The sequence below is a fragment of the Phodopus roborovskii genome, unplaced genomic scaffold, assembly GCF_943737965.1.
Source record: "Phodopus roborovskii unplaced genomic scaffold, PHOROB, whole genome shotgun sequence".
Taxonomy (NCBI): domain Eukaryota; kingdom Metazoa; phylum Chordata; class Mammalia; order Rodentia; family Cricetidae; genus Phodopus; species Phodopus roborovskii.
Genome location: NW_026126410.1, coordinates 7,790,696 through 7,912,591, shown reverse-complemented (window position 1 = coordinate 7,912,591; position 121,896 = coordinate 7,790,696). Strand labels below are relative to the sequence as shown.

Here is a 121,896-nt window from a genome sequence, read left to right as displayed (position 1 = left end):
ACACGCCTTATAATTGAATGGAAATGTTTGTTGCAGGAGGCATGAAATCACATCCAAGACCAATCTAGGGAATAAAATGCCCCTGAGGTAAAAGGCCCTCTGCCTTCTTTCCTGGTGCCTCTCTCACAGTTCCCTACAGCATTGTTCACCATGTGTCATTCTTTTGTCCGTGTTGTGACACTAGTTACAAGCTAACTCTGTATTGAACCACATAAAAAGAAATGTTTTTTAAAAGCTCAATTACAACTAAGACACCAATTTAAGTTATTTATTATTTAAATACATTCAAGACTGGATCATTATGTTCCCATGTCGTGGTAGATGACATTGACATCACTTCTTCAAAGTCACTTCTATGAGACCTTTATTGTTTCGTCAGCACTTCTCATAGGTTTTGTAATGGACTCACAAGAAGGTTTTCCACTTTGCTTCACATGAATTTCTCTATGTGGACTGTGATCACTGCTTGGTTTTGCTGGGATATTTAAAGTAACAAAAAATTAATTCATGGTTATAAAATATCTATACCATTATCAGTATCTCTCTAATATATCAAATATATTCAGAATAAACAATAGTTTGAGCACTGGTTATACTTAATAAATTAGTAAACAATATTTAAGCCATACATATAATAATGTAATATAATATATGAATGTGTTACCTCCTCCAAAATTTATCAGCAAAGCCTAAAACTGTCCAGGCTTTATTTTGGTGCATTTGATATAACTCATGTATTTTTAGATATTGCTTCAGAAAGCAGCTGAACAAACAGAGACATTATTTTATACTTAGCTTTGGCAAATATGCATGGGTCATATCAGAGTTTATAGAACTCCCATTACTCTGTCATCCATTCTGGGTGCCCAGATTCCAGAACATTTAGGTCTAATATGATGGGCCAGTGTCCCTAGAGACACAATATTTAGAAAAATGAATATAGAAACATAAGAGTATAACTTTCTAATGGTAACTTGTTTTACTGTTAATTGAGATTCTGTGTTCCAGAGATCAGCCTGTAATTTGAGATTCTGACCATCTATAAACAACAAAGTCCTTAGAGTGTAGTACTTGTTTCTCCTCCTTTGATTAACTTTCAGTTCATACATGCTCACTTGAAGTAATCATTGTATCCTTTTGTCAAAAACTGAACAGAAATTACTTGAATAATATTTCTAAAAAAGTTTTCATATATTAAATTACCCATATTTCTTCATTCCTGTGTGCTTTGAGTAAGAATCGAGGGGGATAGAACAGGACTGAGAGAAGTAAAGAGCAATAATGTGTGTCCAACATCCCATCCAGAGGGTATCCTCCCTCATACCCATCAGCCATTTGGAAAAAGAAGAGAAGCACAAATCTTAAAGAGCCATCCAGAGGTGTCACTAAGAGGAATGCTAAAGGAACATGACGAAGGAGGAAGTGTCTACACTGCAGGGCATTTTTCAAATGATAAAAACAAACATTCATTCTACTTAAAGTCCTTCTGAAGTAATGATGGCAGCCTCTCTTCATTTCCTTGTTTCTTTTATATTTTACTGTCTGATTTATTTCTTTAGATTCAGCATCACACTATGTAATCCAAGCTGGCCTAAGACTCAAGACTCCTGACTCACCCTGACAGGTGACAGACTTAAACACAAAAGCAATACCCTGCCTAGTTTGGCATTAAGTTGTTCCAAATACCTGTGTGGGATTTTAGAGTGTCTCAAATTAAATAACCATAATCAGAAATATTCTTTAATATTCAATTAAGCATTTGGGATTTTGTTTTGTTTTGTTGCAGTTAACTAGGTATCAGGCTGTCTTCGTTAGGGTTATTTTTGGTGCAATAAGACACTATGAACAAAGCAGCTTGGGGAGAAAAGGGTTTATTTTATTCACAATTCCATATAGCAGTTCATCATCAAAAAATAGAAGGGCAGGAACTCAAGCATGACAAGAACATGAGGCAGGAGTTGATGCCAAGGTCATGGATTAGTGCTGCTTACTGGCTTGCTTCCCATAACAAGCTCAATCACCTTTCTTATAGAACTCAGGACTATCTGTCCATGGATGGCACCAGCCACAGTTGGCTGGGCCCTCCCACATTAGTCACTAATTTTAAAAATGCCCTTTAGGTTTGCCTACAGCCCATTCTCATGGAGGCATGTTTCAGTTTAGGATCCCTCCTCTCTGATGACTCTAGCTTTGACAAGTTGATATAATACTAGCCAGCACACAGACCCTGTTCTAACTTCTTTTTAAATCAATTAATGTACTCATTTGTGTGGGAATGTAGAGGTCCAGGGTTTTGTATGCTGCATCTTTTTCGTACACAGGAGGGAAGCTATGCTATGAATTCCCTGCTCCTTCCCATCCTTTCCTGTGCCTAGTTGGATCCATCAATCAAGAGGAAGAAGAAGCAAGGAGATGAGTATGGAGCAAAACTCTCCTGTGGTCTTCCCATCAAGGCCAGTTCCATACTTTTTCTACTGATGGACCCACCAAGCTGAAACCTATACTACAAATCCCACTCACAGAAAAGAGCTCATGGATGTTGAAAGGCAGGATATAGTCCTAGAACCCAAAGAGAGATTCTGGATATGTTTTTTTAGTCATGTTTGCTAGATTCTAACATATGATGTGAGAATATACACATCTCAGGTAGATGATGAGTTAAGGGGTTTTGATGGGCAGCTTCATGTGTGGATATTACAATCTACAATCTGTGCTCTGAAGAACATTTGTGCAGCAAGGCCACTTAACAAAGCAAAAGTAAATAATAGTAATTTATGATTTTTTTAAAGAAAAGGATTGAAACACTTGAAAAAATAATTACAATATATATTAGTATATTAAAGGCACCCAGAGGTCATAATTCTTTCTTAATGGATCCACTGAGATTATTCTATCACATCTGATGGAAACAAGGAATACCTCCGTCCTATTAAAATTTACCATGTAAAGAAACATGTCCCAACACCAATAAGCATGTTCTATAAGGGGCTTGATAATATTTTAGAATTTTCAAAATACAGAGTGTCTAGTAAAATGTATGTTCAAGATAAGCATTATCTATTAAATGAAAATGTATGCTAAGTATGTTATTCATTGCAGCCAGGTATGGCACTGAATGTCTATAACCTCAGAAGGCAGGACTGAACAAGCTATAAAAACAGATGGTGTTTCAAAACAAAAACAGATTTAGAAGGAATTTTAAAATTCAAATATTTAAAAAGAATCTTGGTTCATATTAGCTAAATCTGGAAAATCTAGTATGTGAGCCATAAAATTTGTTGGGCAACTATGTTCCCCTGCTACTGTACAGTCCTAACCAGGCAGAAAACAAGCTTTATGTCCTGTGCAGTTTATCAACACAAAACCTTGAATTCCATTACATGTTCTTGTGTCTGGAAATATTGTTTGCATTTTTACCAGCCATCAAAAGCGCAAAAAGCTTTCTTAACTGATGAGTTACACACAACAGCTGAATGGGCCAACCTTGTTCCCATGACTGCGGTTTCCTGTCATTAAGATGCTTTCTGTGTTGATGAGGTTTATCGTGTCCTCTTGTCTTCTGGGAAGCCTGGCTCATCCCCCATTTATGAAGGGACTGAGTCTTGAGCTCTGAGTGAAGCATCTCTTATTTCAAACAAATGCACGGGAGGATAAATGAGAATGCAGATGTGGTTTGTGGGAGAAGACAAGTGGGTTTGACAAGATGCAGATCATCACTAAGTGAATTTCTGGCTTTCAGGTGAGTGAAGTTCAGGACAACATTATCTTATCCTAAAACTCTAGTTGAACAATTTTTAAAAATCCAGTTGGCAGACAAAAATGAAAAACCAAAACTTACATAAAGCAGACACAGCTCTTTCCTTTGAAACCTTTGGTTTATATTTGCCCCCACAGCATCTCGCAGGAAGATGATCAATTGTAATTTCTCCTACTGTTGGTTTGACGCCAAACCACGCTATAAAATATAAACATATAAATATTGGAATTACTAAAAGAAGACTTTGGGTTTTAGTAATTAAAGGCATTTTTGTTTTTTTTTTCATATTTTATCGGACAATTACTCTTCACCCCATTAGTCATTTTTGATGAATAAAGTAGTTGCTGTGGTTTAAAATATGACTTTAAAGGTAGCATCTTCACGTTCTTGTAATTTTTTATTGTGTTGCTTGCTTTTGTTTGAGTGTTGTGTGTGAATGGAGGAGGTGGGTACATGAGTGCCAAGGGTTAAGAGGGTTGGTTCTCTCCTCCCATGTGGGTACCAGGGATCAAAAGCAGGTCATTAGGCTCTGTGGCACACTTCTTTTTCAACTGAAACTTGTAGGTGGTCTCTTCTATTTTAATATGGCTTTGTTCAAGATCTTACATTTGAAAGAGAAAGCATAAGTTTAGTTCATTCCAATGAATTGTGTTTTAGAATGAACACACATGAGACATCATTACACAGCTCAAGATAAATCATATAACACCAGTACCCTAAGCCTTCCACTGTCACCTGGAGTAGCCTACAAGGATATTGACAACTGTGACTGTAAGTTGGTTTTACATATTTCCATAGTTCATGTAAATAAATCATACAGCATCAATTTTGTTTTGGAAACATGAATTTACTTTGTGACAAAAATTTCACATTTCTCAAATTTCTTTTAAACTAACCCTAATTTTGAGCATTTTTTGCTTACACTTTAAAGGCTTTATCCATCCTTGTAGCTTACCTTACACCAAGGTTATTTACTTATCACACATGCTCTTTGAGGGCAAAAGAAATACCCCTCAGCAGCATTCCCATTAACTATAATATCTCTATTAACTGCTTTGGAATAGATTTTAAAAATTGTATAATCAAAAGTACCAAGCTTCAAGATGAGCCCAGTGAAATGGCTCAGCAGGTTAAAAGATAAAGATGGGAGAAGAGAATTGATTCCACAAAATTGTCCTATGACCGTGTGGGCTGTGGTATACACATGCACACACACACACACACTCACACACACACATATACACTCACACACATACACTCACACACAAAATGAAGGAATGAATAAATAGATAAATACATAGAATTGAAAAATAAGAATCACCATAGGACACTGAGAATTATTTAAAAAATGAGAAAAGTGATCATGGCTATATGAAGCTATGCTCAAAAGAAAACAATATACAGGAGTAAAGATGGACAATTAAGTGAAATAAAACATTCAGAAATGTCTGATTGATTAAAAGTAAGCTATCTGGGGTGTGGAATCTTATGCCTAAAATAAAAGCCCCTGGAAGCTGAGGTAGAAGGATAATGGTTTTCAGACCTGTTTGGACTATGGGGTGAGTTCTAAGATAGCCCAAGTGACACTTTCCAAAAGATAAAACAAGCAGCAATAGCAGCAACAACAACAACAACAGTACAATGTAAGTAGCTAGATTAAATGCTAGACAAAGGGTTTTAAGTGAAATGTGGTAGAGATATTAACTTTAGACTACAATAAAGTATATGTTAAAGTTCCTAATGTAGCATTAAAGGGTGGAAATTTGAAGTTTTCAAAATTGATAACAATGAATGTTCTGAAAGGAAAGAAAGTAAGGGAGAGATGCTACAGAAACAAGATAAACTAAACAGTTAAGACGGATCTGAATACAGATATGACTATAGAAAACCTTGATTACCTAACAATGAATGCTGATGTAAAACAAATGACCCAGGTCCATTCAAAAGCACACTTCATAGCAGAACAAGACTGGGGGCTTTGTGAGCTATCAGCACTTACTTATAAAGTAATAGTTGTTCAGACAACCTGGATGTTGAGGTGGGTGACTAAGTGGACAAGAACTCAGAGAAATGGGTACACAGGAGGTGGACCATGAATGGCATATAAATTAGGGAAAAGAGAACAAACCCTTTCAAAAGTGGTGCTAAAACAAGCCACTCCTCAGAGAAAATGCACATGAATTAAGATCTGAATAGCAAAGGGCTCTGCTTAGTCACTTCAAGTGAAAGTGCTTCCACTGACAGTGTATTAGTGACATAGAATTAACTAAACTGTTTTTATTTAGTCTTCATTTCTACCATAACACAGCACCATACATTTTAAATTATAATAGCCATTTCAATGTCAGTTTGGAAGTCTGGGTCCTCCATGTGGAGTGTTCCAATTATGAACTCTAAGTACCAGCTTGACTGTGTTCCTTCCTGGAAGTTCTGGGAATAAATTACCCTGCCATCGAATGCACATGTCTGCATACAGTCTGTCTATGCATTTGTGTCTCTGATGGGGTATAGCTCAGTGGTAGAGCATTTGACTGCATTTGTGGCTCTGAGTTCTTTTTCTTTCCAAGCCAACAACCAAACATAGTTTTTTGTTGTAGTTGTTCTTGTTTATTTTGTCCTAGAAGCTAAGCCACAGAATTTCTTGTGATTTCTATGTTCCTAGGCAGTAATTTCTTCCCTCCTGCTGCATCTTTCTACTTTTAGCTGGAGAAAAATCTTTGCCAATAAGGAGCCGCCTGACTATCACCTCTTTCCTATTTTCAACTCCAAGCTTTGATTATATCTGTAAAAGACTCTGCAATGTAATAAATATAGTTCTCAAAGGTTAACAATGTCAAGACTTGTTCTGCACACTACAATGCTTGATAAAAGCACAGAAGTTAGATGTATTGATCTCGGTTTGTTTGTGTTTCTCATGTTATTAGTTTCTTTTTTATGCTTGTTTGTCTTTTTTATTTGCCTGTTTTTTTTTTTTTTTTTTTTTTTTTTTAAAGGGAGAGAAAGAAGGTGTGGAGTTGGAAGGGTAGGGAGGATCCAGGAAGAGATGAAGAGAAAAACCATAATCAGAATACATTGTATGAAAATAACTTTATTTTCAACAATGTGGGAGGGAAGACAGGAAGGAACCAACCTGAGGGAGCTGGGGGAGGGGAAACTTTAATCAGAATACACTGTGTGAAAAGGTCTATTTTCAATAAAAATTTAAAAAGTGACAAAGACTTTCTCTGAAAAACAACAAAGCAATATAAATAAATAAAGGAAGCCCACTGAAAAAGAAAAGAAGTATTATAAGATATGGAGATATAGGTAGGTATGGTGGTGCTCGCCTTTGATCCCAATACTCAGGAGGCAGAAGCAGGCAGATTTCCTTGAGTTCTAGACCAACCTGATCTTAAGAAACAAGTCCAGGACAGCCATGATTGTTACACTTGCTACACTTGTTACACAATGAAAAGAAACCTTGTCTGCAAAAACCAAACAAAACAAAGAAAAACCATGGAGCTATATAACTAAGCCTAGAATCATGAGGCCCTTGACTAAATAACTAGTACAACACACGCACAACACACAAGTGTGTACATGTGTATGGCTGAGGCTGACATGATAGTATATGAGATTAACTTTATTTTAATCTGGGAATTTCTCAATACAAGCAAGAAGACAGTGGTTTCCTTGAGAGGACAGTGTGGTGAGTTCAATCAAGGTTTGGTGCAGAGAAGGGGAAGGGGTTGGTAATGTCTATTTCTTAAACTGCATACAGATACACAACTGTTTACTGTCATTAGCAGCTTTTGAAACAGTTCATGTATTATATACATGGGTGTGAGATACATTTGGATACATCTTGAAGCAAATTTGTAATGTTTAATCTTAATGTTTAAAACACACATTTTAAATATAAAATCCTGTAAAAGGATTAATATCTTGTATTATTTCTTTGCTCACAAATAAACAAGCGGAGCCCGTGATAACTAACAAATCAAGGAAGAGAAATAATGTGTGAATTTGGAAAATGAGCATAGTAAGGGAAAACGAAACGCCAAACAGCGCTCATGTAGGGGATATACAAACAGCCCAAATGGGGAGAATTCAAGCTGCAGTCTTCCACCTTCCTTCTGAGATTAGAGAGTAAATGATACTTTCCTTTGGTAAATAGTTCAAAGGGAAGAAACAGCCTAACGACAAACCTATTTCCCGAATAGTTGTTTTGCTACCGAAGCAGTTTTCTATGTGTGAAATGTAGGTAGTGGGATAAGATACAGATATGAAAAAGATAAAAACAGATGCAAAAATTGGAAGAAATAATTGAGCTAGAATACCACTTTCACTTGAAAGACCCCCACTATGCTTATTGCCTGTTTAAATTGCTCTTGCTAATTTGCCAAGGTCAAGTTATGAGAAAAGTACAGGAGGGAACCAGGTGCTGCTCTCATCCAACGCCAACCAGATATCTGTGGTCTGCAGCTTGGACCAAAGCAAGGTCAGCAGGACAGTGTCCAGTATGTTGAGATAGTCATAACTGAATTCTTTGTATTCTTTGTGCCCAACCCGAATAACCAACTGTCCTTGGTTAACTACAACTGCAACATTTAGATGAAACAATGAAATCCCTGTAACCATGCTTCTGCTTCTGTAAGCCTGCTTCTTGCCACCCCAACCCTATATAAACTGCCTGAGTTTTAACCTCAGCACGCTCAGTCCCCCCGAAAGACTGGAAGCGTCCACAGGTACCTGTGTAAACAATAAACAACCTCTTGCACTTGCATCCAGTGGTCTGGTCTCGTCTCTTGGGGGCAAGGGCCTTCCCCCTGACAGGCTCCAAACTCTTGGGGTCTCTGGGGGTCTTTCATTGGAGGTTCCACCGAGATTGGAGACCCTTCCCCCTAGAGACTGACACTGACACCCACCGGGAGGTAAGCTGGCCAGCGCTTAATTTCTGTTCTTTGTTGTCTTGTTCATATGTCTTTTACTTGTTGCTTGTTGCGCAGCGATCGGTAATCGGCTAGGCTAGTCGAGTCTGTAGGCGGCTTGAGAAGGAGCTGACGAGCTCGGACTTCTACCCGCCACCCTGGGAGACGTCTCAGGGATCTGGGGTGCCCGATTTTTCGGGGCCCACACGAGTCCCAGGGATTCGTGGTTTTGGGGGGGCCAGGGAGCTTAAGATCCTCTGTGCCTCCAACTCAGTATCTGGTTTCGGTTTTACGCCGAAAACGCGCAGCGTGTCCTTATGCCGGCTGTCTATGTGTTTTGTCTGTTCTGTTTATCTGTCTGATTCTTTATTTCGAAGAAAATATGAAACAATCTTTAACCACCCCCTTAAGTTTATTTTAGATCATTGATGATGTACAGAGCCGAGCTCACAATCAGTTGGTTAAAGGAAAAAAAAACTGTGTGGGACTCCCTGGTAGCCAGCTGACTTGGAGATCAAAGGGAGCCAGCCACCGAAGGAACCTGCTGAGCCTTTCCCCTGCCCAGGCTGCTGGATTAGGAGGCCAATTTCAATTTCAATACTGGTCTTTCTTGGCGTCCAACCTTTATAATTGAAAAATCTAACAACCCCTCCTTCTCCAAAGACCCTGTAGCTCTCTAACTTACTTGAATATGGCTTTTGCAGGTCCTCCTAACCTTGGGGGGGGGGGGGGGGGAACAACGCATCTTCCTGGGAAAAACGTCTTATTTGGCAACTCAGTTGCCAAATAAAATTGAGGAAATTTTTCCCCTAAATCGTCCCTGCTGGGACTTTAACACCTACTTCTTTATCGCCAGTTACTCACAGCGGGTCTCCTCGGGCCTGGGACGCTGTCCCAGGAATTTGGCTCAGGTAAGACAGATAACCCAGGGACCGGAGGAAACTCCGACTACATTTTTGGAGAGGCTAAAGGAAGCCTACCGTATGTATACACCCTTTGATCCTGATAGTAACGAGCAAAGGGGCAATGTTTCTATGGCTTTCATTTGGCAGTCGGCTCCAGATATTAGGACTAAGTTGCAGAGACTAGATAATTTATAAGATTATAGCCTGCAGGATCTCGTAAAGGAAGCAGAAAATATCTTTAATAAGAGAAAAACACCTGAGGGGAAAAAAAAAAGACTTAGAAAGTTGCAGGAGGAAAGAGAGGACAAGTTTAAGAAGGAGCTAAAGGAGGAGAGAGAGAGAGAGAAAAAGAGAGAGAGAGAGAGAGAGAGAGAGAGAGAGAGAGAGAGAGAGAGAGGGATCATAGGAACCGGAGAGAATTAAGCAAAATTCTGGCCACTGTAGCTCAGAATAATCATAGTGCAGGAAGTCAGGAAAGAAAGAAAAAAAAAAGGAGGCCCAGGGTAGATTGAGACCAGTGTGCCTACTGCAAAGAAAAAGGCCATTGGGTCAAAGATTGCCTTAAGAGACCTAAAAATCAGAGGCATGGGGATGGACCCCAAAGACCAACTCAGCTTCTAGCCCTAGATGAAGACTAGGGCAGTCGGGGCCAGGAGCCCCCCCCCCTGAGCCCAGGCTAACCTTAAGAGTCGGGGGGCAGCCAGTCACCTTCTTGGTGGACACTGGAGCCCAACATTCAGTTCTCACTGAAACGAACGGGCCATTGAGTACCAAAACAGCTTGGGTACAAGGAGCCACCGGAGAAAAACAATACCGATGGACCACGGAGAGAAAAGTTCATCTCGCATCAGGTAAAATCTCACATTCCTTTTTGCATGTACCGGACTGTTCATATCCATTACTGGGTCGAGATCTACTGACTAAATTAAAAGCCCAGATCCATTTTGAAGGACCAGGAGCTAAAGTCTCTGGCCCACAAGGGGCTCCACTTAAAATATTGACTTTACAATTGAAAAATGAATATAGACTTTTTGAAAAGCCTCCTGAACAGCAGGAAGGAATGGACTTATGGTTAAAACAACACCCCCTGGCCTGGGCAGAAACAGGGGGCATGGGCTGGCCATACAACAGCCACCCCTAATAATAACCCTGAAACCAGCCACCTTGTTACCACTGCTGGAGGAACCAGCCTCCCATGACTGTCAGCAGATCCTTGCAGAGATGCATGGAATGTGGCCTGATCAGCCCTTGAAAGATGCAGACTACACCTGGTTCACAGACAGCAGCAGCTACTTGCTAAATGGTGAGAGACAGGCAGGGGCTGCAGTGACAAATGCCTCAGAGGTCATATGGGCCACTGCACTCCCCGGAGGCACCTCTGCTCAGCGAGCTGAACTCTTTGCTCTGACTCAGGCTCTCCAGATGGCAACAGGTAAGAAGCTTAATGTGTACACTGATAGCCGGTATGCCTTTGCCACTGCCCATGTCCATGGAGAAATTTATCGGAGAAGGGGCCTTTTAACATCAGAAGGCAAAGAAATCAAAAATAAAAATAAAATCTTGACATTATTAAAGGCCCTGTTCCTTCCTAAAAAATTGAGCATAATGCATTGCTCTGGACATCAAAAGGGGGAAAGCCTGGAGGCAAAAGGAAATCGCCTGGCTGATGAAGCAGCCAAACAAGCAGCCTTAAGCCCCCAACTATTGACTATTAGCATATTGACTGAAAAGGAAACAGCTAAGACTCCAGATTGGGACTATGATGAAACGGATTTGGACATTGTTCAGAAACTAGGTGCAGATTATGACCCCAATCGGCAATGCTGGGTCTACCAAGGAAAGACTATACTGCCTATAAAAATGGCAAAAATGTTAATAGACCACCTCCATAAACTGACTCATCTAAGCGCCAAAAATATGAAAACTTTGCTAGATAAACAAGAAATTGGAACTTACCTTCCCAATCGGAATTTATTACTGGAACAAGTAACTGCTAACTGTCTGGCCTGTGCCCAGATAAACCAAGGAAAAACCAAACTGAATTCTGGGACCCGGCTTTGTGGCCATAGGCCTGATGTCCATTGAGAAATAGACTTTACTGAAGTCAAACCTGAAATGTATGGTTATAAATATTTACTGGTTTTTATAGACACCTTTTCAGGATGGATGAAAGCGTTTCCTACCAAACATGAGACTGCAAAAATGGTCACCAAGAAACTATTAAAAGAAATCTTTCCCAGATATGGGATGCCACAGGTAATAGAATCAGACAATGGGCCTGCCTTCATCTCCCAGGTAAGTCAGTTGGTGGCCAGGTTGCTGGGGATAAATTGGATACTACATTGTGCTTACAGACCCCAGAGTTTAGGACAGGTAAAAAAAAAATAAATAAAACCATTAAGGAGGCTTTATCCAAATTAACGCTTGAAACTGGCTTTAAGGACTGGGTACAACTCCTATCTCTGGCTCTCTATTGGGCCAGAAACACTCCAGGCCCTCATGGCCTAACTCCCTTTGAAATACTATATGACAGTCCACCACCAGCTGTATCATTCTTTGATGCTGACATTTCTGATTTTGCAAACACCCCTTCCATACAGGTGCATCTATGAGCCTTACAGATAGTCCAAGAAGAGGTCTGGAAACCTCTGGCGGCCGCATCCCGGGAGGAACAAAGAACCTCTTGTCAGCCCCACTCTTTCCAGATTGGCGATTCCATCTGGGTTCGGAGACATCAGACTAAGAACTTAGAGCCCCGCTGGAAGGGCCCCTACACTGTGCTCCTGACAACTCCCACCGCCCTGAAAGTAGACAGGATTGCTGCCTGGATGCATTTTAAATAGACTGGTACTGTTCAAAAACACACACACACACACACACTTGTCAGTTGTTCAGGCCCTAGTTTTGACCCAGCAGTACCAGCAATTAAAACAAATGAAAACTGAAAAACCATGAATAAAGGGTTTTATTCATTTTATAGAAAAAGGGGGAATGAAAGACCCCCACTATGCTTATTGCCTGTTTAAATTGCTCTTGCTAATTTGCCAAGGTCAAGTTATGAGAAAAGTACAGGAGGGAACCAGGTGCTGCTCTCATCCAACGCCAACCAGATATCTGTGGTCTGCAGCTTGGACCAAAGCAAGGTCAGCAGGACAGTGTCCAGTATGTTGAGATAGTCATAACTGAATTCTTTGTATTCTTTGTGCCCAACCCGAATAACCAACTGTCCTTGGTTAACTACAACTGCAACATTTAGATGAAACAATGAAATCCCTGTAACCATGCTTCTGCTTCTGTAAGCCTGCTTCTTGCCACCCCAACCCTATATAAACTGCCTGAGTTTTAACCTCAGCACGCTCAGTCCCCCCGAAAGACTGAAGCGTCCACAGGTACCTGTGTAAACAATAAACAACCTCTTGCACTTGCATCCAGTGGTCTGGTCTCGTCTCTTGGGGGCAAGGGCCTTCCCCCTGACAGGCTCCAAACTCTTGGGGTCTCTGGGGGTCTTTCACACTTACTTTGTCATCTGCCTGGGACAACTGATGGGCAGTATGGCAAGAGTTTAAGTTGGCCTGACAATCATTTTGGAAAGCTGCCCTTCCATTTATACACCAACAACTATACTATGGGAAAAGTATCTCTAACCACATTTTCCCACACAGCACTGAGAATGAATCATAATCTGAGCTGCTTCCAACAACTTTAGGATAGCTTGAGTCAAACATCCCTGCTCTCTTGAGTTATGGTTGATACATGTGAACTTATTTCTCACAAAAGTTTAATTAATATACTGACAAACATCCTTTTTTTTCCCTCTGAAAAAATGGGCATCTACCCCTATGTAATCTATGCCTCAACAGGAAGGAATGGGTTGAGAAAGAATCCACTCCAGGGATAACTCATTTTACCTTCTGAATGATTTTCTCTCATCTGAGTACAAGAACAGCCTTACCAATTTTAGAACTCACCTGTCTCTGGTGAAAGCTTACCTGGGTTCAATTTTCTACTTAATTTTCTTTGCAACATTTGTAAAAGGAAGAGGAATTCTATCTTGAGTTCATTGCTGAGCATATTAGGATTGCTTAGTAATTCCGATAACCTAATGTTATCTTTAATTGACTTTGAAATTGTAGACCTGGGAACGAGTGGCAAACGCATTTGGTAACTATAGTCTGTGAAATTAGCGTAGTCATCCTGGATACTCTTAATTCTAGAAATAAGAAACAAAATCCTGTTGGCAAACCATGTCTTATTAAAGAGCCTTAAATCATCACAAACTTACATGAAATTACAAAACTAGAAAATTTCAAAGTACTCACTCTTGATGTGTTAGTAAAGTGTAAACCTCTTGAATCAGTATTTCAGGCACCCCAGGTTTACAGTGAATCGTTCCATGGATCAGTTCTTTGGGTAGTTTAAACTTTTTTCTTGCTAGAAACTTTAATAATAGATAAAAAATACTCTGTCATAGGAAGTTCTAGAAAAATAACCAAATGCTATGAATTTACTTTTGTCAATCCTCTTCTGAGCTAAATTTTTTTGTTAATTATCAGCATTGCTACTGTTCTGCAAGAAAGCCACTATTATGCACCACATTAATAATAGACAAATGCTATATTTCATAGGTAATTTATGATTTTGGAATTTGACAAACCAGTTATTTCCCAGACTCGACACATGCTCTCTTTCTGTTTCTCTCTCACATACAGATACCAATAATGCACTTTCTAAAACAACTGCACAGTAAACTGCAGCTAATTTATTAATTTACCTTCTCTATCTGTGCCCAGTTATCCAATTTCACTTTTAAGGAGGTTCCATTTTCAAAGGATGATAATCTAAGGTCCCAGGGGTAATATATACAGAATATCTCGGCAACTAGGTAGCCATTTGAAAAATCCCTGATGCATAACAAGGAAATGAAAAAAATAGTTAATATAATTTATATAATTTTGTAATTAATGACCAATACATGATAATGACAAAATATCTGGAAAAACTTGTTAATTTTTCTGAACAGGACTGTCAATGGGAAAATGGTTTGTTAAAATTATTTTCTAAGGCTTTGTTGTTCCTTTAACGAATCCAGTTTATTAGATTTAACAATATTTCAAGTAAACATTTCAAGTGAAAAAGAAAAGAAGTATTATAAGATATGGAGATATAGGTAGGTATGGTGGTGCTCGCCTTTGATCCCAATACTCAGGAGGCAGAAGCAGGCAGATTTCTTTGAGTTCTAGACCAACCTGATCTTAAAAAACAAGTCCAGGACAGCCATGGTTGTTACACTTGCTACACTTGTTACACAATGAAAAGAACCCTTGTCTGCAAAAACCAAACAAAACAAAGAAAAACCATGGAGCTATATAACTAAGCCTAGAATCATGAGGCCCTTGACTAAATCACTAGTACAACACACGCACAACTGTATGCAGACATTCAAGTGAGCATTTCAATGCTCATTGAAAGTTTCACAGATGTAGGAAACTCTGCTACTGAAATTAGTAAATTAGAGTTTTCCTGCAAAAGATCCATGGTCTCCATTTTTTATGGAGTTTTGGTCACATTCCATAGTAACGGCCAGTAGCATTCAATGTAGTTTCCGGTATACAATGACCTTTTAAAACCAATGGTAACACTCAAACTAGATACCCTTTCTAAAGGAGAGTAAGCTAACCATTATTACTATAATTAATGCGAAGAGCCCTTGGCTTTTGTAGTTATCAAAACATTCAGTATTAGCGTTAAGTCTACAATTTGATAATCCGTTGAATAACAATTTGATAATCCGTTGAATAAAATCAGTGAAAAAAAAAAGTTTCATGTCTTTCTTGAACTTCTTGTCATGATGGGGATGCCTCCTAAGACAAGGAGGGAGGGTGTCTCCATTGGGAGCAATGCCAGACCAGGGCGGCCAGTCCCCTGCCTCTGAGCCTGAGCTGAGTGCTGCAGGTGGCCAAGGAAAGGGTGAGCCCTGGGGAGGGTCGCTGGGGCCTAGCTGGCTCCTGCACCTGGTGACATTCCTAGGGAAGAAGCTGAGATCCAGCCCCTGAAGCCAACGCAGGACGGAACGAGACAGGCGTGAGCTCCTTGGGGGTTGCGGATACACCAGACATTTCTTAGGCTTCTTTCGGACAGGAACTGCTGGCGGTAAAGAAGGTGAGGCTGACTTGGCTGGGGCTGCCGCCGGCAGTGGTGAACACTCCTCGGCCTGGCCGGCGGCAGCCATGGCGCATTCTAGGTTTCTATGGCAACAGGCAAGCCGTGCCCGGTAGGGGTCCGGACGCTTAGCGCTAAGGGGGCGGAGCTTCGGTTTCTAAGCCGGCTCTGCAACAGTGGTTGCCATGGACCTTCCAAAGCATTTTGAAGCATGTTGGAAGTTTAGGAAGTGAAGCAGTAAGTTGAGTTCCGGTATCTCTGGACCCACTGGACCTTAACAGTCTGAGAAACTTAAATAATTACACAGAGCTTCAAGTGTGAGTTGTTGGTTTCACTTGCAATATGTTGAGAGATCTTTCTTTTTATACCCGGATTAACACATTTTTTTTTTTTTAAATAGATTGTATGTATTAAGGTCTGTCAGCAAAAGCCAATAAAGCATTTTGCAGAGAGATATGAGAAAGCTCTAGAATGCAGTGAAAGTTGGGGGGGGGGTTGGTTGGGTGGAAGTGGAGGATAGAACCGGAATCTACAGGAATTTTGTACTGAAAAGAAAAATAAATTTAAAATTATCATACAAAAAAAGTTCCTTAATGATTACATCAAATGTCCATTAAACTTACATATTTTAAAACAATTTATAGCTGGGCGTTTGTGGTACACGTCTTTAGCCCTAGCACTAGGGAGGCAGAGGCAGGCAGATCTCTGTGAGTTCGAGGCCAGCCTGGTCTACAGAGCTAGTTCCAGGACAGGCTCCAAAGCAATACAGAGAAAACCTGTCTCGAAAAACAAACCAAAACCAAAACCCAAAAAAAAAAAAAAAAAAAAAAAAAAAAAAAAAAACACCAATTTATAATTACATTCGTAGACTTCAAGGTATCCTGGGATTCATCCAACAAATATTTACTGAGTCGTTCCCTGCCAGTAACTAATCTAGACACTTGTCATTCATTAGGGAGTGATTTAGAAAATGAAAAATTATTGCAAATTGGTGATAGGCAATTGTAAATTAAATAGCTATGCAGGAAAGATTGTGGAAACCCTTAAAGTCTTCATAGCAAGAATATATTTAATGTCAAATATCCAACATGGGTTGGATCTGGATGGTACTACATAATAATTTGTTGAATGTTTATTTGTGTGTGTGATCATTAATAATAAACTACTGTGAATTTGTACATAAGATGAGGGCAGAGGGACAGCTCAGATGGTTGAGGCACTTGCTGCTAAATGCTACGACTTCAGTTTGCTCAATGGTAGATGAGAAGAACCAGCCCTTCAACTTATCTTCTGACATCATTATGCACGTGTGATACACAAGTGTGCGTGCAAGCACACATACTAAAAAATGCAATCCATAAAGAGTAAAAATGAAGGGAATGAAGCACTGTGTTTTCTCTTTGCCCAGTGGTATGTGTGATCAATGATTCATTCACTTCATGATTGTTTTCAGAAACTATCTAAAGCTATGAATTAGACCTTCATTGTCTATTTTTGTAGCCCCTAGCTACATATGGATGTTTGTAGTTAAAATGAAATCAATTTAATATAATTAATTCAGTAACACTGGTTAAATTTCACCCATTCGTGATCCTCTCTATTGAATTAGAGTTGATTGAGACACAGTTTCAGAGCATGAAGAGATGGCTCAGGGTTTAAGAGCACATGCTGTTCTTGCAAAGGACCTGAGTTCAGCTCCTGGAACCATGACAGGCAGCTCACAACCACTACAACTCCAGCTCTAGGGAAATGGATATCCCTGGCCTCTATAGAAAGGCTGTACTTACCTGAACATATCCACACACAGATATACACATATAACAAAAAAAAATTAAGACATCAGCTTTAAAGAACTGGTTCTACTTCTAACTAGCTATATGACTTTGGGCAAGTTATTTAGCCAACCTTATTTGTAAAATATGGATATAAGATAAACTTACGAGGTTTCCGAGGATTAAATAAGGACATCAAATATGTAGTTCTTAGAGCAACAGAGGAAATATGTAGTACTTAGTCATCAGTGTTTATCATTTTTATGACTCTGGAAATATGTTTCATGATAGAAGAAATGGCAGTTCTACATGGAATGACTAATATGAGCAAGGGAATAGAGAAAATAGGTTATTTGAAAAAAATGTTTTTCATGAAATACATATACATCATTTTCTCCCTTTCCTTATTCCAGCCCCTCCCTGCTATCCTTTCTTGAACCATTTCCATGCCTGCACTCTCAAGTTGATATCCTCTTTTTATTAATTATAATTATATACAAGCATCTACACATATGTATATTATGGTTTAATAAGGATCTGGAAAAACAGATAGACTGAATAGATGTTTATTCAGGGAGAAATAACTTAAAACAGAGACAGATGAATACCAGCAGGCTCCTGGTCCCAAGGATGCCTCCGGATGCTCTCTGTCTTGGTCCTGCAAGCAATAGAGCATTCTAAGGCCCCTTCACCAGACCTAGATCCCCCCAGGTCACATCCACTCCTGTCCCCACCCCCAATGGTGCGGACAAAGAATATCTAAGTACATATGTGTATAAAGATACATATATGTATGTATACATATATATGCATACATATACATATATATATACACACACCCATATATATCTATACCTATATATAGATATAGATAGATATAGTAAAGATTTTTTTCTACTGCTAAAATACCTACCTTTCTCTTGTTGATTGGGTTAAGTTAATGAAAGTTAAATTTAGGGAACACACACACACACACACACACACACACACACACACACACACTGCCAAGTCTGTTTTTCTTAGTGGTGTAGCTGTGATTTCTAAACCAGCCATTCTGCATTGGAAAACCAATAATGGGCTCATCCCTGGGGGAATCTAATTCTCCTTTCAGTAGTCAAGATTTCCTGTAGTTCTTTGTCTAGGTGTGGGACCCCATGAAATTTTCACCCTTCCATGTTATCATGTCCATGGATATTTCCTCAGGAAATGAGTTAATTATTAGGCTCATAGGAAGTGTTTGTTTATACATGAAGACTAACCCAAGACTTGGTCACTAAGACCTACAGAGACAAATTAGCTATCCACTGGGCCTGACTTCTAGAATCTTACTCTGAAGTTAGAAGTCTATTTTTGTAATGTGTCAATAAAGTACATGCATCTCTTTTACAACATACTTTCTAAGCTTCTGAGCTGCATTTCTGGAGTCTGACTTCTCTTTTGCTAAACATTTGAAAAACTCTGCCAACAAAGGAAACAGAGGGACACAGGAGACTAGAGAAAGAAAAGCAGGATTTGCTGTTCCCCATTTGCTTGCTATTAATTTCTGTGTTGCCATAACAACCAAGCATCACCTGGAACTAGCCCGTTGGTTCTAGTATCCAAGCTAATGTTTCTCTTTTGTTTGTTTTTCTTTTTTCATGCTTGCATGGTTTTATCATACTATCACAGGGATTTTAGCAACCACCCACACATTGTTTCCTTAGAAGTTTGAGGCCCATATTTTGTCCTGGGATAGCCTCCTGGAACTCCTGAAATGCACCACTAGCGAGGGACACCTTCTGCTCAAAATTGTGATTTTATAGAGCTTTGTCTGCAAACCTCTGTTGCTTATAACCTCAGCATCTGCAGTGGGGTTGGTAATTGCTGTCATAAGCATCAATAGTGTGCTTTGATGTTCCTATTTTAGTTGCTCAGTTTCTAGCATCTGTTTAACAAGCTCCTTATATTAAGTTCTCAGTTACTGGTACACAGAACAACTTCTCTTTTCTGACAGGATGCTGACTGATAACTGAAGAAAAGATTTCCCCTACTGCTAGCTCACCTACCCCTTACTAAGGCAAGCTAAGCAACTAGCTGCTTCTTGTTCATTGAGTTAAGTTAGTGTCATTATCATATAGTGTGACCAGCTGTGTGATGTTAAGACCCACAGCTCTCTGCTAATCTTAGAGGCAGAGAGCAAATATTGCCATGGTGTCACTTGAATTTTGTGAATAAATGGGGTATAATTACTGAATCTCTCCCAGGATCTAATATTGGGAAAGAGCTTTATTTTGAATCACTGAGAACATTACCCAACATTGAAGTTTAGAGACAACGCTATAAAGAATTGTGAAAAATATGAGGGTTTTGTTTCTGTGTAGCGAGTTTTTGTTTGCTTTCTATTTCTACAGAGACCATGTGAAGAAAGGTACTCTATATGTTTCATGGATTCTTTGGAAGACCCCAGACTCTTGGAATAGTTAAAGAACTTGATATATCACAACCTAGGAGAGGGAAGAACTCTGATTCCAGGCCACACTCTTCTTGCCCTTCACAGGATAATCAGAAATGCTGTAAAGAGAAAGTTTGAACATAAAGCAAGCACATCATGACCTGGGATTCCTGAGTCTGGGAAATCCCCATCTTATTCACTGATCTACAAGATCACTCTGCCTGTGAACATACATTTTCTCAGTTGGCATGACCCAGAATGGCCATATGTAGTTGTTTGAATGAGATTTCCATGGGTTCATGCATTTGAATAATTGGTTGCCAGTTGTTGGCCCTGTTTGAGAAGGTTTAGGGAGGTATAGTCTTAACTGGAGGAAGTATGTCACTGGAAATGGGCTTTGAGGTTCTTAAAGCCTATGGTCATTCCCAGCGCTCTGTTTTGAGATTGTGTTCAAGATGTAAACTCTGAGCTTGCTGTTACAGCTGCCTGCCTGCCCAATGCCATACTGCTCTACTATGAAGGTGATGGACTCTCACCATTTGGAACATGGATTCTCAACCTGTGGGTCACACCTCCTTTGGTAACCCTCCATCTTCAAAAAAAAAAAAAAAACACTTATATTATGATTCATAACAGCAGCAAGATTACAGTTATGGAGTAGCAACAAAAATAATTCTATGATTGGGAGTCACCACAACATGAGGAACTGTATTAAAGGGTCAAAGCATTAGGAAGATTGAGAGCCTCTGCTCTATAACCATAAGCCCAAACAAGCCCATTTTTCCATTAGTTGCATTGGTCATGGATTATTATGAAAGCAATAGAAAAGTAAGTAATACATCTCACTCACATGGTTGGTTCTTGGTATTGGGTTACTAAGCCCTCTCTCCACATTTTCTCACCTCTAGTAGGCCAAACTGGGCTTCTTCCCTTGGTAGCCTCAGTCTTTCCCATGAAAACAGAAGTTTTCAGAGGCCCATATCAAAGTGTCTCATGATGCTTTTACCGTATTTCTTAGTCATGGCAAGAAATAGAATCCATCAAACATGAGTCACAGGAGCAGATTCCACTTCTTGAGGGCAGGACAAAGGCAAATATGCCTCTCTAAATCCAGTATAATTTCATTTTCTCTAGATAATTTTTCCCAGGAAGTGTTTAAGGCAGTGGCTCTCAACCTTCCAAAAGCTGTGACTCTTTAATACAGTTCCTCATGTTGTGGTGACCACCCCAATCTAAAATTATCTTAGTCGTTACTTTATTACTATAATTTTGTGACTGTTATCAATCATAATGTAAACATCTGGTCTTAGATGAAAGGGTCATTCAACAATCCACAGGGGTCTCGAACCACAGGTTGAAAACCACTGATTTAAGAGAATAGAGGGCAGATGACAATTCTCAAGGTGAAAAGTTGATCTGCTTTTTGTCTTGGGCATTGATAAAAACACTAACCAAAAACAGCTTGGGTAGAACAAGGTTTATTGTATCTTACAGGTTAGAGTCCATCATAAAAGGAAACCAGGACAGGAGCTCAAACAGAAACCTGGAAGTAGGAAGTGAAGCAGAGATCACAGAAGAATGCTGCTTACTGGCTTCCCCCATTGGTTTGGTGGTCTGTTTATCTTATACAGCACAGGCCCACCTGCCTAGGCATAGTATGGCCCACAGAGAACTGAGTCTCCCTCTATCTATTAACAATAGGAAAATGATGTGTGTGAACAATAACAATAGACAAAAAAAGAGGCGGAAAGATTTGGAGACTGGAAAGGGAATGGGAAAATGCTGTAATTAAATGTCAATTTCAAAAACTAAACAAAAAAGGAAAATATATCCCACATGTCAACCTTATGGAGAAAATTCTCCAATTGGCATTCCCTTTTCCCAGATGTCTCTAGTTTGCACCAACTTGACAGAAATTAACCAGTACTATGGCTCTTTTCCTCCTGTACTCTTATGTTCAAGGAATTACCTGAGGAATCTCCACCCAACTATCCAGAAAGGAAGACTTCTCCCAGATGGAATTATTAACTGATGTATTAATAACTACCTGGGAGGACAAAGTTGGCTGCATCATTTCTGGACATTAAAAAAGAAATTCTACTATTCAAACTTGAAGATTGTTACAGTGTTGTAATCTGAATGATGTCAGCATAGGACCCCTCTAATTGTTCAGCTTTGCAAGAGAATCTAACTCAGTGTGTGTGTGTGTGTGTGTGTGTGTGTGTGTGTGTGTGTGTATTTCAAATCACAAAGTCCTCAACATTGACATGAATTGGGGGGGGGGGAGGGTGTTGAATCAAGTCACCGTATAATAGGAGATTTTATCATCTAGGCTATTACCTAAGTCCTCACTAAATCTTTTTATAAATAACTGTGGCTAAAAAACATTTTAAAAATAATTTTGGCCTATGAAAACCATATATTGGGAGTGAAAACTGGACAAAAAGTCTATTCTAAACATTATTTATTTATTTTGATCATCTCAATCTTCTCTTTCCTAAGTCAATTTGGTCAAACACAGCCAATTCAGCAATCTCTTAGTTTCTTTGGGGAAACCATTTGAATGACTTAGTTAATCCAAAAATCTCAACTTTTACTCTACTTTTTCCAGGGAGGACATCTAACTCTGAGAAGATTTCTGTAGGATCCATGCTGAGTATTTGTGTTCACCTGTCAAGAGCTGTCCCCCTCAAGCCTTGACTGTGTCAGGAAGGCAAATGTTTTTTTTTTTTTTAATTTATTATTTTACATGTCAATCCCAGTTCCCTCTCCCTCCCTCCCTCCCTCCCTCCTTCCCTCCCTTTTACCCTCTCTGCCCTCTCACATGCACTCTAAACACCCTCCCCTCCCATCCCCCCCCACAATTTCATATGAAGGGGAATGCCACAGGAAGGCAAATGTTATAAGATGCTATAGGGCTGGGATGTGTTCACATCAAAATCATCTTCACAGCAAAGAATGTTCATAATACTAAAGACGGAAAACAGATGTCATCATGTTCCTGGCCTCTGCCTAGAACTCATCTACTGCATATTATCTTAAAACTACATTTCCATGAACAATTAACTAAAAACATTACTCCTTTAAGAATAATTAAAAGCTTTCAGTGGGATTGTGGGTGTGACCATCATTAGGACTGGTGAGGACTGTATTTACACTAAGGAATAGTCTTTGTTTGCTTGTTTGTCTTTTCTGATGTGAGTTTTCTGCAGTTTGCACTGTGTCAGAGTCACATCTCCCCTTACCAGCCAAAGATACATGTATATCACCTTCCTCTTAGGAAATATTAATGCGCCTCTTCTAAGCCCTTCTTGCTAGAGCAGTGGTTCCCAACCATCCTAATGCTGTAACCCTTTCATACAGTTCCTCATGTTGTGGTGACCCTCCCCCACTATAAAATTACTTTTGCTACTACTTCCTAACTATAATTTTGCTAATGTTAGGAATCATAATGTAAATACCTGATATTCAGGATACCTGATTTGTGACCCCTGTGAAAGGGTTATGTGACCCCCAAAGGGGTCATAATCCACAGGTTAAGAACCCCTGCAGTAAGGGTGTGTGTAATTGTTCATGGTAAGAAAGTCCTCTTCTTCTTAGTGTCAAGCAAAAGAAACGGGAAGTAAAATGATTCATCTGCTTCCTTGATCATTGACCCCATTTCAAAGATGAAAGCCAAGGGATTCACTTATCAAGACAGTGACCCAGGCACTTAAAGAATAGAAACTAAGGAGTTAGGGAGCCCTGGCACACACTATTCTGGGACAGTTATTATAGAACTCACTGTATGAATTGATGGCCTTGGAATGTAACTAAGGACTTCATCACAGAAGCATAAAGTCCATTTTCTTCAGTCTGTTACTGCTAGCAGACAGTTTTTGAAGTGGGAGAAAACTACAGGAACATTTGAAAGCATTGAGGTGTCAGACCTTGTGAAACATCTCTTGAACAGGTCTTCAAATAGCCTTCACACGTGTTTAACTTTGAGAAGGTCTTCAAATAGCTTTCATAGGTGTTTAACTTCCCATATTTGTCGTTGCAAGGGCGGGACTAACTTTCAGTCCTTCTACTTTTTAGTCTATCACAAGTGAAAGCAAATTGGAGATCTCAGTACAGAGAGATCATCTTACTCTGCTAAATTGATCATTACAACAGCAAATGTATAATTCATCTTTATTTCAAAAAGCGTATTAGTTGCTCTAAATTTTTTGTCAGTATTAAAAACACAGAGATAACTAACGGTAGTAGCTGAAATTACAGTTAACCCATTATTTAAGGAATACAGATTCTTCAAATTGTAACACAGTATGAAATTTACAATTGAATTAAAAATTTAGTAAACATATGCATTTTTTCGGCTCTATAATAAAAAAAACATAAAATGAATACATTTTCATTTTCCTCTAAGACTGAGATGGCTAAGATAGTATAGATATTTCAAAAAAATATCCAAAAGGCCATAAAAATTCATAAACTATTAATGAGTATTTTTCAAATAAAAATCTGTTGAGATTTCACTGCTTCCCCAGGTGAACTGTATTTGTCTCACCTGTATCATTCTGTATTTTAAAAAGAAATAGAAATTTTTGACTTTCAAAGAATGTAAAACTATTTACTGTGTTATCGATACTGTAAGAAATTCTGCAGCAACGTTGGTAACTGGAGCTGGGGAATAAGATGCAACCTTTGTCTTCCTATGTAGTTGCGGATACAGAGTCGACAGAGTTGGCAGAGAGAACTTGGGGTAGCTACAAGAAGACATGGACATGTTTATTAAAAGTGAATGTTTATATGTGATAAGCTCTATTAACTAAAAGCATATGAACAGTAAACTAATTTGGCTAATGACAAATGCCTTTCATTATTCATATAGCCTTTATTTTTGAGATCTTGAGATATTTCAGGACTGAGAAATGTCCCATACATGTTATTTAAAGCATTATAGGCTTCAAAGTTATGGAAAGGTAGCCAGCGGTTAAGAGCACTTGCTACTCCTACAGAGGACGTGGGTTCAGTTCCCAGCTCCCACAGGATGCAATAGCTGACAACCATCCTTAACCACAATTACAGGATATCTGGTGCCCTCTTCTGTCTTCTTCAGGCACTGGGCATGCCATGTCCTTGCATTCATGCAGCCAAAACACTCACACATGCAAAAATACAAATAAATAATAAAAGATATAACTATCTTAAAGATTATAAAATTATTGTTTCACTGAAATTTTCAGAACAAGTTCTTATCTTTGAAGGAGATGTAAATCAAAAGAACCAAGATATATATCACAAAGGCAAACTTATAAATTGCAATTATAGTCTGAACTAACCTTTACAAAATTTGCTTAGGAAAAAATAAAATGTCTTAAAGGTAAAAGATATCAGCTGGGTGTTGGTGGTGCGTGCCTTTAATCCCAGCATTTGGAGGCAGAGGCAAGCAGATCTCTGTGAGTTCGAGGCCAGCCTGATCTACAGAGCTAGTACCAGGACAGGCTCAAAACTACACCCCCAAAAAGGTAAAAGATATCTTTCCTTATTATGTGTCTACAACACACTACAGAACATGCACCATGCCTTATAAAATGGGGCATGAATGGGTTGAGAATGAAGCTCAGTGGGTAGACTCCTTGCCTGGAATACATGGAGCTCTAGTTTGATCCACCGCACTGCATGAACTAGGCTTGGTGGCACATGTCTATAATCCCAGCACTTGAGAGTCACAGTCAGAGGATTAGAATTTCAAGGACATCCTTGGCTATCTAGTGAGTTCAAGGCCAGTATAAGATACAAGAAACCCTGCCAACAACAACCCAAAAAGCAACGTGGGGTGTGTGTGTGTACGGGGAATGGGGAGAATTCTGCTGCTTGGAAATATGACTCATCGGTACAGAGAACTGGCCCAGCATGTGCTGGTGTGTTTTATGCTAGACCTATAGCTCAATTACCCTGTACTCAATTTTTGTCATTGTTGTCTTTTGAAACAGGGTTTCTCTGTGTAACAGCCCTAGCTGTCCTGGAAATAGCTTTGTAGACCAGTCTGGCCTCAAACTCACAAAAATCTGTCTGTCTTTGCCTCCTGAGAGCTGGGATTAAATCTGTGTGATACCATTGCACATGCCCAAATAGTTTTAAAATAGTGCACATAAGTAGATATTGCATCAGAAAACTGCATATTCTGCACTGTTGAAAAAAGTTCAACATATTTTACTAGAGGATCATAATAGTTTAGATACAATAAAGATCTTAAAATCTCATTTTCCTCACATAGAACCCAAGTTAAATTTTTTGGTTCTCACAATAAATACTTGAAATTTATGTGACTGCTACTTCATATGGTAACAAGTTTTCACTATGGTCTGCTTTAGGGAAGTATATTTTTGCATTTATAACTATTCACATAGATTCCCCCTACCTTCATGGTGAAGAAGTACTCTTTCTACAGCACTATTAGATGTAGCCATATCGACAGGCCTCAAGAGTTCTGTGTTCTTGGCATTGATGTCTGCTCCAAATTCTAGCAATAAGTTTACAATTTCAGTACTGGGTTGCTGAGCAGCTGCATGGAGTGGAGTGTCCCAGTACTTGCCCTTGTGTACATCAGCACCTATATGGAAACAGACAGGAATGGTTAAAAAGCAACTATTAGGTGAGTAGTTACCTTTACAGGTAAAAGAGAGAAAGACAACTTGAGGAAAGGTATATAAAGGATCTTTATTGGGAATGAGATAGACATAAAATCTTAACTTTGCTACCTCTGGATGTGGAGGTATACACATTATATTATTTTCAAATACTTTTCTGGGTATTTTTTCTGACATCTTTCCAGATGTCAGAAGAAAGAGACTTATAATTTTGAAAAGGTTCTTATTTATTTATTAGTAATACGTGTGTGTATATGTGTGAGTGTGCAGGTGTGTATGCCAGTGTGCATATTTTGGTCACAGGACAAATTCAAGGAGTTAATTCTCTCTTTCCATCTTCACATGATCTTCAGGGATTGAATTTAGATCACCAGGCTTGCAAGGCAAGTGTCCTTACCCACTGAGACATCTCACCAGCCTAAAAGCATTATTAAATTCTCACATACCTAGTTTTATCATAGAAAATGGCTCTTAAAAGTTATCTGGAATAATATTGCTTTTATTCTTTTCACTTAAGACAAGATAGTTTGTTGGTGTCTTTGAAAAGTCATGGATATAAATATGTGAGTTATTTAGGTATATAGATTTACCTGTTAATTTTCACTTGTATCATTTCAGTTGGTAAACACCTAAAGATATAAAACCTCTGTAGTGGAAAAACACTTCAATGGTATCTGCATAAAAACTCAAACTTTTGAAAATGTTCTCTTTGAAAAACATAAGCCTACCTACAAAATTCTCCATTGCTTAGTTATTCATCTTATCACAAGTCTGGTACACAGGAGTTTAATGAGCAGATGCTATTTAACACTATAAGAGTATTATAAGACCATAGTTTAGTATGTAAATGTCAGAAACCAAGAAATACCTACTACTAAAGGTCATACATGCTTTCGGATCCAGCTTATTGATAGTTTGTAAAAGTATCCTTACCACAATAATCAGTTTACCTTAAGTTCCTTCATAGCTCTCATGAACTTTCAACTTTCAATGGAAATAATTACTTTCAGTATTTTTAAACAAATATAAAATATTTACTGAAGAAATGTCTCTTGGCCAAATTTCTTTAAAGACATAATAAAACTTCATTGGGCTTACCAACTTTATGAGAGCAGAAGGGCCTGAAAATAGCAACCAGTCAACCATTGCTAGCAATGTTTTTCAATGTTTTTTTTTTTTTTTAGCACATGTTAAAGTTCTTGGTGAAAATACTTCTCAAAGAATGACGATGGATGATAAAACATATACTACCTTTGTTATACTAAATGTATGGCTAATTTATGCAGGAAAGGACAATTTATCAATATTAACAGAATTTATGTTTAAGATTCTATATGCAATGTAAATAAAATAGTGTAAGTCCTGCTTATAAAATATTCATAGATCAAGTAAAATAATGTGATATGTTAAGGGGTTATTAAAATTGTATGTCTGAATATACTATAAGTAAATATATATATACATATATATATATACATATATATATATATATATCCTAAGTATCTACACCACATGACAGAGAGGCTTTCTACTAGAGAAGAAAATTGATAAGAGGAGGCACAGATCATCACCAAGAAGTTTCCAGCTCTAATGTGGGAGACAACACCAAATTCTGAACATGTTAGGATTGTTTCTCATGAAGCAAAAGCTGAGCTTTGAGGAACTTAGTGGAGAAGGCAGTAAATCTTTTCAACAAACAGGACAGAGAGTATGAAGTCTAGGACAGTCCATGGGTTTTTATGGTTGAAAGGCAATGAGTTTATTCAAGTACTCAGAGCCCCTAAGTTTTATTATGGATTTGTTTACATAGCAATATTATATTCAGTCTGGAGAATCCTAATTTTATGACTGCTTATAAGGAAAGGCTCAATTATGTATCCAATGGTGTATTGACAACTCAGATGCAGCCCTTGGAGAGTGTATACTCATCTATGAGCTTTGAAGTATTCTAATCAGATAGCTTTGGTAGGTTGCATATGCTTAAGTGACAATGTTTACAATAAGAACATTTTCGCAGTGAGATAAGACTTTCAAAAGAAGCTTAGTTAGATGAATGAATTATTATCTATGGGTATGGATAGAATGGGAAAGTACCAGCATAAAGAAGCTTCCAGATGCAAAGGAGCTGCTGTGAATTACAAGCTACATAAAGGGGAGTTCCCAGGTGAGGAATGTCTTGGTCAACGTCTATGCCCCAGGATATCAAAATGTCGAGACAGTCATGGTGTCCTGCCAACACAAAGAAAAGACAGCTTTACTTTTTCCTGAACACGTTTCCCACAGAAGTGTAATTTATTGAAAGACAAGTAGGGACACACCTGTCCGGGGATATTTCCCCCTCTTCAGTCCGTAACTAACCTTTACTCACAGCCTCATGTGTGGGAGATGGAAAACAGGACTCCAATTGGGCTTTGGCACCATATTCCAGAAGAAGTTCTGTACAGCTTGCACTGCCTTGTGAGCACGCATTGAACAAGGGAGTTACACCGTCTATCGTGATTGCATTTGCCTAAACAAAACCCAAAATCTGAGAATGAGATGTCATGCAGGACTAAAAAACTTGTTTATGCATTGCTAAAAGTTGCATGATTTGCTAACTGGGAAATGTGCACCGTAAATGTGACAATGTGTATTTACTTCATATATGTCAACGAGAGACATCTTCAAGAGATATGTAGACTCAACGATGTGGGAGAAAAGTCACAGGCCTGGACACTCTACTATAGTTCATCGAAAAACCAACATTCAAGTATAAGGCTTACACATTCAACAATAAATCAAAACGGAAAGAAACAGGTAATGGTGAAGGAAACGAGGCCACATTACTTGTGGATATTTAAATGTGATATATTGGTTCTATTCTTAGATGGTGTGTGTGTGTGTGAGAGAGAGAGAGGGGGGGGGGTTGCCTGAGCTAGTCTCCAGCTTACTATATATAACTCCTTATTACCCTGCCTCCAAAGATCTAAGAATACAGGCATTCACCACAGCTATTATTTCTGAGAATTTATTTTTGAAACTTGTCCAGAAAACAAAGATACAAGATACAGATGCTCATCTGTTGTTATTTTGATTCAAGAAAACAGAAAATCTAAAGATCATCAGTGCACTGCTCTACACAATGAATGGACCCCCTGCAGAATGTCCTGAGAAGACCAAGACAGTTCTAGGACATTGTTTATATTGCTATGTTTTCAAAACTACTAAGAAAGAAGGAAACAAAAATAAAATAGGAACTTTGGTTCTCTTGGTCAGAAGGCGTAAAATTCCTAATTTTTTTTTAAAACTTACATTAGCTCCAGCTTCCAGAAGAGTCCTTGCACATGCCACATGATCACCCAAGCAGGCCTCATGGAGTGGGGTGACATGGTCTATGGTTACTGCATTTACATTATAACCCTATAGTGAGACAGGAAGGTATACAATATTATCTCTGTAAATGTCACAGAGACTAGGTAGAGATGGAAGAATCTAGTCAGTCAGTTTCCAGTGTAGTAGTTGAGCTGGTCAGTTGTTGAAACTCCCTAGCCCCCTCGTCTACTTACGCACAGTATGCATGTCAGGTTACTATGACATTATCTGACTGTGCTCAACTAATCACTATTCTGTCTTCAAGTAAACATTTCAAAGCATTCTTACACGTGATATTTGTCTTTCTGTGTTAGCTGCTTACCCAATACTCCGCATCTTATTTTTCCTTGTGGTTCTGTCCTGGAGCCTTTAAGAGGAAAGGCCTAACTGGCCACAGTGGACCACTTTCATTCAGGATGAGGTTATGGTTATATTCCTGCTGCTTTCTGGCCAGTTTGCTCTGCTTCTCGTGTGGAAATATAACAAACTGTGTGACCAGCTGGCTCCTCACTCAGCCAGAGCCCCAGTCATCCAGCCTCCCCTGCATGACAGCCTGAGCAAACCTTCCCCCCTTCTCAGTGGCTTCTTGTAGGATAACTAGTCTCTGTAATGAGAGAAGTAAATAATATAAGTAAATTATTCTGGTTTGCCCAGTCACAGTGAATACATGTGTTGAAACATCATAAATATGCACAATTATTAAGTGCTAATGAATAATTAGAATATGTGAGATGGAAACCTTGATTTGGTCACTGTACATTATAAACAGATTTTACTACACTGTGCCTGTAAGCATGTAATCACTGTAATGTGCCCCATTCACAAACATGATTGAGGTTTATGAACCCTGCCAATATTGTAGCACCATCACCTAATAATGTTAAGTATTTTGTTAATAGATCTGGAACATTTTCTTTAAAGTTCTTTTTCTTAAGATCTTTTGTGGGATGCTGGTTATCTATTTTTTACTTTATAGAATTAAAGACAGTTTATAAGCTGCATAACTTGTTTTGACTGTGATCATAAAATCAGTGATCAATCCAGACTGAAAAAATCAATTTTAGTAAACTGACTTATGAATATGCCACTAAACAGTTATTCATTTAATAAGAGTAAATTATATAGATACATTGAGAACTGTCTTCAAAGTTAGACTTGTGTTTAAAGCTGGATTCACAATAATCATGAAAAGTTGGATAGATATTTTGAGTTCTAAATTTTATGGTGGCCATGAGAGTTAAATGGAACAATAGTTATTCAGCAATTATTACAGTTCCCAGTGGGTGGAAATGGAGATGTCATTTCATTCTTTAGCCTAATAAACATTGATCTTCAATTAAGCTTACAGTATCAGCCCAAATTGTATAAAATTATTAGGATGTAAGATTATTTGACTTCTTGGGATCATTAGTAGTTCATTGTCTATTACTGATCACTTTACTAAGAACTTTATATGATGTTTCAAGTCAGGATCTTCCCAGCACAGTACAGAGTGTCATGAACTGGGACATGGGAACACATGAAGGCACAGGCACAGATAATCACACTGTATCTTTATTGCTAGCAAGGAGCACTGTCCTCATCCTTTCCAAGATCTGCAGTCTTTTTGAGGAGACACTGCTCCATCCTAATGTGACCGGATGATGTAAACATGTGAGAGGGCTCTGTGGGAACTTCTCCCTCATCGTGGCTGGCATTGTCTGTGTGGAGGAGACACTGGTGTTGCCTTCCTCTGAAGGCGCTATGGGACCCTCTCCAAGGGATTATGCTTTGAAACCACTGACCTTTTTACACAGGTCCTCCCCCCACCACCACCATGAAGTGATGAGCAGAACAGTCACATGGCTGTCACAGGACTGGAGACTCCAAGGGAACACCTTGGACACATCTTCATGTTACAGGTGAGAAAATGAAACTTGGATAGGCTGTGACTGTGTCAAGTGTCAGGTGTTGTTCAATCTATGTTGGTAGGAACCTCCCTTTCTCATAACCATCATAGAAATTCCTTTCTCTGTGATTCTGGGAACCACTGATGTCCCCACACCAAGTGTACATTACAGTCAGACTGGAAGCTAGCGGACAATATGTAATTCACTGATTCAAACTTGGCTATTTTCTGTTTGCAGAAGGAATCTGTGGTTTTCTTTCTCCCTCTGCTCACTCAGATGGAGTAGGCAGGTGTAGAAGTGAGCATTCTAATAACTTCACAGGCAGTTCACCATAATATTTCATAAATTACCACAATGTAAAATATGCTGTTTTCACATCTGGTCTGGTTACTGCTTTGGGGACATATGATTGAACTAAATTTATAATATACTACACAAAATAAGCATATTTAGAATGCTTGATAAATAATACTTAAATACATAGCTAATTTCTTTGACTAGGAAGACATAACATTGTAACAAAACAGTCAAGAAAGAATTTCAAATGTAAAACAAACTATTGTCTTGATGATACAAGTTATAAAGACAGAGCAGTAGAAACACTTGAGAGTTTATTACTTTCAAATGGATTTTCTTTTTATAGTGTTTTATGCTCATGGGAAGGGGGCCTATTTTGAAGTATAATGTAATGGTTTACTTGTGATAATAATGTCCTCAGAGCAAGAAGACGACCTTGACTTGCAGCTTCATGCAGTGGTGATCGATCTGCCCAGGAGCCTGTCACAAAAGAATGACAAGAAGTCGGTGTGGGTCAAAATAAACTCTATTAAGTTCAATAGAAATTATTCACACCCAGCATTCAACAAGGTGTCCCAATTATTGGTCCTATATTTTAGGAAACTTGATCCTTATCTGAAGTATCCTGCTAGTGACTCTGAATACAGAGGGCTCCAGAATTGACTTACAGCATCAGACTTATAGTATCTGCTGAGCTGTCAACCAAAGAAGATGGTTCACACAAAAGGCCCAAAGTTTGGACTTCATGCTTTCCCATATGTAAGCAGAAATGCATGTGTTTACCGTATTTTTAGGAGTGCTGGGAGCCATACTCATGCCTTCATACTCCAAGCTTGCCCTATTTCCTAGCACCAGACCTCAGATTGTCCCTATCCTGATGTGTGCTAGCTACAACATGTTACTAAGAAGGTCAAGTAGCTGAGCCCTGAGTCTGAATCATGGCATAGACTAGGTAGGTCCCAGAAAGGGGTTCTCAAAGAGGATACAGGGTTAACGATTTTGGAAATGGTGCTAATGTTGTCAAAGGCTCACTGGTAGATCACTCATTCTACAAGTATTAGGTGTGGATAGGCCAGGGCACTTAGTTCCCAACCTAGATGTCACATCTCTCAGTTTCCTCTTCTCAGGTTGTCTCTTATACCCCACCCATTACGAAAAGGGGACTCCTAGCATGAGCTTTCCTCTCTTCCTCTTCCAAGAGACACATCAACTGTTCCTATCTCTCTTTCCCTGTGATCACTCCAGCAGTAAAAGTATGCTAGGCTAATTTTCCTGCATTTAAAAGAGCCCTGGTCCTGTCTCTATTGTTTTACTTTACTGGGTATTAATGGTAATATTATAGGTTTTAAAGTAATTAAATAATCAGATTAGGTGTGCCAGAAAACAGCTATTTCAATAAAATTAAAAAAAGTAAAAGCAACACTGACTAAAGATAAAATATTCTTAAAATAGTATGATTATGGATGCTAATATTTATCTTCCTGTCTACCTCTCTTCTATTAACTCCATAGGCTAGGATAAGTAAAAATTTTAAAATTTTACTACATAACTTCATATGAAGTCACTTGAATATTAATTAACAATGCAACTTTTATGAAATTCCTATCTAAAATTTGTTTATATTATGAAATTATTTGTGATGTAAGTACAGAAGCATTCTGTACTTTAGAAGTAATTTCATTATTTCCATCTTTTAGGGAATTCAAAAGCCCACTTGCTCTACCTATCTGTCAGTAAAATAATCTTGACCAGTACCCTGTAAATGATACTGAAACAATTCCACTGAATAACATCTAAATACATGTGACAAGGAAAATAAGCACAGGAGTCTGACACAGAAGGTTGAGATCATTTTCCACTCAACAGTACTTTTCTATCTAATGGCATAATTGTATTTTATTGAAAATAGAAATATAAAGGTAGAGGGGGCAGGAGTGTATTGTCTCTTTACTGTTTGCTTGTAAGTCATGGTGGTAATGGTTAATGTTAAAGAGATACACTATGTGTGTGACACTATTTTAAGCACTTTACATTAGTCTGAAAACTTTACCTGTGTGCAAATTAGCATATATGCAAACTGACATACACTCAGGCAACACACCATTCACAAAAAGAAAGAAAAATAATTTCATGGCTGGTGAGGTGTCTCCAGTGGGTAAGAGTGCTGGGTAGCTATTGGATTCCTGGAACCCAGATGGTTGAAGGAGAGAGCCAACTCCCATTAATTGTCTTCTGACCTCCATATATGTGCTATGACTGAGATTCTAAAATGGAATGTGATGCCTCACAGATCATCCATGTTTGTTTATTTTGTCACTAAAAATACTTAGTTCAAAATGAAATGCTTGAGGACTTCAAAACATAGATCATTTCTTACTGTGAATACTCAAGCAAGAAAATATGAAAATTATGTCTCCTTTCAAAATAGATTTCAGATTGATAACAATTACACTCAATTTCATCAACAAAGATGTAGAAAATCTCTGAGTTTCAAATAATGCTTAGATATGATTGAATCTAATCATTTATAATATTTACAATGTCAAATTTTTAGTTACTATTTACTGATATAATAAAGTTCAGTATTTTTTTATTTATTATAAAGACAGACACCAAATAATATGATTCTACTTTATTATGAGTACCCATTTTCCAACTGTCACTAGCTAAGACAACTAGATGTTAAGATTGACAAAGGCCTAGAAAAACAAAATTTGAATTTTATTTAGGCCCAGTCCTTTCTATCATTGGGAATCAACAAAGCTAACAAGGCTTGCAGCAGAGTGCTCCCCCGCAGCCCTTCCAGCAAGCTGTCTTCTGCATTCTAATGATGTATTTATCTTAATGACTGTACTGATGTTCAGAACAACTGGTCCAGTCTTGACCAAAATAAGTAACTGCATTACACTTTTTCTTTACCAATTAATCAATCAACTAACAAATGAATCAATCTATTAAATTATTTATAAATAGACTACTTGACTAATTACCAAGCAAGCTCACATTATTTGCTTCCTCTAATTTGTTATGAGAATTTCCATAATTAATCTTGGCAAACCGAAAATCATGGAATATTCGATCATGTTCTAATTTCTGTTTCAAAAATATCTTCTTCCCTGCTTGCTTTTCCCTGTCAGTATCAGAAATGTAGCAACTACAAGTATCTGTTCAATATATTCAATGTTAAATATTGTAATTTTCCATATGGACATGATTTATATTAGCTTTATATGCTTTTCCAAGATCAAACAAGATATAAATATCTTAATATATATCTTTTATAATCTTTCAAATTTTATTCTTTGAGTATCTGGGATAAAGGGAAAAAAATCCTTACTTGAAAAATGTTCAGCTTCACTTATCCAGATAAATTATCAGTATGAAATTCTTTTTTATAAAATATAACTTTCATCATGCTAATCAAATACATATTATTGCTATGGTCTGTGGAGCTATGCAGGGGTAACTATCTATATTTAGAAACAGCACTAGTTCCCAGACATCTGGCTTATTATTACAGGGTAAGAGCCTGCTCTGCTTTGCAAATATCACATTGCAAGAACAAAAACATTCATGGTTTAATGTCTACATACATACATTTTAGAAAGATCTATGCCATACCTAAGTCACCATCTCCCCATGGCACTTCAAGCCAGCCACTGCTGAGGTAAACCCGACTCATCTTTTTAGCAGCACGAGAGGGAAAAAAATAACACTTGTGACTTACTAGCTGCATTCGGCCATTTTAAGGAGCTCAAAGCTCCCTGTAATGTGACGACTTGTTTTTAAAAAATCTGATTTATCTTTAAACATTTCTTTTTCTCACTGACTGCCCTCTTTGAGAAATAGTAACCCTAGATTATTTGTATCCTTAAGACCATGGATCCTACCATGAAAAAAAGCATTTTATTATTTTGCTTTTACTTCTGTCCCTGGCTACGGTGACATCATGTTGTTATTTAGTCCTTGACTGTTACAAATCTTAGCCCCATCAAATCAGTGACAGCTAGATTCACTGAAGAGCTGATTTAGCAATGATGTGGAGGACTTGGGCATTTAGGGATTCCAGTTGTTTGTTTGTTTGTTTGTTTTGTTTTTTTAAGTATTTTTCCAGATAGCAATTGCATCACACTTATCTCAATAGGAAATTATAATCAGGTAAGAAAACAGTGACACTTTCATGCAAACTTTTAATTTTGATGGCTAACATTGAGACATTTTATAATTTCCTTAGCTATAAAATATTAAATCATTGTCTTCTTTGCAGTGGGCACAGATTCACTATGAATCCAAGACAACTTACATTTAGGGCTGTCACTGAAAAGGATCCTTTGTAAAATTCTGTAAATTCAGAACTAAAGAAGTCTCCAAACATATGTAAGCTCCAGGTTGAAGAGCATTTTGGTTCATCACTTCCCACAAGTTTACAAATAAATCATCAGGCAATTAATGAGTTGTATATTCAAACAACCAGATTAACATTCTTGAAGACATGCTTAGTAAGACAGAAGTAATGTGCTGTCAAAGTCAGTGTCTTCAAGAACCTTGTTTATAGTCTCATCACCACTCCAAAAATTGTCTTATAATAATCGTAGCCCAAATGTAGCCGGACTCCCCATTCCTATAGAAGACTATACTGAATTACATGGACAAGCAAACTTACTCTAATTAGTTTTTATTGTTTATTGTGAGTCATTCCTTATCTCCTAAGACAGCCTATGCTTGTGGTGTTGCACAAAGATAGAAAAACAAAACACTACAGTTTATCTTAAGGGATTGAATTAAGTTTCCAGGCTCTCCCCTGCTCAGTTTCTTCTACATACATATCTCAAATCAAGAGAATTGAATTAAAGATTTTTTTTCCAGAAAAAGTTTTAACATGAGGCAGATAATCTAATCATACCAATTATAGGTCAGTGGTGCTGCGGGAGAGCATGCTGAGCTTGGCTATCAGGTATCCTTGCTTTCAAAATCAAGCATAAATATGTAGCAACTTGTGGGATCTTTGGAAGTCAGCACCTGAAACTAGGGTTTTTATAACTGCAAATATGAAGCTAATTCCACCTCCTTCATGGGATTGGAGTCAGTGTCAATAAAGTACTTAGCCTAGTGATATACATGTTTGAATAGAAAACTTCCATAAAATTAATATTTTCACATTTCCCTCCAAGAACTTTTAGTGGTATATTATTTTTAAAAGAAACGTTAAAATTTATTGCCAGTTTCCAAAACCTTCCACACAGAAGAAAATATCTGATCATGTAAACAATGAAAAATTTCACAGAAAAAAGTTAACATTCGGCTTAGAATGTTCATTCTTAGAATGAAAGAAATTTTCCTAATTATACTCCACCAACTTCAGGTTAGTTTATCATTAGACCACAATTACAAATGATCATAGATCCTACTGGTTTCTTCTCAGCAGTATGATCAGAGCTGGAATTGATAGACATGAGTGGTCTGATTCTGATTCTTGATCAAGATATGTAAAACCAATGAAAATACTAAATTTCATTTGATATCCAAATAGCAATATTATACTTCTTAAAAATTTATTACTGAAATTTTTTCATATAATATATTTTTATCATTCCCCATCCCCTCTCCCAACTCCTCCCAAATTCTTCCCACCTACCTACCCACCTAATTTCATGTTTTCTCCACACCCTCTAAATAAAGAACAAAACAGAGGAAAAGCAAAATAAATAAATAAATAAATAAATAAACAAAAGGCAAAAGGCAAATTAAACAAATTAAAATAAACAAATTAAAAATATCAATATGGGGGAATACAGAAACCATGGAGTCTCTCCAGGGGCTGGAGAGATAGTTCAGTGGTTAAGAGCACTGGTTCTTGCAAAAGACCTAGTTGGTTCCCAACACCCACATGGAGGTTCACAGGCTTCCATGACTATTGTTCCAGAATATAACCCCATCTTCTGACTTCCTCTGGCACCAGACATGCACATTTTGCACACACATGGATGTACAGAAAAACTCTCATCACTCATGCACATAAAATAAATCTTACAAATTGAGTAATGTTAAACTTAGACATGGGCTTTTGGTGTTAATGACCTTATACATAAACAAATATATTATTAAGAGGTTAACATCATGCAAACCAGAAGCTATCAATTGGAAGCTTCCTATGGTTTTATTGGTCATCCTGCAATACTTGGGTTCCCTTTTCCATTATCTATGAGTAAGTGGCAGGAAATGTCTAAGCAAACACAGAGGAAATGGTTGTTGCATGGTATTTCAGTTTTGATTACTGGCTCCTGATTCACACAGTGAGTGCCTCTTTTAAGAAACAAACTAGCTACCAATAATGAACAGAAGAAGGAAAAACTTATTTACGATTATGGAGCTCTGTATCATCTAAACTTTCCATCTATTATACATAAGATGAGTAGATAAGGATGGTCACTATACTGGACCAGTCACCAAGGGTGTATGGGTGTATGGGTAACTCCACAACTAGAAGTCAATCTGCTTCCCCTTATGAATCCCAGTGCCCTCATTAGCATTAATCCAGATAATGTCCTGACTTTTCAAAACATTTCAAAAAAACAAAAACAAAAAAACAACTCATTGTTTCCTTAAATTTCCTTAAATAGCAGCTACTTACTTTCCTTCTCCACTGGTTTAAACAGAATTAGCATACTACCAAGTAGCCATAGTAAGAGTCTCAAAGTTAAGCCTATGATTTTCAAGAACTTCATATACATTGACCGACCCCGTTCCTTTGTTTCTTTCATAGGAATCAGCTTTAACTGATAAAGATTTTCTCTTCCCATTGCCTCCTGTTGGGGATATCTTCTGTATATATGTCCCTCTTATTGGTTGATGAATGAAACACTGTTGGCCAATAAAGCAGCAAGATAGATGGATCAAGAGATGGGAATCATAGTCAGTCAGATGCCATGTAACCCCGCAAAGGGTCCGGACTCTTCTCCAGTAAGATAACACCATGTGGAAATACATAGATGAATAGAAATGGGTTAATTAAGACAAATATAGTCAATAACGAGTTCACGTCACCAGCCAACAGTTTCATGATTAATATAGCATCTGTGTGTTCTTTTGGAGCCGACATGGCTATGGGACCATGCTGGTGGGAAAGAGTGCTCATTACAGCCTCCCCTGTATGCTGTACCCTAATTGTCCCAAACTAAGACTTTGTGTCTCTCTTCACTAGCTCTTGAAGTCTTTACCAGTCCTCTGGGTATAAAAGTATGTCCCACAAGATAGGTATACCAATTGTGTTTCTAGTCCAGTCCTCTCTATATTTGAGACTTCATTTCCAGCCAGCTATTCAACTTCTTCCTTTAGATGTCTACATAGACAATTCAACCTAAGTGAATTTTTGATCTGGATCTCCCCTGTTGGTAAATGGCAATTCTACCTATCCACTGTTTATAACTTTTTTTTTTTCAATTTTTGGGTTTTTGAGACAAGGTTTCTCTGTGTAGCCGTGACTGTCCTGAAGTTGTTCTGTAGACCAGGCTGGTCTCTAACTCACAGAGATCTGCCTGCCTCTACCTTCTCTACCAATGGACAGGCAGGATTTGTCCAGGTGGGTAATCCAAATGGGGATAGAGAAAGGTAGTAGGCAGAGTCAGAGAGACTCCATGTCGCTGCTGAGAAAGCAAGAGAACCAGGCATCACTGGTAAGCCAAAACTATGAGATGATACACAGATTAATAGAAATAGATTAATAATTAAGAGAAGGCTAGCTGATAAGAAGCCTGAGCCATCAGCCAAACAGTTTATGAAAATAAGCCTCTGTGTGTTTATTTGAGACTGCATGGTTATAGGACGGGCAGGACAGAAACTTTTATCTACTAAAGCCTTGGAAAAACTTTTGAGGTGTTCTTAAATTTCATTATTGAGTTACTTTTTAAGACGACATACCATTTAAAAGATGGGCCTGGGAAATAACATAGTGACTAAGTCCTTGCAGCCATACTACACAACTTAGGAAGAGAGACACAAAAACAGTTTAGTACAATCATATCTAAAACTGTTTTAAGAACAAAATTGTTCCAGTATTTGAAGCTTCCTGTATTTATTTTTACATTAACAAGAGCATGAAACTGAAACATCCTAAGCTTAAAACGGATTTTTCTTTTAATTGATTAATTACTTTTTAAACAAAAAACTATTTACTTTTATTGTAAAGAATTCATACTCTCTTGGTGAGTATAAACTATGCCACAAGGAGCCAGTGGTTAATTATCATTAGCTCAAGTGAATACCGAAGACTGAATAGGCCTTTTTAGTCTTTATTTCAATTGAGGAATGAGCCACCCATACCAATTGCTCAAGCTGAGCTGTCTCTGAGCTTGAGTTTTATTTGGAATATCTAGGGCCATCAGTGTGCTAGCTTTTCTTTTGTGTGTGACTCATAAAACTTGAGTCAAAGAATCTTAGAGACAGAAGAATATGATGACACCCACAAAGCCTGTATTATAAAAAATGAAGAAGGGGTATAGTTAGGTGCTGGGATTAAAGGCTTGTGCCACTACAGCCTGGTCTGCTCATGGCTTATAAAAAGTAAACAAGTATTTAAAATTGAGATGCAACCATACTATTCATACTACTTTGAATCTATTTGGAGTTTTTAGATACTGTATCACTTTGTAGACCAGGCCTTACTGGAACTCATTAGGTAGCTCAGGATGGCCTCAAACTCAACTTCTCCACTTAGATATCTAACTAGACAATCCAATGAATTTGAATTCTTAATTTGAAGCCCTTAAAAGCTCCCTATTGGTAAGTCACAATTCTACTTATCTATAATTTTCTGGTCCTTTACTGGCTTCTAGATTTAGGAAATCAGCAGATTCACTTACCTTTGTGAATATCCCTACATATATGTTCAGGGTAAATTCTTAAAATTTTGATCCTTACCATCAAAAGACCTCCACCATAACTGAACCTGTTTACACTCATATTAACAGTGCTGGAAAATTCTAAGCTCAATCAAATAGAAGTTTGCTATGTCTTGCATTTTCCCCCCTCAAAACATAGGGAATTTCCCATTTCCCATAACTTCACTATGTTCTAAGTAGGCCAAACGTCATCTATCAAAATTAGGTTCAGAGTGTCATTTTGTAGCTTGTTTTCAACCTTCTATGGGGCCTCTATTATCACCAAGATGCAACAGACTCATTTAGGTGAATCCAGGCACTGTCTTATTGCTATCTCCCCCACATCTATCATTGCCCCTTCTTGAGTCTACCACTGGGATAATTTTCTCTCCATTTAACAAAAGTCTGCAAGATTGTCTTTCTATCATAATCACTGATTCACTGCAAACATGAAAGCTTAGGACTTGTGAGATTGCTTAGTGATACTTACAGCTATTGCTATGCTCAGCACATAACAAACATACAACAAAATGCCAATTTGTAGATCACTGAATTAGACTTTCAGATTTTAATATGACAGCTCATTTTTTCCCTTTATTTCTGCCTGTTTCCTTTGTAGTCAACTTTTTGCTAACACTGTTGGGCTATTTTATTTTTAATCATATTGATAACATTAAATAAGGAGATATGGTTGTAGTCAGGAGAAACAATCCAATTGCTTATTTCAATCTTTTAAAGAAGGATCATGTGTTCCTGCTTAAAAATGCTTTGTTTGAAAATTAATAATCATTCATAAATAACAATCTTCATACCCTATTGCATACTTAATGTTATTATGGGATGATAGTTTTTTTCAGATTCTACATATCTAGCATATAAATCTTTTTTGGGCTATATTGGTGTTTTGTTATTTGCAAAGGTATTTTTTTCTTTTTAACAAAGTTCCCTCCCAGAACTGCTCTTTGAACTACTGTGTTCAATCTTCTTTACACGTAATACAATTTTCTATTATTAAAATTCACAGAATGTAAGGCCATTTCAACAAAGTCCTTGCACTCATTTTCGTACTTAAATTGCCCTTCCAGCTTGTGGTCAAGTTTACATGAGTTTACATTTCCGTATTGCTTGTAAGCAGTCTTTTCCTGCTCAAGAGCCTATTCTCATTTCCATGCCAACTTAGAGATAACGCTAAAATGAAAAGATCATTAACCCAGAATCTAAAAGTTCACCATTGTCTTTAATAGTCAATCCAAGTGAAGAATCAGATGTGTTTTCAAAACACTAAAAGATGAAACCGAAACTGCTGTGCAGTCCTATGCCATGCCATATGTTTACATCTCAATCTACATTCTGAAAAGCACCCACAGTTTAAAGTTAGTATTTGCAAAAATACGTCAAACATAGTTTATTGCAATGGCTGCTATACTAACCTTGACTGGTCAGAATACCCCAGCTAGCTTTTCTCTTAGAAGAACATTCCTCTACATTTGCTAGCTTTCTTTTCATGAAGATTTGCTTAATGACGTTCACTTCAACAGCAAAGCCTGCAGACATGCTTTGGTTGGTGTTTTTTGTCTGTGATAAGCAGGTGTGTCATGAGTACAAGTCCTCTACCCAGAAGAAATATTAGCATTTGGCTCCCTACCTACTTTTTTCTCTCCTTCAGACTTGTACAAAGGTTCCTGTGTGCTGCCTGGAGAAAGGCTTTGACATTGAACTCTATTCAGAAATACTTGGAAAGGGGATGGTAGATGCAGTGTGGGGGAAGGGCCAGAAAAGCTACAGCATTTTCTATTTTTAAAGTGGAGACTGTCTGCAGCAAGAAATGTTTAACTGTTTGTGTGATACAAATTGTAAAATATTACTGTAGGGAGGGGAAGGAGCAGGAGAGGAATAAGCTGTTGCTTGAATGTCAAGGCTTATTTCAACGATATGTAAGTCAACCAAATGTAAAACTGCCCACTGATAAAGGCTGTGGAAAGAAGTGCACAGTCAGAAGGCTTAGGCTCAATGACTCCTTAGGCTTTTCTTCCATAATCAGAAAGAAGTGCTATATGTACATAAGAATCAGCTGGCATCTAACTTGTGTCTTAATTTTGTGAAGAAATAACTTTAGAGTTGAAAAACTCATGGACTTCTCATTTTTACAGGCCCAGCTCACTTCAGAGTTCATTTTTGAAGCAAAAGACGTCACCAGATGTTTCAAGTGCAGCTGAGATTTTTCACCCTAAAAGGTAAAGGAAGGAGATGCTGGAGAGATGAGAGGAAAAACTAAACACGTGCCTGACATTTATTTATTTAATTATTTATTTTTTGCTGGCATGGAGAACTGAACAGGGCTCATAGTCCATGATGGAAGGAGAAAGCTCAACATTACTGTGATGGGAATCCAAGGATTAACTGAGTGGCTCATCATGTTACAGGGTATTAACATACTGAGATCTGCCCAGATGAAAAATGGTGACAGAGCCTGTTATCTGCCTTTAGTTTTTATATTACCATAGTTAAGGCTCTAGCTGCTATTGGCCCATCATGGAAATGAATTAATAGTAATTCTGTCCCTGCCTATATGAAGTAGGAGAAACACCTCATTTAATAAAATGATTTTCCATGTTCTACTGTGCACATCTGCGGCTGCATTACCATGCTGGTATTTATATCAAATACATCACTGTCTCAAGTTCTGACCTGGAGAAGTCATCTGACTATACCCCTTCTTCATTTTCTATAATACAGGCTATGTGGGTGTCATCATATTCTTCTATCTCTAAGATTCTTTGACTCAAGTTTTATGAGTCACACACAAAAGAAAAGCTAGCACACTGATGGCCCTAGATATTCCAAATAAAACTCAAGCTCAGAGACAGCTCAGCTTGAGCAATTGGTATGGGTGGCTCATTCCTCAATTGAAATAAAGACTAAAAAGGCCTATTCAGTCTTCGGTATTCACTTGAGCTAATGATAATTAACCACTGGCTCCTTGTGGCATAGTTTATACTCACCAAGAGAGTATGAATTCTTTACAATAAAAGTAAATAGTTTTTTGTTTAAAAAGTAATTAATCAATTAAAAGAAAAATCCGTTTTAAGCTTAGGATGTTTCAGTTTCATGCTCTTGTTAATGTAAAAATAAATACAGGAAGCTTCAAATACTGGAACAATTTTGTTCTTAAAACAGTTTTAGATATGATTGTACTAAACTGTTTTTGTGTCTCTCTTCCTAAGTTGTGTAGTATGGCTGCAAGGACTTAGTCACTATGTTATTTCCCAGGCCCATCTTTTAAATGGTATGTCGTCTTAAAAAGTAACTCAATAATGAAATTTAAGAACACCTCAAAAGTTTTTCCAAGGCTTTAGTAGATAAAAGTTTCTGTCCTGCCCGTCCTATAACCATGCAGTCTCAAATAAACACACAGAGGCTTATTTTCATAAACTGTTTGGCTGATGGCTCAGGCTTCTTATCAGCTAGCCTTCTCTTAATTATTAATCTATTTCTATTAATCTGTGTATCATCTCATAGTTTTGGCTTACCAGTGATGCCTGGTTCTCTTGCTTTCTCAGCAGCGACATGGAGTCTCTCTGACTCTGCCTACTACCTTTCTCTATCCCCATTTGGATTACCCACCTGGACAAATCCTGCCTGTCCATTGGCAGAAACAGCTTTATTCTTCAGCCAATAAGAGAGACATATAGTCACAGCACAGAGAAGGATATCCCCCATCAGGCTTTGGTGATTTGAACAAATTTCCAGTGAAGAGAAGGGGAAAAATAACCTATTATCTCTACTCTATGCTACTTTGTAGATATTAGTATGCCCATAGGTAAGTATAGCTGTCACTCTTCATAAAAGAAGCCCCTCTTTGCAGCAAATGGAGTCTACCGTAGAAGAACACAATGGAACAGAATAGAGAGGTCAACAGATCTTGGGAAACCAGATTCCAATGGATACAACTACATTATAGCTCCTGCATCTGTAGCTCAGAAAACATGGTGGAAGAGGAAGAGGAAAGACTGTAGAGCTAGGATATCAGGAAGTCTTCTATGAATCCAATTCTCCCATAAATGGCTGCATAATAAAGACCACAACAATGACAACAGTAATGAATATGTTGATGTGGGAGGAGTAAAATGTCATGGTTCTCACTCAGAGACAAATAATAACAGGCAACAAGTGACATCTGGGAAAATTAGCTTCTACCAAGAATGAGAACCCTTTTCGGTTTTTCAGTGAAGAGCCCGCCCCTTTAAAAATATATACAGACTACCAAAAAATCAAGCTCATGCAAGTATACCTGTGTGTGTGTGTGTGTGTGTGTGTGTGTGTGTATGTGTGTGTTAATAGTCAAAGAACAGTTTATCAACAGCAGGGAGGTTATGAGACAAGTTTAAGGGAGGATAACTGGGAGGGCTGGAGGAAGGAAATGGGGTGATACAATTATATGTTAATTATCTATCTATCTACCATCTATCCATCTACCTATAAAAGAAGACACTAAATTTGACCACACCTATATACTTAGCTGAGTTATGTGTTGGCATGCAGATAGACTAAAGCAAACTTCTATTTTAACATTGTAAATTATTCAGAAGGTACTTTTTAAAATGACTTCATGGTTTAAGAGTCATGTTATATATCATTCAATAAAAAAGTACAAAGTAAGGTGGCCTGGAGAGATGGCTCAGCAGTTAAGAGTACTGGCTGTTCTTCCAGAGGACCAGGGTTCAATTCCCAGCACCCACATGGCAGCTAACAACTGTCTGTAACTCTGGTTCCAGGGGGTATGACACCTTTACACCAATGCACAGAAAATAAAGTTAAATAAATTGTTTTTAAAAAAAAAAAAAAAAAAAAAAAAAAAAAAAAAAAAAGTACAAAGTATTGAATAGGGCAGCTCATTTTATACATGGTCTGCTTAGCTATATTATTTTACAAAAATAAAACATAATAAATTAAGTATCTGAAGTAGATCCTTTTAGATATTGATTATATATGTACAATAATCAATCCTTCCTAAACATCCTTCCTAAAGTAAATTCAAAAGAATGAAGTTGAATACACTATAGGGTATCATTAGGTCATGATAAGTAGGTAGATATACTGCTCTAAGACAAAAATACGAAGTAAACTAATAAAAATTATATCTGATTATGGATGCTAACTTATTAAATCTTACAAAAAACACTAAAATATACTATGGACTAGAGATGACCCAGTAATTTCTACTCATCAAGCTAAAATAAAGTGTTGGTATCTCATTTTATTCCCAGAAGCTATTTTATTGCCATTTTCATTCATACTGATGATCACATAGGAATATTTGGGGTAGTCACCAATCTCTAGTGAGAAAGTGATATTTCAGAGACAGGCACCAGAAGGCACCTAAGACACAGAAGTGCTTCTAGAGGAGAAAAATCTTACTTCTTGACACTGCAAGTCAAAAAACTAAAACCTGAGAAGAATTATGACAGAAATAATGATGTAAGACATGATTAGGCAAAAATGAATTTACAAAAAGAAAACAGAAAGAGGGCCTAACTTCTGACCACTAATAAATAAAAAAAAAAAAAATCTAAATTCAAGGCACAAATTTAAACCTTTTCTCTTATTCGTACAACCTATCACATAGATTATTGCTTCTGAGAGGTAGTATTTAGATGAATGCATGATTATTCTAAGATTAGCATTTGTGAGAGTACATTTCTCAGTGACAGGAGTTGGATCCAGAACATGCTTTCTTCCACTATCAGAAAAAGGCAATAAACAAGCAAATCCCTGCTTAAGTCTAGATTGGCTCCTTCCACAGTGTTTTACTAAGCAAATATATCAACATAACTATCATGGATCTTTAACAATTAATCAACTCACAGCTTGTCTTTTATCATCTATAATGTACTCTAAAAACTATTCTAGGATTATTTGGCAATAAATTTCAGTATATAATTCCATCCATAAATATTTCAGCATCTGTCTCTAACCTTTTCATTGGAACCACAGTATTCTATCAAAGACAGTAATTTTATTATAAAAACAAAGATAGGCTGAAAGTTTTTATGTTTCCCAAAGGGGCTCAAATAATAAGCTTGCTTCTATAGGGATATTTTAATGTATATAACCTTTAAAAATTTATTATTGGAAAACTTTTGTGATCTCCTAAAAAACAGTATTCAGTGTTTTTCTTTTTAAATTTTCTTCTCTATTTACTATTATTGGGTCTATATGGGTGTGTGTGTTGTGTGTATATACTCATGAGACTCATATGTGCCTCTGCAGGGATTAAACTCAGGTTGTCAGGCTTGCATAGCAACCACCTTTCTCTTTGAGCAACCCATTGCCCTCACTTCATTTTCTAAACTATAAAATTCTCATCCTTAACAGATGTTTAGTTATCCAAATTACAGATGAGTCAGTGATGACTAGACAGGCTCTTCACTTTATAGCGTCGTAAAAAGCATCTAAGAATGTCTTACCTCCCAGTGGCAAGCTTTCACCCTTACAGAGTCGCATTACTCACTCCCAAGAGGCTGTGTTGGAGCTTCCTTACAAGGCCATGTGTTCATACAATTCCTAGTAGACATTTCAGAGCTCCATTTCTCCCCCATCTTACTTCTTATTCTACTTAAACATGAATAGCTAAGTCTGTTGGACAAGTAATATCAAATGAGGGTAGATGAGGCCTGAGGGTAAGTCAAACAGGAGGGTCCAGAGTCATTGTTATCCAACAGTTAGCCTTTATTTCAAAAGTCAGTGAAACCTGCAGTTGACAGTCTTGTGGTCCATGATATTTCCCCTTAACTAGAGCAGAGTGGGTAGAAAAGGGCATAGGTGACTTAAAAGTCACACAGGAGAGATGGTTGGGATAAGAACAAAATACCATATAAGAACAAGGCACAAAGGACATTTTATCATCAGTGTATGGAGAATATTTTGAGAAGACATGCTACCTAAGTAAGTCTTTTAAACTTCACCAAATTGAAGAAACGGAACTAGGGTATTTTCAGGTCCCAAAAGAGCTCAGGACAAATGGCCATGGTGCCTATTAGCATACTAAAGCATATGCTGGCCTCTAGGCTCTCTGAACAAGGACCTGTTACAGAGTCCACTGGCATCTTGTCTCCTCTCAGCTCTATTATTCCACCCACTACCCTGAACTTCTCCACCTTCCCTTCCCCCAGCTTCTCATTCTTACATATCTTTGCCATTTCTGCCAGGCCATGCTCTCCCTCTCCTGGTTCTTTTTGATTTCTTAATCTTCTTGTCCCTCTCTCCTCTCCCTTTTCCTCTCATCCCCTACCCCCAGGGCCTGGTACAGTCAATTACTTTTTCTCCTTGTTGTGCATTCTTCCAGATCCCTCTGGCCACACTCATCCTCAATCTACAATAAAAAACCTTCCCTTCAACCACACAACTTGGAGCAGTCATGGCCTCATTTCATTCGGGAATAAAATACAGTATTTAAAAGATCAACTGTTTCATATGAAAACAGTACTTTTACAAGCTAGGAATGAGTACTTAGTCTACATTACTTAGTTTTTGTTATTTTTGTTTTTCAGACAGGGCTTTGTGTAGCCCAGGCTGTCCTCCACTTCTGTAGCAGAAGTGCTGGGATGACAGCTCTGCACTACTATGTCAAGCTCATGATTTCTTTCCGTTCTTTAAATGTCTAGAAGAAGCAATGGATTTTGAAGTAAATAGAAGGAGCAAGACATTTGAAGCCTAGAGTCTCCTGATTCTGTCATTGGTGCACAGATGCTAGAAGGCCTTTGGTATTTAAGCCATGAGGCCTAGATGATGTCTACCACAGCTTTCTGGTTTTCCCTAGTGGAACCTGAGATCAATAGAGAACTGATGGAAGGTAAGTGTCTAAAAATGAAGTCTCATGTGTTATACTGGAAATGTCTTAAACTCAATCATCTATACCCTAAGGCTTTTACTGAAGTGGAAGTGTGCATAATCCAATTCATTACTTCATTATGTCAATGCAGTTCTCCTGATTTTCCCTTGATTAGCTCCATATTTTATTTCTAATTCTATTGTTCCTGAGGCCAATCTATAAAATACTATCAACAAGCCCAAGAATGCTGCTTACTGGGAAGCTCTTGCATAGTACATACACAACTCTGGCTTTGATCACCACCATGGAAAATGTCAATTTGGGAGCAATTACTGACAGTGCTGTCCCTACCCATTGGCCATCATGTTTTCCATCCATTCCCTACTGATTACATGAAATGTCTGAGGTTTTCTTCCAAGTAATTTACTCAGCAAATCTCACAAGTTTGTCTGTGCATGTATCAAAACATTAGTCTTTTTTTCCCAATTTATAACCAGGGTGTTATTTAAAATCAAAAGTGTTCATAATAAAATTCTTAGAAAGCTCATTCATCATACTGGATTTAATTAGTGAATACTTGAAAATTTACCCAGATATATTCATGAATGAATTCTAAATCTTCTTGTAATGACTTAGAGGCCTTAGTAAAGATCTGTTAGATTGATCTCTCTGAGTTACACACCTTTAATCCCAGCACTCAGGAGGCAGAGGCAGGCATGTCTGTATAGCTTGGTGTACAGAGCTAATTCTAGAACAGGCTACAAAACAATAGAAAAAAAAACCCTGTTTCAAAAAACAAAACCAAAAAAAAAAAAAAAAAAAAAAAGAAAGAAAGAAAAAAAGAAAAAAAGAAAAGAAAGAAAAAGAAAAAAGGAAGAAAGAAGGATCTGTTCCTGGTGCTGGGCTCAGGCTCACTGTAGCTGACCTAATAGTAGGCTATGCGTGCTTATGGGAAGTGGAGGAAGGCAAAAGGATGAAGAACATACATGTAGGGAAAGCCTGCAGCATGAATGTCTATGAATATACTCTTGCTCTATGACAAGTGACAAGAGGAGAAACTAGTGTCCTACATAAAACTGTTTATTAGCCTGACTTGGGGACACAGATCAAAATGGGGAGATTGGGTGGAGCAAAGGTAGTTGTAGATCTTGTTTGCAAAAAGCCACAATGCCTGTGGCCACATACTAACTTCACAGTGTAAAACTAGCTGCTTTGTTATGCTGCTAAGAAACCTTATACTAACTTCTTTGGTCTGGTCAATTCAATACAGAAAAGCAAAAACTGAGAGTAGTTCTAGCATAATGCAGGGGACATAGCAGCAAACTTCAGCAAGAGGCTGCTTAACAACACCAAGAACGAAACCACAATCTAGGATGATTTTTAAAAGAGGAAAGTATTAACAGAAAACATACAGCTCTACTAGATGGAGGCCAAAGATTATCTTTTATGATGACTTTTATTCCATGCTGAGTATTATTGGGTTGCTCTCCCAAACTGTCTACATCTTCCAAATACCTGCTCTATCTACCAGCAACAACAAAGAGAATGGTGTTTCTCCCATGTCTACCAAGGAGTAAGAGTTCATCTTTGTGGAGCAAAAAGGACACTAAAGATGACCTAGCAGTATTTTTTAAGTCCATGAAGTGTGCTTGGTGGAGGCAATGAGAACCAATGTAAATAAAAGAGTAACTTTATCCAGTGGGCTCCAACTCAACATGGAGATATCGAGAGGAAGTAAATGACAGAAATGTACATCATCTGCAAGCCCACAGGAGGCACCCGAAAATAACTGCCATTTGCAGAACTGCTGAGTGCATCCTGGATGTTTAGTGATGTGATGGGATGGCTGAGATAATGAGTACAACAATGTCAAGGGATAACTGGAGCTCTCTATGTTGAAAGCCTTTCAGGTACAGAAATAATTAACGGCAAGTCTACATATGAACATGTAGCATTTTAGAACTAGAAGCAGACTTAGATACTTTCTACCCCAGTGACTCACAAAGCCTTATGCACTTAATGGAACTGTCAAAGTGTGCTGAGATGTGCAAGATGGTGTCCTCACAGAGGATCGTCCAAGGCCTCAGCTTCTGAAGTGAGTTTCCAGGTCGTTTCAAAAGCAAGGGTCAGTCAGGATGGGGTGAGTTGGTGGGATTCAAACACAGCCAATCCTGGCTGACACATTTGCTGATGAAACTGAGGTTAAAGGTAAAGTGTAGGCTAGGGAGATGACTCGGAGCACTGGCTGCTCTTGCAGAGGTCCTGAGTTCAGATACCGGGAACCACATGGTGACTCATAACCATTTATAATGAGATCTGGTGCCCTCCTCTGGCATTCAACATATAAGTACAGGCAGAGCATTGTATATATAATAAATTAATATATCTTTAAAAATAGTAAGATAAAGTGTTAGGTTATACCACCACCAACATGAAGAACAAAGCAACATTGTAACCTGGGGCATCTGTTGTCACTTTAAGATCTTCCCAGCATACTATTTTGCTACTGGGCACTAAAGGTTAATGAATTCAAACCAGTGAATACAAAATAAGGAAGGCAAAACTATATTTAATCACTAATACCACACATATCACAAAACGTTATCCAATGAAGTTAAACGAAGGGAAATCTTTGAGATAGCCTGTAGCACTGTGTAAGAACAAAGTGTTCCCTGAACTTTTCATTACACTTTTCATTACACCCTATACTTTGTTCACATACACTTATATCTCTACAGGTTGCCAGCTTGAAATCTTAGGAGCATAGAGAGTAAAATTAGCTACATGTGTTCTCTAGTCTGTGTACAACAACTCCTTGGGAAACAAATATGATATGTACCATAGATAAGAACTTAATGTATTTTACACATAACCCTTCTCCACAGAATTCTAGCCACACAATTTTTACCATGACTCAGCACATGGTAGAAGGCGTGGTTTCTGGCAGCTGTTCAGATGTTTTATGTTGATTTTTTTTTAATGAAAATTCAGTGTATTTGCAAAAGTACTTAAGAACAAAAACCACAGAAAGCCATAAATCATATGGGCCTCAATTCTAACATTAAATGCCAAGCTAGCATCTTGTCCACTTTGGTAGATCAGCCATGAGTCTTGTTCAAGCAGAAGGCCTAAGTCACTAGGGAGGATGTTCTCTCCTTCCCTGTCATTAAGATGACTACAGGAGAGTCCTGAGGATTCCCAACAATAGATATAACACATTCCTCCACAAACCTCCAAATGAACAAACCAGCTGTGTATATAGGCTAAAGCAAAATGTCTACCTTTTGTTCATTATCCTAACCACTTTACTAATTAAAACATGTCCATAAATTCAGCAGGAGTTAAAGAAAGAGCAACTGAACTAGTGAAGTCTAAAGATGAGAAGTACTTACTGTTGTGTAGCTACTTTCTCCTAACTTAATCTTTCCCTCTGGAAGGACGGGAGGTGCATAAGACCCACGAAGCTGAACTCCCAAGGCTTAGAAAGTGCATGAAGCTTAGAAGTCTCAAAAAAAAAGTTATATGATTCAAAAGACCCCTAACCCACTGTATAAATGCAGTAAACAATTGCCAGAAAGAAAAACAAATCTGCAACAAAGCTGCCTACAATTTGGGTGGAGAACTAGATGAATGCAGGTATTGTGATTCATCACACGTGCCCTCTATCTGCAATCTAGCAGGAACAGATGTTTGACAAGATCTTAAAACATCAGCTAATAGAAGTGAATCATTTCTGTTCAAAGAATTTCTGTGAAGGAACATTTCTTTAACTTGGTAAGATCATAGAAGAAATTCTTGCAAAAAAAAAAAAATAATAACACTCCCATCTATGAGTGAGGCTGTCTAAAAGAGAAGTCTGCCCAGGTCCTGGCCAACTAACTAGTCAACTACTTGCATTGCTTTGCTCTAACTGTATGTGATGGCTGAGGATGGCTGAAGGATGTTAAGGTATCCAAAACAACCAAGGAGGTCCTGAATCTTCAACATAAAATTCATGCTTATTTGCTTGGGTTTTGGCCAGCTTTGTTTTTTGTAGACTTTTTGACTAATTTAGATTCTCTGAATCCTTCTGTATCATGGATGCCAACAGAGAGAGCAAGGAAGATGCTGGGACAGAGAATTGCAAATCTGAACTTCGATACTTTTTTCATTCATTCTCTGCTTCTTTTGTGTGTGTGAAGGACTAGAGTAGAAGTATGGTAGTAGCAATAGTTTGCATCCAATAGAACCTGACTTGAAATTGCTCCATTTCCAGATACTTAATGAACACATAAGAACTTATTAGCTATCTTGGGGTCCCCATCGATTAGTATAAAATTGACATACAAAATCAAACACTTGAGCTCTGAATTTATTTACCTGTTGAACTAACACAGTTGGAATATGAGACATGCTTAGTAGATAAAACCTGGCATGAGTACATGCATCTTGGCAAACAGATCATTATTAGAACCCTAAAGTGTTTTCTTTTCTAATTTTTAATCTTTTGGAGTTTCATGCATGAGTATACTATATTTATATGATTTCTATCCCTTTTTATTTCACTTGTAACTTCTTTAATGCCCTTTTCACCCTCTCAAGTCTGTGACCTCTTTTTCTAGAATTAATGTTACACATACACACACACACACACCAAAAAAAAAATTGGATCCAATTAGTGTTATCATTATGTACAAATGTTTAGGGCCAGCCACTTAGGATTGGTCAGCCTGTCAGTAGCTTCATTCTTAAATTATGGCAAATTATATACCATTCTAAAATTTTAAAATAACACTGTAATGTAAAAAAATTAGTATTTAATGAAGTATAAGCTCTATGACACATATTGTAGGAAGTGGTTTTGGTCATTTTAGACAAATTTCTCATGTAAGATTTGTACTAATCGTTTGGAGTAAAGGTTGTTAATTTTACTTTACTGATGAAGAAACTGAGGTCTGTAGACATTAAGCTATTTTCCATGGATCACACAACTAAAGCAAGCCAGAACCATAATAGATCTGTGTAACACAAATAATAAAACCCAGAAACAGATATTGAAGTTTATGTTTTCAGCCAGCCACCAGCTCTTACCTCTATCTCAGACCAAAATGTCTCCGCGAATCTTCAGAGTACAATCCTGACTGCACTGCTCTCCACCAAGCCCTCAGACTGCAATCCTAGACTGCTATGCTCTCCTCAATGTGGCTGGAGACTAATAGCCTAAGACCAACTTTGCTTCTTCCATATATCTCTGTAGTTCTGGTATTAAAGGCATGTGATCCCAAGTGCTGAGATCATCTTTGTGTGAGCTGTTTCTCATTAGGACTGGATCAATTTCGTGTAGCTCAGTGTGGTCTTGAACTAACAGAGATCCGTTTGCCTCTGTCTCCCTAGTCCTGGGATTAAAGTGTGTGCCACCACCTCCTGGCGTCTATGTTTAGCTAGTATGGCTGCCAGGATTAAAGGTGTGTATCATCACTGCCTGGATCTGTGGCTGTGCCTAGATTTTCATTCTGAATCCCATGGCTTTATTACATCATAAACAATATATCTTCAGATTTGTCTGAGTAATTTACTTGACTTTATGTAACATAACTTTAACACCCATTTTCTCTAAGTAGGGTCTTTTATTAATTCTATAAATATTTGCCAACTTTCTTCAGTATCTAAGGCATTGCTTTTCTTTTATGCCATGAACAGCATTTCAGAGATCAAGTGATATTTTGACTCATAAGCTAGGATTTCATTCTTCAGAATAACAAGTCTTGAGATATCTATTTGTCATACTTTTAGCATTTCTTCTATACTTAACGAGTTATCTCAGGTTAAGTAGGTATGTGCTAAGTATACTTTCTTTTTCACATGGATATTTATCTTCTAAAATATTTTAAAAATAAAATATCAATTTTAATTCTGTAAACTTAAGGGTAACTCTGTAGAATTAAATTCTCTGGTTCTATAACATAATGATGATTGACCTTTAAATAATTAATTTCATTTATTGGTTTAATTGGTTTAATCCAATTGACTTTAATAAATTTTTTAAAATTTTTAAATTTTTTAAAAATTCTAATTGCTCGGCTTTCTTAGACTCTCCCATCTTCCATATTCTTGGAATACTAAATCAATTAGATGCACAAGTATTGTTGTAGGTCTTAAAATTCAGGAGATTGTTTTAAAAATTGTTTTTGTTTTATTGACTTTAACTAAAAAATCCATAAAATTTAGCTAGTGAGGCACTCCATCATAATTGTATGAAGTGGGAATGATAAGGGTGAACCAAAAAAAAAATCAAGGTTTAGTCAACTCTTTGACTTGGAATATTAGAAGAGTCACTATGAAGATACTAATCATGATCTTCTGTGTATTCACTCTCAAAAGGAACCGACACTTCATTTTACAAATTTACCACAGTGAATTGAGTTTAAGAGGAAAGAACAGCATAAAGCTTTGAAATCCAGCCATAAGTTTGCCATACCATATCATCCTAGAAATTGCTTTTTGAAAGGAGGTTGAAGTCATTGTTTTCCTGAGTTAGAATTCAGAAAATATAAGTACTTTTAATTCTCATCAGTGACCAGGCAAGGATGTGTTAAGTTGTTCCTGAGTTGGGTGACAGGGGCATTCTTGCTTCTGCACTCTTGTACTCTAATGAAATCTTTTTAGATGGATGGTTTCCTCCCACACTCAGGCAGCCTTACCTGGCTCACTCTAATAAGAGACTTTGTGATGTTATGAGGGAGAACAGTACTTTTTTCCTGTGACTCAAACTGCACACTTGACAGCTCCCAGGAGCCCGTGCTTCTATTTAAGAACATGTGTGGCATTCCGGTGTTGCATTTCAGTTTGTTTGTTCTCTGCCCGGAGTTTAAGACTATAAGCCTTCTGGAAAGAGTATGTGGATTTCTGAAGGTTTCTATTTTGCTTGGTAGGTAATGGTGCCATGGATATTTTAGCTGCCCTGTTGGGGGAAAGCTGCCCTCATTCCACTCCACAGTTATGCATGTTCCTGAAGGGCCCAAAACATTAACTGTTCTGATCCCCAGCAAAGAATGTTGAACGGTTGCTTGCTGATTGGTCATATAGGGTTGTTGGGTTTACAACTTAGTAAATAATATTAACTGGAATGGCTTAGTTGTAAATATCCCATTCTTTAGGGGAAAAGAAAAACCCTTATCTACTGCCTAGCTTAGGAAGACTCATGAAGATAGATTTGTTCCAGCTAAAGAGGGAAAGAAAGTCATGATGAAAAACCTATCTTACCCACACCACCCTAGCTTCTTAGTCTTTCAGCATTTTCCAGAACTCCCTTAAATATAATAAAATGACCTTCAAACTCCTTTCTCAAAGAAACTGGTAGGATTTTTGCTGATCATAAAATTATATAGCATCCAGTTTTTCTCTAAATTTAACATGGACTTGTTTACTTACAGACACTATCTGCAGCAACTGAACATTGCCAGTCTAGAAGCCCACGTTTATTTTGTAACATTGAAAAAGGAAGGCTGAAAAAAAATTTTCCCTATGCATTTGGTGAAGAAGAAATGCCAAATATCCTTCACAGCTCATACACACACACACACACATACATACACATATTTACATGTATATACACACATGAACACACATACATACACACATAGATATATTCACACATATACACACATACATACATATACACATATTTACATAATACACACACACACATATATATACACACACATACATACATATATATCCTTCCTTCCTCCTTTCTTGCCTGAACTCTAAATAGTTATCTTTTTTATCTCATTGTTAGTGGGGGGAGGGAGTCACTGTGAAAAATATTTCTTCAATATAGAAGATGTGCTTAGTATACTAAAATTTTTTTCCAGGATCTATAGAAAATCCATGGAAATATAATAAGGACATAGACTGCTAAGCCTACAAAAAGGAAGCCAGACACCTTCTCCAACATGCAGTTCATATGATATATAGTATGACACAATGAGTCATCACAAGAACTTGGAGACACTATGCGGACATACATTGCTAAACCTATAACAAGGAGGCCGTCCCCCTTCTCTGATATTCAGTTCATACAATGTAGATCATGACACATTGAATCATTATAACAAAGACCTGACAAAGTACTTATGGTGGCAATTATGTCTTCCAAAAACAAATGACCCTTTCATATACTTAATTTAGAGAAGATATCAGAAAGCTCTGAATGAACTGAGTGAATACATGATTTGAGAAAAGCATCTACTCAACCAAGTATCATTAGCTCTAAGATTCAATACTTCAGTCTTTAATAAAAATAAACTAGGCTTCTTATGTTTATCATTTTAAGGTTGCCATCTTTTTTGTGTGTGTGTGCAACTTGGTTTTATTTATACTTCTTCATGAACATATATTTTTGTCTTAAACTATCCCATCTCTATGAGTAGACCTCAGATTTTTCTCTCACTGCATTCTAAAATGGCAGTTATTACAAAATGTGATCATTTTCATTTTAGTACTTTATGAATTTCTACTTGTTTGATGTTTGGTTATTTTACATGTGCAACATTTGACCCTTAATTACAATTCTTTTTAAATTCAAAAGCAAGTTTTATACCATCCCACATATATGCTGCAAATGTAAACATATAACATTCAATACAGTGTGTCTAGAAGGTATATATGCATATATTCTATATGTATTCTGTATATACTGTACATTTATTGCTATGTGAGCATGCAGCATACAACACTGTGCCAGAAGTAAAGTGGTATCCAATATTCATTGTCTTGAGTTGACTCAGAACTATTTCAGCTATGTCAACAAATAAGAAAAACAGGTAATTTTAAGAACTTTCCCAATTTCTTAAAAATATTATAATATAGAAAACAAGAATTCATTTTTATTTCCTTACTGCCTGCATTGATAATAAAGTTTTATGAGTTTATGGACTGACCATGCCATTCCTTGAAAACACCTAGTAAAGGTGAGAATACCAGCATGTACCTTTACTAGAATTAAAATTTTTAAACAGTGAAATGAGTTTTGGATAAAGCTGCATGTGTGAGATATATAACTCAGAAGTGACAAGTTGAGAAATGAACAAAACATATGGAGCAAAAGAATTGCAAATTCTAAAAAGTTATGAAAGAACATGTGCACAATTGGGAAAGAGCACATGAATGTTGTTGGTGAAAGACCAAAAAGTGAAGTTAAATGAAGGATGGTCTGACCTGGAAAGCTAACCAATATCTGTTCCTTGGAATTTGCTAGCTTCCTCTCACCAGGCCCTGAGATGACAAGAATTCACACTGCCCCTCCTTTCCTGTGAGTCAACAGGTGGTAAATAGGGTCCTTAGGAAACAAAGAGATAGCTGTAACTCTGGTTTGCCCAGACAAGATTAATTAGCACACCCTGAGGCCCTAAGGTCTGCTGACCCTAATAGCAGACCATCCAGCCTCCAAGGGACACGTACTCAATGGACAGAGGGTCCCACCCTCTCCCTAAGCTTGTGGGTTTGCCTTTAAAAACACCTGGGCCCAGGGGAGGGGCTTCTCTCTAGCCTGCCTGCTGGAGGAGCCCGTTTTCGCAAACGTTTCCTGTTCATTAAAGCCTCTTGCGTTTTGCAGCAACTGGACTGGACATTGAGTTCTTGGGGTATCGACCAAACCTGGAAGACTCCTCATTCTGAGGGTCTTACAGTTGGTACAGCTTGAAACTGACATGTCCCAGGCAAGTGTACTCCTTCTAGGTCCTCTCCTTCCATATGCCCATAGTGATTGCTTGGCTTTGTCAGATATCATTTACAGTGTCTCTAAGTATTTGGTTATTTATCTCCCGACATATTAAGGAGTCTGTGGCTTTGTTATATTTTATCTTAGTGCCTAATACTGTACCTTTGACTTTGGGCAAATGAAAATAAACTGTGGGTTTTATAAGAAGGAAAGACAGAATGTTATAATTACTAAAGGAAGAAGAGAATAAATACATAAGAAGTATATCCCTAGGAATACTTATCCAGTTGAAGCTACCATGAGTTTTTAGGTTCCTTAATTCCACAATTAATGCATTTCTCACCAGAGTAGGAAGAATTACAAATATATTAAAATCTTACATTCATTTCTAAACTTGAAACTTTTTTAATTCACCAGGGAACAATAGCCTCTTCTAGAAAAGATGTTCTGGCATTCTAAAATAGAATAGAGCTTGGACAAATGAAAACATCTTTTGAGTGTAATGTCTTTTGTCATTTAAGAGCAGATCTATTGATTTCAGTTATTCCTATGTACAGCTATTTCATTTAAGTTTGGAAAATGTGTTCAGGTGGTTTTTATGCATTTGTGTAATGAATGCCATTAAAGAAGCCATCGCACTTGCCTCCTGAAAGTATTCATTGTTGAAGTAAGTGTTCCTACCATAACAGTCTTATAATCAAACAGTAGCACACAAAACATTATTCTTCAGAAATGACAGAATGCATATCACTGCTGATATTGCTGACAGCTACTGTAAATTTTAGTTATTAAAGCAGATATAAACCTGGTATAGGCTTTTCTGATATAGAGTAAGAGATATAAGCTAGCTTGGGGGTATAGTTTATTTATATAGCACATGCCAAACTTGCATGACATGTTGGCTTCAGTCCTAGCACCACAAAAGTAATAAACACCATGTATAATTAGAATTCTAGCTTCTTTTTATTCCTTGATTGTACTAGTCTGTAAAATGACAACATATTTTGATATTTATCTGGAGCTGGCACATTATATTATATCCTACTTTCAAGTTTCAACCACATGTATGACAAGAAATGCATGTATGACAATAACCATGCTGCCAGACTTCAGTTTAGAAATGTATGAAATCAGAATCACAGAGATAAATCTGCATGTATCTTAAATTCCTCAGAGTCTCCACCACAAAAGGACTTCCCTGTGTCACCAGATAATTTCTAAAGTCAGCTCACAGATTCACAGGGGCATATTATTTTGAGATATTTCCCACAGTCAAAAATTTTGTTCATGGCCTTCAAGGATCAGAAATCTAATATGTTTTGAAACAAACGAATTCTTCAAAGATGAGTTTGCAACAGCAAAAGCTCAAAATAAAAAACACTGATATCAAGAGATAAATACACTATTTCATGGTAAGTGGTACAATCTCAAGATAGTCTAAAACACTCTGATGGGAAAGCCAGACAAGCCCTGGGAAAACAGGGACCAAATCATAACCAAAAAACTAATTGGTGATTTTTAAAATAAGTGTAGAGGGTTTGGGTGAAAAACAGAACCAGAGTCTAGCTTTGATATGTCCTGATTTCTCTTGACATTTCAGAGTGAAGTTAGGTGGCTTACCAGATTCACAAGGCAGCTAAGGGTCCCCTTTATGACATGCCTATTGGCCTGTGTGGCTGGTTAATTCCCACTCTGATCGACAGGCTAATATATAATTCTGAGATACCTACTTAGTCTAAAGTCATAAATGTTCTCTATGCCATTGTTCTTCAAAGGCATCACAGATTCATTCTTAGATTATTCCTTTTTGTTTCTGTTATTATTTCTTTTCCAGTCATATAATCACTATTAGACTAAACACAGTCTTCATTTTTAAAATGAAGTTTTTACTTGGCGTACAAGAAAACAAAAAAGGTGTTTCACTGTGATATTTTCACAGAGATACAGACACAGGCACAAACACAAATACAGGTATAAATTTAAGTAGCTTCTCATATACTTCTGGCAAGGTCCCAACTGGTCTACTTACTCCAAACATGTCCTGCTGGGCAACTTCAATTACTACTATGTAAGTCTATAATAAATTGTTTTTATTTACTTTATTTTTTAATCTTCCCAACTCTATATATACTCCAACAGTCATGACTCCTAGTATGTTCAAAAACTGAAATTATTTGTCTCATATTCAAATTCTTTCATATCTGGGTCTAATTTTTGTTTTTCTAGTTCATATGTTCTTTACTTTATTAAATGCTATTTGCTCTCTTGTGCTTACTGAAATCCATCCTTTGGGCACTCCTGAGAGCAAGACAACATCTGCCTCTTCTGGGAAAGTATCTCTGTGACAGTCCAAATGTGAAAAGACACTTTTTAATTGTTTAGCTTCACTTCCATTAGTGTATCTGAAAATAATTTTTCAGCATTCCATGTAAAAGTACTTATGCCAAAGAACAATACATTTTCTTACTGTCAAGGAGACTCAAGAAACAGATGTTTAGGACTGGCTCCATTTGCTTAAAGGTAAAATTGCTGTAATTCATATAGCCTAAGATTGAACTTGAAAAATATTGCCCTTAACATGAGTGAGCTCTTGACATGTCTTGGGGTATTTATTGGTATTTAATGTCTTTTCCTGGGACTTTGGAATGATTTCATAAATTATGATGTACTCCGGCATTATATTTTTCTTCACCATTTAATATTACAGGTGGAAGTACATTCCAGTTCTTGCTAGTCTCACAGTCAATCTCCATGTATAGTGCAAATTTATAATTGAAGTTATCCCATGGAAAACAGGCTCTAATCATTTAACTGCAGCAATGATACCCCAACTGACACCCATGTTCAAGGGGCCTTGTTTGGCCTTATGCTTGTTCCAGTGGAACCAGTATTTATCCCTAGAGCAAAAATGCACAAATGGGATTTGGGAACCCATTCCCTATGGAGGATACTCTCTTAGTCTAAACACATGGGGGAGGGCCTAGGTCCTGCCCCTAGCAGATGGGGGTGGAATGGGAAAATGGTGGCAAGAATGGGAGGATGGGAGGGAGAGGAATTAGGATTGGTATGTAAAATAAGATCATTTTTAATTTAAATAAAAACTAATTAAAAACAAATGTATATGAAAATTAGAGAAGCTAATTGGTATGATGTAGTGTCAAGAAGTCTTCAGACATGAAAAGGCAGCATTATGAAATTTACTGGAGTTGTTCAGGGATCAGGAAGGAAACATCTTAAGCTAGTTTATCGGGTTTCTGTTTTGTAATCAGACTTTCATCACAAACCTGATTGAACAGGGCTTACCAACTGATGATAACAGCAGTAACAACAACACAGTCTACACTTGCCTACCACAATGAGCTACCTTGAAACAACCATTAGGTAAGCAAAGGGGTTCTTTTATTTCTTAATGAAGTGCTATGGCTCTTGGGAAAACACTGAAAATGCTGTCAATAAGGTTTCCACTGCTCTTAAGACATGAAATATACACACACATCGGCCTTACTTCATGGATTTGACAACTGCACTCCAGAAATTCTAGGGAGCAATTAATTGGGCTAAGTAAGCCCTGGAAGTGGGAACGGAACCTAATTCAATGTGGATGACAATGATAATCTTAGCAAAGGAGAAGAAAATTGCTTGATTATGCAACAATAATTAAACCTGAGTGGTCAACATGAAATATGCAAATCAGAAATAGTATATTATGATTTAAAATTTTTAAAAAGCTATATAAAATAGAGAAGCAATATTTTCCTGGGCAAGGCATAATTTTCTCTTAAGAGGAGAGTAAGATTTTTTCCCAAGGCATTTGATTGATTTTCCTAATGTTAAAATAATATTGGACACAATTATGCTCACCCTGAGTAGTAATTACAATTAAGTGTCCCGGTGTTAAATATATAATGCATAATATATGGTGGTTGAAAGGAGTTGTGTTAAACACAGTGAATGTTATAAACACAGTATGCTTTAAAAAAAACAAAACAAAACAAAAAACTTTGTAATGTGTTTTTACTACCTGGTAAAAATCCTACAATTCTAATATATTTTAGAGAACTATAATGGCAATAAAAGACCCGAGTCATTTTATATATGCCCAGGAATTGCCTGAATGAGAACACCATGACCTAAAAGGGGATGGCTGATTCCTGTATTTACCAAAATGCATAGAAAGATGTTTTCACGGTCTCCTCTATCACCTTTGTGAAGGCAGAAACATCTTTCTTCCTTTACCCAACATTTCACTGCTTTGTATATGAGCATTCTCATAAAATGGAGATTAAAGCATTACTCTGAAATAATGAGTTATAAGGTTTCCATGAAGATAAATTTTACCACCTTATAATCTCATAATTTACTTAGCCACATCTAGAAATACGACAGGTTTTAAAGGCTATTTATATGTTTGCATTTAGTATTCAAATACTCTGTTTACCAGATAACATTTTCATTTTCCATGGATCATAAAGATGCTACTTTGAAATGCTAGATCAACATTAGTTCTGGGAGGTAAAGGGTTGCTGTGTATTTGGCCTAGGTTTTACTTTCTCTATGAGAACTTCCTGGGGCACTTAGATTTTCGTCAGAGTTTGTAGATGAGTTCCTCAGTTTACACAAGAGCAACTTTCCTTAGGGGACAATAGTATCTTCTTTACAAACCACTGGAGACTCACCACCTTTATTCAACATTCCTACACACCAACAGTAGCATAGATTTTTAAAACAAATTACATAAAAAATTAAAATATATAGGAAAATGAGTTTCAACACAAAAAGCTTAAAGGGCTCTTTAAAATGCTGCTAAGTTTTGACTATGAGTATTTAAATTGCCCGAGAGGGTATCAGGGTATGTACATAATGTTGGCTTGGTTAATTCCAAATCAGAAGTAAAAAGAAAGATTATAAGAAATTAAAATGTCACTTTTTCAACCAACACACACATCATTTTTTACTATCCAGAATATTGCTCCACCAGCAAACAATGCTCCTGTAAAATTTAAAATCTATGAGTGGTAGTACTGTTCTTTATTTCCTCTCATATTTCAGTTTCTTCCAAAAAGCATGGATGAGCCTGGTTGCACAAACATCAAATTTGCTTATTCATGAACCTATCCTGTAATAAACAATTTCCACAATCCAAGCAAAGCATCAATCCCTTTAGGAAAATATGTGCCATAAATACTGATTTCTGTGTTTCATCTCACAATAAAATTATAAAACTGCACAAAAATCAATTCTGAAGTCCTCTACTTTTAATAACAGTTATTTCATTTTACTTTAATTGTTCAGGGCTGAGGACTGGCCCTATGGCCTTTCACATGCTAGGGACCTTTCCTACTGAGCTAGCCTCAGCTTTCCTTTCAGTTCTCATGGTGAGACAGGATCACAGCAAACTACCTTGGCTGATCTTGAACAAACTGAAGCCCAGGAAGGCCCCGAGTTTACAATCTTCCTGCCTCTGACACCTGAGTTGCTGGGATTACATGTTTGTTGTACCACCAGGCTTGACTGGACACTTTCATATATGACTTCAATATATCCTTTAAAATATTATAATGCTAAATTTAATCTTACAGGACAGTTGAAGTAAAATTAGTTGTCTTTTCATAATGTTATGAAACAGTAATGTGGAAAATGATATGTTGAAAGTTTTTTACTGATTACAACTAGGCAAGGATATCTACAATAAATGCTGTATTTCCACATTGCCCAAACATTTACACTGAAAAATAACTTTCTTTTTCATGAAGCCAATGAAGCAAGTTACAAGAACGTCCTTCCACTAAAGTCTACAAAATGTTCCATAAAGAGAACCTGTGATGTTTTCTTGGATTGTAGATCAAATGATAGTTCAACTTAACTTGAAATAGGAGCCTGCTATCATAAACGTACCTTGTCCTTGGGTTACTCCATAAAATTCAGCTGCTATCCTGGCGGCCTCCTTTCTGTTGCCTTTCACGATGTAGAAATGACTAAGGATGGCAAGGCTGATTTTCACAAAAAGTTTAAAACAGAAAAGGGATAGTATCGTAAAATAGACATTGGATAGCTGTTGAGCAAACGGCCGGCTTTCTTCTAACACCGACATTGTTGCAGAGGAATCTGCCACGGTGCTAAGTGCCAGCCGAGTCTCAACTGTGCCTGGCTCTGTTCCTAGGTGCTCTTGAACAGCTGGTCCTCAGGAAAGAAAATATCAACTGGTAACGATGTCTACAGCTCAAATTATTTATACTGTCCATAAAAGTTCTTCACCAGCTCCTATTGGTCTGACAATATTCCATGGAAGCAACCAAATCACGTTTCGCAAGCCTCCTGACTTTCCATTCTCCATATAAAATGATACACCCACTTTCTGTCTGGGTTTCAGGAGTCAAGTATTGAAATAAATAATGCCGATGGTTTCCTTTTTTGGTATCTAATTATCAAGAACAACTGGAGGGCAGTGAGGTGTCTCATAAAGGCTCCTGGCACCAAGCCTGGAGAACTGAGTTCCAGCACTCGAACCCACTTCTGTTTGTTCTCTGAATTCCACACATGTGGTAAGAGTGCGCATGCATGCATGCTCGCGTGCTCGCACGAACCCACATATACTAAATAAATAAATGTAATTTAAAGAAGAAAATGAAAAGTTTTGTGTATTGTATATGCATGGTTCATGTAAAAAAATATACAGAATACTGAAGAGAAGTTAACTGTTGTAGCTCAAGGGTTTAAATCCGTTGCTCATGAACACACACACACACACACACACACACACACACACACACACACACACACACACACACATATATATACTGTCTGAACATCTATTAATAGACTTAACCTGTCAGTGTAACACTTTAAAACACCTATCAGCTGTTTCTGATATGCTGAGGAGATCAAGAAGAACTAACATGACTTGTGCAGCATGGTTTAGAGGAGAAATGCAAGAACTCAGATAGATAAAAGACAAAGCATCATGGCTGAATGCACAAGAAGAGCCGAATTCTGACCGAAAATGAGAGGGCATCCTGGGGGAAGGGGATGGTACACACACACACACACAAAAAAAAAAAAATTGCTAAACAATCGTGTTTTGCAAAACCTGCAAAACCGAACAAACTAAATCATAGGTCAGTTATGATCAACCTACAATGTACTTTCTAGACCTACAATCTAGGATAACTATGATCCATTGGGGAATGAAATATGATATATGGGCATCTTATGCATATAGGGGTAGTCTTATGTATTCTCACATATAAATGACAGTTTAAAAGTGAAATAGAATCAATTACTTGGAAAAATGATGTACATAGTTTTGTTTCATAAATCCTATTTCCTTTTATTTTCTTTTGGAAATATTTCCTTTCTAACAGTTGAGCATTTAAGTGAAAAAAATGCACTAATATAAAATATTCCAATATATGTTTATATCACCAGACTTAGGGTCTGCTCATTTCAGGTTTCAAAGTAACAAGACATACACAACAGTAGCCCTGGCTGAAGAAAAGATTATATCTGTGAGGTGGCACACTGATAAGTGTGACTTGTCATTTTCATGCTGTGTATCTTATCTAAATAGTCTGCCTTTCACCAAATATTTCTAAGACAATGCAGACATGGAGGGTGAATACATGAGCCCTTTGGGACATGGTGCAAACTGCTATTGAAGCCATAGTGACCACATGGTCTTCTCTGCCACTGATGTGGAAACTGTGTCAAGCAAGTGAACTCACTGAAATTGTGTTCTGGTGAGTCTTCTGTCTGTCATGGTGGTGTCTGAGCACACACTGGAGATGAGCCTGTGGACAGCTGGACCATCACAATGCTCTGAGTCACGGCATGACTTCCACTCCAGTGCTTTGGAATCAGAAATAAACCTCCCTTAGTCACATCTAAGTGCCTGTCTAAGGCACTTACCAGTAAATGCTATTATAAATAATTCCCTACACAGCAGCTACTCAGCAGCCTAGATTCTTTGGGGCTAAGAAACACTTCCATTCACTAAAGCTGTCGTCATCAGCTCAACAGGCCTAAATCCCTCCTGCTTTACTAGGAGAAAACTACCACACAATATGTAGGGTTTTATTTCCAGATATGAAATTTAGTTTTTTTAAATATATATTCCTTCATTCTCACATCTTTGTTTTATGAAGATAACACTCACCCATAATAAAATGTGTCACCTGATAGTTTCTTAATTTGAAGGCCTAATAAAATAGCACAATAAATGGACTCAGAAATACAAGTCAGATGCCAATCTCAACATAAAAGACTCCAAAATAACATCTTAAATGATTGGTAATATATCAGTTTTCTTGCCTTTAGAATTTTCTTTTTTTTTTTTCTGGGTCAAATAAAATTTTTGCTTTTTCTTCTTTTAATATATTCCTTGAGAATACATGAGTACTGTTTTATATGATTTCCACCTCACCTTCTCTCATGCAGTTAAGTCTAGAGAAGATAATGGTGGGGTACAGGAATTATAGAGTGAAAATCAGAAAAAATTGGGTGTGGACTCTATCTGGAGAACAGAAGGAGGGAACTACAGAAGGAGAGGGAGGGAGAATGGAAAAGTACAATAACAATGCTTGATAATGCCATAGGGAATCATATTACTTTAATTAAAAATATAGACACAGATATGTGTATTGTACATAGATACACATATATATTACTTTAAGTGAAATTAGTGATTGTGGTTATAACGTATGTTGTCCCCCCACAAGGGTAGCAGTCTAACAAAAACCCTAGATCAGGCATGGGAATCCCTAAAACGATATAGAATATTGTCATTTTCCCTGGTTGCCTTCACGACCTTAAAAGTAAGACCTGATTATTGAAGACATCATGTACTTTGGACACACAACTTGGGAGATTTGAATTGGAAGTGACTTGGAAGTCTCTTCCCTGAGGAATAGCTCCTAAAGTGTCCAAAGATGTTATGCAAGAGAAAAACTGTCAACAATTGTATCCAGCTCCAAAGTCTATGAACCACAACCATGACCAGCATGACAAAGAGCTCACAAGGGTACAAGAATGGTACTTAGGTCTTAGGAGTAAGCAGAAGCAGTCTAATTGGACTTAAGACCTTCTCAACTAGAAAGGATTCACACTCAGAATTGTTTGTTATCCTAGCTATCTCCCTGTGGCTCTGTCAGGAAAAGACACTTACTAAAAGCACTAAAGGCATGGGGTCACAATTCTTTATGAAGTTATAGGCATTATGATGTGATAAACAATAAACATATTCAAAGAAGAGCTATAGATGCCAGTATATCTGGTTTTGATTACTTATTCATTTCTGAATTTGCTAAATTCTTCTTTATTGAAAATATTTTTGTTTTCATATAATATATTCTCATTACAGGGTTTCCTCCCCCCAACTCCTTGGAGATCCTCCACACCTTTCTTTCCATTAATTATTGATGAAAGATACATTCTAGTTAAGATTAAAATTCACATAGTAATTATTACTTAATTTTTGGTGGGAAGAGTTTGGGTGAAAACTATTTTGTTTAATTGTGGAACTTGGAAATAAATGTTTGTGTTGGGTTTCTAGATCAATTACCAGCATAATGGACCCAAACAATAATCTGTTGTTGTTATGATAATCCACAAAAAATTTTTTGTCACAAGATTATTATAAATTTAGGTTGCATTCAGGCCCCAGGGGAAGGAAAGTCATTGGCTTTCTCTGAAACACAGAACAGAGTCTAAGCTTTGAGTTATACCAAACTCAAAAATTAAACTAGAATTTGCCTTGTGTTCAATGTTCTCATCTTTTATGTGTGGTCCTAGAAAGCATGACTAAAAGCAAGCATAATAAAAGTTTAAAATATATGATTTTTTTTACAAATGTATATTTAGAACATATTCTATGCTAAATACTTTTCTAGGTATTTTATATACTACAACATAATGGGTTTTTCTTTTCAATTTCTTGTTTGGTTTACAAGCCCAGAATTGTTCTAAAGGAACAATTTTATGACTCAAGAGAAGGACACTTGACCAAATAAGGCCAATAAAAGATGTCTTTGAGAATATTCCTGAGGACTTAATTTTTTTCTTTTATTCTTCAGGAGAAGCAAAGTTGCTAGGAGGTTTTCAACAGTAAAGAATGGTTTGTGTGTGGGTCATGCCAATAAGAAGGGGAACTTAGTCAATATTAAGACAGGAAGCATTAGACTATCTTCATTTGAGACTATGGGTATAGGCTTAACTGAAACATATCCAATAGTGATATGAATTTAATAGTATCATAAAACAGTAAAGCTCTACTTGTTAATTACATCAGGTTTGAATTCAGGGTTTTCCAACTCATTAAGAAAATGTCCTGATATATTTTCTGGAGTCTTTAAGAAGTTATGAAGTCATAGGAAGAAGTTTTTTGTTTGTTTTTTTAAATTCAAGTAATTTGCAAGCTATATATCTGGAAGTGAGGCATTAGGATTCCATTTCCATGGACCATTCTTCTAAAGTTATTGTTCACAAGTGAATACTGAAGCATTCATATTGTCTGCTCACCACACCTTGGGATCACAGCCATTCATAATGTCTAGGTCACCACTCTCCTCTACTTACCACACCTTGGGATCACAGCCATTCACATTGTCTAGGTCACCACTCTCCTCTGCTTACCACACTTGGGGATCACAGCCATTCACATTGTCTAGGTCACCACTGTCCTCTGCTTACCACACCTTGGGATCACAACATGCATTTGCGCCATGTGTGAACTATAAATAGCCTTTGGTTAAATACTTGTGTACTTCAGTGACTGAATCCAATGGGCTCCACTTATCCCTCCTGTGATTAAGAATTTGTTGTGTCACACTTTAGCTAATCACATATTTAAGAGGTTAGAGATAGGAAAACCTTTCTATATTCCATGTGTTGAAGATCAAAGAATGGGACTTTCATTCTTTGAAAGTCATCCTGCCGGAATGTTCCACTTGGGAATTTGACCAGAATTCTTAGACAGTTACATAAATTAATAATCATTATTTCTCCTGAAATAAAATATAACTTAACATAGGATGTGATCAATTGGCTACTAAGGTTGGTATATTTAGATGATTCCGGTTAGCATTCTATTGTAGTTTTCTTGACAACAGATACATTGCTTGGAGAGCTTTTAAGCTTATTTTTAGCATCAATTATAAATTTCAGGGAAAAAAATCATAGCTTAAACACATTGTCATTAAATTTATGGATCCAGTACTCGTTAGTAAGAATAGCACTAGTGTGTGTCACCTTTCCTTGGTGTTTTACGGTCAGCTTTGTATTCTTCACACTCTCATTCCTAATTCCAGGGTTATAGAAAATGAGTGAAACTGTGTTAGTGGAGGCTCAATGGGCCTTCCAGTGCTCCACCACCATCAACCTCTGACTAGTCTCCTATATTTTTCTTCCAATTACGTGTTGGCATCGGGCTGGAGGGAGAGCTTAGCCTTTAAAGGCTAAGCTCACAACTATACATGTTTCTGCTTCCTTTTCTCATGGAAACTGCCTCCGTGCTTGGCTCAGTCAAAATCCAATTGAGAATCCTTCTGAGAGCTCCCCCATCTGGCCTTAGTCTATATAAGCATTAAAGGTTGTAAAGAGATTTCAAACTTCTCTGCAATACAGTGAAGTCCACGACACTAGCATCAGATTGTTTTTGTAAATGTCAGTGGAAGGGGATATCAAAAGAGCACAGAGGATACTGGCAAGACAAAGGCACAGAGGCCTCACATATTTGTCACAGGAACTTGATAATGACTACAGAGACAATGAAAGGTCCCTCTCTAAACAGGTGAATGAGTGCTAGCCCAGAATTGACTGAGATTTCACAGCTATTTAAATTTCTTTGCTTTTGACCTGTAAGTCTCTTTTGTTTTATATTTACTCAAGTTTTGTATGGTCAGTCAGAACAGCCGATACTGAAGCATGTTTAATCAAGCTAGTTTTTCTTAATTAAGATGGCACAAGAGCATATTTGTGGGCTTTTTTTTTTTTTTTTTAAATCAAGTATGAACACTTTCAGACAGTCAGAAGTATCTCTGGGACCAGGGAACCCAGTCCAATGAGCTTAGACAGTTAACCAGTTTTCCTGTGCCTCCATTTCTTCCTTTGTGAGATATGAATACCTATATTGCTGAATTGTCAAGATAAAGTTAATATTTAAAAGGATCTGGGATAACATCTACCAAATGCAAAGTATTTTGCAATGATTAATGAAAGATATAAATTTTCAAACACCGACAAAAATATGGCCACTGTGGTTTGAGTGAGAATATATATATATATATGTATATATGTATATATGTATATATGTATATATATATATGTGTGTGTATGTGTGTATGTGTGTGTGTGTGTGTGAGAATGAATATATATATATATATATGAGTGAGAATATATATATATATATTTCATGCTTAGTTCCCAGTTGGTGTACTGTTTGAGAAAGATCTGAAGGGTTAGGAGATGCAACCTTGTTGGAAGTTTGATAACCTATAAAGGGAAGGGAATAGGTTCGAGGGGTTTCCTAGGCCTAAATCACAACAGAAAGCTGATACCAATGTAATTCAAGTTCTAGCCCAGCAAACAGACAGAAAGACTATCTCACCAAGGGGACTCCTGGCCATAAATGTGAGCATATAACTAAGTTCTAGTCACTAAATGGAGAAATTACATCCATTATGGTTCAGCTTCATGGCCTCAGCCTAGCCAAACCATCAGTAAGTCAGGTCCTACAGGCACTTAGCTGGTTATGAAAACAGACCACAGCTGTACATATATGACCTCCACAATCATCATAGTTTGGAACTGATTGCCTACATAAAAAATGAGAGTGTATACTTTCACTTATGAAATTCCATATGAATTTAAAAGTGGGTCATGTTTAGGACCACATACTTAGGCAGGTACTCCTTTTTGAGTTGATTGTTACCTTTGAGAGGCATGAAGTGTGACAAGGAGGGGCAGCTCTCTGTCCCTTGAACCTGTATGATCACATTATAGTAATCCATTAAAATGGATTTTATGAATTTTTGATTTGTTGTTCAATTTCATAATTACTTTAAAGATGGAAATAAGTTCATTAACATGTTAGCACACAAAGGAGTTGGAATCCAAAATCAAGTTTGTTTGTTGTTATTAATTATACAAGAAAAGCAAACAATCAAAATCCTCCAGCAAAAATAATTTTCCCAATTTCCTGTTCTGCTCAGCCTCCATGAGAGACACTCTCAGGGACTGATTATAGTTGAAATCTCATTGAAATTGTAATTCCAATGCACTCGAGGACTCACATCCATCTCAACACACATTTTCATTTGAATAACTATAGTATCTTTAGAGCACTGAGAATTCAGCTGCAGGAGCTGGATTGATGGCTCAATAGTTAAGAGTACCTGTTGCTCTTAAAGAGAACCAGGCTGGGTTCCAGGTTATACTTGATAGTTCCAGATCACTGTGATTCCAGTTTGTGGGGAATCTGAATTCTGTGGAGACTAGGCAACCACACATTGCACACACATTCATGCAGGCACACAGATATATACAGAAAATAAATCTTGTTTAAACATTAAAGTTCAGTTCCAATTCCTTAGTATTTTTCACTTCCATAAATGTCCAAAAACAATCTCGTCTTTGAGAGAATGGTGTTGTGATGCACATTTTATAACATACATGCTAAAGCAGTTGAGGCATTTTAGGCCTCAAGTCTTACTTGAAGCTCATTCCTTTCTATCCAACCAAGCATCATCCATCACTACTATTTCTCCTTTGAGCTTCCTGATTCTGTTGCAGCTTTGTGTGTGAACTCCACAAGCTGATAGAAACAGGAGTTGCGGGTATCAGGGTATCAGTTAATGAAGTAGCAACAAAGTAAGCCTCACAGAATCCCTCCAGTAAACTCATGAGCTGAGGTTGAGCTAGCAGCCTGGATGTGGCATTGATGATCACTTTGACACTTCTAAGACTCCTGGTTCTTGGAGTGTCTTTATGTTTGATTCTTTAGATAAGTCATAGAAACTCAAAGTTTTTGTTTGAGAGGACAGCCTCAACTTGTATTTGTACTTGTATTTGTATTAGTATCTCACTGAATGGACCAATGGGGGTGACTGTAAATATTGCAGGGGGGTTCATTAGATTGGCTTACCAGGATGTGGTCCAGATAGTTCAAAAATAGCTGTCTCCCACTGGAAAGGCTGAGAATCGTGAGTTGTTCAGTCCCAGAGGCAAGATATTTTAGCTGTCCCAATCCACCACTGGAGTCCTGGTGGATCCCTGGAGAGCCACTTATCTTCAGTCTCCTTGGACTTAAAAAGAAGTGGTTCTAAAGCCTATGAAGGGATGAAGTGGCAACAAAGAGATGAACTTTCAGGGAAAGTTAGGGCAAGCAGGCCAAAAGCAGTATTTGTTTTTCTTCTGCTGGGGGAGGGGGAGGTAGTCGCTCAGCAATTCCTCCCTCAGAGGAGAGGACTGAGGAAAGGTGAGCAAGCTGTCTGTCCTAGCCCCTGCCCACCACAGGGACAATCAGACGGACAAGGAACCTGGTCAGGGCAGGAACTCAGTTTAATGCATCAAGCAGGGACTTATATAGGGTTGTAGTAGGGAGTAGGGATCTTAGGATGGAGTAAGGTGACATGAAGAGAAAGGGCCAATAATATTCCACCAAGCTAGCCATTAGCTAGACAGGGGGCAGTCTTACAACAGACCTTGCTGAGTCACTCCCACTTGAAGGTTACAGGCCAAGGACAGGTCACCAAACTTTAGACAGGCTCAGGAGGTTCCACTAGGCCTCTAGCCCAGGCTTCTTTATGTCATGTCTTTTATTTTTCTTAACTGCCATAGAAGGTATCACCCAGATTTAGGTGGGGACATCCAGATTCAAATATCTGATGACAAAAGTCCCTCACAGGAATGGCCACAGGAATGGGTTTTAGTTGATTTAAGATTCAGAAAAGTTGACAACAAAGATTTGCTCTCACATACTTCAATGTAGAATTTAGGTCATTTTGATTTTAAGCTTAGAATCTTAGTAGTGTTTGGTAGTAGCATCAGCTATCAGCTGTAGTGCATTGTAAAAGTAACTTTATATCCTGTCTCCTAAGATCTATAGATAGGAAGACCTGTGCTTCTAATAGATGCTAACCAGTTTATGTCATAGTAACATCTGTTGCTATCTGTAGCTAAGAAAAATCATGTGGCAGTCATTCAGCAATAGCCCATGTTCCTTCAGAAGGATGTTGCCCAAGAGCTGTTTGTTGAGAACCCCTCACATAGACATTCTATCTTCATGAAGAGCAGCCACTAGCCCGTGGACACTCAGAGTGACCTTTATTTGCAAACAACAACTTCAACTAGGTAAGATCAATTTAAAACCACCGGAACCATGGTGAGGATCAGACACAAGCATAATTAAATTCTTCACAGACCATCAAGCAGAGTGGCAGTATGATTTTGGTGGATATATATCCTGTTTGTCTTTAGGAGTTCCTGTCATTAAAATAATAAAATGCTATCAAAATGCTAAAATATCATTTTAGGAATAAAGGATGTGGATTTTAGAGACAAAAGTACATTGCAAAGGAAGTGGCAAAATAATGGGGAAGTGGCCATTGCTGTTCTGTAGATTCAAACAGATCCTTCTGCTACTGAAGATTCCAGTAGCCAACTCTACTCCAAAAACTTACTTTTGACAAAGAAAATAAAAGGACTGAAATCAGTCAAATTGGTTTTAAAATCATATAAATACAGAAATCAACTCCAGAAACAAAATCAAGAATGAACTCTAGAGTCTGAGCTAGCAGAACTGCTCCTCCACATGTCCCATGCAAAGCTCCTTGTCTGGCTGGGTTTTCTTGGACTCTTCAATGATTTGTGTAAATTTAAAGTAACATTTTATTACTAGGATAAGTCACTTTGAGATTTTTGCACTCTGCAACCATTTCCCTTCTTGCTGCCCTTTGCATAAAGTGAATTAAGTGACAGAAAGGAACTGGGAGTCATGTATGGACATAGTTTAGCTTCTCTATTCTATATTTTGCTAGAGTTCATGCTTGATTTTGTTTCTGGAGTTGATCTGTGTATTCACATGAATTCAAAGCAGTTTGTTTAACTTCAGTTCTTCTATTTTCTTTGCCAAAAGAAGTTTTCTAAATAGAGTTCCCTACTGGAATCTTCAGTAACAGAAGTATCTGTTTGAATCTACACAATAGCAGTGTGGCATTTCCCATTATTTTGCCACATCCTTTGCAATGGATTGTCTTCTCTACAATCCTCATCCTTAAAGAAGTCATATTATATGGTGGTAGAAAAACCTGGTATGATGACTCTAAATGATACATAAATGAGAAATAACATGAAAATATTACATGATTCAGTGTTTCAGTAAGAGCCTTTACTCTTTAACAAGGGTGAGGGAATTGAAAATAGTTGTTGGTGTTGCCCCATTTAATAATATATAAGTCTAGTATAAATTTTGCTAAACTACACTTGAATTTACATATATATTACATTACACACACACACACACACATCAGTCTCAAAACATTTAAAATACATTCCTTTACTATTCTTTACAAACTGAACTTCACAGAACTGGTAAGGGACAAGTCCCCCAGAACTCAGGGGAAGTGGGGGGGGGGCAGCGAATGGAGAGAGAAGTAGGAGAAAACGAGGGGGAGGAAAGGAAAACATGTGCGCCCAGGATGATTGAGACTGGTTAGGAATAGAAGACAAGAAAGAGAGAGAGAGAGAGAACATAAAAGAGGGAGCCAATATTAGTTTGAAGATAAAATTGAACACAAAGAAAGGTCTAGAGAACTACAAGACTGCTGCCAACTAACAATTTGAGCTTCCATGGAAAGGCTATCATAAATGCCCTTCCTGGAGAGTGAGATCAACAACTAACTTATCCATGGAGCCCTCAACTAATGCATGTTGGAAACAGGAGCAAACACCCATACATAAACACTGAGTTGAAGTAGAACTCAGATGCAGATGGAGAGGACAAGTCTAGGCGGCAGAAACACATAGAGACAGCTTACCTTAACAAGGAGGAGCGAATGGGCCACCAGACTGATAGCTGGGAAGCCAGCATGGGACTGACTCAGGCCCCCCTGAATATGGGTCTCAGCCAGAAGGACTGAGCAGTCTAAGGGACCTCAGACAGTGGAACCAGGATGTATCCCTGGTGCACAAAAGGACTTTGTGAACACATCCCCCATGGAGGGATAACTGCCTTAATCTAGAGACAGGAGAGGAGCCCTAGTCCCTACTTCACATGACCTGTCAGACCTACATGACCCTAACTGGATGGCATTCCCCTACATATGGAATTGGGGTGGGGGGATGGAAGGGGAAGGTGGTTAGAGTGCATGTGAGAGGGCAAAGAGGGTAAAAGGGAGGGAAGGAGGGAGGGAGGAAGGGAGGAAGGGAGGCAGGGGGGGAGGGAGAGGGAACTGGGATCGAAATGTAAAATAATAAATTAAAAAAAAATGCTTTGACTCCAAAATTTAAGTTGAAGGACAAGTTACTGGGGAAAAACATTTCTATTTTTGTTTCCACAGAAAATGAAAAGATGTGGATTCCTTCCAGACTAATGTGGTTTGATCAAGCCAGACCGCCTGAAACAGAGTACCAGGTGATCCTACATTCAAAACAGCTGGACAAAGCAGCCTTACAGACTACAGCCAGGATTTCTGAATCTTCTTCGAATTCCCCATGACAGGGCCCCTTACCAGCAGGAAGTAGTTTGGAAAGAACGATGCCCAAATTCCCAAATATTGTCTATAAATGTTTGTTTTCATTTAAATGGACTTGGTTATATAAAATAAATTAAAAAAAAAAAAAAACAAACAAACTGAACCAAAGCATCTTGTGGGATGAAGGCTGGATAAGATTAAAATGCAGTTTAACTGTTATTATACAGAATCATCTAAAAAGTTGCTTTTGACTACTGAAACTATTAAATATTTTGGGCTTTTACACAGCAGTGCCAGCTACCAACAGTACTTCTCATTTTATGATCTCTACCAAACAGACAACGTAGTCAGCCTCTGAAAATATATTAAGAGACAGCAAGATCACTGGAAAATGGCCATCATGTAAAAACAAACTTTTAAAAACCGATAATAATATACTGATCAGACAGTCAACATTCAACCCCTGCCCTTTCCTTAGAATGTCTCTTTTGGCTTCCCAAATATGACAAACATTCTATTATTTTATATCAATGAACATGCTTTGATCACACCTGTTTTTCACTGTGCCACAGTTTAAATTGTGTAAGAGGACATTTGATGAGCTATAGTTATCAAATCCAGTATTTGTATTGTTTGGCCTTAGGCTGGCTTCTTCTTCTGATATTTTCTCTGAACACAACAGATTGCTTCTGAGATCTCTCTTTATCTTCCCATTTGCCCAGCTTTCTTCTTATTGGTGGCTGAGGCAGTTTGAATAGATATGGATCCCACAGACTCATGTGTCTGAATGTTTATTTCATAGGGAGTAGCAATATTAGGAGGTGTGGCCCTGTTGAAATAGGTGTGGCCTTGTTGGAAGAAGTGTGTTACTGTGGAAATGGGCTTTGAGGTCTCTTGTATGCACATAGTATGCCCAGTGTGGCACAGTCTCCTTATGATGCCCACAGATCAAGATGAAGAACTCTCATCTACCTCTCTAGCAACATGTCTGCCTGCATGCCACCATTTTCTCCACCATAAAGATAATGGACTAAACCTCTGAACCATAAGCCAGCCCCAATTAAATGTTTTCCTTTATAAGAGTTGCTATGGTCATGGTGTCTCTTCACAGCAATAGAAACCCAAACTAAGACATTGGTAGATAATGTAAAGCTTATCATCATTTTTTCATGTTCTATTTTAATTCTTTAATTATTGTTTATAATCTACAAACCTGTCAATAAAATAGGAATGGATATTTCCTAAATATGAAAATTCAATTGATTAAATCACATAATCCACCAATATATTTCCATCTTAAAACCAACCTTATTTTCTTTCTTTTTCTCATACATTACATCCCTAAAGCAGTTATCCCTCCCCCGACTCCTCCCATTCCTCCCCACCTCGCCTCTCCCCTAGATCCATCCCTCCTGTTTCTCTATGAATGAAGATCAGGCCTCCCAGGGATATCTACTGAATACGACATAACAAGATACAATAAGGCTAGCCACAAACCCCCATATCAAGGCTGGTCAAGGCAATCCATTAGCAGGAAAAGGGTTCCAGACACCCTGACTGTTAGCAATCCCACAGACACCCAGCTATAGAACAGAAACAAACATGCAGAGGATCTATCTCAGACCCATGCAGGGTCTAGATTGTTGCTTCAGTCTCTGGATCCCCTATGAGCCCTGCTTTGTTGTGGGCTGTGTTCTTGTGGTGTCTTCAAACCTTCTGGCTCCTATAGTCTTTCCTCCTCCTCTACTGCAGGGTTCCCCTGGCTAAGTCATATAGACATTGCCTCTGAAATGTTCCTCTGATCCATTTCCTTTTTTCGTGTCTCATTGCTACCATCTTCACTGTTTCCTTGTTATACATATTTCACAAGAGTACCTGATGCTTCTTCCCATAATATGTAATTTCTTTTCAATAAAGCTCTGATGTCATAGACAGTTTTCTAGAAGTCAAATTATAGGTCTGGGTGGTAGGGGCAGTGCATGCCTTTAATCCCAGCACTTGGGAGACAGAGACAGGTGGATCTTTGTGAGTTTGAGGACAAACCTGGACTACGGAGTGAGTTCCAAGATAGACAAACAAAACAAAAAAGTTAAGCTTATTTATTTATTCAAATGAGTAGAGAATGAACTTATCCAAAGGGAATACATTCCTACCTACCCACACAAATAATTAATTTGGCTACATTTCTGTATATGAGTGGATAGAAATATAGAATGACTGTCATGCATCTGAGATAACTTTTTTAAAAGTTGTGAGATTATAATTACAACATTTATCCTTCCCACTTCTTCCTTCCAAACCTTACCATCTATTCCTTCTCGCCATCTCCTCTTTCAAACTCCTGGCCTGTTTTTCCTTCATTGTTATCCCATGCACACATGTATATGCATATACATATATTTCTAAATATAATCTGCTCAGTCCATATAATGCCACTTGTATATATGATTCCAGGGTTGGCCATTTGGTACCAGATAACCAGTTAGTGTGCACTTCCCCGGGGAAGACTATTTGTCCTGCTCCCAGAATTCCTCAGTTGCCTGCAGTTCTTGTGTGGGGCTTTTCCTTTCCATTTTGTCATGTCCACTGACATCATCCTTGTTCAGCTCATATTTAGTCAATAATATGGTAAGACATTATGATGCAGCTTCTGACATTACTAAGAGACATAATTTTAGAGCAAACTCCCTGATCTTATAGCTCTCATATCTTAACTTCAACTCTTCTACAATGTACCCTGAGCCTCAGGAGCTGAAGTGCTTTGTAGGTGTATTCGCTGGGACAGGGCTCCAAAACTCTGCATTTTGATTAGCGGTGGTTTTCTGTAGAAGTCTCCTTTGTTGCAAAAAGAAGCTTCCTTGATGAGGAATGAAGACTACACTTATTTGTGGATTTAATGACAAATATTTATAGATTGTTGTTAATGATTATCCTAGTTTACTAAAGTAATGGGTATAGATTTTTTCCAATATTCATAACTCACATTCATAATTAATAACTGAGTAGTTAGCTAGGTTTCCAGTACCAGACATTGTTTCTATCCTGTTAAGATGGTCTTAAATTCAATTAGGAAGCTGGTGGTTACACTAAGGTTATCATGTTACTATTGCTCCTGTTCTGGGGTCTCTGGGACCTCTTTCTGACATGCATGGGGTGTTCAACAATAGGGACTTACCTTCAATCTTTAAAGGTCAACCAAGGGCAACAGCCCCTTGGAAAACTCTGGCCAACAATTCAAACGAGGGCGTCTTGTGTATTGGGTTTTTTAGTTAGGTGGTCTTTGGATCTGGAAGGGAGCATTGTCAGACCAGATGAGAAATTTTCATTAAATCTATACATGATTATTAATACACTGGATTGCATGCATTATAGGTTTTTCTTTAGGTAGTTAATAGTATGGTCCTTTTTCTCTTTTCCAGTATGTTTACCCTCCTTTTTGGCATTTTACCCTCCTCCCTTCTTAATGTATATACCTTCTTATCCCTCCCTAAAATGCACCCCTTTCCCATTTAACCTAAAATGCACCCCTTTCCCATTTAACCTATCAGATCACTTGTACCCTGCCATTTCCTTTACCTTCCTCTTATCTTCTGTATTTACTCCCTCCCTCTCTCTTAGAAGCCACCCTTTTGCATATCCCTGATCAGATTACTTGATATCTGTTAGTCCTCTCTCTATTGTTCCCCAACTCCCCATCCTTTCAATGGTCCTATTTTACATTCTTGGTTTCTGTAGTTACTACAAGGTACAAGAACCTCCGATGAGAGAAAGCATGGGAGGTTTATCTATCATGGGTGTGGGCTACCTTATTCAATATGATATTTTTTAGTTCCATCCATTTACCTGCAAAGTTCATGATTTCACTTTTCTTTACAACTGAGTACTATTGGAGGGCAGGTTGTCTACAATAGGCCCTTACCTTCCCGGGTTTACCTCAGCCTATTGTTTTGCATGTACTTGTTTAGTTGAAGCACAATACGGAATGTGTCTTCTGATATAACTGTACTTGTTCAGTATGTTTTGTAGCATTTATTCCAGACCTTATCATCTGTCACAACACTATTTCTATGTCATGCTATAACAGATATATGGTAGTGTGTAGGATTGCTTTAAAATTTTGCATCTCTCTCTCTCTCTCTCTCTCTATATATATATATATATATATATATATATCTTCTTCATTTTAAGTCTGTAGCTCTATGTAGCCTTTCTCAGTATTTAAACCTGTTTTTGTAATTTAGACTGTTGGTTTGATTTTGATAACTTTTCTGGATTTTAACCTTCAGTGGGGTAGAAAATGACCAATATACATTTGTATGTCACTTGAAGGACAGTTGAGTATTTATTAGAACCATACTTTATTGAATAAAGTGTGGCTACCTGGGAGAGTTTAAAACAAAATCAAAGTTTTAGCACAACTTAATATCTTTCAGATTATAATCTATTCCATTTGAGCCAAGCTTTATTTTAGTTACATTCTCCTGCATGCTGTATGAAATTAATTGACTGGTAATGACTGAATGGAGTTCAGTCAATATCAATTTCTCATTGACACCTTTCATGGTCTACACGTTCTCTACTTATTTTGGTTAAGTGAAAACATTTGGAATTGTAGTATGAACACACATAGCTTCCATTCACTGTTGAAAGGAAAGTAACAGGAATTATACTAAGACTGGGTTGGCCGACAGTCAAAGCTCAAAGTTAGCGCTCCTCTGCCATTTAGGGGCTTGACAAACTTCATTTTCCCCCTTTATAAAGAAGCCGTAATTTATCAGCTTTGATGAGGGGGAGTGCTAGGACCACGCGTTTCGAAAGTGAACGACACAAGTACAATTAAGGAGCCCCAGTGCCCCAAAACATAACAGAAGCTGAACTGGCAAACGGCTCCATCCCACCAACCCAGGAAGAAGGGAGCCCTGGAGGAGGCGGGTTTGCTGTGCTGTGGCAACATCCCACCCCACCCTAGTGCTCGCTGCTGATTGGCGGACGGGCTGAGAGCACCGCCCCCAGCGCGTGTCCCGCCGCGCGGTGGGTGTGCCCCAGTGGGCGTGAGCGTGCGCGCTGCAGACGGAGGACCGGAAAGGGGGCGGGGCTGCTGCTGCGGCGGCAGCGGCGGTGCGCGCTCCCGGGTCGTGCGCACCGGGTGCGCGGGTGGGAGGGACTGGTGTGTTCTGCCGGCCGTGGGAAGCGGAGCCTGGGGACAGCTGTCGGGACACAGGGCGGGCCCCCCACCGAGGGAAGGTCGTCACGATGAACACCGTCCTGTCGCGCGCGAACTCGCTGTTCGCCTTCTCGCTGAGCGTGATGGCGGCGCTCACCTTCGGCTGCTTCATCACCACGGCCTTCAAAGACAGGAGCGTCCCGGTGAGGCTGCACGTCTCGCGGATCATGCTGTGAGTGCCGCGGCCGGGCGGGGCTGCCCGGGGTGGGGTGGGGTGAGGCTGTGTGCGCGGGCCCCGGTGGCCTTCGGAGCCCTAGCTCTGCCTGCGCGGTCGGCTCCCCGGTGGCCTGGGTCAGCTCTCCCCTGTCCTTCCTGTTCTTCACGATCCTCACCCACCCTGGCCAATGAGCGAGCAACACACCAGCACACCCACGCCTGCGCTTCCGCCCGGCCCCGCCCGGCCTGCGAGCGCACGTGGGGTCTGCAGTGTCAGCCCCACCGGCCCAGGCCGGGCTGCCCTGGCCCTTGCTCGACTGAGGCTGAAGCGGCTCAGTGGGTAGCTCCGGCGTCACGTCCCTGCACGCTTGATTCTTTTTTTGACAGTCCCTTTACAGGCTCTGCCCTTGCACACCAATGCCTGGAAGTTAGCATGTAAATGTGGGCAGGGTGAGCAGGGGCGGTTGGAACACCCTAGCCTGTGAATACAGCCCTTTGCTGTTGTTTCTGCTGCCATTCTGTTAGCCAGCAACCTGGATCATCAGTCTTTAGAAACAAAAAATAAAGTTTCAGAGTGACTGCTCTCCACGTCCTGCTTCTTTTATTTATGACATTTCCCGCAGGTTTCTATCACTTTTGCATTTAGTACAGCGTTTTTAATTCTTTGTTGCTCTGTGAGGTTTTCAATAATTTCTTCTTTAGCCTTAGGGTTTTTTTTTTTTTTTTTGGTCAGTATCACAACAAATGCCCCCCCCCCCCCATTGACTACTGCAATGGCTGCTTCTTTTGATTTCTCATTTATCTTATATTGGTTTTTTTTTAGCTACTGTTGACAGTTTAAACATATATGGCTTAGATACCATTACTTTCAGTTCCATGAGGGTCTAGATGAAGTTAAGCGAATTAAATGTTAATGTGATCCTAAATGTCTTTCTTGCCCGTGTATTTGTTTACTTTTGTTGAAAGCAAAGAAAGTAACTGAAAATATTTTGTACGGATGTAAGATAGTTGTGGGAAATACATGGTGGCTCTGACATATGGTACAGTATCGTAAACATACTCTTGTTTTCCAGATGACCTTGTGGCCACTGGCAGCCCTCCTTCACTGGTTTTACCTGCTCTCCATGAAGTATTTGTGTTCTCCTTTTAATTTTCTTATCCTCCCTTGAATTTTCTCATGGCAAGTGAAAATAGCTGACTACCTTCTTTTATATGGAGTTATAATATTTACTTATTTTCACACTTACTGTTTTCTTTATTCATTTCCTTGTGAAATTTCTGTTTTACTGATGCACACATCTAGCCCTTGCTGGTTTAAGTTGTGTAAATTTTGTGTGATACCATGAGGGATGGTGAAACTTTTATGTTTACTTCCAGAAAAAATGTAGAAGACTTCACTGGCCCTAGAGAAAGAAGTGACCTGGGATTCATCACATTTGATATAACTGCTGATATCCTTGAACAAAAATACTTCATTGCTTTTTCAGTAGTTTTGAAATGAGATGCAAGTGTAGAAGTTAGAGGAAGAGTGAGTATGAATGTTGACTACCACAGCCTGTTATTTTCATCAGTAAAACAGTGTTGATATTTGTTTATTTACACTTTAAGAAAACCACGGGACTCCTGAGTTGATTGTATGAACGTATCTTAATTTTTCATGTAAATATTAGTTTGAATCTAGGAAAGAAAAGATAAAAGATCGTTTTGGTTAAAGAAGAAAAAATTCACCAGAACTCAGCCTGCCTAGAAATAGACCATTTTCAGTCCCACATAAGTCTCCATCTCCTATAGAGAACACACACACACACACACACACACACACACACACCCACACACACCATGAGTAGCTGGGCAGTGGTGGCATACTCCTTCAATCCTAGCACTTGGAGGCAAAGGCAAGCAATCTTGAGTTCCAGGCCAGCCTGATACACAGAATGAGTTCCAGGACAGCCAGAGCTGATAACAGAGAAGCCCAGTCTTGAAAAACCAAACAACAAAATAAAACCACATATGTTTAAAAAGAACTTGCATCTGTGGTGGTTCAGAAGGCCTTTTATCAAAGTGAGAGTGCTGCATTGTGTGAGCATTTGTTATCTTTAGAGTCAGAGAATTCTTAATGAAGACTTACTGTAAGTTAGGATGAGTTGTTTCCTCTGTATCTCCAGTTTCTGTCTTCAGCAGCTGATCATCTTGGCAACTTTAATCTTCCTTAGGCCACAGATTAGAGTCCTGGAAGTGTATTATTATTATTAGCATATGTTTGACAGTTTTACCTTCTGTTCATCCTGAAAATATTTGCAGTTTTTATGAAACAAATTATTGGATTCAGATAGAATCCAATTCAGTTAGATGCCAATAATCCCAGCACCACAGAGGGAGAGGAAGGATTGAGGATCAGAACTCCAAGGGCATTCTTGACTACTGTTTTTATTGATTACCAATCTTATAGTTTGTACAGATTTTCTTTTGTAAAGAACTACTGTAGACCCCTCATTTCTGAATAATAACTCATAGTGGGTGTACCTTGAAACTAGATTATAATAAGCCTGTTGCTATCAGTATGTATATACACATAATAAAATTAATAATTCACATATAATACTTAATAATCCCTGTGAAATAGCTCATTTCTCAGTTGTGGCATAATAGTGTAGTTCAGTCTAGTGAGTACACCTCTCCATGATGACTAGAGCCATGTTAATGTTTCTTACCTCCTGTCGAAGAATCCCACACAATGAGACATCAAGATTTATACTTGTATAGGATGCTGTTTTTGGTTAATTACCTGAGCTCTGTGCATATGTGTCTGTTGCTTCTTTGAATAGTGACAATTGGTTCTGCTTTAGACAGAATTAAAGCTTCAGTTTCTTACATTTCTTTTTTAAATAAATGTATCAGCGAGTTATATTTACAGGAGCAGGGAGGATGGTAACCTGTCTTGATACACACCCCTTTCCAAATGTGCTAGACCTTACAATATATTTATCCTGTGTTTTTCTCTTAAATAAGTGATTAGGTACTTTTCTGGACTACCCATTGTATTTAGTTTTAATGTTCATATTGTTATTGATGTTTTAAGAATAAGATCTGTTTGAAAGATCTGTGTGCTGCTTTGCAATCTTTAGAGTCCTTAATTTGTTTACATCTAGAGAATATATTTGATTGGAATGTTAAGCAGTTATTTCTTTATTTGTCAGCAGAGTATTCAACAAAAAATAATGTAAGTATCTAAGTATATTATAACTTAAACATTATTTCTTATGAAAGAATATAATTTAAAAAATTACCTGTTAGAATTTGCCATTCTAGAGCCTTCATCTAGTAGCTGATGGAAGCAGAAGCAGGCACCCACAGCTAAATACTAGATCAACTCCTGGAGTTCAGTTACAGAGAGGGATGAGTGAGGAGCAAAGGGGGTCAAGACCAGGCTGGAGAAACCCACAGAATCAGCTGACCTGAACAAGGGGGGGGGGGAGCTCATGCACCTCATTCTGATAGCTGGGAAACCAGCATAGGACTTTCCCAGACCCCTTCAACATAGGTGTTTGTTAGCAAGGCTGGGCAGTGTATGGGGCCTTTGGTAGTGGATCAATATTTATATTCTTAGTATACGAATCGACTTTGGGAGCCCATTCCATATAGAGGGATACTTTCTTAGCCTAGACACATGGGCCCTGCCCCAAATGATATGATAGACTTTGAAGATTGCCTATGGAAGGCCTCACCTTCCCTGGGGAGCAGGATGGGGATGGGCTGGATGAGGGAACTGGGATTGACATGTAAAACAAGCTTGTTTCAAATTTAAATAAAAAAATGAAAAAAAAATAACCTATGTCAAAAAAAAAAAAAAAAATACAGTTCTCTCCTACCTTAAGGATTCAAGGATGAGCCTTCTTACTGGCCCAAGAATATCAATTTTTATATATGTAAAGTATCTGACCTGTGTAGCTTAGGTAAAACAAATGAAGTTTGGGGAGACATGGCTCTGGTAAGAAAGCTTTCTCTCCCTTGCCTCTTGATCCTGTGAGGCATTGTAGGATCCAGAAAGATGGGCATGCTACCTCACAGCAGAGTATTGTTTGACTGCCTTAGCTTTTCTTGTACCACTACTGAAAGCACCAAATTGAGATGCATAGAAACAAAAGTACTGCTTCATTTGTGGTTTTGCCAAAGTAGTTCTGTGTTTTCCATCAGTGTAGGTAGTTAATTTGTAATTATAAGTGGGTCTACATTATTATTTATTGACCTATATTGGTTTACAGCATTATATAGTAATTTTGGCACTGCAGTTAATTATTGGGAGTATGTGTTTTATGCTGGCTATTTCACTGAGCATCAGGATACCTGGGGAGAACTTTAAAACAACAAAATATATTTTAAAGATAGCAGGAAAAGCTCTCCTTCAAAATGAGTTTTGATCTCTGCATATCAAGATCATCAAAATGTATTTGAAAAATAGGAAAAGCTGTGCTTCAAAGTAAGAGTAATTACTGCACATAACACTATTCAGTGTGTATCAAAAAAACTACAAGGATCAGTGTTAATTTTATGAGTATATTTAAACTGTATAATTCTGGGACCTCAGCAAATCCAGTAAGATAGCACTAATTTGGAATTAAATCCCCGCTTTGGTGAGTAATGGATATATTTCTATTCATTCATCAAGCTCTTTGCTTACCTAGACTTTGAATTTGAAATGATAATGTTTCTGATGGGTTATCTAAGTGACTTTTAATTTGACATAGGCTCTGAACCAAGTGGTCCTTTGGGATAAGATCGTTTTGAGAGGTGATAATCCAAAGCTGCTTTTGAAAGATATGAAGACAAAGTATTTTTTCTTCGATGATGGAAATGGCCTCAAGTGAGTGATTCTTTGTCATTTTTAACATTTTTCAGTAAGATTGGTAGGAAAAAGATGAACTGTATTTTTATTTTAAAGAGGTGTATGTGTAAAAATAGTTCAGTGGTAGAGCTCTTGCTTGGTGTGCACAGAATCTGCTTCACACCCCAGTCAGGAAAAAAAGGAAGAGGTTAAAGCTAGGGCTTTATCAGTAAAGCTGTTTGGGAGGGAAGTGTTGATGTGTTTTGAGCTCAGCTGAAAGACTGAGAAAAGACAAAAATTGGCATCTGGTATAGTAATCATTTCTCTAGTATTACTAAATGCAGTCATCACAGTAAAAGTCCATAGCTTTTATATTTGCTTGCTATAACTATGATAAAACACCATGAACAAATCAACTGGAGAAAAAAAGGCTTTATTTGGTTTACAGGTTACAGTTCATCGCCAAGGGCAAGAACTGAAACAGAGACTGTGGAGGAATGCTATTTGCTAGCTTCCTCAGTTTGCTTTCTTACACACCCCAGGACTACCCTCCCTGGGAATAGTTTCATGGCAATCATTCATACTAAAAAGCCCCTCCCAAGCTTACCTACCTGCCCATCTGATGGGAGTCCTCATTGAGATTCCCTCTTCTGAGATGACTGTATCTTATGGTGTGTTGACAGAAAACTAACACGTGCAGTAGCTTTTACTGTTGGGTGTGCAGGGACACAGGCTTTCTTAGGAGTGGTAGGATCGCCACTGTAAAGGTCTGCTTTCTGAACTCAGTCAGGACAGCCTACATGAGGAAACAAACAGTGTGCTAGATCGAAGACAGATAGCTAAGTTTCTAGTTTTGCTTCTCTAATTTTTTTTTCCCTGAAGTTTCAGTTTGGTCAAAATCTCAGGTCATGTTGACCTTTTTATAGTTTATAAGAAAGGGTTTAGGAAAAGAGCCATTTTGAACATGATTGATTTTGATCTGCTAGAGTTTGCACTTCTAAAGAATAGCAAAATTAGATTTCAAATTCTTACCATCTGATTTCTAGCATCAGTCTCATTTTCTCTTCCTCATGTTTTAGTCCTGTGATTTTGTTGATAATTAATTGTGGCTGTGAGTTCAGGTCGTTTGTTTAGGCTGCCTGTGAATTTAATGCTGTTGTTTTTCTAGTGTTGTCTGTGAATGTAAAATGGTCTGAGGAAATTGTTTTGTGTTTGTCTATTAGAAATAGCTAGTTATAAATGAAGTGTGTGGCCCCATAGTACTTGATTGGATTTATTTTTACTAAATGAAAAGTTCTGCTAACCTTTGTTTATGACATCTTTTCATAGGGGAAACAGCAATGTCACCTTGACGCTGTCTTGGAATGTCGTACCAAATGCAGGAATTCTACCTCTGGTGACAGGATCAGGACATGTGTCTGTCCCATTTCCAGATACATATGAAATAACGAAGAGTTACTAACTTATTCTGAATTTGGAACATATTTTTATATGTGATGAATTGCATTTCATCTCTCCCCTGTATCATTTGTTTTTGGTTATATATTTCCTTTTCTTTCTGTTTGGTATAAGACATAGTAGATGTGAAAGGTCATGGGCTGCTTTAAGCTTAGATTTGCAAACAAAACAAAAGATTGCCAGAGAGGAGGAGTATAAGAATGAGGCCACTGCATAGGAAGAACTTGTAAGCAGGGTAGTATTGACGCACCTCTTTTATTTGCATTGTCTTATCGAATATAAAATGAGCATAAAGGGCTGTTAAACTTCTAGATGTCTATAGAGTCATAAGAATCTGAATATTTGTTTTGCATTCGTGCAAGTTGACAGTGATTGTGACTTACATAAGAACACTGTCTTTTAGTGTATGTTAGATTACAGGGGACATTAATGTGGATCTTCGAAGTCTGGTTTACAAAAGAGCAGAGTGGTAAAGTTTTATTCCATTTGTTTTAGAAATCCTTATAGTCCTTGTCTTTCTTAGGTGAATAGTAGCTTTCTCCAAAGACCAAGAACCTCTTTGTAGTTCTACAATCTTGCAGGTTCATTTTAAAGTCTCAACTCAACCACATTGTCTTTTAGTGTTTCCATAATGCTCCTTTGAATATCTCTGTATAAATTTTAAGCTTTGCCTTTGAAAGTTGAAAATGTTGTTTGCATGGATTGCCTTCTGGAACTGGATTTATTCCTCTGAACATGACTCTGCAATTAGCTATAGTTTTCTTAGCTCCATATTTTAATAGTTGGAACAGTAACAACATTTGTGGTATGTTTTCCCCTCTACAAAATTCTCTCATTTGTTTGAATGTTGACTTGTATAGTCCTAATGAGGTAGATGGTACAAATGTTAGCTCTTTGCAGGTGAAGAAACTGAAACCCCAGAAACTTAACAACTTCCACCTAAATTGGAAAGCAAGTGGTAGAGTTCTCTGATACCTCAGTTTACATGTTAACCCCATTCACCTAATTTTATTGTAGTTTTTGTTATTTTGCATTCCATCTAGGAGTGATAGCATGTGAAACTAATTTCAGCAGCCAGCAACGTAAACAATGATATTTTTGTCTGTGACTATTCATTTTTACCCATATTAAAACTATTTGGGTTTGTAAAATAAATTTAGAGATTAAATATGTTATGTATAATTAAATATATAATTATATTTGACATGAAAAAAATTTTTTTTGCATTGATTAGCACCCTCAGAGTTACCAGCTGCAAATTGGCTACTCTTAAATCCATGTACAGACACTAGACTCTGTAGGTCCACCCAGCAGTAACCTAAAAGGGCTCTTTTCTAGCATAGCATAAATCAATTAGCATTTGTTCTCTTTACCTCATGTGAAGTATATCACTGTTTATTGGCATTCATTTCAACAGCTCTTGTATGGAGGTGCGGTTCTTACAAGTGCATGCACATGAGGTTTTTTAACGCAGCCATGAGATCAGAGGTACAGCCCAAGTTTGGTACTAGCAGTTTGATTAAACATTTCAGGCTGTCTGTATCCTTGTCTATAAAATGATTCTTTACTCCGATACAAATCTGAAGTGTTTTCTGTTCAGCAGATCATGAACAGGAAATAATGTTGGTCATCTGAAGTCGGAGTTGATGGAAAGATTATAGTTCTTAATTATCTGAGCTTCTACATTTTACACCTACAAAGTTGAGCTTTGAACAGATACTAGATGTGCAAAATCTACAAGTGTCAAAGGTGAGAATATCTGAGTGTGTCCTGGTTAAGGAAGCTATGAGCAAACCTCTAGCATTAAAGCCAGACCTCGGGTCCTTTAATAGTTCACTATATTTTGTAATGAGTGTGTCTGTTAGTCTAGCACAGACAAACTAAAACTGAAGGTTTCTAGAATTACCATTTATTTGAAAAGCCCAGTTTTAGGAGTTTGGTAAGGAAAACCAGGAGCAGATGGCGCAATGTGACAAAGGTTTTTGAACTAATGGAGCTGCTTAGACTATGGCTGCTTCAGCCTGCCATTAGCCCTGTTTCTCAGGAACTTAGTTTCCTGTGTGCACAACTTTATCAGTTTGTAATAGTTCTCCACCTTACAAACTTGGTATGCTTGATAAGTATCTCTGGTATCTGTTTTAGAGAAGTCTGATCAGTGGGTCAAGTCTGAGCCCAGACATGACTCTGGGAGAAGAGGATAATTCAAGGTACTTAGAGTGATTGCAGTTAGAAATGAACTTTAAAATGTATTGCTCAGGATATCCCTTTCAGTCTCACTTAGAAACATCTTCGCCTGTGTGCTTCATGCCCATTCATTGTATTTAGTGCCCTTATGCTAAGGAAAATAACAGCATCAGAAACTATTAAGAATCTAATGGGAAAATTGGTTGGTTTGAATGTCTTTTCTGGTAGTTATCTTACAGCTCTTCAGTGGTCTGGCTAGCCAGTTCTCTGTGTGAAGTGGGTTTTAAGAATCTAAAGCTTTGGATGGGGCTGGGACAGGCTAGTGGAGGGTTTCTTTGTAACACTTTGAATTACCATGCAGCAGATGTACAGAGCAGACTTTGTAGCTGTGACCTTTGTAAGCAAACATCTGTATTTCAAAAGCTTTCTTGGCTTTCTGTAGCAAGCCTATGTACCTTTCTGTGAGACTGCCAATGGGTCAAGATGTAATTTTAAAAGTTATTCCATAGTTTTTACGCAACTTGGGAAGTTGTTTACTTAAAAAATAAATTCACAAGAAAATAATCCATAAAAATGCCAAATATATATGTGAAGATTTTCTTAATTACAATAAATATTCAATGTTTTTGTAATAAAATGAGTTTTTTTTTTTTTCTGAGTGGTTTAAAGATGTCCATACATATGTGTTTTTGTGAAGCTGCTAAACTTAAAGGAAATCCAGTTGTAGTAGACATTAGGTTTTAGGAAGAAGTCTGCAGCTGTGCTTTAGGGGTTCATTAAACCCAGGGTGTACCTGGGACTGTGTACTGCTGTACTAGATGTAAGTTCTTTGAGGGCATGCTGTCAGCTCTGCTCTTGTATCTTGCCCAGCACCTAGCACAGTGTCCAGCAGATGATAGGCAAGCTCCCCACAATATTGATGATGAAGTGCTGGGTGTGATGTGACCAGCCATGGGGACTGCCTGTTGACTATCTCCTTTGTGAACACTGTCCTGTTTATTCTCTCATTCCTGATTTCTCTCTTCAAGCTCAGTTGGACTGTCCAATAAAGGTAAATGGTGGTGTTGCTCCATGCTCTGTCACTGCCTTCTCCAGGTTTTCATAGTGAGAGAACGGAGAGTGGCTGTGACAAGAGCAGTTAATGAAACAGTACAAAACTCAACAGACTGAAGTAAAACACTCAATTGCATTTTAAGCATAGCCCTGCCTGAAGAAATGAGTCCCACGGAACAGCTATTTGAAAACCCAGTGTATTTCCTGAGCTTTCCTTGGGCATTTGACCCAGTTGATAGCCCTGAACCTACTGAGTTGTGGAAATTGTCCATTCTTAACAGAAGAATTTTTCAGAAGGAAACACCTATCAGCGAACTTAAAGAAACAAAATCAAATCTCTGAATCAAAATAAAATCACATGAATTTAGTCTTCCATTGGGGATCCTCCTCCCCCAGTACTAGAGTTTAAAGATTTATTGATTTGTTATGTTTAGAGTGCCTGCATGCCAGAAGAGGACACTAGATCTCATTATAGATGGTTGTGAGCCACCATGTGGTTGCTGGGAATTGAACTCAGGACCTCTGGGAAAGAGCATCCTGTGCTCTTAACCTTGGAGCCATCTTCCTAAGATCAGAGAACAGAGCCTGGGGTGCAGCTGTGGCCACTCACACACAGTGGCAGGAAGTGCTCTCTTCTGGCAAGAGGAAATGAAACCATTGGTAACTGACACTGAAACCTAACTGAAGGGTTAATGAGTTAAACAGCACCTGTAGTTGGGGTGGTAAGATTGTTTTCCAACAAGCAAAGCAAAGGAAACTGCAGATCTGTCACATCCTTCCTAACATCAAGCTAAGGTTTGAGCACTGTACTTCTGCCATATGTTCTCCCAAACTGGAGTTACTGTTTCTAAGAAGAAAATGTGTGCTGGGAAAGAAAAGAAGGTTTGGGACTGGGGTTTCTCTCCCATCCCAAGAGCCCCATGCCGGAACATCTTTGCTCTTTAGAAGTTTTGCCTCTTTGTCCTCTTAGCTTTGCCCTGGAAAAGCAAAGTGTGAAAGCAAAACTTCTCTTTTCAGTACTATTGCCTGATGTGTGAGCGCTGCTTGCCCCTTTAGTGCAGGTACTTTAGTGTGAATATATGTAAAGACAGCACCTTTGAGCTCTCTCCCTGTACCGCTCACTTACCTGTGGGCACCTGGAAGTAGGCATTTTGGAGCTGACAACAGGTGCTGATTAAAATTAAACATTTGGGACACAAAATACATGTCATGCCTGTGCCTCATGCATATACCCTTTTGGAGGTCTGGAATGGCCATATCTCTCCTAGCTGATGACTTAATACAAAGACTGGGAAGGGGCTTACTGACCATAGTGAAGAGGAGGATTCTGAGGTGCAGTGTGGATCTGGCATAGCTTTGGTGTGGTGGGAACTGGATCCTGAGGACTCTTCCCAATGTCTGTCTCCTAGGTCAATTGGAGCACTAGAGTGGTCCACTGCTTTGGTGGCTCCTACTTCCTAGAGATAACCTGAACTGCCACCTCTATCAGGTGTGCATGAATGTGTTTTCCAGTGAACTAAGCCATCTGATTCTATTCAGTATTGGAGAGCCCAGTTAGCATTGAGTTCACACAAAGCCCATAAAAGACAACTGCAAAATCTCTCTAGCTTAATGAATTTATTTTTACTCATGTAGCAGCTGTTGGAGTTGTTAGGGGATCCTTCAGCCATGTGTGGTGGAAGGGCTCAGGTGCCTTCTGGGTTTGGGGACTGTCACCTGAGGATTCATGTTCTTTCACTTCAAACCCCCATGGATTTGAATTAATTGGGTAAGGTTTCAAAAAAAAAAAAAGAAAGAAAGAAAGAAAGAAAGAAAGAAAAAAAAGTCACCAGTTCGGCTTGGCCTCTAGGGGTACACCGTCAGTCATCATATTCCATGGGTAAAGGGATTACACAGCCTAGCCCAGTATTGCTGCAAGGGGCATGTGAGAAAGAGTTCTCAGCTGGGCAATCATTTCTCAGAAACAACTGTACCTCAAGCAAGAAGCCTGACTCTTTGCTTAGTTTAGTGGTTAGTTAAGTGTTGTGACCCTTAATTCTTCATGTTGTGGTGACCTCCAACCATAAAATTATCTTCATTGCTAGTTCGTAGCTAATTTTGCTACTGTTATGAATTGTAATGTAAATATCTGTGCTTCTGGATGATCTTAGGTGACCCCTGTGAAACTGTTGCAACCCACAGGTTGAGAACCAGTTAGCTTACCTAATTATGCTACCACTTTGTTTATGCTCACCAGCTGAAACTGGCCATTGGGAAATAATCAGTTTTCACAATGAGTTTGTTTGTTTTGTGTTTAATTTGTGTGTGCATACATTTGATATGTGATGTGCAAACGTTAAGGATTTTCTGATGGTGATCATATACCTGACTGATCTAAGCTTTGTAGCTTTTACTACATCAGAGATTGAAAAAAAACATGGTTTTTTGTTTGTTTTGTTGTAGTGCTTTGGTGTGGTTTTGCCCACTTTATTTTTTGACCCTCTATGTTTGGTGCTATTTATATAACTTAATGCAATTTAAATACGTAAAATACAATTTGCTAAAGTCTTTTCAAGTTGGCAACTTCTTCCAGAATTGCTGATGATGCCTGAGCTTGGAAGAAATAGGACTTTGATATGTATAGGTAATCTGAACTCCAAAGAGCATACTAGAACTTGAGTATCACCACAGCTTTGGTTTAAGAAGTGTAAGATTTGTTTCACAGAACACACCACCAAAACACACATACCTTCCTCACTGTTAATTTCCTTACTAGCCTCAAACTTGCCAAATGTTTTGCCAAATCATTTTGCAGTACTATTAGTTATGGCTTTTGTTGCCCCTGTATATCTAGGTGCATGCAAATGAATAGAATACCTATATGCATATGTATATATAAAGCCCTTATTGGCTAGCAGTTTTGTTTGGAGACTTGGTTTCTTTGCTTTATTTTAGGACATTTAAACACATATTCGTGTGTGATTTAATAAAAGGCAAGGAAATGAAAATGTGTTCAGGAAATTTTATTTACAATTGACCTTTGGTACCTTTGCTAAGGACTCCCGGAAGACACCAAATCCAAGATGCTTGAGTCCCCTAGGTAAAATGGTATAGTATTTGCATAGAATACATATGTAGGCTTCCTTATAGGGTAAGCCATTTGTTGATTACCTAAGATGCCTGAAACAATGTAAAACTTTGTGTCATGTAAGGGTGAGAAGAGAGAGTCTATTCCTGTTCAGAACAGACACAGGCATTGCAGACCTAACTACATAGCACAGGCAGCAACAGTTGAACTATTTTGATATAAAAACTTAATTTGGTTGGCTGAGTATAGTGGTATACCCACAAGTTTTGTTTCTGATACAATCATTTCAAAACAACCCATAGTAAATTTTCTGTTGATAAATAAGCTCTCTCTCCTCCTCATCTTCCTCCTCCCCCCCCCCCCACTTTCTAAAAAGCTAGTCTCTCTACTCCCCCCCCTCCCCATTTCTAAAAAGTTATAGTTCTGGCTGGGAAAATAGCTCACAATGTACAAATGATGGCTGTATAAGCCAAATCACATGATTTATTTCCTTGGAAAACATACATACATGTACACAACAGACTGATAACTGTGGTTTGCTTTTGTAATCACAGTATTTCTGCATGGAGATGAGTTGGGGAAGGTAGACAGGTCCCGAAGCTTGCGGGCCAGGAGGCCTGAGTATGAAGTACTGAGAGTCCCATAACTGGGCAGACCCTGCCTCAAGGGGGAGGTAAAAAACTGATTTCTGAACAGTCTCTTCTGAGCTGTACTCACATGTCCTTATTCACACACTCATACAGGTGCATACCATATGCAAACACAGGCATACCTACAAAATAACTTGTTTTAGGTTAGCCTTGGTGAGAAGGGCTTCACATGAATTGAAATACTGATAATTATTTCTAAAGAGAACAATTATAAATTCTTATAAATATATTTACCCTTTTAAACATTATGGTGGGAAGAAGAAATATCATTTACATATAATTTCATGAAAAATTCTAAATATATCTATTACTGCTGATTAAGTCAATAATTAGAACCGTTCCCCTGCTCCTGGCCTCATTTTCCACGTGTGTTTTGCATCACCTCTAACCCCACCCTGCTTTCATTTTTGTATTTTTGTGGCAGTAGTTGCAGCTTTACCCAGAAGCTTGCCAATTCTAGTGCATCAGATTTGCCATTTTTTTTTTCCTGTCGTTCTGAATAAGGGGAGACTCTCTGTAGTCTATGAAAACAGGTTAAATGTCTCTTGCATCAGGCAGGGTTGATCTAGGATTAAACAATATGTCTTCATTTCATAGTCCACAGTGGAGAACAAAAAGGTTTCTATTGATGTAAAAGCTTGGAGCTTCTAACGTGACAAGGATCATTCCTTTTCATATGTTGGCTCGAGCATGTCACATAACCAAAAGTCAGTTGATTACAGTTCTAAATTCCACAAGGGAAATGCTGCAGATTACATGGCATTAGGTGTAAAGAAAGAGAGAGACTTCTTCATCGTGTGATATAATTCATCAGGTGTTTGTGATATAGTTTAGTTTCACTTGGTTAATGTAAGTTGACCTTTTTACCATAGAAATATTTTGGGGTCTTGATGTTTTGTCTGAGCACTAAATTTAAAGAATGGACTTATATCTTTTGTGCAAATCTGTAGCTTGTTAATAATCATTGCAGTAATCTGTTGTTAAGGAGTCATCCATTCACAGGAAGCAAAGCAGGGACCAACAGGTCATTCTTTCTAATGGGGAGGACAAGGTGAAGAGAAGATGAAGACAGGCAATCTGGTGTCTTGCACAAGCTCCATCTTATGCCAGGAAAATTTATTAAGAAATACAGCATCTTATATAAAGTTTGCAGGGGGAAAAATGAGAGAAAGTGGGAAAACCATCATACAATGAGATGAGTCAGCAGGAGGCTAATTAATCAGTGGTGCACAAAAGGAGTCTTGGGGTGGTTAACCACAGCCCCCTAGGGTAGGAAGAATTCTTAGAATGAAGTCACAGCTCCTCCAAGGTCCTGGCATCAGGCCATTATCAGCCTTCCCAAGCAATTTCGTGGTTTGAGACAAAAACAAGACACCTCTGTTTCTCCTCACATCAGGGCCTCAGGAAAAGCCTAGTATCAGCATGGCCCCCAAGTAGGCATGTACATTCACCTTTCTTCTAGTGGACATTGATCTATCTCCATGACTGGATGTCAGAGTTTGTTTCAGTAGAAAAGGAATTTCTAGCTGGCTTTTTTCTACAAGTATTTTAGACAAATATCTGGAACTATGTCATATTAAAATCATTAAAGGCATTTTAGGGAAAATATTAACATTTTAAAGCACACACTGATATTACTCTTAGGCATTAATTTTAACAAATGTATTCAAATGTGTCCAAGTGGAATTTTAGCATGGTAATGATCTAAAACTATTTTCTAATAAATTCTTCCATAATGGTTAACATTTTATTGTTTTCTCTTTCAACGATATATTTCTCTTCAGCAAAATTTTATCCTGTGATAAATACTGTTGAGAATGATATTTTGATATTTTATTGATAACTTTAACTTCTTGACAAAAGTGACTGCATGTGTGCGCATGTGTTGATTCAGAATGATCTCAATTTAAAGTTTTTAAAGAGGGAGCAAATAAATTATTTATAACATACATTTATATCATTTTTGTTTTTGATTTTTGTTGTTGTTGTTTTTCGAGATAGGTTTTCTCTATATTGCTTTAGAGGTTGTCCTGGAACTTGCTCTGTAGACCAGGCTGGCCTCAAACTCACAGAGATACTGTAAGTAAGTAAGAACTGGGGTTAAAAGTGTGAGCCACCGACACCCAGCATTATATTATTATTTTTAAAAGCAACAACACATCATACAGTTAAGAATAAGACTCACCCCTTTAATTCTGGCACTTGGGAGGCAGAAGCAGGTGGATCTCTGACTTTGAGACTAGCCTGGTCTACAGAGTTCTGGGAACACCAGGTGTACCTAGAGATATCCTGTCTCAAAGAAACAAAACAAACAATAACAAAAAAAAAAAAAAAAGAAGAAGAAGAAAAAGAAGAAGAAAACTCACCATGAGCCTATGAATTATTCTCAGAATTAGACAGACATTCTCATGGGTCACTATATATTTTGGAATTCTCATAAAGGCAAACAATTTACCAGGAGTGGGAAAGAACATCAGAGTATTTCTATCTGAACACTGGCAGATCCACAGCAGTGCAAATCCAAAAGCAGTTGAAAATGCTTAGTCCCTCCCCACCCTCTTCTCTCTTTTAAAAATTATTTATTTTTATTGGAAATAGATTCTTCTCTCATACAATATATACTGACCACAGTAGGAAAAACTTACTCCTTACAAATCTTACCTGTAGTTTGCACTGGTATGTAACTAGTAAACAGCCTACTAGAAATTTTGATGGCTGCTGGAGAAATGAGTGTAGAATGTACACAGGGCAGTTTTGGAACTCTTATCTAAGGCAGGTGTCAAAATATCTTCAAGTTTTTATGTCATAGTAGGAATCATGAGGGAACAGGAAAACTGAGAATAGAGGAGATCAAGAAAAGTGATACTATAATAGAGGGAGCCATTATAGATTTAGGGAGAAAAATGACACTAGGGAAATGCCCAGAAATCTACATGGATGAATCCAACTAACAATCTGAGCAATAGTGGAGAGGATACCTTCAGTGCCCTTTCCTGATAACGACGTCGATAACTACCTTATATGCCATCCTAGAGCCTTCATTCTGTAGCTGATGGAAGCAGAAGTAGTCACCCAGCTAAACACTGGGCTGAACTCCTGGAATCCAGTTACAGAGAGGGAGCAAAGGGGTCAATACCAGGCTGGAGAGACCCACAGAATCAGCTGAACTGAACAAGGGGGAGCTCATGCACCCCAGTCTGATAGCTGGGAAACCAGCATACGACTAACTGACCCAGACCCTCTGAATATGATGTTAGTTAGAACTGGGCAGTCTATTAGGGCCTCTAGTAAAGGTATACTTTCTTAGCCTAAACACATGGGGGGAGGATATAGGCCCTGCTCCAAATGATATGACAGACTTTGAAGACTTTCCATGGAAGGCCTCACCATCCCTGGGGAGCAGAAAGGGGATGGGCTGGGGTTTGGTGGGGATAATAGGGGAACACAGAAGGGTGAGGGAACTGTATTGGCATGTAAAACAACCTTGTTTCAAATTTAAAAGAGGTGGGGAGGAACAATCTGGGTGAGGTGTGCCTTTATTCTGTGAAGGGCAATCATGAAAGGAGATAGCAAGTGGATGTGAACCTTGGACACACCATCTGAAGATCAGTGTGTGTGAATTAAGAGAAGAATTGCATATTGAGAATACATCTGATTGCTTAAGTACAGTCTGCCTCCATGTGCAGAAAGAGTCCTGAGCTCCTGACTGAAGATCATTGCTTTCTGAATATATCTAGGAAATCTTAGGGAATCTATGCTAGTGCCTTTTACTAATCATGAACCTTTTCTTAAGAGTAAATATTTCACGTATGCTTTGCTTCTATTTGGCTTTGCAAACTTTAGCTTTGGCCAAGTTGAGAAATGTTCAGTGCTATCATAGTTTGGTATCATTTACTTTTTTTTAATAGCTAAAATATTACTATTTTCATGCATTTTTCTCTTTGTATTACTTTGGTAACTTGCCAATTTTTTGTTTTCTGACATTGATTTATTGTATATTAATATACTGTACCTCATTATAGGTTATATTTTCAAAATAAACAAAATTTTAATATTGCATTTTCAGCTTTCAGTTAATTAGTGCTCTTTTAGCTATTTCCCCCCATGGCTACTTAACACATACCATGCTGTAATACATAAAAGAAAATGTGTTGGCCTTGAAGTCAGAAACATCTGGATTTGAATTTTGGTACTATCACTTGGTAGCTATGTGAATCTGAGTAAATTATATGCAGTTTCCTAAAAAAGTTCTGTACGAATTCCTGTTTGATACTGATTGAACTGCGTATGCCAAAATATTGCATAGTATGTACTTAACTCATTCAGTTCTCCAAATGTTGCTGTTATCATTTCTGTTTTACAGAGAAGGCTGATGTAAACAAGTGCTGGAAGCCTTGCTCCAGATGGGTTTGGTGAACTGAGATGGATGTGTGAGGTTGGCTCCAAGAGGAGACTCTGACCACTCGTTCAAACAAGTGGCCCCAGATTGCCTGCACTGTCTTGATACAGTTTTAATGGTTTGCATGAACATTTCTACTATCAGATTTGCTTCCCACATTTCTAAACGTCACCAGTCACCAGTTGTTCCTTGCCTCTTTCCCCTTCTGTCTCCCAATTCACCCACCAGTACCATTGCCTTTTTGATGTATATCTCTACTGTTAGAAGCATAAGCAGTCTTGCAAGCTGCAAAGGAACTTTTCCAACTAGACATACCTATAGGTTATTTGGAGTAAGGAAGAGACAGTTTTGTAGCTAGTGGTTAATATTTACATCTGGTAGGGTCTGGGTTCTCACAATCAACTCACCAGCCAAAGCTGGATCAATCCACTCTGCATTTTGTACTAAACTGTCTCCTATGAGAATGTACCAGGTTTTCCCATTTATCTTATAGGCAATATAACTTGGAAACTTACTTTTAATAGTTGGCACTGTTTATCCATTACCCTTATGTCTATCTTTCTTAACTTCTTAGGGCATTGGCAGAGCTATTAGAAATAAGGGAACTGTGGGTTTCTATGATTCTCCTTCGTTCCGTCTCTAGAGTGTTCCCATTAACTCCTAATATCATTTGTTTAGTAACATCTCTCAAAGACTTTGGTTAAAATCATTCCTTGTGAACAGTTATGAAAATGTGTAATATTAAACTTCATGACTGTTAGTCATTCAGGCCAGCAGTATGGCTAGCAGACTGAAAGCAAGGAGAGCGTGTAGCACATACACTCCCAGGGTCATGCCCAGAACCATGCAGTGAACTGTACGTAGGCCTTTGCCAAGTCAGTCACCATCTTCAGCGTCTTGCCAAGAAGAGCCATCCATGCTGTTCTCAGTCCTTGTTCCCTAAAGAAGTCACATGGCTCTCACCAGACATCGGTGAGTAGTTTGCCCATGATTACCAGAATGGTTAGTGGTAAAGTCAATATCCAAGTGCCAGACTGAATTCTACTTCCCAGCATTGCTGCTGGGATGAGGTTGCCCAGGCGTTTCTTTCAGAATTGTTCTGAAGAATCCATGTAAAGAGCTTCCAGCTGACTGAGTATCTGAAATACTGGGAGTAAGGAGTAGTTTGGGAACCTGAGTGAGCACAGTATGGATTCAAAGTCTTTTGTGGAACACATGTTTTGTTTACAATTTTTAAACAAATTATGTAGTTGTTTCATGTTAAACAAAGCAATGAGTCTTGCTCTAGTATCTTTATTGATATAGGAAACACATTCTACAAACAGTGTCCTTAATGTTTAAGATAAACATGGTAAAAAAATTTTCGTAGCTTGACCGTGAAATTCATTAATAGTCCTGAAAATTAGAAAAATTTACTCTCATTTTAGTCTTATGACATAAGAAGGATTGGTGATAAATAATGAAACTGACCAAAGGTTGGTGTGAACAACAAAATGCTCCATGAAATGAAGATGCTTTTATCCTGGCTGTGACACTAAAGAGGACATTCATGTCTGCAGCATAGTGCCTCAAAGGAAGAACAGATGTTATTTACAGAAGTAGGCAAGCAAGGGAGCCATAAAGAACAGGCACACAGATGTTCAGTCTTAACTGAGCCACCAGGGAAGACAAAGGGAGTTAGTGATGCTTTGGAGAAAACTTATAAATTCAGCTGTTCCTTGGAATGTAAAAGGTGAGGAGTTTTAAATCATTGCCTCGTTCTGAGTGCACAGAATTAAAAAAACTATTCAGCGCTGTCATCTGTGTCACCAGAACTAGGAAAACTCCAGAGTCTGTAATACAGCACGCCATAGCCATTATCCAGAATGCGACATCTGTGCAGACGATACATCACAAGGTAAGATGTCTCATTAAACCTAACCAGGAGACCAAGATCCTAAAGAGATGAACAGTTCCATATTAAATGTTTTATACCATTTAACTTAAAGAATGTTGCTACACAGACCTCTGGGTTTTTATACTTGTTTATAATCTGGAATTAAATATTTACTCAGCATCTTTTTTTGTCTACATAGTTTTTAGCATCTTATATTTAAAATAAGTGTAATGGCTGAAAGGGGAAGGGTGGAAGTAGGGAGAGAGGGAGAGAACATCTCCTTCCATGGGGAGTTCTGTTGCATCCTGTACTCTTATGTTAGTCATGTTTCTTCCGGAAAATGAGATCCAAAAGGTCTCCATGAGACCTATGGATGCATTTTCTACTCCCATAACAACTCCTACTACATTACAGTTTCATAAAATAATCCTTAGACTATGGGATTATATTAATTTATTTGTCTTTCATACATGTTAAATTTACTTAGTAAATTCATTGTAGGATCCTTTAAGAAACAGTAGTCAGTTCAGACTGTAATCAGAATTCAAAATTAGAAGTCTAACAAAATTCATAATAGTTAAAAATTACTAGCTAAGTATTATGGGTCAGGTAAGTATAGGCAGCATGATTTGTCATAGCATTATTGGGATTCATTTTTTTTTTTTTTAGCAAACACTTGCTGAGTGCTGTTTAGTACACTATTTGCTAGGTAGAGAAGGAACAATGATTACAACAGGGGTTTGGAGTGGGTTTTATTCTTGTGGACTGTAGCCATCTAGCATACACACAGAAAATCAAAGCATATTTTGTGGAAAAGGAAAATTTTCAAGGAAAATGGATAATGAAGTGTTGCTAAGGCAGATGAGAGCAGGGGTAACTTAGCAACCTCTGCTTGGCTTAAGCTCTACACCTACTCCTTTCCCAATAATGCACTTAGCAACCTGAAACCCCACCTATATAACCTGCATCCACACGACTCTCTAAATAAAGGCTTACAGTTATACTCACAGCTCCCTAGCAATTCTTAGTCCCCCTACTCCTTTATCATCAAATTCATTCTAGAACATATCCATGATCAGATAATGGACTAATGTTCCAACCTGGAGCAAAAACCTCATACACCGTAAGGCAAGCTGTGTCCTCCGAATAAATATTTAGGGGAGATCACCCAATTTTTTTTTACCTTATGCCTATGAACAATGGGGGACACATGCATCATGGATAAAAGGACATGCACAGTGAGCAAAAGCTTGTATAGCCCAAGCCTATCAATCAAAAAAAAAAAAAAAAAAAAAAAAAAGCTGCCCAGTTCCTGTCCTGTAATGAGAAACTTCTCTTCCTCCTGGGCCTATAAAAGCAGGCCCAAGGGGAAGAGTATTTCTTCATATCTCATTATTCCTTAATATAATAGTCTTTAGGCTTTTTTGTGTAAGGTTGAGTGTTATACTATGGCATGAAGTGGGACCTTGGTGGACTCCATGGTGAGGGACAAACACACAAACACATCGGGCAGAACTTACCTGGGAAGGAAGTTTTATTGGGAAAGGAAGGGAGTGAGGAAAGGGATAGAGAGGGGAGGGAGGGGGATGAAAAAGAGAAAGAGATTGGACAGAGAGAAAGGAGAGGTAGGGGGGGCAGAGAACAGAGATCTATCTGCTTCCTCAATGAGCTGGTGAAGAGAGAGAGGAGGTGGGTATAGTAGTTTGCCTCTTAAAGAAACCTGCTTGCAGGCTACGTAATGACGTAGCAGCCATAGGACCCTGGGCTGACCAGGGCACTGCCTGAGTTTATCCAGCCAGGTGACAGGGTGCAGACCAGCACAATGCCTGAATCCTGACATTGAGGCCTCCTGATCCTCCCCCTGCCCATATTAACATTTCTATTGGTCTGTCCTTGTTCAGATCAGGTTGAGGCAGCCCTGGTGGTGAGACTTTGAGTGTAGCTTTTGACATTTCTAGGGTAGACAATGTCATCCAGTTCCCTGTTCCTCTGATTATAATAGCTTTTCAGAGCCCTCCCCTGCAATGACCCCTGAGCCTCAGGTGCAGGAGTAGTGCTGTAGGTGTACCAGTTGGGACTGGGATCCATCACTTTGCATTTGGATTGATTGTAGCTTTCTGGAATGGTCTCCACCTGTTGCATACAGAAGATTTCTTAATGAGGGGTGATGATGACATTTGTCTGAGTATAGGGACAGATATTTAGAACCTGGTTAGGGATTATTCTGGTTTAGTAAAGTAGAGCTTGTAGGTCAATGGTTCTTAATCGTCTTAAGGCTGCAATCCTTTAATGAAGTTCCTTATTGTCTTAGGGTTTCTATTGCTGTGAAGAAACACCATGAACAGGACAACTCTTATGAAGGAAACATTTAATTGTGGCAGCTTGCTTATAGTTCAGAGGTCTAGTCTGTTATCATAGTGAGAAGCAAGGCAGCATGCAGGCAGACATGATGCTGGAGAAGTTGCTGAGAGTTCTTAAGTCTTGATTAATAGGCAACTGGAAGTGGTCTGTAACACTGGGTGTGGCTTGAGCACATGTAAGACCTTGAATCTCACCTCCTGAGTCACATACTTCCTCCAACTAGACCACACCTACTCCAAGAAGGCCATACCTCCTAATAGTGCTACTCCCTTTGGAGACCATTTTCTTGCAAACCACTACACTCATGTTGTGGTGACCCCCAACCATAGAATTATTTTGTTACTACTTCATACTGTAATATTGCTATTGTTATAATATAAATATCTGATACACAGTATATCTAATGTGACCTCCCCACAGGGGTCATGACCAATAGATTCAGAACCACTGTTTTGGTTCTCCTCCAAGAACATCATTGTTCTGGCTAGTTGGCTAGGTTTATGTATTTAGGTGTGTGTGTGTGTGTGTGTGTGTGTGTAAAAACAAAAAAAAAAGAGGCATGAATTTTAAAGAGAGCAAGGTGGGTAGTATGAGGGTAGATTTAGAGGGAGGAAACTGATGGGAGATATGATGTAGCTAAGGTCTGAAACGAAGAAAGAAAGGAAGACAAAAGGAAGGAAAAAAGAGAGAGAGAAAGTGAAAAACAACATGGTAAGAAAGAACTAACTTCTGCAAGTTTTCCTCTAATCTTTTTATGAAAGAGCACACATAGGCACAATTAACAAAGTGTGTGTGTGTGTGTGTGTGTGTGTGTGTGTGTGGTGTTTGTGTGCTTTTTTCACAAGTGATGCTTGGAGGAGCCACAGTGATAGAAAGAAAAAGATGTCTTGAATATAGGACTACCAAGAATCAGAACTGGAGGCAATTACTTGGGACAAGTAGGAGGGGGTGATCAGATGTTTTAAAAAGGCCTGGGAATGATATGTCAACCCCAAAGGCATCTCAGCACAGGTGACACTGACTCTTAAGTCAGGCTCTTGCTATAGGTCAGAGTTTCACTTACTTCTGACCTACTGCAGTAGCCTTATCCCATACCCCAGCCTTTTGCTCTAAATATTCGGCCATTAGCTAACATGGTCTGGTGAAATGGTTGTGTCTAGAAATCACAGAAAGAATTTATGACCACAAAGCACCGAAGCACACAAGCTCAAAAAGAAAAAAGAAAGAAAGAAAGAAAGAAAGAAAGAAAGAAAGAAAGAAAGAAAGGAAAAAGGTTAGGAGAAAGAGCCAAATGTATCCAATTCACATACCTAAGTAGTAAGGCATCTTAGGAGGATTATTTATTCTATAATTTGGTATAGTGTGCAAAACCACTGTAGAAGGAAATAATTTTTCAAAAATTGGTTTTCTTAATTTCTTAGTTTCAGATTTAATTCTTTTTATTAAAAAAAGGACCCAGGCATTATGACTTGGACTCTTGTATTCGATTCTAATTAGGTGAGCAGGAAATGCTTAACATAAACCAGATATATTTTGCAAAGCCTGGGGAGGATTTCTGTGAGCCCTTAAGACAATATTTTCTGCAAATGCTCAGCATTTGGTATTTAATAGCTTGTCCTTTGGAGTCCTCTGGTGGCAAGAGCTGGTGGAAACAAAACCTGCTGTACTTCCCATACAATGCAGCGGCAGGTTTATTCTCTTTCCTTTTTTCTTTCTTCCCTTTCCTTTCTCTCTCTTCCTATTCCTCTCCCCCCTTTTACCCCGTCTTTCTTTCTCCTCTCCACACCCTTCAGATGTATAGTTTTCATCCTGAAAAATGCACATATGTTAGGAGTAGGTTTTCCCTGCCAGCCTAGTCTCACTGCAGCACCAGCCCCAATTAACACACAGAGACTCTGTATTTGATATAACGCTGTTGGCCAGGTACTAGTTTCTTATCGGCTAGCTCTGTCTTAACCCATTTCTATTAATCTAAGTATTTCCATGTGTTCTCATTTTACCGGAGAGTGGGCCCGGACCTCTGTTCTCTCCAATTTCTACATGCTGACCCCTCCCCACTACTTGGTCAAATCCTCCTTGTCTCCTAGTCCCGCCTATCTTGCTTTCCTATTAGCCAACATTGTTTTATTCATTAACCAGTATGAGAAACATATTTATAGAATGACATCTCCCATCATCTCCTCTATTCTGTCTAAAATAAAAAGAAGGGTTTTAACCTTAGCATAGCAAAATATATCACACAACAGTTATCAAATAAGAATCACAGTTAACAATATTTAGTCTATTAACATTTAGTAAGATTTAAGAAAATATTCCATCATCTATTCTATCTTTTTGAGTCTAAAGTCCTATATGTAACTTATCTTTAATCCTAACTAAGGAAAACTATAAACATAACTATCTGTCTTCAATTCCTTAAACCACAGAAGGATAGTATACAAACTCTAGAAATGACAGAGACAACTCATTGCCTGGTCACCAAAAGTTCTTCTGTAATCTTCCATCTTCAGCCCATAGGCCATAGTGTGTCTAGCAGACTCTTCAGCAAAGCAGGAAACTTTAAACTGTCTTCTTGTATTGGCAGTTTGTCAGTCATTTTTCTCTGTGTCCTGCACACTGTCTGGCAGATTCTTCCATCAAGCAGGAACTCTGTAGCAATGTCCATCTTGAATCAGCAGTCACTTTTCTGTGGGTCCTGCATGTCCAGTTTATACAGCATAAAGTCAAACAGTCCGGACAAGAGCAGTATCTTGTTCAAATGGCTAGTTTTGCCATATTGGAAGCAAACTCCATAATGTGTTTCTTTGATGTCCATCTTCCTTTCTGACACAGTGGTGTTGCCAGGAGCAGTTGTGCTTCATTGTCAAGAAAACCCTAAACCATTTTAAATGCCATATTCTGTAAGTCTTTGAAAGGTTTGAAGAATGCCTATTTATCTCAAATACATCTCTTTGTATCTTGAAAACCTAACTTAACTCTAAGTTTTGACTATCATAGGTAATTATTTAAAATCTGTACTAAGTTATACATTACATTTCTAAATGAGCTATATAAACACAATACCTAAACAAAAGGAGAAATATACATATCACAAAATTGACCTTAAATTGTATCAATAAATGAAAATCCATTCCAAAACAAAGTATTCATATCTATACTATAATCCCCTTTTCACCTTTAAAAAGAGATTGGTTGTGGTCATTAACCATTTATAACCAACCACATTTAAATGAAAACAAACATTTATAAACAATATTTGGGAATTTGGGCATCGTTCTTTACAACTGCTTCCTGCTGGTAGGGTGCGCTGTCATGGGGATCCTAAGAAGATGCAGAAATCCTGGCTGTAGTCTGCAAGGCTGGCTTGTTCAAGCTGTTTTGAATGTTGGATCACCAGGAACTCTGTTTCAGGGGGTCTGGCTTGATTAAACCATGTTAGTTTGGAAGGAATCCACAGCTTTTCATTTTCTGTGGAAACAAAAATAGAAATCCTTTCCCCCAGTAACTTGTCCTTAGACTTAAATTTTGAAGTCAAAGCATTTTTAAAATATATAAATTGGATTGATCCAGCAGCATTTGTTTTAACAGTTGTTGTTATTTCCTCAGCAGTCAAACAATACAAGGGCAATATAATACTGTACAGTATCCAGATTCTCTCCATCTTTACATTGCTTTTTTATTACTCTGTTTCTGTTAGTTTTATTTTTTCATTTTTTTGAGACAGGGTTTCTCTGTGTAACTCTTATCTGTCCTGGAATTCACTCTGCATACCAGGTTTACTTTGAAATCACAGAGATCTGCTTGCCTTTTTCTCCGAGTGCTGGGATTAAAGGCGTGTGCCACCACACTCAGCTCCTCTCTGTCTTTTTAAAACCATTTTATTCTTTTTCTCTCCCAAGCCTACGTATATTTTAAAACACACTGTAAACCTTTAGCTTTTTCTTAATATGAATCTGTCTTTACTGTAAATCTTTATCTTTTTCTGGCCATGAGTCTTATATGGTAAACAACAACATTGCTAAAATGAAATCCAGTTTTAGCTGTGGCCTATCCAAGATGGTGGCAGCTATTTTACTGCCAGCACTGACAGCTGTGCTCACTGCCTTGGTCTGCGCTGCCATCCAGCAGCCATCCATCTCCATGTTTCCAGCTTGGAGATGTGGTCACTGCCATTGCCAGCTCTCACCAATAAATTGTTAGCAGTGCTTCTTCAAAGCCGTGCAGTTTTTTGCTGCTTATGCTGAGTCAGGAAATCTCCCTTAAAGGAGCCGCACAAGTCTCTGTCTCTCACAAAACAGAGTTCAACCCAGAAAAATGTTGTTAGCAAGAAGCCTTGCTTGTCTTTGTTCTTTTGTTTCTAAAACCATTTATTTAGCTTTTCTTAGTTTTAAGTGAAAGTTCTTATTAGCCATGTGGGCGCCATGTGTTACAAGTAGGTTTTTCCCTGTAGCAGGTCTGGTCCCACTGCCACGCCAGCCCCAAATAACACACAGAGACTCTGTATTTGATATAATGCTGTTGGCCAGGTACTAGTTTCTTATCGGCTAGCTCTGTTTTAATTATTAACCCATTTCTATTAATCTAAATTTCCATGTGGTCTCATCTTACCAGAGAGTGGGCCCTGACCTCTGTTCTCTCCAGTCTCTACATACTGACCCCTCCCTACTACTTCCTCCAATCCTCCTAGTCCTGCCTATCTTGCTTTCCTATTATCCAACAGTGCTTTATTCATTAACTATGAGAAACATAGTTACACAATGACATCTCCCATCACACATATGTGTGGATAGTTTTACATCAACTTGGCACAAGATGAAGTCATTTGAGAGGAGATTACCTCATTTAACAAAATGCCTGTGTAAGATTGGGCAGCTGTCAAACCTATAGGTTGTTTTCTTAATTAATGATTGATGGGGGAGGGCCCAGCCCTTTGTAGGCAGTACCATCCCTGGGCTGGTAGGCCTGGGTGCTATAAGAAATCAGGCTGAGCGAGCCATGGGAGCAAGCCAGTAAAAAGTACCTCTGCATGGCCTCTGTGTCAGGTCCAGCCTTCAGGTTCCTGCCCTGTTTGAGTTCCTGTCCTGACTTCCTTTGATGATGAATAGTGGTGTGGAAGTATAATCCAAATAAATCCTTCCCTCCCCAAGTTGCTTTGGTCATGGTGTTTTATTACAGCAATAGTAACCCTAACCAAGACAACATATATGCACACAATTTTTAAAAACATCATTAAACAAAGGGACTGTGTTGGAACACACCTGCAATTCTGGCACTAAATAGGCAGAGGTAGGAAAATCAGAAGTTCTAGGTATTTTTGGATACATAGTGAATTTGAGGCCAGCTGAGCTACATGAGACCTTGTTTCCCCCTGAAGGACAGAAGTGAGTGGAGAAGGCACTAGAAATTGAATACAATATAGTAAGGCTGGTAAGATATACTGGCATTACATATTATAGTTTCTGTCATTTTTAATGTTTCTCCTTTTCTTGACCACAAGTTTTAGGTATATTTTTTAAAAAATGATTTTATTATTTCTCATACATGGGTGTTTTTCCTGAATGTATATCTGTGTACCACATGTGTGCAGAGCCCACAGAGGCCATATGAGGGCATCACATCCCCTGGGACAGGAGGTACAGATGGTTGTAAGTTGGCCTCTGGAAGAGCACCCAGTGTTTTTAACCACTGAGCCATCTCTTCAGCCTCAGGTCTCTTTTTCAAAGTAATATTTGAAGCTAGATTTAAAAAAATATGATCAGATAAATTACTTTAATTGGTGATTATGAAAATATGTGGGTCCATTTCATTTCTTTCTGTCTTTCTCTCTCTCTCTGAACTTTGTGTATGTGTTCTTGTGCTTTGTTTTTCTTCCATATTTTCTTTTGAAATAAGAAACATTTGTTAGCTGGGTGGTGGTGGTGCATTCCTTTAATTCCAACACCTAGGAGGCAGAGGCAGGGAGATCTCTGTGAGTTAAGTTCAAGACCAGCTTGGTCTACAGAGTGAGTTTCAGGACAGGCTCCAAAGCTACAGAGAAACCTTTTCTGAAAAAAAAAAAAATAAAAGAAAGTTTTGTTTGCTTCTTATCATGTGTTCATTTGTCATTTTAAAAATTTCAGTGTTAACTATGACATGTTGCCACACAGATTCTTGAACTAATGGTTCTTAAATTAATGCAAATTAATGCTTTAGAGTAACAGCCATTCAGGACATAAGCTGCCCACACTGGAGTTTCTGTCCACTGTCCATATTCTAAGTCCCTAAACCATCCCAGCCAGTTTAGCCCTTATGTCATTTTAGCCACACTCACTTGCTCATGATCTTGACACTGCTGTGGTCAATTATCTGTTTTAGAGTTTTTAATTTATTGATTGGAAATCATTGCCACTGCAATTGTCATTGTTTAGTTTTACTTTTATATTTACCTTATCATTCATTCAGCATTACTTCTTGCTTTTCAAACTCCTTTCAAAGTCCATTTCATAGATGTTCCTTGGTGAGGGATTGATAGAATTAATTACTGTAGTTCTTTTTTAATCAGGCAATATTTTCTGTCTAAAGTTTTGAAAAACATTAATGGTACTTGACACTAGATTGGCTGGTGTTTTCTTTCAACACTTGCAAGATCTCTTCTTTGTCTATATCTATCATCTATCTTTAGTTTAGCTTCCAAGAATGCATCTGTTAGTCTAACAATTATCTTATTCTGCTTATCTCTTAGTCCAATCAGTGTCTTATTTTGTTATCCCCACACCTATTCATTAGGTCTTTCTTGTTTAAGTTATATTTTCTGAATTCATTAAGTAATTTGGGATTCATGAAGTAATTCTAGAAACATTTAACCATCACTTCAAATATTGTTACTCTTCTTGATCTCCTTATATGATTCAGAGTAAAGGAACTGATTTTAAGATGTGGGTTTCTTGCTACCCCACACTTAACAACTCTGACAAACTTCTTTTCAAAGACTCATATTATTGGTGACTGGAATACTGTATGGTGGGCAGATTGGGCTTGGTTCCATGATGATTTTGTCAGTGAGCCAGGAGGAAAATACAAGCAGACAGTTTGCCTTTAGTTCATTGCCCCACCCCAATTTATACTGAGAACATGTGGATAAATTTAACCATCTGTCTGTACCATTTGTCACTGGGACATTCCACCACTTTTCTCAGCTCAGTGTTGCTGATATGTTGTCTATAATGTCACTCTTGCAATAGAGTTGTCTATAATGTCACTCTTGCAATAGAGTTGTCTATAATGTCACTCTTGCAATAGAGAAATGCTTTCTGTGCTTGGACAACAGCTTAGTTGAGCATTTATCACAAAGATCTACAGACTATGTGGCTTCAACAACAGAATTTATTGTCTCAGCTCAGGGATGAAGTCCAGAACCAGTGTGCCAGTAGCAGCTTGTTTTTCCTCACTGAGTGACACCTGGGACTGTGCTTGCAGATTGGGCTGCTCAATAAGAATATTGATAAATAAAACCAGCCACACCACAACCAAGAGATGTGGAAGCCACAGCACAGAGACATAAGAAATGTGTAACAGCAAGGCAACAGGACTCCCATATTACAGACCTTTGACTACTGAACTCAAAGATTCTATAAGAGAAAGCACAAGATGAATTTAAGTTTTCTGGCAAAATGTTAAAGGGCACAAAAGAGGATACAGACAGGAAATTAATTCAACTGAAGATATAGGAAGGGAAGCTAGCATTGTAGAGGAAAAAGTCAGCAAGATGGATGCAAACAAACAAACAGAAAACCCCCCAACAAAATGGATGGCAAAGCAAATAGATGAAAAATTCACCAAGGGAACTAAAATTTTGAATCAAATCCAAGTAGAACAAAACAGTCAACCAAGGAGAAGAGAGAATTCTGGGTGGAGGACAAGACTGACAAAATACTATATCAGATATCAATAACAAGGACAATGCATAAGCACAACATCCAAGGCAACAATCAAAAGATCACATCTAAGAATCACAAAACAGAAGGAGCTAAAACAGAAACTAAAGGCATAAATAATTTGTTCAATGAAATTGTAGCAAGACATTCTATCAACCCAAAGAAAGAAATAAACACTCAAACACAAGAGGTGTTTTGAACTTCAAATGACAGTACAAAGGAGGAATTCCTCTCTGACATATTATAATCAAGATGACAAAAAATAAAGAAGCCAGAGCAAATATTAAGAGCTAGGAGAAAAACATATCAACTCATCTTCAAGTACAGAAATAACAAAATATTATCAAACATCTCATCAGCAACAACAACAACAAAAACATCATGAAATTCTGGAGTAACAAATTTCAAGCCTTGAAAATAATTGACACACATCCAGCAAATTAATCTTTTAAAATTGATGAAGAAAAATAGAGGCATTTCAAGACATGATATGAAATAACACAGTTCATGATTACCAACCTAGATGCCAGGAGTATATAATGAGCTACAAAAATTAAACACTAAAAGACCCAGTCAATAATGGGCGAATAAGCTGAATAGATAATTTCTTTTCTTTTTTGTTTTTTTCTTTTATTTTGAAATTTAAATATAATTGTATCATTTATCCATTCTCTTTCCTCCCTCCAAACCATTCCACATATCCTTCCTTATTCTTTTTCAAATTCTTGGTGTCTTCATTCATTAATTGTTGTTATGTGAATATGTGTGTATGCATATATATTTACATTGCTCCTTTAGCCTATGACTCACACAGTATGAAAATGACAGCATACCTGATTTTGAAAATGAGTGATGAATGAGATAACTGAGGAGGCTTCTACCTTCTCATTTCATGGACAAGATGGGCATATTTGTGGTTCTGTCAGGGACAGTTTATTATTTTAGAAGAAAATATGTCTTAAAATGTAAATATTGGAAGAATTATGTGTATAGATGTTTTGCTGTCAAACAGAGAGATCGCCAAGGAAACAGAACAACCTATGCAAACACTCACCCTCACGCATGCTTCAAAGAGACACAAACTCACATTGGGTTCTCAGACTTGCCTATACCCCGTGTTCACAGCAGGTAATGATTTATATTCCGATAAACTGAGGTGCTCTCACAGGACTGATTCAGACCTCAGTCAGAGAGGAGAAGGGCACAAAGGGAACTGTAATAACATCTTGACCATGGCAGAAACAGCAATATCATTCTTGATCCAGTTTTACACTGACATTTGGGAATTTTTTTTTTCTGCACTCTAAAAATAATTATTCCTTTAGCTTTTCCACCAGAACTATGAGCTATCTAGGTTTTGTTTTTATCATCATTTTTGTCTAAACCTAGCATAACAAATTGCTTGAAATTAAAAGCATTGATTAATATTGAGTAAATGGCTGTGCCTGTGGGTTGGCAGGTACTCCAGCCACTATTCAAGGGTGAGGATGGAGCTCTGAAAATAAATGCAATCATTTTCATATAGTTGACAATTTTCTCTTAGCTATACCTGCAATTCATGAGTTCTCATCTATAACTAGTAAAAACCAAAGTGCATACTAAACACCCTGCAGCCTGGGAACCAGAAGTAAAAGGGTTGAAACTGAGTAAAACGCCCTCAAAATGATCACATGTGTGTTTTCTAGTATATAGGTTTCTTATTGTTAATACATACAGAACTGGTATTCATATTATTATTACAATAATGTTATATTCATTAAAATAAATTTTACTTATATATTTACAACTTTACTATGCTGTTAAATAATCTTAAGTACTATGAAATAAAAAAAAAAACATGATTCTTTGTAGTTTTCCCATTATGCACCCTGATCACATTCATCTTCTGTCTCCTCATATCCATCCCTTGTCCTTGCAACCTCATCCCCAAAATAAAATTTAATAGTAAAACAAAAAAGGAAAACAAAACAAACTAACAAAAAAGCAAAAAAGAAAAGAAAAAAGTCTCAGCATGGAGACTGTAGTGTGGCCCAGTGAGTCACACACTATATCCTTTAGTCCGTGCATCTCTACTAGTCCTTTACTTCTAAGGGTTCATTGCAATGAGTCAGTGGTCTTGTTCTAGGCTGGGCACTCACTGGGGTTCCTCTTAGATATCCTATTGCTGCTCTGTGTCATGGAGATCCTGTAGTTTTGGATATGTAGGTCTGACCCCTTCACATACTCCAGCAGTTCACAGATGAGGTGGATGTTGGAGTGGGCCAACTCACAGTCCTGGTTCTCCCCCTGGGTGACAGACAGCTGGGTTGATAGCCAGCTTTCCCTCATTATTACGACCTGGGTGAGTAGTCCAGCATTGCTCACCAAGCTCACACAAAGTAGCAGGCTGCAAGGAGCCGGGCTAGTTCTCCTGCTTCAGTTCTCATGCACTCAGTTCCACACCACCAGGGCCAGCTCTTCTGTTTTGCTCAGGCATGGCCCTTGAACACTTAACTTACAGGGCTCTAGGTAGTGGCCCAGGTCCTGGACATCCCATACATCCCCCACCTCAATGTCAGTGGGTACCTCTGACATCAACACAGACCCTGGACATGGCTGAGCCACAGACCCACACACGGTCCGGCTATAGCTCTGCCCTCACAATACCATGACGCTGGGTGGAGCACATGTCACTCAGGTCTATAAGGCATCAGTAACAGCATGGCCCTCAGGCAACAGCATGAATACAGGTGGTGGCACAGATCCTGGACATCCATGTGGCCTTTGGTGGCAACACAGGTCATGGACATAAACGCAGACCCAGGTTGCAGAAGAAAGATGGACCCTTTGCAGCAGCCTGGCACAGTTGTCTTCATGGCCCTAGCTGTATCGCAGGTCACCGAGATCGACATGACCTCAGTATAGCACTCAAATGCCAACATGTCCCCAGGTGGAAGCCCAGACCCTGGGCACCTGCTTGGCCTTTGAGTACCATTAATTTCTATGAATAACCAATATGAAATAATTCAATTTATCATTTGAATTTGAGATAAAAAACTACTATTAAAAATACTGTATTGTATTTTGTATTTTGTAAATATTTGTGTGTGTGTGTGTGTGTGTGTGTGTATGTGTGTGTGTGTGTGTGTATGTGAGCTGATTTTTCTAGGATAAATCCCTGGTCAGGGACTTTTGAATTTGAAAAATTAAAACTTTTATAATTATTTTATGTGATGTATGATAATATATAATATATATTATCACATACAATATAATATTGATATAATAGAATCAACAATAAATTATTATCAAATTACTACTAATAAATAATAGCTATAAGTGCTATTATTTAAAGATATATTATAAATTTATTAATAATGTAATATGTAATACTATAATAATAAACAATGTGCAGAGAAGTTGTAGAAATCTTAACTCAATGATATTTATAAAGGTTTCCATTTGTGATGATTGTGGCACAACCTACGGTCACTTGGGAAGAGTCTCTATGAGGGCTTGTCTACATTGGGTGGGCTTGTGGGCCTGTCAGGAGATAATCGTCTTAAATGTGGGAAGAACCATCCCTCTGCAGGTGGTACCATTCCCTAGGCAGGTATCCTGAGAAGTTTAAGAGTGGAGAAAATGAGCTGAGCACAGGCAGCCAAGCAAGGACACAAGTGAGTACCAATTTCTCTCTGTTCTTGACTATGTTGTGACTTCAAGCTTCTGTCATGTGGCTTTTGTGTTGTGGTGTACTCTGCAATTGTGTACTGAGTTAAAACTCTTTCTCCTCTAGGTTTATTTTTCTTAATGATATTATTGAGATTACAATATAATTATATCATATTGTCCTTTCTCTTCCTCCCTCCAAATTCCTATATACTCCCTGCTCTTGCCTTCTTTCAAGCTTAGAGCCTATTTTCCTTGTTGTAGTTATTTTTGGTGGTGGTGATGGTGTATGTGTGTGTGTGTGTGTGTGTGAGTGTGTGTGTGTGAGAGAGAGAGAGAGAGAAAGAGAGAGAGTCCTTAAATATATAAATACAATCTGCTCAGATCATTCATTTAGTATTGGATAACTAATTTGCAGGTTCTTTCATGAGGGAGACCATTACTCAGCATTTCTTAGCTGCATGCCTGTAGTTCCTTTTCTAGGACGGAAACCTCCTAAACACCCTTCCCACTGTGCTCCATGTGAACATGTCTATTGTGTGTCCTTGATCAAGTAATGTTTAGACAGCCATATTGGTGAGACTTCATGGGTGTATTTCTAGGAGAAATTTCTAGGAGAAACATTCTCACAGGAAAGCTGCCTATTCCTCTGGTTCTTACAATCTTTCCACCTTTACTTCAGAAATGGTCCCTGAGCCTTAGGTGCAGGAGTTGTATCATTGAAGAAGGGTGAGGACCATACATATCTGTGGGTAAAGGACAAGTGTTTCTACTGTGTTTAGGGACCGTGCTGCTTTAGTAAAGTGGTAGTTGTAGACTGGTTATTTGTTGGGATGCTTTATCACCATAGCAGAAATGAAACAATATTTGTTTTGCAATTTTGTCAGAGCAGGCTTAAAAATATTTTTAGTTGTTAATTTGTCAATGAAAAACTAACACAATTGTTGTGGGTATTTGTACACTGTGTGGAGATATATTTGCTGAGACTGGTGTAATAAAAAGCTGAATATCAATATGTAGGCAGGAGATACAGGTGGAATTTCTTGGGAGAGAAAGAAAGAGGAGAACTCTGGGAAAAAAAGGCATGGAGTTGACTGCCAGATGGAGAGGAAATAGGAGATTCAAGGTGAGAGAAAGGTAAAAAGCCACAAGGCAAAATGGAAATTAATATAAATGGGATAATTTAAGTTATAAGAGCTAATGGAACGAACCTAAACTAAGACCAATTTTTCATAATTAATAAGTCTCTGTGTCATTATTTGGGAGCCAATTGGTGGGACAGAGAAAGACTTGCTACATATAATTTCTTTGGTTAACAGTAAATTAATGTTATATACATATATCAAATTTAACCCAAGATTTGTTTCTTTAGATTTTCTGTCATGTTTGTGATGATTTTTTCTTTATCACCCTTTACTGCTTTTCCATATAATGGAAAATACTGTGCTTACATTTAATAAGTCTGTATTAATTATTCTTAATCTTGATGTTATTAGTTCAACAACAATTCCCACCATGCAGTTCTCTGGAGACACAATAAGTTTTCTATGACAAAGTCCATTATATAGTAGGTAACCAAGTAATGTTTTCTTTTTCCCTTTTTCACCTCCAAATGTTTTATGATAACAACTAAACATTTGGGCAAGTTTCTAGAGGATTAGCATGATGACTTGATGTCCTATAAATTGGTAACTGATTAGACAAATAAGAAATGGATGAAGAAGGAGAAAGCCACTTCCTGATACTATTGAAATCTAGAATTGTCTCTAAAACCAATAGTTTAGAACAATCAAACAGCAACCCACTAAAAATGACTATTGTGATGTTTATTTAAGTAGCTGATGGTTTAGATAAGCCCAAAGGGGAAAAGATACATTCCCTTTACAAGCTGGGGGTTGGAGGGAGATATATCATTATTCCATTACTCATCACTGAGAGCAACACTCAATGTGTTGTATGTCCAGTATATAGATATTTAATTAGCATGTTATATGCTATAATTAGCATGAATATATCATAAGTTTCACCATTTTCACATGCTTCAGATCCTTGATGACATTGCAAATTGTAGCAATTCCCCAAAACCCAAAAGAAAAAATAATAGAGACCTAAATTGGTCAGATATTAACACAGTGGAGCCTTGGTCTTGCAGGCTCATTTTGTGGTTATTTGCACATGTACTAAATGCATCCCATGTCTTTGTATATTGATTCTCTAGGTGGTATCCTTTTATCTCTACCCCCATTTTATGTTCCTTTTAACCAAGGAAGATAACTTCAAACATTGCAGGTCATTCATACTGGGATAATTTTCTACCATCCTATCTGCAGAATCATAAACTTTATGATCAGAAAAGACTTCATTGATCATTAAACAAAAAATAATTTTAGACAGAAAGATATATTATTTACATAATTTTATAGATGAAGCATCTGGTATTTAAGGGAAGTTAAATATCCTTAGACTCTGACCTTTGTTTAGTCAGTGTGTCAGAAAGTCTTGGGTGACATAAAATATGCATCATTCTCAGGGGACATGGGAATTGTACAACCCTGAGGGCTAAGTAATACTCCTACTTCTTTGCGTTCAGCATACGAAAATATGTTTCTATTTGTTGCATTAATGTGTTTATGAATTTCACTGTATATTTTAAATCTAACTATCTGACTCCATCAGGACTGGTTGCATTACTTTGAAAATATAAGTAATATCCAAATTTCAGTAGCTTACTAGAATATTTCCTTCTTAATCTCAATACATGTAAGAGATGTTAGCCAGGTCTTGATCTTTATAATTGATCCTGTCCTGGGCAACCTCAGCCCAAACATACAGGGATTTTGAATCAGGTGGGGGAGATGCCGGAGGAGAAATGAAGAGTAAGATGAGGAAGAGGAAGACGACGAAGGTGGAGGAAAGGGGGAAGGAAGAGGAAGGTGAAGAAGAGTGGGAAGGAGGAGGAGAAAGAAGAGGAGGTAGAAGATGAGGATAAAAAGGAGGCGAGGGAATGAGAGGAGGGGGGAAGGGAGGAAGGGAAGAGGAGGAGGGGGAAGAGGAGGAGGGGGAAGAGGAGGAGGGGGAAGAGGAGGGAGTGTTGAGTGAAGCTATGGATTCTTTCAGATCATCTTTGAGCAGGTGGATTATATTTATAATCTACAAAATATGAACAGTATGCAGTTATTCTTCCCCTCCCTCCCTCCCTCTCTCTTCTTCCTTCCTTCCTTCTTTCCTTCCTTCCTTCCTTCCTTTCTTTCTTCCTTCCTTTCTTTCTTTCTTTCCTTCTTCTTGACTTCAGTCAATAGCATTTGTTTCTGGAGGGGGTTTTCTCCCTAGTGGCATTTCATTAAAAAGCCAAGCTGTCTCCCTACAGTAACTTAGCCTTATCACAACCTAGAATTAGCTTTGATAATAGTTTCTGAACTCCCCTGCACAAACGAGGAACGTTTGTGCAGTATAACATTTGTATAGAAGTGAGCACAGCACCAACTGGGTTTCCAGGACAGTATAGGAAACAACAGTAAGAGAAAAGAAGGACAGAGCTGGAAAGATGGGTCATCAGTTAGAAGCACTTGTTGCTTTTGTAAAGAGCCCAGCATCCACATAATGATACACAAGTGTCTGTAACTCCAGTTTCAAGGAGTCCGATACCCTTTTTAGATCTTTGTGGGCACTAGGCATGCATCAAACAGCCATTTGCATTAAAGTAAAAGAGATAAGTCTGAAATAGAGAAGGAAGGGAAAAAAGGAACAAAAGAAGGTTGGTGTGACACTGGGCCTTAGCTGAGTGTCTGGAGGCAGAAGGTTAAGAAGACTAGGATTTTGTCTGAGAACACTAAAAATAAGCACAGAGAGCAGAATAGAAACCCAAACACTGTAGAATGAGAATGCATGAGCAGTAATTCAATGTAGAGCGAATGGATAATCCATATAGATAAAAGCTTACACTTCAAAAGGTCCCACAGATGAAGTAGTATTTCATGTTTCAGTTGAGTGAGATGAAATCCATTGTCTTACCCAAAAGTGAGTGAAAGTAATGAAGGTGCTGCTGGGCTACTCCAGGTTAGTTTGATTCAGTAGCTCAAAGTTTTGTTTGTTTTTCATGAAGGGTAACTTTCTGTCCAGTTCACGTTATCCCCAGTGTGGTGGTTTGAAAGAAAATGGCCCCCAAAGGCAGTTGGCGTGGGTGTGGTCTTGGGGGAGGATGAATCTCACTGTGGAGGTGGGCTTTGAGGGTTTATAAATGTTCAAGCCACTCCCAGTGAGCAGTCTACTTTCGGTTGCTTGCATTTCAACATGTAGCAGCTGCTTCTCCAGCGCTGTGTCTGCCTGCCTATTGCTATGCTCTCAGCTACAATGCTAATGGACTAAATCTCTGAAACTGTAAGCTGCCACCTAAAATTAAATGTTTTCCTTTATAAGAGTTTCTGTGACCATGGCCATGGTGTCTCTTCACAGCAATAGAAACTAACTGAGACATCTAGTAACAAATATTTGTCAATGGCTTATGAGAATTTGGATATCAGAGATCAGGGGTTAGATAATTTACATTTTTATAATTAGAATTTGACAGTAGGCAGCAGTTATATTTAACAAAAATCAGTATTATGGAAAGTTAACACTCATTTGGGAGCGTTCCCACCATTCCTTTCTCTGTATTGGTTATTGAAAGGCAGAAGGAAGAGCCATGATCCCACGAGGAAGTGTGGGATTCAATGCGAAGCTATAGCATTTCTGGTTGATTTCCACTAGGTGGTGCTATTGAGCTCAAAATTCAATCTGCTGCACATATTAATCCAGAAATTTAACCACAGAAAACATCGTACTGATCTATTTTCTCCTCATCTATTAATACTTAAACCTATGCCTAGGATACGTTTTATTCATTTTAGAAACACAATGACCAAAATGTATATTGTTTGAAATTTAAAAACTGTTAGCATTTTAAAGGTATTTTATGATGGTGATTTTTTTTTTTTTTTAATAAAGAGTATAAATGACATTCTCTAACCTTTGTGAGGTTTTTTTTTTGTTTTTTTTTTAGCATTTAAAACATGCTTTCAATTCAGAATATGGCTATTTTACCTTTTGGGTAGAACACAGATTTCATTTTCAGACTATAAAAGCAGATAAAATGACACAAAACTAAAGTACTTCCTGTGTTTTATCAAGAAAGATAACAACGTGAATGGATGTGTACCTAAAGGAGACCACCGGCGAGTTCAAATTTTGCTTCATTGCCTTGTGACAATGTTAAAAAAAAAAAAATCCAAAGAGTATGTAAGATTTCTTTCAACTAGTGAACAATGAATACAACACATATTTAAGGCAGAATAATGATGAATCAAAGAGCTGAGGCAATTTTTCTTTGCTATGCAGATAAAGAGGCCCAGCAAGGGTCAAGTCCCTGGAATCTTTGTGGCTACTCTCTTGGTGTCTGCGGGACTTTAACCTAACTCCCTCTTCAATAGAGAACAGGAGAGCAGGCCCAGATCATGAATGAGAAGGAGCATTTTCAGTACGTGCCAGCGGACAATATCTAGATCTTTACTAGAACCCCACAAGTAGAAAGTGTTGATAAAATAAATTTAAAATGTCTGGTGACAAATGCCGTGTCCCTAAAGTAGCTTGTGTGGTAGAGAGCACACGGAGCCAAGTAATACTGAACAATTAATTGGTGCTCCCTTGCTTACACTCTAAGAAAGTGGGCAGATTTCTAGGCTTATCTGATACCCAGACCCAGACTGCCCACGAAGAAAACAGAGTCAAGCCAGAGTGAGGCACACACTGGTGGCTTTGAGAGAATTACTTCAAGTAAGGAACTTTGATAAATACAGGAAGGTCTCGCGTGAAATAAATTAACAATACATAAGCAGCTGCATAACTGAATGAAAAACTAAATTACAAGGGAGTGACAGGTTATAAAATGGAATTAAAATGGAATTGTACTGTAATCCGAATAAAATAACGGTAGGTTCCCAGGAAGCAATGGTCTCCTTATCTCATTAAGAAATCACTTCAAACAGTAAAATGTCTTTAAAAGCTCAATTTAAGACACGGAAATGCAGCGCTTGGTGGTATGGCCTGTTTTTCATGTGGCAGCTAGGATGTGTTTTGACCTTCCTAATGGCCAGTTATTTGGCTGTAGATTGGCAAAGCCTATTTGATTGATTGCCGAGACCTGGCAAGACTCAAACTGATAGAAACCCAGAGACTGCACAAGTTAACAGGGAAAGGGACGTTTTAAAGAAGACTCAGGCAGCAGGCATGTGCTATTTTTAGAGGCAGCATAACTGCTCCTGGCCCAGTTTTCATGATGGGACTTAAGATGGTGTTCCCCACAAAGTTACACATTGTGCTCCATTACATTACCTGTACATCACGTTTCTGTCCGCAGGGAATTACGGTAACATTGTGTTTCAGGTTGTAAACGCTGATGCATTCTGAAGTTGTGCACACTCACAGACTTGTATTTTTTCTTTGCAGTTCTCAGGAAGTCCAGCAGATGGCAGCCATCACCTTTAGAATCTAAAGTTTAGCTTATGAACCTTTTATTCCTGCCTCTTATGACCAGTAGAGGAGAAATCACCTTTAGTTACAATAAATGACAATTATCTGTCACAATAATCGTGTCTCCCATTAACCTATCAGGAACTTGAGGCATTTCACATCCAAATAATGATGAATTTTTATTTTCATTTTCTCAGTTTTTGTTAATCTCCATCTCATTTTCTAAACCGTGTAACTAGGAAATGAATGAGAAAACATAATTTAAATGTATATTTTGCAGTAAAGTAATTTGTTTATACAGAAGAAAAGGAAGATAAATCTTTGATTTCAAAGCGAGGTTATGATTTCACTGTATGATTTAATAAAAATATATCATGCGGCTTG

At 38.1% G+C, this 121,896-nt stretch overlaps 3 protein-coding genes across 7 annotated transcripts; 1 reads left to right on the top strand and 2 right to left on the bottom strand.

Annotated features, from left to right (window-relative positions):
• Positions 1-292: 292 nt before the first annotated feature.
• Positions 293-15,814, bottom strand: Spata4 (spermatogenesis associated 4). Its single transcript, XM_051182438.1, has 6 exons — positions 15,584-15,814; positions 14,344-14,473; positions 13,892-14,010; positions 13,562-13,782; positions 3,839-3,955; positions 293-475 (listed from the first exon to the last, which is right to left on the bottom strand). The coding sequence occupies exons 1-6, from the start codon at positions 15,799-15,801 to the stop codon at positions 354-356; spliced, it is 927 nt and encodes a 308-aa protein (XP_051038395.1). The 5' UTR covers positions 15,802-15,814; the 3' UTR covers positions 293-353.
• Positions 15,815-24,373: 8,559 nt separating this feature from the next.
• On the bottom strand, positions 24,374-71,483 carry Asb5 (ankyrin repeat and SOCS box containing 5). Of its 5 annotated transcripts, XM_051182428.1 has the most exons (9): positions 71,436-71,483; positions 66,235-66,358; positions 64,409-64,503; positions 32,507-32,586; positions 29,861-29,968; positions 28,928-29,078; positions 28,664-28,798; positions 26,341-26,532; positions 24,374-24,682 (listed from the first exon to the last, which is right to left on the bottom strand). In XM_051182428.1, exons 1-9 carry the CDS (start codon positions 71,446-71,448, stop codon positions 24,555-24,557), a joined length of 1,026 nt encoding a protein of 341 aa, XP_051038385.1. In that variant the 5' UTR covers positions 71,449-71,483; the 3' UTR covers positions 24,374-24,554. The 5 variants fall into 5 exon arrangements, with proteins under 5 accessions (XP_051038385.1, XP_051038388.1, XP_051038390.1 ...); XM_051182431.1 differs by lacking the exons at positions 64,409-64,503; positions 66,235-66,358; positions 71,436-71,483 and adding an exon at positions 42,413-42,563; XM_051182433.1 differs by lacking the exons at positions 64,409-64,503; positions 66,235-66,358; positions 71,436-71,483 and adding an exon at positions 47,450-47,556 and having other exon boundaries at positions 24,375-24,682.
• Positions 71,484-81,323: 9,840 nt separating this feature from the next.
• Positions 81,324-90,678, top strand: Spcs3 (signal peptidase complex subunit 3). Its single transcript, XM_051182437.1, has 5 exons — positions 81,324-81,593; positions 82,955-83,030; positions 84,723-84,797; positions 86,323-86,438; positions 87,729-90,678. The coding sequence occupies exons 1-5, from the start codon at positions 81,451-81,453 to the stop codon at positions 87,859-87,861; spliced, it is 543 nt and encodes a 180-aa protein (XP_051038394.1). The 5' UTR covers positions 81,324-81,450; the 3' UTR covers positions 87,862-90,678.
• Positions 90,679-121,896: the final 31,218 nt, after the last annotated feature.

Excerpts from the sequence above, each read along its gene's own strand:
- Spcs3 (XM_051182437.1), top strand. The coding sequence starts at position 81,451 with ATGAACACCGTCCTGTCGCGCGCGAACTCGCTGTTCGCCTTCTCGCTG. Across the intron at positions 83,031-84,722 it reads CATTTGATATAACTGCTGAT|CTAGAGAATATATTTGATTG; the intron begins ATCCTTGAACAA and ends ATTTGTTTACAT. Across the intron at positions 84,798-86,322 it reads AGTATTCAACAAAAAATAAT|GCTCTGAACCAAGTGGTCCT; the intron begins GTAAGTATCTAA and ends AATTTGACATAG.
- Asb5 (XM_051182428.1), bottom strand. Across the intron at positions 32,587-64,408 it reads TGGAGTAACCCAAGGACAAG|GCTCCTGGGCAGATCGATCA; the intron begins GTACGTTTATGA and ends CTTTTGTGACAG. Across the intron at positions 29,079-29,860 it reads TTCTGGAAGCTGGAGCTAAT|GCAAATGCAATCACGATAGA; the intron begins GTAAGTTTTAAA and ends GGTTTTGTTTAG.
- Spata4 (XM_051182438.1), bottom strand. The coding sequence starts at position 15,801 with ATGGCTGCCGCCGGCCAGGCCGAGGAGTGTTCACCACTGCCGGCGGCA. Across the intron at positions 13,783-13,891 it reads ACTTTACTAACACATCAAGA|AATTAAGAGTATCCAGGATG; the intron begins GTGAGTACTTTG and ends TCTTATTTCTAG. Across the intron at positions 3,956-13,561 it reads AAGTAGAAAATTGAACCCAG|CGTGGTTTGGCGTCAAACCA; the intron begins GTAAGCTTTCAC and ends TATATTTTATAG.